The sequence below is a fragment of the Phocoena phocoena genome, chromosome 4, assembly GCF_963924675.1.
Source record: "Phocoena phocoena chromosome 4, mPhoPho1.1, whole genome shotgun sequence".
Lineage (NCBI taxonomy): Eukaryota > Metazoa > Chordata > Mammalia > Artiodactyla > Phocoenidae > Phocoena > Phocoena phocoena.
Genome location: NC_089222.1, coordinates 42608188 through 42751617, shown reverse-complemented (window position 1 = coordinate 42751617; position 143430 = coordinate 42608188). Strand labels below are relative to the sequence as shown.

The 143430-nt window shown below is 39.6% G+C and overlaps 1 protein-coding gene and 1 pseudogene across 1 annotated transcript; both read left to right on the top strand.

Annotated features, from left to right (window-relative positions):
• Window positions 1-39937: 39937 nt before the first annotated feature.
• Window positions 39938-103459, top strand: LOC136121959 (uncharacterized; annotated as a pseudogene).
• A 500-nt stretch (window positions 103460-103959) lies between these two features.
• SPTSSB (serine palmitoyltransferase small subunit B) lies at window positions 103960-132443 on the top strand. The gene is made up of 3 exons (XM_065876942.1): window positions 103960-104062; window positions 113381-113473; window positions 130866-132443. The coding sequence occupies exon 3, from the start codon at window positions 130898-130900 to the stop codon at window positions 131126-131128; it is 231 nt and encodes a 76-aa protein (XP_065733014.1). The 5' UTR covers window positions 103960-104062; window positions 113381-113473; window positions 130866-130897; the 3' UTR covers window positions 131129-132443.
• Window positions 132444-143430: the final 10987 nt, after the last annotated feature.

Below are 143430 nucleotides of genomic sequence, written 5' to 3'. Positions count from 1 at the left end.
CAATAGCCAAGACATGGAAGCAACCTAAATGTCCATCAACAGATGAATGGATAAAGAAGATGTGGTACATATATACAGTGGAATATTACTCAGCCATAATAAAGAATGAAATAATGCCATTTGCAGCAACATGGATGGACCTAGAAATGATCATACTAAGTGAAGTAAGTCAGATAGAGAAAAACAAATATCATATGACATCAGTTATATGTAGAATCCCCAAAAATGATACAAATGAACTTATTTACAAAATAGAAACAGACTCACAGACAAAGAAAACAAATTTATGGTTACCAAAGGGGAAATGTGGGAGAAAGGGATAAATTAAGAGGTTGGGATTAAGGTATACACACTACTATATATAAAAAAGGTAATCAACAAGAACCTACCATAGCACAAGGAACTATACTCAATACTCTGTAACAACCTATATGGGAAAAGAAGGTTATGAGGAAAAGAGGAAGTTTTATTAGAGCCTGAGCCCCAGTCAAGAAACGGGATGACTTCAGGGCTTGTTCCTAGGATGTCGGCAGCCCCCTGTGACCTTTCCGCCTAAACAAGTAACCAAAAGTGGAGCTGAGAATCAAGAGCCGCAGACAAGTGAGATCATTAACATCACACTCACTTCAGGCATGTTTACCCCAAGGAAGAAGGTCCCACAACAGAGCATATTATATAAGGATGTCAGGAAGAGGAAAACAGGGAGGGCCAGTTGCTGCCACTACTTCCTTCTCCTTCCCCGAGAGCCACATCCATCGAATAATCTCCTCTTTTCCTTTTTAAGGTGCCTGCTGTTGAGCTCTCAATGCTATGCAGCCATAAGGGTGAATTAGGGAGAATTTCTGAGAAGCTGTTTTCTCTTGCCTGGTTGCTTCCAGCAAACTCAGGCAGGCCTCCTTGAGCTCAGAGTTTGAGTTCACAAATAAAACACCATCAAAAGGAAGGAAGAGAAACTTTGCAACTAGAGATTCCTATGTCCCACTTTATTTTTTAAGGGCAACTCCAGAGTGACTGTGATCAGCTCTAATAAGGCTTGCTCATCCCTTTGTGTCAAGAGATGCAGCAAAAGCATCATAATTTCCGTTATCCAGTGGGAGACTACTTCTCCCAGGGTGTCAAAATAAGTGACTCCATTCCAATTTTATTAAGCACATTGAATATAACATTACCTTTTGGCCAGTTAAATGCTTCTTGTATTTAACAAGTATGCAGTAAAATAAAAACATATTCTCATCATTTTTCAGTTAGATAAAAGGGATTAGCTTTGGTTCAGAGTCTAACACCATTGAAAAAAAAAAAAAGTCCGGCAGCAAATGTGGATGCTTTTTTCCTTCTCTGCATGCCACCACTTTTTCAGTTACACCTCTTCTCCGCCCACTTTGTGTTAAATCCAGGAAGCAAAACGTTCTAAGCGGCAGGCGAGGCCCATGGCACAGAATTGGGTGCAGAGAAGGAATCGCATTCAGGAGAGCTGGGAGCAATCAAGCTAAGGCAGGAGGAAATAATCATTCAGGCGAGCAGCTGGTGGAAAAGCCAACTCGACCCACACGGATGAGCAGACAGGTTATAAATGTACTTTAATTTAGGCATGAAAATAAGCCCTGGCCCCAGATCTCCAAAAACCAAAAGAAACCTTTAAGAATGGAATTAGGCAAAGGCAAGAATGAAATTCTTACTACTCTGGTTCATCTTTGTTTATTTCCCTCACAGGGATTCTGAGTGTGTCTGCTGTAGTGGTTTTCCTATTTTATGGAGAGAGAGAAAGGAGGTGAGAAAAGGGACAGTGTGACTGGGTGGGTAGACAGTGAGCCACTGATTGTAAAAGGCAGTGGATAACTGTGTGTGAGGGGTGGGGGGGATGGGTACATGGGACTCTCTGTACTTTCTGCTCAATTTTCTGTAAACTTGAAACTACTCTAAAAGATAAAGTCCATTGATTAATAAAAAGAAAAAAGCAATGGGGCCCAAACATGATTGATTTGTTCCCTTACTTGTTTATTAGCCGGTCCTGGTGGCAGTTAATAATCTATCGAAGTTGCTGCTAAAAAACTGAATTTAAAATTTACCTATGCCCATGATATATTTTTGTTAAGTTTTGGCACGTTAACAAAAATCTATGGTGGAGCCAAACTGGCTTCCATGTTAGAAACTTTCTTCACGAAGCAGAGATTTCACTGAAATTTTTCAACTTCCTTGACATAAATTATTTAGACACCCATTTCAATAAGTATAACCAAACCTAAGCAAACCACTTCACGTTTCTGTCGACCAAGCAGAAGGTCTGTCGTGGGTGTTCCTCAGTAGGGAATTATTATGGAAAGGAGTGGAAGCCAGCTCACTCGTGCTCCATCAGGTCCACCCGAAAATTAGCCAGAGGTACCCTGATGGGGAGGTTCTGGACAACCTTGAGGATACAGAATCTAGCAGATTAGAGGGTTTAAAGAAAAGAAGTTTGTAATAACCTGTACTGGAAAAGGATCTAAAAAAGTATATAGATGTATATATGTATATGTAACTAAATCACTTTGCTGTATACCTGAAACATCGTAAATCAACTATACTTCAATTAAAAAATAAAAATAAAAAAGCAAGGACAAGGAGTTTGTCTTTGAAGCAAAAGGTATTTTTCAGATAACATGATAGATGAAAATTTTCATCACTAGTAGCTTACCTTCTGCTGGTAGCCTTGCTTCTCACTGTTGAAAGATTAGTGTTGATCCTTTTATCAGCTTACTCACATGCTCATACGTAGGGAACTCAAATATGAAGTAAATCTACTAAAGATATGGCATGAAATAAATGCTTTATTATACAAAAATATTTCCAATTACCAAACTTCTATTTGTCTTCAATTTCTGCAGTGTTTAAGATCTCCCTTTTTCTAAAATCCAGTGTTCCAAACTTATTCCAGTGCTCTGAATGTCTTATAAACAAACATTAGAAAAGTAAAACGTTTGAGGATGCCAACAGACATTACATATATCCCAAAAGATATCAGTTCCTATCCTGCCCACCGGAATCCGAACTAGTAACAGCTGTTTAGCATCTTAGATCAAGGCAAGAGCAGGCCCCATAGAAACATTTTAATCATAAGTTACTAAGAGAAATCAATCTAGGCCTATAGGTAATGGAGTTGGTCCTTACCCTGCCTCTAAAACATTTCCAAAAGTTTTTGAAAAACCCTTAATTACTTCCCACCACTCATAAGGTCATTGTCACTGACCCATACCATTGACCAAAAAAAGGCAGGAAACAAGGATATTGGCCACACTGCATTTTTCTGGGTCGTACTGACATGCTGATTCTAGCACTTTCCTGCTTTGCTCTAACTCCATAATTTGGCATTAATTTCCAAGACTTCATCATGGATATGGATTCTGTTAACTCCATAAAATGAAGTCAAGAACCTGGGTCACTAACAGCTGTGAGAGACCTGGGGCAAGTCAGTTTACCATTAAAAACAATGAGTTTGGACTAGATGAGCCAGAGTGATAAACCCTTTTCTAATTCTAAAGTATTAAGACTCTTTTCCCAACAAACCCTGGCTAATCATATCGCTCGAGAATTAAATATTGTTACATCCTCATTTTGTCACCTGGTCCAGGGCCTATTCCAGGACTTGAGAGGCACGTCATGGAAAGCTCTGCCTGTGGCAGTGGCTCTGGAAGACCCTTTAGAGGTCAAGGGCTCTCCTGGAGAAAGCTGAGAATCCCAGAATAACAGGGATCTCTGATGAGCATCAGGTTTGGTATCAGCCCAGAGAAGAACAGAAGGGAGTCTGTCCCTGAAAAAGCTACCAAGAGGTTAATGCTTCACATGCAAACCAGCAGTCCATTTCCCCTTCCAGAACAGCCACGCTATTTAATACCCAAAAGATCAAGGACAAAGAATAAGCACTGTAACTCAAGCAATTAGCCAGGTAATGGTCTATGGGGTTCATTATAGCAGAATGTCAATTAGAACACTTGGAAGGAGATTACACAAAGCCCTTAGATTTCAAATCTTATAAGCTACGCAGTAAGACTAAATTACAGTAAATGTCATATCACTACAGTAGGTATCACATAAATGAAAATAAGTTTCTTTTCTAGTATGGACTCTCGCTTAATATCTTATCAATTCCAGAAATTGAAAAAAGCAGCCAAGTGTCTAGTTTTCATTCAACAATAAAAGATAAGGGATAAAGGCTGTGATGTTTCAGTTGAATATCTTCTTTCCTACCTTTGGCCTTATTAAGCAGTATTTTGTATATCTCTAGTTAATTGTGTTTTAAAGATTAAAAAGTAAAGCAATTAGTTTCATTTTAGACTTCTGCCAAAGAACTTAAGGAGAAAGAAAGGAAGAGGAAGGAATAAAATGCGAATTTCAGAAGGAAAATTATTTCTTAGAAAGATCTTTAGATAAGATTTCTTCTGTTTAATGATCTGCCTGACTTCATTCTCACAGAAGCATAGCATTTCCTTTTTTTTTTTAGTACAGATATGTTATTAGAAAAATTGGCTTCTTAAAAATAGAAAAATAAATGACAGAGTTCTTTATGAAATTTCAAAAATGAAAATAGCATTTAGGATCAAAAAGAGATGGCCACAATGATTTGCCTTAAACACTGGTAGAAAGAACATAATACATAAAAATTAGCTTCTGTCCTGAAAACCCTCAAGTCAAGTTTAAGTCAGCAGTTAATTTTTTTTTAACATTTTTATTGGAGTATAATTGCTTTACAATGGTGTGGTAGCTTCTGTTTTATAACAAAGTGAATCAGCTATACATATACATATATCCCCATATCCAGCAGTTAATTTTTATTCATGAACTATAAATCCTTTACAGAGGGGGTGAAAATAAAATGACCATTAGATCTAGAAATGTAATGCTCCACTAATTCTATCGTAAGAAGCTAAATGCATATTAAATTTTTATTATTGTTCGTAATTGTTCCCTAAAATACCACAGGCATAACATATTTTTGAAAGCAAACTATCTTTTCTCCTCACCAGATAATTATTATGATAGAAACCACATTTCTGATACAACTACCTACATCATCTTAACTGAAGATATACCACAGTATTGTAATCTAAACAAAACCTGATTTTTAACATCTTCATCTCTGAAAGGGAGTTAAATATTGCATGGAACCAAAAATATGTAGCTTGACCTCAGTAATACCAATATATTATAATCTCCCTTTAGAATTTATTTATTCTACATGTCTCATGGATATTCACAAACTTAGTGACTTTAAAATTAAGAATGATTTTATACTCCATACCACAACCTTCCACATTTCAAAAATCAATACAAAAAATAGATTTAATACAACAGAGGAAAGACTGCCTTCTACCAATTGCATGCTTTTATCATGTCTATTCATATTCTTACTTCCTTGAGGCAAATTACATCAACACAACTTTTTTAAGCCTGGGATCTTATTGCAAAAGACCTGATAGAAGATAAAATAAATCCTTGTTTGTAATCATCACCTACCTTATGGATGTTTCCTTATCAGTAATCCCTCTCCTGGACAGCACATTGGAAAATTCAATCACATTCACCATCAGACAGGGGTCTGTTTTACTCCTTTCAAGATTTGCCCCTACCCAATGAGAGATGAGTACCCTATGATGAGGGGAGGGGTGACTTTTTTTGACTCTGAAGAAAGGCTCTGAAATCTGATGAAATGCAAATATCTTGGGAATATTAAAGCCTTAGCTCTTCACCGGCCTGAACTTCTCTGCCATTCCTCTTGGTTTACAGGATTATCTTTCATCCTAATACTTTAAGACCATTGCACCAATGTGTCAAACAATTCTCCTGTTTAGTAAATGCCACAGTTTTCTGGAGAATCTCCACTGGAATCTATTATTCAGGCAGCATTTGGGTATCTAAAGGCATCTGCTTCTGCTACTGAGTGAGCCCTCACTGCAGGAGAACAATCACTTGGGTGACATTTCTGAACAAACACATTCCCCCCAACCTTCCCCTTTACTTCAAAAGCCTGACACCCATTGAGGATTGACCAAGACTTGTAGATTCTTGGCCAGGTTCATTTCTAAGAAGATAACTTTGTCATATTGTTTGGGATTACAATAAGATGTTCCCAAGAACTTACACATTACAAAAGCACCATTGGTCTCTTGAAAGATCATTCATTCAGCAAACAAGTAAGCAAGCATTCATGAGAACCTATCAAGTGCCAGACTCTGTTCTAGATGCTGGGAATAGAGAAGAAGAAAGGTTGACAAGGTTCTTACCTTCATGGATCTTATATCCTAATGGGAGAGACAACCAAAAATTAAAACGCAAAGATGTAAATAGTAAATATCATATACTAATAAGCCAATGAGCATTACACACAAACTAAAATAAAGTGAAGTGACAGAGAACGAGTGGCTTCTTTAGACTGACTGCTCAGGGAAGGTCCTTCTAACAAACTGACTTTAAGCTGCTTCAGTTTGAATGTGGAGAAGGAGAAATCAGAGGATAATGCAAGAGCACCCCAAGTGCAGAGACTCTGAGATGGCAACAAGCATTAGACTGTGAAAGCAACACAACATAGATCAGAGGAGAGATACAAAGAAAACCAAATTAAATCCCAGATCAGCAAAATGGTGATATGATTAAATATATTAACATACCTAGGACTGGTGCTATAGAAGGGACTAATCAACCATCAGAACATAGAAAAAGGAATTTGTGAGGCACAAACAGGATTGGAACCCAACCAGACAGGCCCAAGGAACCTAAGGCAATGGGACTTCAATATTCCAGTCCCATTGGTAACCTGATCCCCATTATGAGCTGGATGCAGCTTAACCAGAAGCCATGAAATATTTGATTAATGTAAATCCTCTCGTTTTGATTCCACACTCACCAAGTCCTTCCTCATTCTGCCCTCAGAGAGAATGTGTTGATCATAATGCTTAAAATAATTTGACATAGTGATTACTCATGGTGAGTTACAAAGTGGGTTTCTAATTATCATTTGGCTTCCGCTGTAGCTTGCTGGCTTGGAGAGTATGCTGTGGTCAGGCTAATACAAACACAGCAGCCCATATGGTTATATTTCTCATTATAAATTAATAGGCGTTCTGAAAGCTATCTGTCTCCTCCTCATTTTAGTGTTTCTGGGGTCTTGATCACTGCTGGACATTGACAAATGCAAGTTTAATCAAGCCACTACCTAGAGAATCCCAGCCCAGCCCCAGCTGGCCTTTCCTTCATAACCACTGACTCCTGATGATGAGGATATATATGTCTATGTCTACCACATCTTCATCTAAAATGCCTCATGAGTTCAACTGGGCATGATGAAGAAAGTTACTGCCCTGAAATAAACAATCAAGCACATTGAATTCTCCCTTTGGGTTTACCATGCTCTCTGAGAGCCTTGGCAAGCAAATATCTGTTTCCTCTATAAAATGGAAGCATTGGTCTCCTCCAGGTCTTTTTTCATAGATTTTTAATTACACAAGTAATATATCAATACATTTGTCCTGTAAAAGCATAAAACATTACAAGCAACAACACCCCAATTGCTGTCTGCTATTCCCACTGTCCAAAGAGGAGCACTGTTATCACATCTGAATCCTTCCAAACCTTTTTAAGCATTTACATCCTATGTCTACATACATATATACTCATAAAAAAATAGTATTGTTTGCTTTATGTTTAATAAATAGTTCCACATGGTACATCTTGCTCTGTAACTTGCTTTCACTAAGCAATATATCTTAGAATTGGACTCATCTTCATAGGCAGTGTGTGAATAACAGTGGACGATGGTTTAAAGTTGAAGCAATGGCCCCATGACCTTCACAAAGTTTGTTTCTCGGGTTACTTACATTTCTTTTTCTCTGTAAATACCTAAAACCATTATACTGCTTGGAGTTAAAACATCTTTACCTAACAAAATTGCAATAGCTTTGTTCAGATCTCCTGTATAGCAGTAGAAGTAGATATTTTCCTCACAAAGTATATGAAAGTAAATGTAGATCTTTCCACATCAGAACATAGCTCTCCCTTAGTCTCTTTAATTGTTGCCTAACATTCCATCATATGAATACACTACACTTTTGTGTATTATTTATCAATTGGAAGCTATTTAGGCTTATTTCAATGTTTAACCTCTACCAAATGTCACAATAAATATCCTTGTACATTCTTTACTGTGCACATAAAAGAGAGTTTCTCTAGAATAGCTCCAGGAAGGGGAACTACCAAATGACAGCATCTGAGTCTAGGCTCAAGCTATAGTCTGTAGACCACCTGGATCATAGAAGTGTTTACTAAAAATAAGGAAATGTATAATACGAGATAAAAAGGGAGCTTTCTTGGTCCCATCTCACACCTTCTGTGCCAGAATCAATAGGTATGGGGGCCAGGACCTATGTTTTATACAAACACTTTCACAGTGAAGTTAGAGAACTATTAGAGTAGGTGGCTCTCAGGTGCTGTCTGTCTCTAAAAATGTACTAAAATGTCCATCTAGCAAACACTTGTATGTGCAAGGCTCTGCATTAGGAGTTTTGCACACGCTTCCTGTTGAATCATAACTCCCGTAGTCCAGAGCTGGGTTGCAGTTAAATCTGGATTCCAATCCAGACTTTATCTACTAAAATATATGTGGGCCCATGGACACAGTGTTTCCCTCCCACTGTGCACCCTTCGCTCCCACATCCCACCACTGTGACTGTCCTCATCCACCTCTGCCTCAACACTGCTGTTTCCCAGAATGTGCTCTGATGAGCCTGAGTCCCTGATGCGTGCTGTCCCTGTCAGAGTGTGATTGGCCTGCTGCTCTGACTGTCTGGTTTTCTATCATTTTTCCTCTGTTATTACCAAATCTGCCTGGATAGCCTTTCTCCTTAGACAGCAGGAGAAGAGACGCTAAATGAGCAAAGACCCACCCATCTTCACTGTGGTTAGGAGGTTACAGAGAAAGCTGTAAATATTAACATATTAATAATTGTATTTAATTATTAATTTACTAGTAAATGAAACCGTGTGCAGGAAGTACTGTTATCCCCATTTTACAGATGAGAAAACTGAACACAGAGAAGTTAAGAAATTTGCTCAAGAGAACCAGCCAGGGAGAGGTAGATCCAGCATTCAAACCCAGCTCTGTCTGGTGTCAAAGTCCAGCTCATAAGCCTGTTTTGTACTATTTCCCATTTCTAGTCCACACGTACCTGTGAATTTTTTTTTGCGGTACGCGGGCCTCTCACTGTTCTGGCCTCTCCCATTGCGGAGCACAGGCTCCGGACACGCAGGTTCAGCGGCCATGGCTCACGGGCCCAGCCGCTCCGCGGCATGTGGGATCTTCCCGGACCGGGGCACGAACCCGTGTCCCCCGCATCGGCAGGCGGACTCTCAACCACTGCGCCACCAGGGAAGCCCGTACCTGTGAATTTTATCCTTCCTCTTTTCTGGGCATTTGTGTAGGACTTTATCATTAAAGTACAAGAAACAACCTTGAACATGATGTTTAAAGGAGCGTGGACCACAGAAGTCTGCATCAGTTCATCTGAGAGTGTTCAACAGGCATCACACACTAGGCTGAGTCATATTAGGAATCCATGCCAGCCTGTAATTCTTCACCCTCTCTGATGTGCTGGCACTGGATGGATTTCTGTACCACTAAACTTAGATAGCTTAAAACACCTCATTGCCTAAGCCCTCAGTACTGCTGATAAAATACATGTAGCTGCATTTATAAATCATTACATTTACTTACACTTAAAAAATTGAAAATAATCTTCTCCAAGAAGTTGTTGGACAGTTTCAACTCACTATGGACTGGCTGTGATTGCTTTTTATGCGCCATATCTTTATACTCTTATCACCTCTTAGGTAGTTACTATGAACTAAATTATGCTCCTCCCCCCAAAATTCATATATTGAAGCCCTACCCCTCAATGTGATGATATTTGGAGATGGGACCTTTAGGAAATAATTAGGTTTAAATGAGGTCGTGAGGGTGGGGCCCTCGTGATGGGACTAGTGCTCATATAAGAAGAGATACCAGAGAGCTTACTCTCTCTCTGCCACGTGAAGACACAGCAAGAGAGCAGCTGTCTGCAAACCAGGAGAAGAGCTCTCACCAGAACCCTGCCATACTCTGGCATAGAATTAGCATTTTTAACTCATACAGTCTCTAAATATTAACTTTTCTTTAACGGCCATCACAATCACTTAAAGGAGTCTTTCTGTGTATTAAATTTTGAAAAAGAAAATGTGTTAGGGTGAAATTTAAATTATGAGCAGCAGAAAAACAAATACATAAATATATTTGTGTATTATAATACATACATATATGATATATATCATAATACATATTTATAACATGTATTTTATAATATATGCATTATATATAGTTATAAATAAAACCAAATGACTTCATAAAATGTTTTATGTTCCTCTTCAGGGTACATTTGTACTCAAACTAATTTATTAGGAGGAAAACAATGAAGGCCCAGAATAAAGCTCTTTTTATAAAACAGCTACATCACCAAGCAGATTATATTCCTGACCCTGAGCTGAAGGAGCTTGTCAGCTTTCTTTCTTTCCAAGTAAATCTTCCCTGTTGGGCTTCAGTCCAGGAAACCTCTCTGCTTTAGCTCACTGCATCTCCCTCTGACCTCTACTTTTCAGATGTGTATCTCATGTAACAGGTCTGTACACTTGACCCTGACTCCTTTGAGCAAACATGAAAGAAGAAGGAGTTCAAGGAGAAAGCTTCCCTGAGTAAGAGGACTGCAGAAAGTCTTCATATATCAGAGCATTTTGATTTTAATAATATAATTTTCCCTTAAATGTACCTATTTAAAAATTAAAGTTTCATTAGTACCATGGAGCTTGGAAAGTCCCAAACAGTTTGAAATTAATTTTATACTTTATAAGATTTTAATTGTATGAAGTTTTGTTTCATCCTCTCTCTAATTGAAAATCTCATTGCAAAAATACTCACTTGTTTTCAACTCTGGTAAAATTATAAACCTTACAGTGGAAAATTTAAATAGCAGAGAGCTTCCTTCTATTTTGTAATTTAATGTGTAAATAAAGTCAAATTTTTAACAGCTAGACATTTCACTATACTTGTTAATCATTCAGATTGACTACCAGAAAAAAAGAAAGATGATCTCTTTGGTTGCTTCAAACCTTTTTCTAAAACCATTTAGCTTCTTTCCCATTAATTCAAGCAATAAGAGACCTAATGTTCCTTGAACAACTTATATTTGAAAATGCTTTTTGCTTCCTGAAAATATTCAAGTTTTATAACATTGGGATTTTTTTCAATAAAGTAGAGTTCAAGAATATAGGCAAATCTCTCACCAGGGACCTTTGAAGTATTGCAATATACCAGCAATTCAATTTAAACACTAAAAATATTTTCTTTTATATCATATATTTTCTTTAAGGTCTGACAGATTTATACTTTTCCTCCATAAAATCAATTAATTTTTGCTAATCTGCATCCCTCACTAATATACATTAATGTCTAAGTGTTTGTTTTAAATACATGGTAAGGTGCCAATTAAAATGAAAACCTTCTTCAGTTATTTGAATTCCATCAGAGCAGTTAGTCTGTGCATATGGAAACAATCCCAGTTGCCCACAAAACAACCCCAACAATATATTGATGGATCAAAAATGAAATATGTGTATAACCTGATTTTTCTCCAGCTTCCAGGTTGCCTAAAAAGTAATTACTCAAAAAAAAAAAAAAAAGTAATTACTCATATTTTACCTACTTTCATATCTATGTCCTAAGACACCCGCCCCCCGCAAGTATCTCTAAGACATCTCATGGGTGTCTTGCCAGGTGGCACCACAGGCCCCGCATGGTCCACTGTGCCCCACCTTCCCCAAGTCTCTACTGGACCCGCCCCTCTGCTCCCCCTCCAGCAGTGGAGGTGACAGTGCACTGTGAATCCGGGGAAATACCACTCCCTGCTGTGTACAGCCACTTGGATGTCTGTTTATTCTCTTGATGCCTTAAAGAGATTTAAGTGTAAAATATTTTCTGTTTCTCTCTCCCGTTCCACATAGAACTCAAACATGAGACGAAAGAGGGCTAGCCTGGGAGATAAATCTAATGCATAGACAGGCTGCATTAGAATTCTCCTTCCTCAGTGGCAACTTTTCTTTGATATCTAGTTAATTTACAATGTTGTGTTAGTTTCAAGTGTATAGCAAAGTGAATTGGCTATACACACACACATACACACACACATATTGTTTTTCAGATTTTTTCCATTATGGGTTAGTACAAGATATTGAATATAGTTCCCTGTGCTATGTAGTAGGTCCTTGCTGTTTACCTATTTTATATATAGTAGTGTATATATGTTAATCCCCAAATCCTAATTTACTCTCCCCTCCCCACCCCACTATCTCCTTTGGTAACCATAAGTTTGTTTTCTATGTCTGTGAGTCTATTTCTGTTTTGTAAATGAGTTCATCTGTATCATTTTGTTAGATTTTATATATAAGTGACATATGATATTTGTCTTTCTCTGTTTGACTTACTTCACTTAGTATGATAATCTCCAGATCTGTCCATGTTGCTGCAAATGGCATTATTTCATTCTTTTTTATGGCTGAGTAGTATTCCATTGTATATATGTACCACATCTTCTTTATCCATTTATCTGTCAGTGGACATTGAGGTTGCTTCCATGTCTCAGCTATTGTAAACAGCACTGCAATGAACACTGGGGTGCATGTATCCTTTCAAACCATGTTTTTCTCCAGATATATGCCCAGGAGTGGGATTGCTGAATCATATGGTAGCTCTATTTTTAGTTTCTTAAGGAACCTCCATACTGTTCTCTATAGTGGCTGCACCAATTTACACTCTCACCAAAAGTGTAGGGGGGTTCCCTTTTCTCCACACTCCCTCCTGCATTTATTATTTGTAGACTTTTTGATGCTGGCCATTCTGACCACTGTGAGGTGATACCTCACTGTAGTTTTGATTTGCTTTTATCTGATAATTAGCGATGTTGAGCATCTTTTCATGTGCCTTTTGGCCATCTGTATGTCTTCTTTGGAGAAATGTCTCTTTTCAAATTAGAGTTTTTGTCTTTTCTGGATATATGCCTAGCGGTGGGATTGCTGGATCATATGGTAGCCGTATTTGTAGTTTTTAAAGGAAGTTCCATACTGTTTTCCAGAACAATCATTTTAAATTCAATATCAGACATGCTCTGAGTAATATTCCATTGCATATATATATACCATATCTTCTTTATCAATTCATCTGTTGATGGATGTTTAGATTGTTTCCATGTCTTGGCTACTGTAAATAGTGCTGCTGTGAACATTGGGGTGCATGTATCTTTTTGAATTAGTTTTCCCTGGATACATGGTCAGTGGCAACTTTTATCTCAAAAATGAATTCCTCCCCCAGGAGAGTTCTTAGTCCTTATGCTTACCAGTTTTTCATTCCTTAACACTAACTCAATATTTTCCATACAACCCCAGAAGTATCTGGATCCCACTTTAAATTTACGACCTTTGGTCCAGGTGATTATCCACATCTAAAACAATGTGTAGATATCACAAAAACATTTTCAAAACTATTTCTATTTGCATATTAAAATAAGAATATCTAATTCTCATAACAACTGTGGAGGTACATGCTATAGTGGACACTTGTAAGTTTTCTGACAAATGTCTCTTTTTTTTATAATTTTTTTAAAAAATATTTTTAAGCATAAGAGTCCTGCATCTTCAAGGTGGAACCCAAAAAACTCACTCACATGACCTAGTCTCTACCAATAAGTACTCAATGAGGCTTCAGTTTGGAAGTAAGCAACTTGAGGAAGGAGGTTCTGCACACAATCCAACATATTGGTGAGGCTTACAGCAGAGCTGCCCGGCTTCCTCAGAGACTTCGTGCAAGGCTCTAAAGCAAAGTAGGACAGAGTCTCTCCTTGCTCTTTGCCTTTGTTAGCAGCATTCCAAATCACTCCTGGGATTGGCCTCAATATTTTATGAAACTTTCACTGAAACCGCTCTTCCTATGTTTCTCACAACCTTTCTGAATTACATGGGACTCAAACATGAATCCAATGGCAACTACATTCAATGCAGAGTATGTCCTCCTAAGTTTGGTTCACTGAGTGTTTTCAGCAAAACTGACTCATTCTTCCCCAAATAAGATTCCTCAAGCCTCCCACAAACAAGTATCTGGCAGACCCAACCCTCAATTTCACTCTAGGTAAATCCCACTTAGACCCAAGCTGGAGTTCCTACTTTATCAATATCGCCAATGATTAAATTACTAAAGATTAAGCAGATAGCCAACAAGCACCTACTGTATAGCTCAGGGAACCCTGATCAATATTCTGTAATAACATAAATGGGAAAAGAATTTGAAAAAGAGTATATATATGTATATGTATAACTGAATCACCTTGCTGTATACCTGAAATTAACACAACATTGTAAATCAACTATAGTCCAATATAAAGTTAAAAAAATAGTCTATTTTGTCTGAAAAACAATTTTTTTTAAATATTGAGCATATTTAAACAAACTTAAACATGTTTAAGTCAGTAATCAAATCAAAATACTCCATTTCAACATTTCGGAGTAACAAAGAAGGTCTTTTCCCTACTAGTATAATTCCAAGTGCTATTCTACAATTGCAAGAGGCCCCATCTTTACCCCAGGGGTCTGTTCCTGAGATATTCCTAAGGACCTCAGCATTATTTACTTAATCTAAAGAGTTCATTCTCAGTTATAACTATCTGAGCCTCCTCAAACAGCCCAGCAAGCCCCTGCAGTTAATACTAATGGCAGTGGAGCCACCCAGACAAATGCCCCATTTGCTGTTCCTATTACAGTTTTCCTGCTGGTACTGGGCCAGAGAGGTTCAAGCACGAGCCACACTTTGTGGTCAACAGCAGCCTCTCTCACAATTGCTGCAAGCTTGGCTGGAATACACCCTCTTGACTTCCCAGAAGCACAACTAAAAAGCAAGCTCTATGCTCCTGAAGAGACCATCTCAAATTCATAGTTATTCAATCCTTAATAAACCCAAATAGAGATAGATCACTAATAGTCCTGATTGAATATCTTTTAGGAAAACTACTTCTGTTCCCTCTTTTAGAAGTAAAATACGTACATCTAATTGACATTACCAAATAGAACACAATGCACGTATTCTCAGATTCAAGGTAACCTCATACCTCTACTCAATAGCAATAGGTGGCTATTTTTTTTCTTACAAACCTGGAATGAAAGAGCCTATTCTGAAGAATTTCCTTAACAAAAGTAGGGTTGCAAAGGTAAAGACTTTTTTATCTCCATGAAACCAAAAAAACTGTTTCCTCAGTAAATCTTTTAAAAGGTAAAGTACCTGCTGTGTTTTTTGGTTTTTTAGTCTAAAAACAATTCGTGCTTTCTTGCCTAAAAAATCATTTAAAAGCTTTTCAAATTAAATTTTATACATGTATCTTTTGAATAAGTACTACCTGAAGATGGTACAAAATTCAAAATATACAAAGTAGATCTCTCTCCCACGATATTCACCCTTTCAGAAACAACCACTCAGTGATATTTTTTTTCTTTCCAGAGATTGCAGAAGAATTGATGCCTGCATAATGACATAACACTTCTTTGGAAGCTTCCTGAGTCAACTTCTCCTTAATTTTCAACTTTCCATGTGTTACGATTCTATTGTTTTCCAATTTCTGTATTTTCTTCTGGTCCCTATAATTGTTTTGACATTACCATCAATTAGCTCTTTCACTTATTCTTCCCCAATGCAAGATGATGGCTATTTTGCCTCTTAATAGTAGCTCTGTTCTGCGAAGTGGGGAAGTTGTATTTTTGGTTAGATTTTACTTTCTTCTTTGTTTTCCTTAACCAATATAAGGCTACTTATCCTGTTTTTCTTTTTTTTAAGCTTTCCTGAGATTATGCACTTTAGTGCAAAAAGCATGTATAGCATCAAGAACTGTGAAGGGCCTGAGATTTCAACCTACTTGCAAACTAAAGCTTAGCCTCCCACAGTCTGATGGATGTTGGTAGAAGACATAAGACTTCTGGGCCAAAGACAAAGGACAGTTTATTGTTCAGAGCGATAGCAACAACCTGAGTACCATCGTTTGTGCCAGTTCCCAAGCCTCAATTCCCACAACGTGACATCCAGGAGATGAAATGATACCTACATGTGAAATACAGTGCATTATAGGAGAGGAACCCTCAGCATAAGGATCCCAAATCATTTATAATGGGAAGTAAACTTGTGTGACTTTTGCTCCAAAAAGGGACACCTTTATTATACTGAACAGTAAGCAAACCTGCCTATTGCTCTGGAGGGAGATACTATCTCTATCTTCCAAGGCCGTTTACTACATAAATATCCTCAAAAAGATAGTTCATAACAAAGGTAGTCAGTTCCTCTGCCCACAAGATGTACAGATGTGAGAGATTATGCAGAATTATCTCCAAATATACAGCGCCTACAATCTGCTAGACACTGCTAGGAATTTCAATCTATTCATTTGTCAAGCTTTTATTGAGCACTTGCTTTGTTCCAGGGACCACGACTAGTGTCCATTAAAGGAAATAATGCATGTAAAGGAATTTTTTAAACTGTAGTGAGACAAGCATTACCTATTTTTCCTACTACCTTAGTTGATTTATCTTTTTAGTATTTGCCAATAGTAGGTATTTTGTCCATTGCTGTTGCTGGTTATCTTCCAATGTCTGTATTGGTCTTTTACTTCCACAACTGGGATTTAGGGGAAGAGTCAGAGTACTAAAGTCCCAGAGCCTGTTTTCCTCTGCACAAAACAGACTGGCTTCTCTCTTCTCATAGCCAGCTTTCCTGGGGCTTTCAATTTCCTCCTTTCATAAAGGGATGAAGGGAGAAACTGATTAGGCTGGAACTCAAAAATGTAAAAATTCTCAGTTGTGAAATCAGACAATATTAAGCACATTTAAAAATGTTAAGCCAAAGATTGTTCCATTGGATTAATTTCTAATTTGAGTTAATCTATTTTACTTACCCAGAATTTGGCATATATTTAATTATGGTGTGTTATATAATGAATAAGAAAGTACTGGTAACTCTGAATATTTTTATTACATATTCATGTAAAAAATTTTCAAGATGAAGAAATCAACTGTTCTGTAAATTTATACATTATAAATTGTTTATGTAATTACAAACAAAAAAACTTTAGGTAAATGAATGTAAATTTCTGGGGTTGATGAGGTTCTCTTACTTTTGTTTACTATTTTCTTTTTTTTTAAACAACTCATTGAAATATAATTAACATGCAGCAGACTGCACAAATTTAAAGTATATAATTTGAGGAGTTTTAACATATGGATATACCCATAAAATCATCACAACACTCAAGATAATAAACGTTCACTCCAAAAAGTTTCCTTGTGCCCCTTTGTAATTCCTCCCTCCAACAGGGTAAAAAGGCATCTTATGGAATGGGAGAAGATATTTGCAAACTATATATCTGATAATGGGTTAAAATCTAAAATATATAAGTCCTAAAACTCAGTAGCAAAACTAAATAAATAGCCCAATTAAGAAATGGGCAAAGGACTTGAATAGACATTTCTCCAAAGAAGACATACAAATGGCCAACAAATATATTAAAATGCTCAACTTCACTACTCATCAGGGAAATGCAAATCAAAACCACAATGGGATATCACCTCATATCTGTTAGGATGGCCATTATCAAAAAAATAAATAAAATCAGAAAATAGCAAGTGATGCAGAGGATGTGGAGAAACTGGAACCATTGTGCACTGTTGGTGGGAATGTAAAATGGAGCAACCGCTATGGAAAACAGTATGCAGATTCCAAAAAGAAAATTAAAAAATAGAATTGCCATATGATCCAGCAATTTCTCTTTTGAGTATTTATTTAAAAGAATTGAAATCAGGATCTTGAAGAGATATTTGCACACCTATGTTCATCACAGCATTATTCACAATAGCCAAGAGGTAGAAGCAACCTATGTATGCATCAATGAATTAATAAAGTAAATGTGGTACATGCTTCCAGTGGAATATTATTCGACCATAAAAAAGGAAGAAATCCTGTCATATGCTACGATGATGAACCTTGAAGGCCTCACACTAAATGAAACAAGCCAGTCACAAAAGGACAAATGCTGTATGATTCCACTTATAGGAGGTATCTAAAGTAGTCGAACTCACAGAACAGAAAGTAGAATGATGGTTGCCAGAGGCTGGGGGGCAGGGGAAATGGGGAATTGCTGTTCAATGGGTATAGAGTGCAGGTCATGCAAGATGGAAAAGTTCTAGAGATCTACTATACAACATTGTGCTTAGAGTTAACAATACTGTGCTGTACGCTTAAAATTTTGTGAAGAAGAGAGATTTCATGTTGTATGATTTTTACCACAATAAAAAAAAATCCAGTTGAGAGAGACAGATAATTATCAAATAAACAACTGAATTGTCGGGCAAGGATGAATGCTATGAAGAAGAATAAAAAGTGGGGTAAAAGGATAAAGAAAAAAATCCAATTGTATCAATACATGTATGGGTGGATTTATTTCTGGACTCTCCATTTTGTTCCATTGATCTGGGTATCTATTATTATGCCAATTATGACATTTTTTTAGCCATTTTATTGAGGTATGATTGACATTAAAAAATCTATACATATTTCACTTTAAATACCTTAACAATTTTATTTATCAATTTTACCTCAGTAAAGTTGGGGGGGGAAATCAGTAATTGGACACAGTGAAAAATAAAAAATGAAAAAATCTGTACATATTTAATGTATACAGCTTGATGAATTTAGAGAGAAGTATTCATCCATGAAACCATCACCACAATCTGTGCAATAAACATATCCATCTATATATAATTTTAAAAAACATATCCATCACCTATAAAAGTTTCCTCCCACACTCTTTATTTATTTTGTGTGTGTGTAATAAGAACTCTTAACATAAGATCTATTCTCTCAGCACATTTTTAAAGTATATAAAAATGTGCTGTTTACTATGAAGAATATGAAATAGTCAAACTCATAGAAGCAGAGCATAGATTGGTGGTTGCCAGGGCCTGGAAGGAGGGGAAAACAAGAGGTACTTGTGAAAAAACACAGTTTCCGTTATGCAAGCTGAATAAATCCTTGAGATCTTCTGTACAATATAGTGGCTATAGTTAGCAAGGCAGTATTGACACTATCTGATTATTGTAGCCATATAAAAACTCTTGAAATCCAGTAGTGTAAAAAAGCTTCATTCAGAATTGTTTTGGATATCTAGGTCCATTGCATTTCCACATAAATTTTAGAATCAGCCTATCAATTTCTACTAAAAATTTCTTCAGGGATTTTGATTGGGACTGAGTTAAAAATAAATCAATTTGGGGACTTCCCTGGTGGAGCAGTGGTTAAGACTCCACACTTCCAATGTAGGGGGCGTGAGTTCGATGCCTGGTCAGGCAATTAAGATTTTACATGCCTCGTGGCAGTGCAAAAACTATATATATATCTCAATTTGGGTAGAATTGACATCTTAATAATATTGACTCTTCCCATACATGAGCCTGGTATATCCCTCCATTTATTCATGTCTCCTTTAAATTTTCTTAACAATGTTTTCTAGTATTTAGTGTACAGTTTTTAAACATCTTTTGTCAAATATATTCCTAAATATCTCATATACTGATGCTAATGTAAAGATACTGTTTGTTTAATTTTGTATTTTGTATATTGACTTAGTATCCTGCAACCTTGCTAAACTCACTTATTACTTCTAATTGCTTTTTATAGATTCCTTGGGATTTTCTACATAAAATGTCATGTTTTCCGTGAATACAGTTTTACCTTTGCTTTCCAGCCTGTATGACTTTCATTTATTTTACTTGCCTTTTTGTGCTGGCTAGGACATTTATTATAATGCCAAATGGAATTAGGGAGAGTAAACTCTCTTGCCTTGTTGCCAGTGTTAAAGGGAAATCATTCAGTCTTTCATCACTAAATATTGGGTTGGCCAAAAAGTGCCTTCGGTTTTTAAGTAAAACAAAAGATACATTTTTCATTTTCAGCAAGAACTTTATTGAACAATGTATTCACCGTTTTGTTCCACTACCTTCTGCCATTTTTCAGGCAACTTCATAATTCCATCTTCCCAAAACTTTTTATTTTTTTGAGCAAAGAACTGTTCCAGGTGCCTTTTACAGTCTTCCAGGGTATTGAAATTTTTTCCGTTAAGAGCATTTTGTAAAGACCAAAATAAATGGAAATCCAAAGGTGCAATGTCTGGTGAATATGGTGGATGAATCAGAACTTCCCAGCCAAGCTGTAACAGTTTTTGCCTGGTCATCAAAGAAACATGCAGTCTTGCATTATCCTGATAGAAGATTATGCATTTTCTACTGACTAATTCCAGACGCTTTTCGTCGAGTGCTGCTTTTGGTTGGTCTAACTGGGAACAGGACTTGTTGGAATTAATCGTTTCGTTTTCCCAAAGGAGCTCGTAATAGAGGACTCCCTTCCAATCCTACCATATACACAACATCACCTTCTTTGGATGAAGACCAGCCTTTCGTGTGCTTGGTGGTTGTTTATTTCACTTGCCCCACGATCTCTTCTGTTCCACATTATTGTACAGTATCCACTTTTCATCGCCTGTCACAATTTGTTTAAAAATGGAACGTTTTCATTACGTTTAAGTAGAGAATTTCAGGCGGAAATACTGTCAAGAAGGTTTTTTTTCACTTAACTGGAACCAAATCATCAAAGCGATGAACATAACCAAGCTGGTACTAATGACTTTCAACGCTTGATTTGGATAGTTTGAGTGTGTCAGCTCTCTCCCGCGTGGTATAACGTTTAATGTCTCGATTTGATCGCTATCAACTTCAACTGGTCTACCCGACCATGGAGCGTCGTCCAGAGAGAAATCTCCAGCATGAAACTTCATAAACCACTTTTGACATGTTCAATCAGTCACAGCACCTTCTCCATACACTGCACAAATCTTTTCTTGCGTTTCAGTTGCTTTCTTAACTTTCTTGAAATAATAAAGCATAATAGGCTGAAAATGTTGCTTTTTTTCTTCCATCTTCCATATTAAAACAGCTACACAAAAATTCACCAATTTTGATATCTTTTTTTTATTTTCTAAAGAATTTATTTATTTGTTTGTTTATTTATTGGCTGCGTTGGGTCTTCGTTACTGCGTGCGGGCTGTCTCTAGTTGTGGCAAGTGGGGGCTACTCTTGTTGCCGTGCGCTGGCTTCTCATTGCGGTGGCTTCTGTTGTTGCGGAGCACGGGCTCTAGGCGCGCCGGCTTCAGTAGCTGTGGCTCGCAGGCTCTAGAGCGCAGGCTCAGTAGTTGTGGTGCACGGGCTTAGTTGCTCCACAGCATGTGGGATATTCCCGGGCCAGGGCTCGAACCCGTGTCCCCTGCATTGGCAGGAGGATTCTTAACCACTGTGCCACCGAGGAAGCCCCAGATAAGTCTTTTTTTTTAATGCATGCTGATATGACAGCTGTCACATACAATCTAACAAAATTGTTTTGAATGAAGTTAATGACAACTCAGTGCTACTAGAGCCATCTTACAGAAAAAACCAAACGAAACTTTTGGCCAACCCAATATAGTGCTGGTTGTAAGTTTTTCATAGATGCTCTTTATCAGGTTGGGGAAATTCCCTTGTATTTCTACTTTTATCAGGAAGCAGTGTTGAATTTTTTCAAATGCTTTGTCGGTATCTTACAAAAAAATCATGTTTTTCTTTTTTCATTCTGTTAATATTAAAATTACATGATTACTTTTTTCAATGTTAAACCAGCTTTGCATTCCTGGGATAAACACCATTTGGTTGTAATATATTATTCTTTTACCATATTGCTAGATTCAATTTGTTAATTCTCAAATGATTTTTTGCATTCATGTTTGTGAGAGATATTGGTCTCTAGTTTCTTGCCATGTCTTTGTCTAATTTTGGTATCAGGATTATTCTGTAGTCATAAAATGAGTTGGAAGTTTCCCTATCCTATTCTGTTTTTTGGGGAAAAAAAATGTGTAAAATTGGTATTTCTTCCTCAAATATGTGGTAGAATTCACCATGAAATCTTCTGGGCCTAGGGTTTTCTTTGTGAGAAGATTTTTTAACTACAAATTCAATTTATTTAATAGATATAGGGCTACTCAGTCCATCTATTTCTTTTTATTTGAGCTTCAGCAGTTTGTATCTTTTCAAGAAATTTTTGTTTATCAAAGTTATTGAATTAATTAGCATAAAGTTGTTCATAATATATTCATAATAAACATCTTTTTAATACATGTAGGATTTGCTCTAGGATTACAGTATACATATTTAAGTTATTACAGTCTGTGTTCAACTAATATTACACCACTTTACAGACAGCAGTAGACCCCTATCTACTTACATTTCCCCCATCCTGGACCTTATGCCACTACTGTCATACAGTTTACCCATACTGTCATACAATTATGTTATAAACTGTACAATACATTGTTACTATGTTTGCTTTAAAGAGTCAATTATCTTTTAATGAATTTTTTAAATAAGGAAAAAACTTTTATATTTACATAAATAGTTTTTACTTCTGATTCTCTTCATTTCTTTAAGTAGGTATAAATTTCTATCTGACATCCTTTTCCTTGAAGGACTTTCTATGACATTTCTTCTTGTACTACTCTGCTGGTAATAAATTCTATCAGCTTTTGTATGTCTTTTTAAAAATCTTTATTTTACCTTCATTTTATGAATGTATTCTAGTTGGGTAAAGATTTCTAGAATGATGGGGTATTATGTCTTCTGGTACTTAAAATGTGTTGCTCTACCATCTTCTAGTTTGCATTCTTTATTTGTCATGCTTATCTTTGTGCCTCTGTATGGAATATGTTATTTTCCTTTGACTAATTTAATTATTTTCTCTTTATTCCTGCTTTTAAGCAATTTGATTATCTGCCTCGTGTTGCTTTCTTCATGTGTCTTCTGATTGAGGTTTGCTGAGCTTTTGCTGTCTATGGGATTTGGTAATATTCCGTCATTATTTCTCCAGACATTTTTTCTTCCCTCTTTCCATCTCTCTCCACCCCTTCTGAGACTCCTATGGCATATATATGAGGATACATGAAGGTTTCCCACAGTGCACTGATGCTCCATTCACTTTTCTGTCTTCTTTTCTCTGTTTCATTTAAGATAGTCTCCATTACTACGTCTTCAAGTTCACTAATCTTTCCTCCTAATACTGTCTAATAACCTATTAATTTCATTCAGTATATTTTTATCTAAAACATCATATATTTCATCTCTACAAATTTAGTTTAGGTGTTATTTATACTTTCCATTTCTCTCTTCATCATGCTCATGTTTTTCTCTACCTTTTTCAACATATACTGTGTATTTATAACAGCTGATTTATTGTCCTTTCCTAAAAATTCTATTATCAATGCCATTTTTGTTTCTATTAATTGACATCTGTCTTCATTATGGGTCATCTTTTACCGCCCCTTTGAATATGTGGTAATTTTTTATTAGATGCCAGACATTGTGATTTTTACATTGTCAGATACTAGATGCTTTGTATTCCTTTAAATATTTATGGACATTGTTCAGGGATGCAGAAATTTTCTTGGAAATGGATACTAGTTTTTTCCCTTTAAGTATTTTTAGGTTATGTTTTAGGATGTGGTTAATTTACTTGGAAATGGATACTTTTGAGATTTGCTTTTAACCCGTATTAGGCAGGTTTAGAACAGCCTTTAGTCTAGCATAGGGTTCAGCAAACTTTTTTTGTAAAGGACCACATAGTTACTAGTTAGGTTTTATGGGCCACATATAATCTGTGGCATACTCTTCATTTGCTTTCAATAACCCTTTAAAAATGTAAAAACCATTCCTAGCTTGTGAACTGTACAAAAAAGGCCAGATTTGACCCACATGTCATAGTTGTCTACCCCTCATCCAGGGTTATTTGACTCTTATCAATCCCTGGGAATAAAGAAGCTTTTCACTCTGGCTGGTACAAACACAAACTATTCCTGGAACTGTGTGAGCTCCATGGACTAGTCTGAACCTTTCTGTATAAACATTTGAAAGCCAGGTCTCTAGAACTCTCTAGCTGTGCAGCTCTTTCCTCTCGAGTACTCTGCTCTTTCCATTATAAGTGGCTTGGCCACCATGAACTCTGCACTCTGTCTCCTCAACTAAGGGAGACTGCCAGGTTCTGTATGGACTCCCGCACCCTGCAGTGAAGCCCAGAAACTCTCTTTAGCCTGTGGCTTGAGCAATCATAGGGCTCACCTTGTTTGTTCCCTTCTCTCAAAGATCGCTCTCATGTACTGCCTGTTGTCCAATATCTGAAAACCATTGTTTCATATATTTTGTCTGCTTATTTAGTTGTTTAAGATAAATCCTGTGCTTGCTAATCCATCCTGGACAGAAATGGCAGTAAAGAATACAATTTTTTTTTTTCTGACCACGCGGCGCATTTTACAGGATCTTAGTTCCCCAACCAGGGATTGAACCCCAGCCCTCAGCAGTGGAAGTGCGGACTCCTAACCGCTGGACTGCCAGGGAATTTCCAAGATTACAATTTTTAAGTATTTGTTTACTTAAAATTAAATACTGATTCAAGCTCAAGTGAAAGCATCTCAGTTTATTTTTTTCCTATAACTTACATAAATCAAATTATGTTCCTATATTACATGAACCACAGGAAGAAAACATTTTCTTAGGACAACTTTTTTGGAAAAGAAATTTCATATGTAAGTATAAATAAGAAAATGTCTATTATTATTGAAATGACAAATTTTCATTTAATTCTAATATTTCCTAAGAATGAGAAAGTTGTTAAAAATTATCATTAGCTAAAGAGAGGAAGCTATAGGACATGCCTCACCTAGATATTATAACTAGGACATATTCATATTTGTTTAAAATTTTTGAAATGTGGGACTGACATCATACTTGGTTAGTAAGTAAGCTTTATATTCAGAACAGCAATAGATATTTTTAGGGTTCTAACAATTTGGTTTTTAGAAAAAATAAAAGAGTTTCACTTATTTAAAAACTAGGACAGCAATTTTGGTATTATATATGTAAAGCCTTTAAATGTATAAAGTAAACAAATTCAAATTACATGGGTCTTTTAAAAACCATCAACTAATTGCTCTGAATAACTCTAATGACTTCTTTCAGACTTTGTTTAGAATGCAAATTACTTCAAATGACATGTTCACTATAATTTTATATCTTTTTCTATTTTAAAACTATTTCAACTTGTGGTGGTATTGCTTTCCAGCAATTAAGCTAAAAATGTGCCTTAAATATTCAATATTAGAACCTAAATTACATGAGCAATAACATCTCATCCATGAATTTCCAAGAAAAAAAATTTTATAATTTAACTCATGCTTCTTCCACTAACTGAAAAAACAATAATACACCTGAGAAGAGACTTCCATTTAAAAAAATTTAAAAATAAAAATAAATGCTACTTCTAACTTGAGATAAATTCACAGAAAACAAGTCTACCTTCACTGGAAGATATTAAGGTCATTCTAGTTCTATAATCAAATAATACATTTTCATGTTCTTATTTATCAATGAAGAATATCTTTTTTACAGAAATTAACTAAGCTCATGCTAGACCCTCTGGAAAGCAAGGAAGTATAATATGCATGTTTCCTGCCCTCATGGAACTGACAATGTGTTTGTAAGACAGGGCATATAAACATAGGAAATAAAATAATAATGTATAAAACATAAGCAATTTGTGATTTAGTTTTAAAAAACAACATTTGTTGAAAGTCTGCCATGTCAGCAATTTTATACATATTATGTCTTATCCTTTCAAAAATCTTTTAAGATGACCATATTAAATGGAATTCTTTGGTTGCAAATAAATCTCTCCAATCCCCTCCATTCTCTCTCTCCCTCTCTGTCTCTCTCTCCCTGTCTCTCTGTCTCTCTGTCTCTCTCTCTCTCTCTCTCTCACACACACACACACACACACACACACACACACACATATACACTTTTCCTTCTCCTTTCAGATTGGTTTCATTCTAAAGATCAAAGGCTACCGAAACCTGAAACTGACTAGAGCTGTCTTGGGGCTTGCATTCTTATACTCTCACAACCAGAGAGAAAATATAGCTTTTCTATCCCAGCTTCACCTTGAAAAAATAAAGGGAAAATTCTGATTGGTCTGCCTTAGATAAATGTTTACATCTTGGTGAGATTATTGTCACCATAGGGATGAAGAATTGTAATTGGTCCAAACAGAGGGGTCTTTTACCATTAGGAGAAGTAGCAGCACAATAAGGTCACTGAAAGATAAGTCGTAAGCCACTATGTTCCTTCAGATACACCCAAGTTTCTTTTTATTACTCACTCAAGTAACACACAGCATGAGATTAAAAAAAAAAGAAAGCATTTATGGAAAAAACAGAATGTAAGCCATTTTCATGCCAGTAATGTTTTTTTGAAAAAACCATGTCACTTGTCTCACTTTCCAAGTTTGGCTGATTTAATGTGTTTCTGTCTCCGCCAGGTTTTCTATAAAATCTCAAACAAGGATTATGACTTGTGGGCCAAATGTGACCTGCTGCCTGCTCTGAAATAAAGTTTTATTGGGGCAAAGCAATGTCTTCTATTTACACGTTGTCTGTACCTCCTTTCATGCTTCTCAGTAGAGTTGAGAAGTTGTGACAGAGACTGTATGGTCCACAAAGCCTAAAATAGTTACTGTCTTGCCCTTTACAGAAAAGTTTACATATTCCTGATCTACATGCTTGATTATATTCAGATTCAGTTGCTTAGACCAGAATACTTTGTATGTATGCTGTATATTTTTTTACATCATATTATGAAGCGCATAATACTTTACCATCCTACTTTTAGTGATAAGATGGAATCACCTCAAAAAGTTAAACATAAGTGACCATATGACCCACCAATTTCAATCCTAGGTATATAACAAAAAAAACTAAAAACATATGTCCACACAAAGACTTGTACACAGATGCTCTTAGCAGTGTTACAATAGCCAAAAATAGAAAGAACCTAATTTCCATCAACTAATGAATGGATAAACAAAATGTGGTGTATCCATACAATGGAATATTATTCAACCATTAAAAGGAACAAAATACTGATACATGCTACTACACAGATGACCATAAAAACATTATGGTAAGTGAAAGAAGCCGTATCATTTGATTCTGTTTAAATGAAATGTCCAGAATAAGCAAATCCACAGAGAGAGGAGATAGATTAGTTGTTGCCAAAAACTGGTGGGAAGGAGGAATGGGGACTTACTGCTAATAGGGATCAAGTTTCTTTTTGAAGTGTTAACAAAATGTTCTGGAATTAGATAGTGGTGATGGTTGCACCACTCTGTGATTATACTCAAAACCACTGAATTACTTTAAAGGGTGAATTTTTATCGTATGTGAACTATTTCTCGATAAAGCTGTTATTTTTTAAAAGGATGAAATCAGAGGGTTCAAATTATATGACCCTGATCTCTCCATTATAATATTTTCCCATCAAATTTTACCTCATACTTTTATTATTTATACATGATTGTTGCCCAAAAGCATTATTTCCTTAGAAGTTGCAAAACAGTGATTTTCTTATTCTACCATTCTCTCTGTACCTTTAGGCTGAACTTGTTCTATAAAGAATTTTCTTTCATCAGCTCTTCAGTTATATAAATATACAATTCATACAGGTAAGGCAGGATAAGCTTGGTTCTTTTCGTCTTTCAGTTTTTCACAGAAATGATTGGTGGCCTGGCAACCTCCAGTGGTGAATGGTGAGATATTTGTTTTGTTTTGTTGTCTTTACAAACTAAAACTCACTATATATATATATATATATATATATATATATATATATATATATACTGTGTTTCAATTCAATGCAGTCAGTCTTTTTGATGCTCAAATTGCCCTGTGCACTGGGAGCTCCTTTCCAGTTGGCTGCTATGCACTGTTGGCATGATTTCATTAGACTTTTTATTAACAGCATTATTAAGATATAATTCACATACTATTCACCCATTTAAGGTATACAATTCACTTGTTTTTAGTTTGTTCACAGAATTGCACAATTATCACCATAATGGATTTTTAGAACATTTCATTCCCCTACAAAGAAACCCCATGTCCATCAGTAGTAACTCCTCATTTCTCCTACCCCCAATCTATTCCCTGCCCTAGGCAACTACTAATCTACTTTCTGAATCTATAGATTTGCCTATAAAGGACATTTCATATAAATGGAATCATACAGTATGAAGTCTTTTCTGTCTACCTTCTTTCGCTTAGCATGTTTTCAAGATTCACCCCTATTGTAGCATTTATCAGTACTTTATTCCTTTTAACGGCTGAATAATATTCCATTGTACAGCTATAGCACATTTTGTTTGTCCATTCACTAGCTGATGGACATTTGAGTTGATTCCAAGTTTTGGATATTATGATATAATGCTGCTATGAACATTTGTGTACAAGTCTTTGTGTGGACATATGTTTTCAATTTTCTTGGGTATAGCTCTATTCCCTTTTTCTCCTTTTTGAGCTATAATTGTTATGCATAGTACATGTATATATGTTACAAGCCCAACAACAGGTTATTCTACTTATTATCTTATATATTTTTTTATTTTAAAGAAGTTGAGGGAATAAAGGAGAGGAAGTATATAAACTGGAGTTGGTTAAATTAATCTCCTTACTTACTATTTTTGGTTCTCTTCCTTTGTCCCCATACATTCACGTCGCCATCTGGCATCGTTTCCTTACTCCAACATAGCCTTGCTCCCATCCACTTCCTTTGTGCTGTTCAAATATGTTTCATTCCTATGTGTTATAGGACCAATAATTCATTTATATATGTAATTTCACAGAATTGCTTTTAAATTGTAGTTCAAAGAAATAAGCATCTTTTATGATTATATAATTACCTTTACCATTACTTTTTGGGTTTTGGTGTGCAGTTGAATTACAGTCCAGGTGTCACTTGCTTTTAGCCTGAAGAAGTCTTTAGTATTTCAGATAAAGTGATCTCCTAGCAACTAATTGTCTCCACTTTTGTTTATCTGGGAATGTCTTTATTTCACCTTTTTTGCAGAATTTAAGATTCTTAGTCAACAATTTTTTTCTTTCAGTTCTTTGAAAATGTCATCACACTACCTTCTGTCCTTCATTGTTTCTGAGAAGAAGTCATCTGTTAATCTTATGGAAGTTCCCTTGTATGTAAAGAGTCCATTTTCCCCCCACTCCTTTTGAGATTTCCTTTTTGTCGTTGGCTTTTACTCTTTTCACTACAAATGTCTGGGTATGGACCCCTTGCATTTACCCTGCTTGGACTAGGTGAGTAGTTTCCCAGGTCACATATATAAATCTATGCTTACATTCCTTACATATACACACTCCACCAGGAAGCAACAGTCAAAACACTGTGCTTTAGAGTTACTTTAAATAATTCATTTATGTGTGTGATTAATGCTACCAAGTTGATATACAGCTAGATTTGTTTTATTTCCATTAGTTTTTAATATTTAATAGTTCCTTTTTATTCTTTAATTTTGTTTTTAATTATGTAAGCCAAAGTACCAAAGTCAAAACACAATAAGGTATATCACAAAAGCCTCGCATGAGTCCCATCTCCTCCTTGGTCCCTGACTGCCCCTCTAAGTAACTGTATTTGTTTATTTTGGTTAATCATTCCACTGTTTCTTTTTGAAAATGTAAGCATTGATGTGTATGTACTCTTATTCCCCTTTTCTTATACAAAAGATTGCATGTAAAAACACCATTCCCCACCTAGATCTTTTTATCCTTTTTACAACTACAAAGTACTCAGTTGTGTGGATATACCATAGGCTATTCAATCTGTCCCCTATTGATGGACATTTGGTAGTATTTTGTTTGTCAGCGTATTCATTTTCTACTGTTGCATAACAAATTACCACAAATTTAGTAACTTAAAACAACATAAATTTATTACCTCACAGTTCTCTGGGTCAGAAGTCTGCACACAGGTTGTCTGGGTCCTCTGCTTAGCATCCCACCAGGCTGAAATCAAAATGTTGGCCAAGGCTGTGATCTCATGTGAAGTTTGCAGTTCTCTTTCTCCTTCACTAGTATTTGCAGAATTCAGTTCCTTATGGTTGTAAAGTGAAATCCCTATTTTTTTTTCACTAGCTGTCATCTGGGATGACTTTCAGAAACTAGAAGCCTCTCTCAGGTCCTAACCACAGAACCCCCTCCAGAGGTCCTCTCACATGTGGAGCTTACTTCTCCAAAGCCATCAAGAGAATCTCTGCTTCGAGAAAGAAATATCGTATGATATCACTTATATGCAGAATCTAAAAAGAAATGATACAAATGACGTATTTACAAAACAGAAATGGACTCAGAGACTTAAAGAATGATCTTATGGTTACCGTGGGGGAAAGGTGGAGGGAAGGGATAATTAGGGAATTTGAGATTGACAATGTACACACTGCTATATTTAAAAAGGATAACCAACAAAGACCTACTGTATAGCACAGAGAACTCTGCTCAATGTTATGTGCAGCCTGGATGGGAGGGGAATCTGGGGGAGAATGGATACATGTATACGTACAGCTGAGTCGCTTTGCTATGCACCTGAAACTATCACAACATTGTTAATCGGCTATACTTCAATATAAAATAAAAAGTTAAAAAAAAGGGTATAAGGAAACTTTGAGAAAAAAAAAGAGAGAGAGAATCTGTTTCAAGGACCCACCTGATTAGGTCAGGTCCACTCAGTATAATCCTCCTTTTGATTAACTCAAAGTCAAGAGTTTAGGGACCTTAACTACATCTGAAAGATTCCTTTACATTTGCCATATAATATAGCCTAATCCTGAGAGGGATATCCTATGATATTCACAGATTCTGCTTGCACTGAAGAGGAGGGAGCTATGCAAGACATATGCTGGGGGGAGAGAATGGGTGGGTCTATCTTAGTATTCTGCCTACAACATTTAGAATTACAAATAATGCCTCAATGAAAAGCTCTGTGCGTTTGTTATTTTGTATTTTTTGCCCGTGTATCTTTGAGATGGATTCCTAAAAAAAGATTATGCATATGTAGTTGCTCTATATTGCCAAAGTTTCCTCCACAGAGTCAGACAATTTTACATTTCCATCAGCAATGTAAGAAAGAGTCGGTTTCCCAACAGCTTCACTAACAGAATATGATGTCAGACTTTTTGGTTCTTCCAATATAATTGATAATAAATGGTATCACTGTAATTTAAATTTGTATTTTTCTTATTATGAGAGGATTTAAGCATTTTTTCGTATGTTTAAGAGACATTCTAGGGCTTCCCTGGTGGCGCAGTGGTTGAGAGTCCGCCTGCCGATGCAGCGGACACGGGTTCGTGCCCCGGCCCGGGAAGATCCCACATGCCGCAGAGCGTCTGGGCCCGTGAGCCATGGCCGCTGAGCCTGCGCGTCCGGAGTCTGTGCTCCGCAACGGGAGAGGCCACAACAGTGAGAGGCCCGCGTATCGCAAAAAAAAAAAAGAGACATTCTGAGCTTTGAGTGTAATGTGTTCAAACTCTCTAGATGATGGAGATGAGAAAGAAAATCTGGCATTGGGGAAAGTATAAAAAGACAATGAGGGGCTTCCCTGGTGGCGCAGTGGTTGAGAGTCCGCCTGCCGATGCAGGGGACACGGGTTCGTGCCCCGGTCCGGGAAGATTCCACATGCCGCGGAGCGGCTGGGCCCGTGAGCCATAGCCGCTGAGCCTGTGCGTCCGGAGCCTGTGCTCCGCAACGGGAGAGGCCACAACAGTGAGAGGCTCGCGTACCGCAAAAAAAAAAAAAAAAAAAAAAAAAAAAGACAATGACTTTTTGAAAAGCTCATGAAACCTATGGATCTGCTCCCCAAAATAATTGTATCTAAAAATGCCCATGGGCATCTTTATACACAATTTATATTATTGCCTTGAATGTTGCTTGCTTTCACATAGGCAACATAGAAAATCAACACTATTAAAAAATTTTTCTCAATATTGTATATGATTGTAATTTCTATCTTTCTTTTGATTTCCTCACATATTATACCCATATTAACCTCATTCACTGCTCAATCTTACTTCCGAGGCAGCAACGTGTTTCCCTGACTTTGATTCTGTTGTGCAATCTTGGCCATGGCTGTGGCTGCCTAGTTAGTCTGCCGCTGTTCCTGTTGGCTTCCCAAGGCTCATCTGCCAGCCCTCCCAGAAACTCTGGGAGCAGCCCCATATTCTTTCAGTAAAACCCTTTTCTGCTTTATTAACCCTGACTGGTATATTTCTTTTTTTTTTTTTTTCCTTGCAGAAATTAGTGGCAACTTCCTGAAAATGTGAAATAAGTCGTTCCAGTGAAATGAAAATTAGCTTGATGACTGCTCAGAAATGAGAATCCTGAAGTTATTTTGCAAGAATAAGAAGTTAAATTACAGTGATCTTTGACATTAAATACTTGTCAGCTTTAATATCCAACTTATTTCCACGTCTGGTTTCTAATAAGTGCTTAAGCACAAAGATGTGAATTATGGTAACCTTCAAGACAGCTGGAGGCCTCGCTGCCCCCATGATCTTTAGGTAAAATTTTCTTGTACTCAATAATTTCATGGCTCATGAAATCCAAAGCTCAATCTCAAGGTTTCTACTAGTTCTGCACCAACTGGCATTTGCCTGGCCTCACCTCTAAGCTCTGATGTCCTTACATCCTACTTTATCCATCCAACAATAACTCCATCTCAGCCCCCTTTTCACACACAAGCTTTTGTGTTATTTATAGATTTGACCGAACCTTTCTTTTGGTTGGGGGAAAGCACAGAAAGGTCACATCAAGTAATGTTGTACCATTTTACTGACTCTAAATTTTTCTTTCTATTAGACAAAGCAGTGGTGGTCATTCTTTGAAGCTTTGGGACTCATCAATATCCAGACACCAAGAGGGCTCCCCTTTTACCCAGTGATAATCTTGTACCTTGTCTTTGTTGTTTCTGTACCACTTCTTTGTACTGACCCTCCCCAATCTGCAAGAGGCAGCCACGATGCCTTGAAAAGGATTAAAATTATAAAAGCAGACATACAAAAAGCAAAACACACAGTGTAGGGTTTTGGGGGTTTTGTTGGATCTCTGGGTTTTGTTCAACTTTTGATTTCTGTTTTACATCTACAACGGGCTGTTACGTGGAAAACAGGAAAGTCCTGAGGGAATTTAATCAGAATACTTTATTAGAAAGAAAGTTGAAGGAGAGGCAGACAGTTCCCTCAAGGGAACTAAATGAGGATTACTGGGTAAGGAGGTGACAGGGAAAAGAGCATGTACTAGAGCATGTGAGAGGAAGTAGGAGGAAGAGCTGAATCACAAAGATGGGGTGGGGGAGGGATGGCAAGTGAACGAGCAGAGTCATCATCAAGGGCAGCCAGATTCCTAAAGCATCTTCTGCAAGGAGGCTGATGGAAGCTGAGCCAATGCCCAGTCACCACCCATGGCCACTGCAGTGAGAGCCAGACAACTCAGTTACTACTGATACACTGAGGGGCTATGGCGACTTTCTTTTCATTGCTGATGGGGGAGGGCTTGTCACCCATGGGTCATCCACCAGAAGGACATTTATCTGGACTCTACCACATCCAAAATGTGTCCTATAGACACTTCATTTTTCAAAAGGCCAGGATTTGCAAAAGTCCCCCAGAGAGGGAGTTGGAAGACGGAGGGGCAAGTCACCAGTTCCAGCATTGGGCACAACTGAGCAGTGACAAAATCTATCCTAGTTACACATTTATCAACATATGATTTCCAACAGACAGTTCTCTCAAAGAGGAATTTGGGGGTCAGCTCTTAAATGTTACAACAATTTCTCTGCAGGAAATGAAATAAAAAACTACCATCGGGCTTCCCTGGTGGCGCGGTGGTTGGGAGTCCGCCTGCCGATGCAGGGGACAAGGGTTCGTGCCCCGGTCCGGGAAGATCCCACATGCCACGGAGTGGCTGGGCCCATGAGCCATGGCCGATGACCCTGCGCTTCCAGAGCCTGTGCTCCGCAACGGGAGAGGCCACAACCGTGAGAGGCCCACGTACCGCAAAAAAAAAAAAAAAAAAAAAATACCATCACTTGATTTGCAAAATTAAAATAATCTTGTGTCAAGGAACACTAGGATTCTCCAGGTCTCTGAACTGACCACAAGTCAAGTTATCTCTTTTGGCTTCACATCAGTGGTGGTATCTGTAATTGTCAGGGTTCTCCAGAGAATTGTACCAAGAGGATATAGATAAAGATATAGATATAGATATATAGATATAGATGATATAGAGATAATAAGAAATTGGCTCACATGATTATGGAGGCCGGCAAGTCCCAGGAGGTCCAACAGCACAGTTTCAGTCCAAAGGCTGGCAGGTTGGAGACTCAGGAAGCAACAATGTTTCAATTTGAGTTCAAAGGCAGGAAAAAAAAATCAATATCCCAGTTCAAAGGCAGTTAGGCAGGAAGAATTCTGTCTTACTCAGAAAAGGGTCAGACTTTTTGTTCTATTCAGACTTTCAACTGATTAGATGAGGCCTACCCACATTAGGGAAGACAACCTCCTTTACTCAACCTATCAATTTAAATGTGAAGCTCATCCAAAAACACCTCCACAGAAACACCCAGAATATTTAACCAAATATCTGGGCACACCATGGTCTAATCAAGTGGACACATAAAACTAACCATCACAGTATCTTTAGCAAAGTCTGAATCTTTGGTGCTATCTTTGTCAGCAAGGAAGAAATTTCAAATCCAAACTCCTATTTTAAGGTTATCTCAGCAAAATAACTTCTAAACAAACTCTACCGTATTGCCAGGAGTCTACATACAATGCTATCTTCTCAGTATCCCCATTTCCAGACTACAAAAGTACTTCTTCCAGCACCAGAAAATTCACCCATTTGGCCACCTCCAGTAGCAGCTTGGTCAAAGAGCTTGTCATTTTTCAGTGGCACCCACAATTATCACTGCAGAAACCTGAATCAAAAGATTTATTCAAGTATGTGACCAAAAATATTTGCCAGGAAAGTCAGGCCATGAACGAGCTGCTCCATGCCAAAACTGAGAGTAAATTTACTTTCTTTTTCTCTCGAAAAAAAAGAAATTACCGTCTGATATCCAACCACTAGTTTCAAGGTTTGATCTTGGGAAACCATAAATTGTGTAATACAGAAGAACTTTGTATCTGGCTCCCATTTCTTGACAAAACCTCTTGAAAGATGCTAGTTGTGAATTTAATGCTTCTCCTAGCAGTAAGCACGGCTTCTTTCAGGACTTTTGACAGGGTTTTGATGCCAACACATGCCTGTGTCAAAGACGGTGAATCACTGCAACATGTCCCAAGGCAGGAAGGCCTAGTGCAGTGCCGAGCATCCCGGGACCCCATCTGTACACAGGGTATCACGATTTTTCTTTCAGACAAAGTTTTGCTTGGGTAAGATACACTGCACCATTTTGAAACTGTTGACAACCCTTCCAGTTTCCAGAAGAGAAGTTGGACTTTTTCTCTGATGGCATCAGCATGCACATAACAGACGGAAAAGAGGAGCTGCCTGCGCTGAAAAACATCATTCATTTTGTTGAAGAAACTAGTGGTGGAAGACCCATGATCAGCTGTGAAATATCAGGAGAAATGTCAACAGTTACATAGTGAGTCACATAATTTAGGACAGGTGCTACTTCAATTACCCTCCCCTGCTCCAACCTCCTCCCACTTTAACCATTGTCAGGGCACACGGTTTCAAGTCCTCTCTGGATGTATGTAGCTTCTTTCCTTTCTGGTGAAACTAGAATTCTAGTAGGATTCAAGGTTTTTGTTTGAGGTCAAATCCAAGTGTTCATAAAATCCTAACCTTTTCAAATCAAGGATTTTCCCAGAGATGTTCCAATGAGCTTCAGAATGAACAGACACAAAGTGTCCACTGGTTTTGCTGGATTAAGAATCTCATTGGCAAAAAAAAAAAAAAAAAAAAAAGAATCTCATTGGCAAGAACTCAGCCACACTAAGAAGCACACCAGCTTTTGTGTTGGAGATAAAAAAGGGAAGCAAGAGAAATAGACATCTCATCATTTTACCCATGTGAGTATCTCAGTTACAGGCCTGTCCTTCTCATTCCTGCTCAGCTGACAGACTGAGTTGAATTTTCTGTCATGGAGCAGGTTTCCACCACAGCTGCTAGAGCAGCAGACATGTCCAGCTCCGCATGCACTTTGGGTGCTTCAGCTACTCCCCCCACTCCTTCCTCCCATAAGGAAGGGAAGGGAATTAAGGATTGGTCATTAGCCCCCATTTTATCAGCAGATGAAGCAGCTTTTTCTTTAAGCCTTGCAGCCATGTTCCAGTTGCTTGCCTTCCATTTTGTTTCTTTAATCTAATTAGTACATTTATGTGGTCCTGGTTTTTTGGAGCAAGTTCACAACATTCTTTGTGTTCTAGCACCTCCTCCTGAGGCTGGGAAGATAAGTCTGGTCAAAATCTTCTCCACGGAGCCACTCATCTTAATTTCTAAAAAAGCTTATTGAAGCCTTCTGGCCTTGATAGGGACGCTGTCCTCCAACTAACTTTGCCAAAGAGCCTTAACTGGGCGGGGGAGGCGGGGAGATCAGACAAGGGTTCAGTCAGAAAAACAGGAAGCACTCTGTCATTTAAAACAGAAAAGAAATGAACGCTGGGGATTAGGCTACAACATCGCTGGAGAGCCTAGAGGAGACCAGAGGGGAAGGAGGTGTCCAGAGGTCAGGACCTACAAGAAGCCATGCTGGTCTTCCTCACGCAGTGGGACCACATTCTCTGTGGCTGCTGCTGCCACTGACGCCCTGCACGCACTCACAGCTGCAAGTCACCACAGCTGCTGAAGCCAGAAGTCAAAGGGCTTCTGCTTATTTCCATCTTCGTATCACATGGGAGTCCCTTCCATGGAAGAACCTAACGAAACCAGCCGTCAAGCTGGGAGATGTAGCTCCCAGGCTTTCTCCTCAATGGGACGAGACAAGTATGGGGCTGAGTACACCCAGATAATAAGATGTGATTAGTCTTGTGGATCAAAGATAAAGGACTTTATTACTCAGAGCACAGCGGGCAGCGTGAAGTTCATGTTCACATCTGTTCTCCTTACCGCCCAGCTCAAGTTCTGCAGGGCAAGGTCCAGTGGCCAACATTGGGTATCACACACACAATAGGTTCATATCCCAGTTTAGGAGCCCCAAGCTTAGGAAATCCCTAAGGGGACTTTTAAAGGGGACTGCTAGCAAACCTGCACAACCATTGCTCCAGAGGGAGAGATTATCTTTATTATCCTGAAAAGCAAACAAATCTGCTCTCTACCCTATAAATAAACACTATTGCTATCTTCCAAGACTATTTGCCATACAAACATCCTTCCAAAGATAGTTGAGAACGAATTCTGATACAAATTGTGCAGGAATACAAGAAACATGAAGAATTATCTCCCACAAAGGCAGCCAATAGATTTTTGAAGCAACACTAAGGAAAGTATTAGAAAACCTCTACCTGTAACCAAAGAAAGGATTCCCTTCACCTGTGAAAGCTGCTCCCTTACTAAGTGAGCATCTAGTCAAATCAAGAGCTCAACATGAATAATCACTGGGGTGAGAGATGTTAAAACAGATTACCATCTTTTTTAAGTCATTAGCAAGTAGTCAAGGAGGAAGGACAATGAAAAAATGTCTGGACAGGGCTTCCCTGGTGGCGCAGTGGTTAAGAGTCCTCCTGCCAATGCAGGGGACAGGGGTTTGAGCCCTGGTCCAGGGGATCCCACATGCCGCGGAGCAACTAAGCGTATGCACCACAACTACTGAGCCTGCGCCCTGGAGCCCGCGAGCCACAACTACTGAAGCCTACGTGCCACAGCTACTGAAGCCCGTGCACCTAGAGCCCGTGCTCCACAATGGGTCACCACTTTGAGAGGTCCATGCACCACAACAAAAAGTGGTCACCACTCACCGCAGCTAGAGAGAGCCCGCATGCAATGGCGAAGACCCAACACAGCCAAAAAAAAAAAAATGTCTGGACATAAATGAGTTTTCTTCTGTTGATCAATTCATTTGGAAAGGAAGTACACCAGAAGAATGACTCGAGAAGCTCTCTAACAATTTTGTATTAAGAGGTGTGTTTCTTGAAACGACTGAAGCAATGATAACTTTTCAAGAATTTCTTGCCAACATTTACAACACAACTAAATGTATAAACATACCAGATTTACATTTTCTCACCAATTGACAACTTTTTCTTTTCATAAATTCCAAGTACCAAACACTGTGCTAAGTACCAAAAACAAAGTTGAACAAGACAGACAAGATCCCTGCACTCATAAGGGTTATATTCCAATGAGATAGAAAGATAGGAAGCAAGAAAAGAAATGTAAAAATACAAAAGTTACAGGTTGTGAGAGATGCTGCAAAGGAGATAAACAGGGAACTACAAGAGAGGCAAAGGTTTAATCAGATAAGGTGAAGATACACCATTTAAATTCAGGACAAGGGGAAGACGGTGGAGTAGAAAGACCCTGAGCTCACCTCCTCTCACAGGCACACCAAAATCACAACAATTTACAGAACAACCATCAATGAAAAAGATCAGAACCTACCAGAAAAGATCTTCTTCAACTAAAAATATAAAGATGGAACCACAAAGAGATGAGTAAGAGGGGCAGAGTCATAGTATAGTCAAGCCTACACTTTTGGGTAGGCAGCCCACAAACGGGAGATAATTACAATTGCAGAAGTTCTCCCCGAGGAGCAAAGGATCTGAACCCCACGCGGGGCTCCCCAACCCAGTCTTGTGCTAGGAACGTTTGGCTTTGAAGGCCAGTGGGGCTTTCAGGAGTCCCAGAGGCCTGAAGAAAATAGAGCCTCTATTCTTAAAGGGTACACACAAAATCTCACATGTTCCAGAACCCAAGGCAGAAGCAGTAATTTGAAAGGATCCTGGGTCAGACCCACTTGCTGATCTTGGAGGGACTTCCAGAGAGACAGGAGACAACGGGAGCTTACCCTGGGGACACAGACAGTGGTGGCAAGCATTTTGGGGAGCTCATTCTACCACATGGACACTGGTGCTGGCAGTCACTATTTTGGAATTCTCCCGCTAGCTTATTAGCCTCAGGACCCAGCCCTGCCCCTACCCACCAGCCTGCGGGCACTAGTACTGGGATACCTCTGGCCAAGCAACTAACTGGGCAGTGACACAGCCCCATCCACAAGCAGACAGGCTGCATTTAGAACACCTGAGCCCACAGCTTCCCCCTGGACACAGCCATGCCCACCAGAAGGCCCAGCACCCAGCCCCACACACCTGTGCACAGGCACTAGACCCAGAACCCCCAGCAGAGACCTGCAGCCACAGACCCCAGGGATGAGCTTCATCTACCAGTGAGCAAGCACCAGCCCCAGAATCCCCTGGACCCAGACCTCACCCACCAGTGAGCCTGCTGTAGCCTCAGGACCAGCCTGACCCACCAGCAGGCAGACACCAAACCCAGGACAAATGTAGCCCCACAGCCTGCCATGGCTAGCAGCAGTTTTGGGACTGGCTGGGCCACAGCCCTGTCTACCAGCAGGCCAATATAAGCTTCAGGACAACCCAAACCCCACAGTCCTGTGTCAGAAACTGGCCCAACCTGCCAGCAGTCTAACACCAGCTCTGGGACCCCTGGACCATACAGCCAGATCTCAGAACACGGCTCTGCCCACCAGTAGGCCAGCACTAGCCCTACGTCCTAGCCTCACCCATCAGGGGACAGGCACCAGCCCCAGGATCTCCTGGACCCCACTCTGTCCACAGTGAGCCAGTACTAGCCCCAGGACTCTCCGGGGTTCTGCAGCCAGCTGCCCCATGACCGAGCCCCACCAACCAGAGGCTTGCAACCTCCACACAAGGCCAGGCCTGGCAACCAACCAGACCAGAGCCAGCCATGCCTACCAGACTGCCCACAATAGTCAGCTGACCAAAACAGAAGGACCCATGCAGCCCACATACTGGACACCCCTAGAGCATATAACTCTGGTGACCAGAGGGGAGAGCATTGCTGGGATGCACAGGATGTCTTCTACAAAAGGCTACTTCTCCAAGGTCGGGAAATGTAACCAACCTACCAGATACATAAAAATAAAAACACCAAGTTAGGCAAAATGAGGTGATAGAGGAATACATTCCAAACAAAGGAGCAAGGTAAAGAACTAAGTGAGGTGGAGATAGGCAATCTACCTGAGGAAGAGTTCAAGGTAATAATCATAAAGATGATCAAAGAATTTAGAAGACAGAAGAATGGATGAACAGAGTGAGGAGTTAGAAGTTTTTAACAAAGAGTTAAAAATATAAAAAAACACAAACAAACAGAGATGAAGAATACAATAACTGAATGAAAAATATACTAGAAGGAATCAACAGTAGACTGAATGATACAGAGGAATGGATCAATAAGCTGGAAGACAGAGTAATGGAAATTACTGAAGATGAACAGAAAGAAGAATAAAAAGAAATGAGGATAGTTTAAGAGACCTCTGGGACAACATCCAGCATACTAACATTCACATTATAGGGGTCCCAGAAGGAGAAGAGAGAGAAAGGAGCAGAGAAGATATTTGAAAATATGATAGCTGAAAACTTCCCTAACTCGTTCCCGGGTTTCAGCACAAAAAACAAAAACAAAAACAAAAAACAAAACAAACAAAAAACTTCCCTAACTTCTCTGGTAAAGAAAACAGACATCCAAGTCCAGGAAGCACAGAGAGTCCTCAACAGGATCAACTCAAAGAGGACCACCCCAAGACACACTGTAGTTTAAATGGTAAAAATTAAAAATAAAGAGAGAATACTGAAAGCAGCAAGGGAAAAACAGCAAATTACATACAGGGAACTCCCAAATGCTATCAGCTGAATTTTCAGCAGAAATGCTGCAGGCCAGAAGGGAGTGGCACAATATATTTCAAATGATGAAAGGGAAAAACTTGCAACAAAGAATACTCTACCTAGCAAGACTCTCATTCAGATTTGACGGAGAGATCAAAAGTTTTACAGACAAGCAAAAGCTAAAAGAGTTCAGCACCACCAAACCAACTTTACAAGAAATGTCAAAGGGACTTCCCTAATAGAAAAAGAAGAGGCCACAACTAAAACATGAAAATTATGAAAGGAAAAAGCTCATCGGTAAAGGCAAATATACAGTAAATGTAGTTAATCAACCAATTACTAAGCTGGTAGGAAGGTTAAAAGACAAAAGTAGCAAAATTATCTATATCCACAATAAGCAGTTAAGGGATACACAAAACAAATACATGTAAAATATGATGTCAAAAACAGTAATTGTGAGGGGAGGACAGTAAAATTGCAGGGTTGTGAAAATGCATTTGAATTTAAGTGACCAGCCACTTAAAATAATCATGTGTAGATAGACAGACAGATAGATTGCTATATATAAACTTCATGGTAACCACAAACCAAAAATCTATAATAGATACACACATAAAAAAAGAGAAAGGAATCCAAACATAACACTAAAGAGAGTCATCAAATCAGAAGAGAAGAGAACAAAAAAGAACTACAAAACAAGTAACAAAATGGCAATAAGTAATACCCAGAAATAATTACTTTAAATGTAAATAGACTAAATGCTTCAATCAAAAGACACAGAGGGGGCTTCCCTGGTGGCACAGTGGTTGCAAGTCCACCTGCTAATGCAGGGGACACGGGTTCGTGCCCCGGTCCAGGAAGATCCCACATGCCGTGGAGTGGCTAGGCCTGTGAGCCATGGCCACTGAGCCTGCACATCCGGACCCTGTGCTCTGCAACAGGAGAGGCCACAACAGTGAGAGGCCCACGTACTGCAAAAAAAAAAAAAAAAGACAGAGGGGCTGAATGGAAACAAATATAAGACCTGTGTATATGCTGCCTACAAGAGACTCATTTCAGATCTAAAGACATATACAAACTGAAAATGAGAAGATGGAAAAAAGTATTTAATGCAAATGGAAATCCAAAGAAAGCTGGGGTAGCGATGCTTATACCAGACAAAATATACTTTAAAACAAAGACTGTTCCAAGAGACAAAGAAGGACACTACATAATGATCAAGGGATCAATCCAAGAAGAAGATAAACAATTGTAAATATATATGTACCCAGCATAGGATCACCTAAATACATAAAGCAAATTAACAGACATAAAGGGAGAAATTGACAGTAACACAATAGTAATAGGGGACTTTAACACCCCACTGACACCAACGGACAGGTCATTCTGACAGAAAAATTAATAACAAAACACTGGCCTTCAATGGCCACATGTACTTAATAGACATATAGAGAACATTCCATCCAAAAGCAGCAGAGTACACATTCTTTTCAAGTGGACATAGAACATTCTCTAGGATAGGTCACATGCTAGGCTACAAAACAAGCCTTGGTAAATTTAAGAAAATTGAAATCATATCAAGCATCTTCTGCAGACACAATGCCATGAGACTAGAAATCAACTACAAGAAAAAAAAATTGCAAAGAACTCAAACATGTGGAGGCTAAACAATATGATATTAACAAATGGATCACTAAAAAAATCAAAGAAGAAATCAATAAATACCTGGAGACAAATGAAAATGAAAACACAACAACCCAAAATCTATGAGACACAGCAAAAGGAGTTCTAAGAGGGAAGTTTATAGCAATACAAGCTTACCTGAGGAAACAAGAAAAATCTCAAATAAACAACTTAACATTACACGTAAAGGAACTAGAGGAAGAAGAACAAACAAAACCCAAAATTGGTAGAAGGAATGAGATCATAAAGATCAGAGAAGAAAAAAATGAAATAGAAACTAAAAAACAAAGGAAAAGATCAATGAAACTAAGAGCTGATTCTTTGAAAAGATAAAATAAAACTGATAAAACTTTAGCCAGACTTACTAAGAAAAAAAGAGAGGAGGCCAGATCAGAAAAGAAAAAGGAGAGGTTACAACTGACAACACAGATATACAAAGGATCATAGGAGATAACTATGAACACCTATATGCCAATAAAGTAGACAACTTAGAAGAAATGGACGAATTTCTAGAAATGTACAATCTCCCAAGACTGAACCAGGAAGAAACAAAAAATATGAACAGACCAATTATAAGTACTGAAGTTGAATCAGTAATTAAAAAACAACAAACACAACAACAACAAACAAAAAGCCAGGACCAGATGGCTTCACAGATGAATTCTACCAAACATTTAGAAAAATGTTAACACCTATCCTTTTCAAATTATTCCAAAAACTTGCTGAGGGAGGAATGTTTCTGAACTTGTTCTAAGAGGACAGCACCACCTTGATACCAAAAACAGACAAAGATATCACAGAATAAGAAACTTACAGGCCAATATCACTGATAAACATAGATGCAAAAATCCTCAATAAAATATTAGCAAACCAAATTCAACAATATATTTAAAAGACCATACACCACAATCAAGTTGGATTTATCCCAGGAATGAAAGGATGATTCAATATCCACAAATTGATCAATGTGATACACCACATTAACACACTGAAGAGTAAAAACCATACGATCCCCTCAATATAGGCAGAAAAACATTTGACAAAATTCAACATCCATTTATGATAAAAACTCTGTAGAAAGTGCGTTAGAGAGAACATACCTCAATGTAATAAAAGCCATATATGACAGTCCCACAGCTAACATCATACTCAAAGGTGAAAAACTGAAAGAATTTCTTCTAAGATCAGGAACAAGACAAGGCTGCCCACTCTTGCCACTTCTATTCAACACAGTTTTGAAACCCCTAGCCACAGCAATCAGACAAGAAATAAAAAGAATCCAAATTGAAAAGGAAGAAGTAAAACTGTCACTGTTGGCAGATTGCATGACACTATACACAGAAAATCCTAAAGATGCCACCAAAAGCTACTGGAGCTCATCAATGAATTCAGTAAAGATTCAGGATATAAAATTAATATGAGAAATCTGTTGCATTTCTATACACTAACAATGAACCATCAGAAAGAGAAATTAAGGAAATAATCCCATTCACCATTGCATCAAAAAAAATAAAATACCTAGGAGGTAAAAGACCTGTACTCAGAAAACTGTAAGACACTGATGAAAGAAATGGAAGGTGACACAAACAGATGTAATCCAGTCCGTGTTTATTGATTGGAAAAATTAATAATGTTAAAATGACCAAACTACCCAAGGCAATCTACAGATTTGATGCAATTCCTATCAAAATATCAATGGCATTTTTCACAGAACTATTTAGAACAAATAATTTTTAAAAGTGTATAGAAGCACAAAAGACCGCTAATAGCCAAAACAACCTTGAGAAAGAAGAACAGAGTTGGAGGTATCACACTCCCTGACTTCAGACTATACTGCAAAGCTACAGTAATCAAAACAGCATTGTACTGGTATAAAAACTTACACATAGACCAATGGAACAGAATAGACAGCCCAGAAATAAACCCATGTGCTTATTGTCAATTAGTCTACAACAAAAGAGGCAAAAGTATACAGTGGAGAAAAGATGGTCTCTTTAAAAAATGGTGCTGGGAAAACTGGACAACTACACGTAAAAAATGAAATTAGAATATTTTCTCACATCACATACCAAAATAAACTCAAAATGGATTAAAAACCTAAATTTAAGACTGGAAACCATAAAACTCCTAGAAGAAAACATAGGCAATAAACTGTAGCAATATTTTTTGGATCTGTCTCCTAAGGCAAAGGAAACAAAAGCAAAAATAAACAAATGGGACCCAATGAAACTGAAAAACTTTTGCACAGCAAAGGAAACCATTGACAAAACAAAAAGACAACCTACTGAATGGGAGAAAATATTTGCAAATTATAGACAGACGAGGAGTTAATATCCAAATATATAAACAGTTCATAAAATTTAATATGAAAAAAATTTAAAACCCCATTAAAAAATGGGCAGGAGACCTGAATAGAAATTTTTCCAAAGGAGATATATAGATGGCCAACAGGCACATGAAAAGATTTTCAGCATCACTAATCATCAGAGAAATACAAATCAAAACAACAAGATATCACCTCACACTTATCAGAATGGCTATTATCAAAAAGACCAATGTTGACAAGGATGTGGAAAAAAGGGAAACCTTGTATACTGTTGGTGAGAAAAATGGTGCATTCACTGTGGAAAATAGTATAGAGGTGCCTCAAAAAACTAAAAATAGAAGTACCATATGACCCAGCAATTCCACTCCTTGGTATATATTCAAAGAAAACAAAAACACTAATTCAAAAAGATACATGCACCCCAATGTTCATAGCAACATTATTTACAACTGCCAAGATATGGAAGAAACCTAAGTATCCATCAGTAGATGAATGGATAAAGAAGATGTGGTGTGTATACACACACACACACACACACACAATGGAATATTACTCAGCCATAAAAAATTATGAGATTATGCAACAACATGAATGGACATGGAGGGCATTATGCTTAGGGAAGTAAGACAGAGAAAGACAAATACTGTGTGTTATCACTTACATGTGGAATCTAAAAAATAAAACAAACCAGTTAATTTAACAAAAAAGAAACAGACTCACAGTTATGGAGAACAAACTAGTAATTACCAGTGGGGAGAAGGAAGGAGAGAGGGGCAAGATAAAGGTAGGTAATTAAGAGGTAAAAACTACTATGTATAAAATAAATAAACTACAAGGATATATCGTACAGCACAGGGAATATAACAAATACTTTATAATAACTATAAAGGGAGTATAATTATATAAAAATTTTGAATCACTATGTTATATACCTGAAACTAATATAATTTTGTAAATCAACTATACCTCAATTTTTAAAAATGATCATAATGTGTGAAAAAGAGCCAGTTCCACAAAAAGCCAGAGGAATAGTGTTCCTAGCAGAGCATACAGCCTAAGCAAAGATCTTCAGTCAGGAAAGTTGTAGGAACTGACAAAAGGCCTATGTGACTGCAGCCTATGAAAAGAAGACTGTAAAATCTAAATTGAAAAACACTTATCACCATTTCCTTTAAGAATCCTTTGTTTCCACTTATAAAATACTAACAGACCTTGATCATCAGTAGCAGACGAAATTCTGCACTTTGTAAAGATTTTGGGAAGACTATGGTTGTACATACTCCTAGTCTCTTTTGTATTGCCTCCCCCTCTTCTTCCCTTACTAAAGCCATACAGGAGTTTGCACTGCCCCTTTGCCCCTCTAGATGTCACCAGGGTTACCAAAAATTTCCTTGTTAATGACATCTCTCGTCATCCTCTCCAGACTGCTCCTCCAGCATCATGGGAAGGTCTGCCACTGCCTACTGTGGCTTTGGGGTGGGCTCTCCCTGGCTCTTGTAATTCCCACCACCACCACCACCACCACCCCAACAAAACTCTGACACAATCCCCTTGAAAGGTTGCAGCCCTCTCTCCCCTAGAGACTGGAAGGAGTTGGAAGAACAGGCTTCCCTTCTCCTTTACCACTATTAAGTGACCCAGGACTAGCTCACCAGGCAGTGCAGGCATGTTCAGACACTTTTCAGACAGGGATCACTTCTTGGGAGGAGAGACATTACCATCCAGCTGGTGTTGATGTTTCCTCAAGCCTCTTCATTCCAAAAAATCTTCCTTCCCACTGGAAGAATTCTCATCTCCTAGTTCTTCTTCTGTATCCCCTTACAATGTCCCAAGTCAGGGCTTCATAGTCTTGAGTATCTTCTACCTAGGAGATGGTTATGCATCTCACCTCCCAAGATTATGCGTCTCACCTCCCAAGATCTTAGAAGAGGAGAGTTTCAGTCTTGTAGATAAATGAGCATCCATCTTCTAATTCAAAGTCTCTTTTTAAGTCTCACCAGTGAGAGCTGTGGTCCTGCTGGTTCCTTTCTCAGTTGACCTATAAAATAGCCTACCCACTGACTTCTGGCAAGACTGTCATAAGGTGCCCTGAGACTTTGCTTAGTTCAAACCTAAATAACCCCTTAGGGCAGCCTCACTTTCAGCATCCCAGGATACTCATGAGCTCCTCAGTGAAGTGGACTTTAGACTCCCTGGGACAAGTTGGAACTGTGGTAAGATACCCTAGTTACGGTGCTCTAAGAAGCTACAAGTGGAAAAAAGAAAATGTATGTGTAATAAAACCCTACTCAAACTCCTCTTGATAGGTCCATAATTCATTTGTATTCAAAAGAATAGACAGCATGCCTAGGAGGGGGAAATTCCTGTGGCTTAGTTATCTGTCTTCTTGGAAAAATCACTAAAGATTCTGCAAAAGTTAATTCCTAAATATACTCCACACAATAGTTTTATGGAATAAACTTGGGGAAAATTATGTGATAAACCCCTGGCAATAGAAAACAAAAATGAGATGATGGACTTTTTTTTAGCAATCCCGTGGTGCCTTTTCCACTGTAGAGACTGAAGCCACTCGTTGAAAAGATACTGGACATATGTACCCACTTTGGCCCAGAAGGATTCTTTTAGTTAATTTACCAAAAACTTGCATTCAGGTTTAAGTCTGCTGGGCACAGCTTTTATCATTTGCTGTAGGAAATTTAGAAATTGTTCATAGAGTCAATTCAATAATTTTCTCCCAGTTTTTACTTTTATTGAAGTATATAATTCAGTAATAGTAACCTGCTTTAGTAAAGAAAGCTGAGATTTAAGCAATGAATGACAACCATCTAAAGGGAAAAGGATCTTGATACTGGTTTTCTCCTGGCTTCTCTGTGTGTGTAGGCACAGTACAGTTTGGCGATGTTTGTAAAACACAAGCCACTTAATAACCCAACACAGTGCCTTTGTTGGAATCAGCCAGTTCAATCATTAGAAAACAGAATTCTTCTGTCCTACTTCATGTTTCTCTATAATGGCATCCAGTTTGCAGTGGTAAATTGTTTGTAAATGATTGGTTCTCTGAAACCAAGAATGCATGAAAGAACCATCCTCTTGAAGATGAGTATTATTTTCCACTCCATCTATTTCACTGTGGAAAATGGTGGCAGTGGTGGAAGTTACAGCCGGCTGGGAACACCGGTGACACCCGGTCATCTGCACCTGGATTGGTTTCAGAGCTCTTTTAAAGTGAGTCTGGATGAACAGAGGAGGTTTGTTTAAAACGCTTTGTTGCACTGCAAGGCAAATAACTCGTTGGGCAATGCCAAAGACAGAACAGGGTTATAGGCCCCTAGACAGCTCATCAGAGAACTTGTATGAGTGAACTGGAAACTCTACACCTGAAAAAAACAGGGCAGTAAATAATATTGTAAAAGTGATTTAAAGACACTCTCTAGCCCTCAAAGAGAAGGCGTTTAATGGCTTTTGATACTTATTCACATATGCCTTTAACAGAAATAAAGAAAAAAAAATAATGCTCCGAAGTGATGTCTTTGGGACCAACATACTTTAAAAATCTCTCAAAATATGTGAGAGAACATTGTGAGTAAATATACCACTGCTAAAGGGTGTTAACATACAACAAATTTGCTAGGTCTTAATTTATGTAGAAATGACACAATTTTTAATGAAGTTAACTACCCACAAATAAGGGAAAGAGGCCAATAGATGGCAAAATTAAATTAGAAAGTATAACAGAAGATAAAAGCAAATGAGATTTCATGTCATATTTTAAATAACAATGTTTTGCATTTAAATGAAACTCTACCTTAAAATAACAGCATATGTTAAAAGAAGAAAAACAAGTTTTCTCTCATTTTGTGGAGGGGAGCAGATGTACTCAGATGGAGAACTATTTATTCTACTCCACAAAACATTCACTAAGTATTATAATGTATATATCATTTTCCCATAGTCAAATGTCATATATGGATTCAATTAAATTATAAATTTTAACATTATGTAAGAATTTTGTGAAAAACTGTAGGGTTTTTAATTTAACTGCTATCATAAAAAACTATAGAAATTTCAAGTAAACCAGCCATTCTGTACAACAAGTGAACAAAAAGAAAATAATTTTACCCAGGAAAGTTCACTTGAGCTGATAAATTGACTTCAGGTTACAAAATCACCAGATGTCACTGAGGCTGTCCTAGAGCAGAACCTTCCCTCCATCCTTAAAATAATGAAAAAATAGATTAAAGAACTTTGGCCATATTCTTTAGTCTCATAGAAAATGCCAGTTTTATTAGGGGCACTTCTCCCTGTTACCATAAGCTCAGACTACCACAATCTACTACACACACACACACACACACACACACACACACACACTCACATGCACTCACACACAATCAATAGCCCCTTTCAATCAATAGCTCCTTTGCTGAGGTTCTAGAGACTGGACCACCATTCAGCCTGTCCCCAGTGCCATCTTTGCCTCTCCACATTTTATCTAAAACAATGGATAAATCCTGAATACTTTAAAAAGTTTGGAATAAGCATCTCAAAATTACAGTTGATGAAGTGACAGTCTAGCAATTCTGAAACTAGCAACGTCTGTCAAACCTGGGTTCAAATCTTGAACTCAGGACTTACTGCCTATGCTGCCTTGCAATCATCATTTATTCCTCTAAGGCTTAGTTTCCTTCTCCGTAAATGGAATTATATAACTTTGTGCATTGTTGAGAGAATTAAAGATAATTTAAGTAAAGCATCCAGCACCAGGGCAGGAATGTGTAGTTGCTGCTCAATTGGTTACACCTGTTAAGCTATTGCCACTTTAAGAATGGGATTCTCTCATTTTTGCTGTTTGCACGTAGAGCCTTCTTTTATCATTTAAAAAGTTATAAATTTTAAAAACGGGGGGGGGGGGGGGGGGGGGGGGGATGCTCTGGCCACTCTAGAGTGGGCTGCCTTCTCTTTTGCAGGTTTATTTTCCTGCTTCATTTCATTTGGATTGGGAGGTATACTCGCTTGCTAGAATGGCTGAAATAGAACTTATTGTTTTTCCAGAACTCACAATTCTGGAGGCTAGAAGTTCAAGATCAAGGTGTTGGCAGGGTTTGTTCCTTCTAAGGGCTGTGAGGAAGAATCTGTTTCATGCCTCTCCCCCAGCTTCTGGTGTTTGGTTGGCAATCTTTGTCCTTGGCTTGCAGAACCATTACCCCAACCTCTGCGTTTATATTTACATGGTGTTCTTCCTGTGTGCATGTCTGTGTCCAAATTTCCCCTTTTCATAAGGACACTAGTAATATTGGATTAAAGCCTATCCTACTCCAGTATGACCTCATCTTAACTAATTACATCTGCAAGGACACTTTTTCCAAATAAGTCACATTCTGAGATGGGGTGGGGGTGGTTAGGACTTCAACATATGAATGGTGGATGAAGGGGGGGCACAATTCAACCCATAAGAGGTTATAAGACTCTCATTTCCATCTCCAAAGGAAATAAACAGAACCTAATTATAGCTCTTGTTGCCAACCTTTTTATATTGCAAGCCACCTGCCCTGGAGCATGAATGTGTAACTTTATATATATAAGAGAAAGGATCTTACCTTCCTATAAAACAGTAGATCTTTCTAGGATTTTTAGCTGATTTTTTAAAAAGTAGGAACACCGCAATTAATGTCTTAAATTTATTATTTACTTTCATCTATTGCAGTTATTAGTTCAGCCAAAAATCACTTCATTGACCAGATGGGATTTCAGAAATCCTGCAATAGGAAATTAAAAAAACATGACAGCACTTGACTAAAATCCTGAGGATGGGTTTCAACTAAATCCATAAACATTTGGATGTTACTCAAAACAAGGGAGCCAAACTTTGAGGCCTGGAAGCCTTTTTGCCATGACAAGATTTCCTTTGGGTAGATTTTTTTTGTATTGTGGTTTTCTGTTTCTGTAATTTGATGAAGTGATCCTCAGATGGAGTTTTTTTAATGGGGGAGGTCAGAATGCACAAAAGCTTTGCACTAAAAATAAAGAAAGTCTCCCTCTGTGCCTCCCAGCCCCCCAGCTCCCCTCCCCGGAGACAACCACTGCTACCAGGGTCTTTGGTCTCCACAATTAAAAACAAAGATGCATGTAGGGGCTTCCCGGGTGGCACAGTGGTTGAGAAAATCCACCTGCCAATGCAGGGGATGCGGGTTCAATCCCTGGTCCGGGAAGATCCCACATGCCGTGGAGCAACTAAGCCCGTGCACCAGAACTACTGAGCCTGCACTCTACAGCCCGCGAGCCACAACTACTGAGCCTGTACGCCTAGAGCCTGTGCTCCACAGCAAGAGAAGCCACTGCAGTGAGAGGCCTGTGCACCACAACGAAGAGTAGCCCCCACTCACTGCAACTAGAGAAAACCTGCACACAGCAACAAAGACCCAATGCAGCCAAAAATAAAATTTTTTAAAATAAATTTTTAAAAATAGGGCTTCCCTGGTGGCGCAGTGGTTGAGGGTCCGCCTGCCGATGCAGGGGACATGAGTTTGTGCCCCGGTCCGGGAGGATCCCGCATGCCGCGGAGCAGCTGGGCCCGTGAGCCATGGCCGCTGGGCCTGCGCATCCGGAGCCTGTGCTCTGCAACGGGAGAGGCCACAGCCGTGAGAGGCCTGTGTACCGCAAAAAAAAAAAAGAAAAACAAAAAGAATAAATTTTAAAAATAAAAGCAAAATATCTTGTTTTAAAAAAAAAGATTCATGTAAACTCACAGCAAAGATAGCAGGACTGTCCAGCTCCTGGCTTATTTTCTCTTTACCTTATATCTTGAAGATCCTGCCCTGTTAGTAGCTGTTTCATTTGTTGTAACTGCTGCGCTCACTGTGTTGCAGAGTCACAATTCCTCTTTGGTAGGAATATTATCTATATAAGCAATGCGGTGTTCTCACAGTACTATAATGTGCCCCTCCCCACCCACACCTCTGCTGAGGACCTAGAAGGAAAGTTCATGCCTAGCACACAATATCAAATGAAAGACAGATTTAATCAAGACTTTCAATGGCACCATTGTACTGGAGAAGTTCTGTTTGGTGACTTGCAGTTAAAAAAAAAAAATCATGTTCAGGAATTGTTGCTTCCCTACCCAGCCTCTTTCACTCGTTCCTTTGCTAATAAAATTTACAAGTGAAAGAATCATTCATTCTATAGCACTATTGGTAATAGCCATAGTGACTCCCTCCTAGGGCTTGAACGTGATTTATTTGAAACTTCCCTATTGTTGAACGTTTAGGTGGTTTGTAGTTGTTAAACATCAAAACAATGCCGTAATGCACATACTATACCGGTGAACATTTTTTGGTACAAATTGCCAACTTCCCCCATCCCCTCCAGAAATAATTTAAACATTTATTCTTAACATTTGGGAGCATGGGCTTTGAGAATCTGATGGAAGTTTCATCTCTCCTCAGAAAAAAAAGACAAATACACACAAAAATCTTTATACAATTTTACGGAACTTCCCCCTCAAAAAAGGACTCCAGGTTAAGAACTCAATACCAGCTATGCTCCTACCAACAATGTAAATACCTCTTTGCTCACGCCTTCACTTTCTTTTCAAACCTCTTACTGATTTGATAGATGAAAAGGTATACCTCTTTTCTTAATTTGTATTTTTTGATTGCTTATGAAATGTGATTACTCTTTAAAAAGTTGATTGGTTATATATGTTTTTTGGGGTTTTTTTGCGGTTACGCGGGCCTCTCACTGTTGTGGCCTCTCCCGTTGCGGAGCACAGGCTCCGGACGCGCAGGCTCAGCGGCCATGGCTCACGGGCCCAGCCGCTCCGTGGCATGTGGGATCCCCCCCAGACCGGGGCACGAACCCGTGTCCCCTGCATCGGCAGGCGGACTCTCAACCACTGCGCCACCAGGGAAGCCCTATATGTTTTTTGTACCTTGATTATTCAAGTCTTTTATATAATTGAGATTTTAAATATCAAATTAAAATTTTTATTTCAACACTATAAAAGCAGATGATAAATTGGAAACATCCAATCCCTAGGCATTCCCTGGACTGGAATGGAGTCTTTTATGATTATCAGATGCCAATGTTGCAAGTCTCACGTTTTCCACTAGAGGGCAATATTAACTCATCTATTATTCTCTGGTTTCTACAGCATGCAGATGGCTCAGTTTATGGTCCCTAGAAAGTATTCTACTGAAAAACACTTGCAAAGAGTAAAGAGTTATAAATACTTCATTATGCATATAACACATTATTATGTTAAAATGATTATTTAAAATTTTTCTATTTAAATTATTTCAACACAAAAAATGTACAAATGGAATTTCAATCATTATCTTAATCAGATGAAAACTATGCCTTTATTAGCATTCACTATTACATAGATTTACTAAAACTATCATTACTTATCGAATTGTGTTTACAGTATGATTTATAATTGAAACTTCATAAACCATTAGAGTAAACTTAGGAAAAGCAATTGACTCCTGAAAAGCTTCTTGAAAGGCAAACAGATTAATTCTTGATTCCAACTATTTGATCCCATTGGCTGATCATGTACTAAATGATAAAGCATGATTTTTTTCATTTTATAAATATTTGCTGATCACCTGAATTTGCAGGGCATTCCTCTGGTGCCTGCAAATACAGTGATGAAGAAAACATAAATCCCTGACCTCGAAGAGCTTACATGCTAGAGAGGTAGGACAAGGAGCATATACAGACATTTGTGTCTTATATACACGTTAGAAGGTTACAGGTGACGAGAAGAAGGTAAAGCTGGGAAGGGAGATAGCACGCTGGGGACATGAGGATACTATTTTAAGTAGAGTGGCCAGTGGAGACTTCACACATGATTTGATATCTGAGCAGAGAGCTTAAAGAGCTCAGAGTCACAAAGATCTGAAGAAAGACCACTCTGAGAAGAAAGGGAACACAGGCACAAGGGTCTTGAGGTGGGAGTGGATCTGACTGGTGAGAAACAGCAAGGAAGCAAGGTAGGTGGAGAGAAAGTGAGCCAGGGGAGAGAGAAGGGGCCAGAGAGCGGGAAACCTTGGCAGCCAGCATCAGCACTTGGGCTTTTCCTCTGAAGTAAAGAAAAGTTGGGGCTTTAAGCATAGGGAGGATATGATCTATATGCATAAAAAGGGTCATTCTGACTACCATTTCAAGAATAGACCATAGAGGAACAAGGGTAGAAACAGGAAGACTAGTTAGGAAGCTGCTGCAGTTAATCAGGTGAGAGACACTGGTGATGAGGACCATGGCGATAGCAGCCCAGGAAAGATTCGGAGGCAGACGACGTTTGAGGTGCCTGTGAGCAGTTGAAAAAGTAGTTGCATACGGCAGACTGGCATTCAAGGAAGAGGTCCGGGTTGGAAATATAAATCTGAGACACATAAGTGTAGAGATGGAATAAAATCACAGAGAGGACACGTGTAGAAAGAAAAGTCTGAAAACCAAACCCTGGAACATCCAACATTTAGAAGTTGGGGCAATGAGGACACACCAGCAAAGGATGCTGAGAAAGTTTCAAATGAGACAGGAGAAGAACCAGGGATGAGGGGCCTGGACTCCAACTGCTTCCAGGAGCAGAAAGTGATCCATCCTCAAAAACCGAGGGCAAAGCCTGACCCTTGACGTCAGCAGAGTGGATCACGGGGCCTTGACAAGAGCAGTGTTCCTGGAGTGGTGGGACCCCAAGCCTGATCAGAGAGGGTTACAGAGAGGAAGCATGATAGAGGAGCCAGCAAGCATAACACTTATTTCAAGGACTCTTGATAGAAAGGGGACCCAGAAATGAAGCAATAGCTGGAGAAAGATACAAGGTCAAGAGAGGGTTTTCAAAAGATGGGAGAAATGAGAGCATGACTTTATGCTATTAGCAGCAGAGAGGGAAACTGAAGGTTGCAAGAAAGAGAGACTTTCCAAAGCAATGCCACTGAGTAGATAAGGGGACGGGATCTAATGCAAAAGCTAGGGCTTTAGCTCCCTTTAGCATGTGGCCAACCATATGGGCCCACACGCCAGGATGTGGGAGCATTTTTCATTAAGAAACTAAGGTCAGTATTCCCCATGGCCCTTTATTCTGCATTTTATTGGGGAAATGTGCCTTATAGGAGCTGTTTATATGACAAAGCTAGTACCTTGTCTAACGGATTAAGTTAAACCGTAAAGCAGCCTCATTACTCTGCTCTCTGCTGTTCAAAGGCCTATTGGGTGGATGACACCTGCTGTACAAGATGCTGCCTCTCATTACCCAGGGGGGGCTTTTCTCAGAAAAAAATTCCCCACGAGAACAAACAGCACTTTGCCCATAATATCTCCTGCTGCAGCAGAGAAGCCCTGTCAGCCAGTTCCTTTGTGCCCTCTGCTGATTTGATACAGAAAATGGACAATTAAAACTAATTGCTATTTTATAGCAGGGAGATCAGCTCGGTGCTTTGTGACCACCTAGAGGGGTGGGATAGGGAGGGTGGGAGGGAGGGAGACGCAAGAGGGAGGAGATATGGGCATATATGTATAGGTATAGCTGATGCACTTTGTTATAAAGCAGAAACTAACACACCATTGTAAAGCAATTATACTCCAATAAAGATGTTAAAAAATATAATAATAATAATAGTTGCTGGGGGTGGGAGTGGGGAATAGAGTATTGCTAAAAATGAACAATTTTTAAATCGTTTTAAATTGTATTAGATTTCTGGCATATCTGCTGTCCTCTCTGGCTGGACAGTTTGGTCCCAGATCTCCATGTGACTCACATTTTCATTCCCTCCTCAAATCAGATGTCACCATCTCAGAGATGTCTTTCCTGGATGGGGACTTAACCACAGTCTCCACTCTTCATGTGCACCATCCATCATTCCCTTTCCCTGGCTTTGATGCCCTTGCCATTTCTGAAAGTCCGTGAGGTATTTCTTTACCTGGTTTACTTCCCCACTCCATGAGGGCAGCAAACTTGTCAGTTTTGTTACCTCTTCTCCCCACATCCAGAACACGGCACAGAGAAGCTGCCCATTAAAGTATGCATTGAGTGAATGAATTGATGAGAATCAAGACAGAAGAGAAAGAATGGAGTGCTGGATCCAGCAGGAACCACATAATAATATTTGGGACATCTTTACACTAAAAAAATTGATGTTTATCTGGAATTCAAATTTAACTGGGAAGCCTGTATTTATTTCATTTGGCAACTCTTCCCCCAGATATTTTCATTGTTGGCAACTCACACCAAACCATGATACAGTTGTCCCTTGATATCTACTGGGGATTGGTTCCAGGACCCCCACTGACACCAAAATCTGCGGATGCTCAAGTCCCTTATACAAAATAGTGTAGTATTGATATTTGCATATAACCTCCCATATACTTTACATATCCTCCTGTATACTTTAAATCATCACTAGATCACTTAAAATACCTAATACAATGTAATACTATAGATATATACAAATTTATATACAAATAGATATAAATTCAATGTCAATGCTGTGTAAATATAGTTGTCGGCTCACAGCAAATTCAAGTTTTGCTTTTTAGAACTTTCTGAAATTTCTTCTGAATATGTTCAATCTGCAGTTGGTTGAATCCATGGATGCAGAACCCAAGGAGGCAGAATCAACAGATACAGAGAGCTGACCGTACATCCAATGTAGGTGCTAAAGGTAATCAGAAGGTGGCATGACATAGTCGATACCATGGAATTAGAGTCAGTTAGATAGCCCTGGGATCATGTGGTTGTCGAATGTTGGTTTTAGGAAACTTACTTTCTTGTATGCTATAAACATGACTCAATTATTTGTTCAATAAATACTATGTGCTAAGCACTTGGCTAGCACATAAAAATGATTCCACAATGGGAGAAAAGGGAACCCTCTTACACTGTTGGTGGGAATGTAAATTGATGCAGCCACTGTGGAAAACAGTACGGAGGTTTCTCCAAAGACTACAAATAGAAGAACTACCATACGACCCAGCAATTCCATTCCTGGGTATATATGTGAAAGAAACAAAAACACTAATTTGAAAAGATACATGCCCCCCAGTGTTCATAGCAGCATTATTTACAATTGCCAAGATATGGAAGCAAACCTGTGTCCATCAACAGATGGATGGGTAAAGACGTGATATATATACACAATGGATTACTACTCGGCCACAAAGAAGAGTGAAATTTTGCCATTTGTAGCAACATGGATGGACTTGGAGGGCACTTGGCTAAGTGAAGTAAGTCAGACAAAGACAAATACTGTATGATATCATTTATATGTGGAATCTAAAAAATACAGCAAACTAGTGAATATAACAAAAAAAAACAGCAGACTCGCAGATATAGAGAACAAACTAGCAGTTACCAGTGGGGAGAGGGAAGGGGGAGGGACAAGATGGGATGGGGCAAGATAAGGGTAGGGGATTAGCAGGTACAAATTATTAGGTATAAAATAAACTACAAGGATATATTGTACAACATGGGGAATATGGCCAATATTTTATAATAACTATAAATGGAGTATAAACTTTAAAAATTGGGAATCACTATATTGTACACCTGTAACTTATATAATATTGCACAGCAACTATACTTCAATTTTTTAAAATGCCCACATCAACTACAAGAAAAATAAATTATTCCACAATGGAGGAAACTTTCCTACATCTTACTTTTTCCTCTTACTTTATTGACAACATCTTGCAAATTAATTACCTTCCTCAAAATTTTATCCACTCTGGGGCTTCCCTGGTGGCGCAGTGGTTGAGAATCTGCCTGCTAATGCAGGGAACACGGGTTCGAGCCCTAGTCTGGGAGGATCCCACATGCCACGGAGTAACTAGGCCCGTGAGCCACAACTACTGAGCCTGCGCGTCTGGAGCCTGTGCTCCGCAACAAGAGAGGCCGCGATAGTGAGAGGCCCGCGCACTGCGATGAAGAGCGGCCCTTGCTTGCCACAACTAGGGAAAGCCCTCGCACCGAAACGAAGACCCAACACAGCAAAAATTAATTAATTAATTAATAAACTCCTACCCCCAATATCTTAAAAAAAAAAAAAATTATCCACTCATTCTTGCCCGGAATCATGAAAGAAGACAGTTCTTGCATTTTTGCTGAAGGACAGATGATTCTATGGGCAGGAATTACTTACGCAAAATGAGTCTCCCAGTCTAACAGTGCCTGAAGGATTTTTCTCCACCATCTTTATAGCCCCCTCACACGAATGTAAGATCACGGTCTCAAGAACTTGTATTGTTTCTATGTATTCTATTATCTTCATCAATAACGTGTTATTTTAAATGCATATTAAAAATACATTTATTTCTACTGCCATCAGTTCCCCTGGCAAACATTAGTGATTGCTTTTCTCTTGAGTTCTCAAAGGAGCATTTTTTAACATGGCTGCCTTTTCTTTCTTGTCAGATCTTTTTTTTCAGTCTGTTCAATCAGCAGCATTTAATTAACAAAGTGGGTTACTTCGGGCTCTGCAAACCACCCACTGCACATCACGTGTCTTTTATGGGGAAAAAGGAAGGGTATGACATTTGAATAGCAAAAATTCATGAATAATCTGCCACAAGATTAATACAATTTGAAATCTCTCAATGGAGGTCTGTACATTTGTTCTCATACTTGACAGTGAAGATAAGATTAGTAAAAATCACTTACAAGGAGGGAGAAGTGACAGTTCCCTCAAAAACTAGGAATGTTGCCCTCCAGTGCAGCATCAAAGAACAAACTGAAATGGAACAAACCAGAACTGCTTGGCCAGACTTTGATTACCCTATGGTTCTGATTCTTGGGGCAGGCATTATGGAAGACATGTACTCTCCTCACAGGAAATGGCTTTGTGCTCTCTTCAGTGGTGGCTGCAGTTACTTGAGTGTTAGAAAGCTTATCTGAGAGGCCCTTGCTCTGGGTCCCTGGGCCCACCCTGCCCATCAGGCTGTTCCAACAAGGACAAAGGACCCACTGAAAATGAAAGAAGAGGAAGAGTCATCCCGGAGGTGGGGAGAGGAAGATGGACAGCTAGAGCACTGCAGAAGAACGGGAAGCCAGTGCAGGCTTCTCCAGCGCTTCTTCTTAAGACTCTGTGCATTAAACACTGAATCCCACCCCCCAGCATCCCCTCTCCTCACAGGGGGTTGCACTCCCCAAGGTCACAGAGCAGACCTTCTCACTGCCAAAAGTTCAAACGCTGCACTAATACCAACATCATGGTCTTGCCTACCACCCAAAGTTTACTGCATAGTTTTACAACTTAGAAATTCTTGAAGCTCTGAGAAAAACTCAAGTAACATAAATTACATTAATAGGCCCCAGGATTCGGAGGCCAGACCTGTCTGGCAGCCTTGTAAATGTCATCATCCTGCACTCGGTGTGCTCAGAAACCCCTCTGCTTATTGATGTGCTAGAATTGTTGACATTCCTTATGGGCCCCCACCCTGCTAAGAGAGAGAAACACAACTATAATTCAGTTGGTAAACTCCATTAAATAAAGAGCATCTTTAGGTATCAGGCTTGTGGAGAAGCCTGAGCATATTGTAAACTTCCTCCACTTCCCTGGCTCCTCCAGGATGGCAGCTCAGTGAATGGTGGTGGGACGCCAGATACATACTCACCATCCCCTGCCTTCCATCCCCTATTCCAGGCACGGGAACCCCACCTGGCATCTACTGGGCCTGATCTGTCTTAGTTCTTTCTCAGCTGGGTCTGATGAGGTCTGGTCTTCAACTTCCAGTCTACCTTCAGCCCACGTGGGCCAGCCTACCCTTGCTTAGTGTCACTTTGCCCCAACACATTAATACCCCTCCCTTTAAGTTCACGTATCAGTGCCTTTAGCTATCTAGATAGTTCTCTGTAGCATTCTTAGGAACTTCTAGAAAGGGATATTCAGGGGAATCAGGCCTTCACTCCACCTACCTGACCCTGTAGTTGCCCACCCTGTTATGGGAAGAATCACCCTGTGAGATTTCTTTCTCTCAAGAAGAAATAGTGCAAAAGCCATTCTTCTTTCATCCCTGCCCTCCCTGTACCTAAAATGTCTCCCCATTTAGCACTTCAGCCTAGACAAGGTCACCCAGACACTTGGTCACCATGTTCTCCCTCTGCCTCTGTTACCTCCTTCCTCCCATGAGGATGGGGCCTCCTCTTTATCTTCTCTTCTGACCAGGACGTAACTGGCAGAATATTGGTGATGCACTTAGTCCAAAGGATGTCCCGATGGGGGCCCGCCCTCCCCTTCTCTGAAGCTTTTGATGTCATGGTTCAGGCTTGAAGGTGAAAGACTGAAAGAAAAGAAATGATTATAAGACTAAACAAAAGTACATCTGTTCAATATTTTACAAAATGTGATGCCTTTATATCTATTTTCTCAGAAGCAGGATTTCTTAATTCCTTTCAAAAGTTTCTTCACGAGGGCTTCCGGGAAGATGGCGGAAGAGTAAGATGCGGAGATCACCTTCCTCCCCACAGACACACCAGAAATACATCTACACGTGGAACAACTCCTACAGAACACCTACTGAACGCTGGCAGAAGAACTCAGACCTCCCAAAAGGCAAGAAACTCGCCACGTACCTGGGTAGGGCAAAAGAAAAAAGAATAAACAGAGACAAAAGGATAGGGACAGGACCTGCACCAGGGGGAGGGAGCTGTGAAGGAGGAAAGGTTTCCACACTCTAGGAAGCCCCTTCCTTTGCGGGCGGAGACTGCGGGTGGCGGAGGGAGAAAACTTCGGCGCCGCGGAGGAGAGCGCAGCAACAGGGGTGCGGTGTAAAGCCGAGACATTCCCACACGGAAGAGCGGTGCCGACCGACCAGCGCTCACCAGCCCGAGAAGCTTGTCTGCTCACCCGCCAGGGCGGGTGGGGCTGGGAGCTGAGGCTCGGGCTTCGGTTGGAGCGCAGGGAGACGACTGGGGTAGGCGGCGTGAACACAGCCTGCAGGGGTTAGTGCAACACGGCTAGCTGGGAGGGAGTCCGGGGAAAAGTCTGGACCTGCCGAAGAGGCAAGAGACTTTTTCTTCCCTCTTTGTTTCCTGGTGCACGAGGAGAGGGGATTAAGAGCACTGCTTAAAGGAGCTCCAGAGATGGGAGTGAGCCGCGGGTAAAAGCGCGGACCGCAGAGACAGGCATGAGTCGCTAAGGCTGCTGCTGCCGCCACCAAGAAACATGTGTGGGAGCACAGGTCACTATCCACACCCCCTTTCCGGGGAGCCTGTGCAGCCCGCCACTGCCAGGGTCCCAGGACCCAGGGACAACTTCCCCAGGAGAACGCACGGCGCACCTCAAGCTGGTGCAACGTCACGCCGGCCTCTGCAGCTGCAGGCCCGCCCTGCACTCCGTGCCCCTCCCTCCCCACGGCCTGAGTGAGCCAGAGCCCCCGAAGCAGCTGCTCCTTTAACCCCCTCCTGTCTGAGCGAAGAACAGACGCCCTCCCGCGACCTACACACAGAGGCGGGGCCAAATCCAAAGCTGAGCCCCTGGGAGCTGTGAGAACAAAGAAGAGAAAGGGAAATCTCTCCCAGCAGCCTCGGAAGCAGTGGATTAAAGTTCCACAATCAACTTGATGTACCTGCATCTGTGGAATACATGAATAGACAACGAATCATCCCAAATTGAGGAGGACTTTGAGAGCAAGATTTATGATTTTTTCCCCTTTTCCTCTTTTTGTGAGTGTGTATGTGTATGCTTCTGTGTGAGATTTTGTCTGTATAGGTTTGCTTCCACCATTTGTCCTACAGTTCTACCCTTCTGTTCTTTTTTTTGTTTTGTTTTGTTTTTCTTAATTATCTTTTATTTTAATAACTTTATTTTATTTTACTTTATCTCTTTCTTTATTTCTTTCCTTCCTTCCCTCCTTTAGACAATGAATCATCCCAAATTGAGGAGGTGGACTTTGAGAGCAAGATTTATGATTTTTTTGCCTTTTCCTCTTTTTGTGAGTGTGTATGTGTATGCTTCTGTGTGAGACTTTGTATAGTTTTACTTCCACCATTTGTCCTAGGGTTCTATCAGTCTGGGGTTTTTTTGTTTGTTTTTGTTTTTCTTAATAATTATTTTTTATTTTAATAACTTTATTGTATTTTATCTTACTTTATTTTATTTATCTGCTGCTTTCTTTCTTTCTTTCCTTCCTTTCTTCCCACCTTCCTTCCTCCCTCCCTCCCTCCATCCCTTCTTTCTTTCTTTCTTTCTTCCTTTCTACTTCTACTAATTCTTTCTTTCTACTTTTTCTCCCTTTTATTCTGAGCCATGTGGATAAAAGGCTCTTGGTGCTACAGCCAGGAGTCAGTGCTGTGCCTCTGAGGTGGGAGAGCCAAGTTCAGGACACTGGTCCACAAGAGACCTCCCAGCTCCACATAATATCAAACGGTGACGATCTCCCAGAGATCTCCATCTCAACACCAGCACCCAGCTTTGCTCAACGACCAGCAAGCTACAGTGCTGGACATCCTATGCCAAACAACTAGCAAGACAGGAACACAACCCCACCCATTAGCAGAGAGGCTGCCTAAAATCATAATAAGTCCACAGACACCACAAAACACACCAACAGACGTGGACCTAACCACCAGAAAGACAAGATCCACCCTCATCCCCCAGAACACAGGCACTAGTCCCCTCCACCAGGAAGCCTACACAACCCACTGAACCAACCTTAGCCACTGGGGACAGACACCAAAAACAACGGGAACTACGAACCTGCAGCCTGCAAAAAGGAGACCCCAAACACAGTAAGATAAGCAAAATGAGAAGCCAGAAAAACACACAGCAGATGAAGGAGCAAGATAAAAACCCACCAGACCTAACAAATGAAGAGGAAATAGGCAGTCTACCTGAAAAAGAATTCAGAATAATGATAGTAAAGATGATCCAAAATCTTGGAAATATAATAGACAAAATGCAAGAAACATTTAAGAAGGACACAGAAGAACTAAAGATGACAAACAACGATGAACAACACAATAAATGAAATTAAAAATACTCTAGATGGCATCAATAGCAGAATAACTGAGGCAGAAGAATGGATAAGTGACCTGGGAGATAAAATAGTGGAAATAACTACTACAGAACAGAATAAAGAAAAAAGAACGAAAAGAACTGAGGACGGTTTCAGAGACCTCTGGGACAACACTAAATGCACCAACATTCGAATTATAGGGGTTCCAGAAGAAGAAGAGAAAAAGAAAGGGACTGAGAAAATATTTGAAGAGATTATAGTTGAAAACTTCCCTAATATGGGAAAGGAAATAGTTAATCAAGTCCAGGAAGCACAGAGAGTCCCATACAGGGTAAATCCAAGGAGAAATATGCAAAGACACATATTAATCAAACTGTCAAAAATTAAACACAAAGAAAACATATTAAAAACAGCAAGGGAAAAACAACAAATAACACACAAGGGAATCCCCATAAGGTTAACAGCTGATCTTTCAGCAGAAACCCTGCAAGCCAGAAGGGACTGGCAGGACATATTTAAAGTGATGAAGGAGAAAAACCTGCAGCCAAGATTACTCTACCCAGCAAGGATCTCATTCAGATTTGATGGAGAAATTAAAACCTTTGCAGACAAGCAAAAGCTGAGAGAGTTCAGCACCAGCAAACCAGCTTTACAACAAATGCTAAAGGTACTTCTCTAGGCAAGAAACACAAGAGAAGGAAAAGATCTACAATAATGAACCCAAAACAATTTAAAAAATGGGAATAGGAACATACATATCGATAATTACGTTAAATGTAAATGGACTAAATGCTCCCAGCAAAAGACACAGATTAGCTGAATGGATACAAAAACAAGACCCATATATATGCTGTCTACAAGAGACCCACTTCAGACCTAGAGACACATACAGACTGAAAGTAAGGGGATGGGAAAAGATATTTCATGCAAATGGAAACCAAAAGAAAGCTGGAGTAGCAATTCTCATATCAGACAAAATAGACTTTAAAATAATGACTATTAGAAGAGACAAAGAAGGACACTACATAATGATCAAGGGATTGATCCAAGAAGAAGATATAACAATTGTAAATATTTATGCACCCAACATAGGGGCACCTCAATACATAAGGCAAATACTACCAGCCATAAAAGGGGAAATCGACAGTAACACATTCATAGTAGGGGACTTTAACACCCCACTTTCACCAATGGACAGATCATCGAAAATGAAAATAAATAAGGAAACACAAGCTTTAAATGATACATTAAACAACATGGACCTAATTGATATTAGAACATTCCATACAAAAACAACAGAATACACATTTTTCTCAAGTGCTCATGGAACATTCTCCAGGATAGATCATATCTTGGGTCACAAATCTAGCCTTGGTAAATTTAATAAAATTGAGATTGTATCAAGTATCTTTTCCGACCACACGCTATGAGACTAGATATCAATTACAGGAAAAGATCTGTAAAAAAATACAAACACATGGAGGCTAAACAATACACTACTTAATAACGAAGTGATCACTGAAGAAATCAAAGAGGAAATCGAAAAATACCTAGAAACAAATGACAATGGAGACACAACAACCCAAAATCTGTGGGATGCAGCAAAAGCAGTTCTAAGAGGGAAGTTTAGAGCAACACAATCCTACCTTAAGAAACAGGAAACATCTCGAATAAACAACTAACCTTGCACCTAAAGCAATTAGAGAAACAAGAACAAAAAAACCCCAAAGTTAGCAGTAGGAAAGAAATCATAAAGATCAGATCAGAAATGAATGAAAAAGAAATGAAGGAAACGATAGCAAAGATCAATAAAATTAAAAGCTTGTTCTTTGAGAAGATAAACAAAATTGATAAACAATTAGCCAGACTCATCAAGAAAAACAGGAGAAGACTCAAATCAATAGAATTAGAAATGAAAAAGGAAAAGTAACAACTGACACTGCAGAAATACAAAAGATCATGAGAGATTACTACAAGGAACTCTATGCCAATAAAATGGACAACCTGGAAGAGATGGACAAATTCTTAGAAATGCACAACCTGCCAAGACTGAATCAGGAAGAAACAGAAAATAGGAACAGACCAATCACAAGCACTGAAATTGAAACTGTGATTAAAAATCTTCCAACAAACAAAAGCCCAGGACCAGATGGCTTCACAGGCGAATTCTATCAATCATTTAGTGAAGAGCTAACACCTATCCTTCTCAAACTCTTCCAAAATATAGCAGAGGGAGAAACACTCCCAAACTCATTCAAGGAGGCCAGCATCACCTTGATACCAAAACCAGACAAGGATGTCACAAAGAAAACTCCAGGCCAATATCACTGATGTACATAGATGCAAAAATCCTCAATAAAATACTAGCAAACAGAATCCAACAGCACATTAAAAGGATCATACACCATGATCAAGTGGGGTTTATTCCAGGAAAGCAGGGATTCTTCAATGTACATAAATCAATCAATGTGATAAGCCATATTAACAAATTGAAGGAGGAAAACCATATGATCATCTCAATAGATGCAGAGAAAGGTTTCGACAAAATTCAACACCCATTTATGATAAAAACCCTGCAGAAAGTAGGCATAGAGAGAACCTTCCTCAATATAATAAAGGCCATATATGACAAGCCCACAGCCAACATCGTCCTTAAGGGTGAAAAACTGAAAGCATTTCCACTAAGATCAGGAACAAGACAAGGTTGCCCACTCTCACCACTCGTATTCAACATAGTTTTGGAAGTTTTAGCCACAGCAATCAGAGAAGAAAAGGAAATAAAAGGAATCCAAATCGGAAAAGAAGAAGTAAAGCTGTCACTCTTTGCCGTTGACATGATACTATACAGAGAGAATCCTAAAGATGCTACCAGAAAACTACTAGAGCTAATCAATGAATTTGGTAAAGTAGCACGATAGAAAATTAATGCACAGAAATCTCTGGCATTCCTATACACTAATGATGAAAAATCTGAAAGTAAAATCAAGAAAACACTCCCATTTACCATTGCAACAAAAAGAATAAAATATCTAGGAATAAACCTACCTAAGGAGACAAAAGACCTGTATGCAGAAAATTGTAAGACAATTATGAAAGAAAATAAAGATGATACAAATAGATGGAGAGATATACCATGTTCTTGGATTGGAAGAATCAACATTGTGAAAATGACTCTATTACCCAAAGCAATCTACAGGTTCAATGCAATCCCTATCAAACTACCACTGGTATTTTTCACAGAACTAGAACAAAAAATTTCACAATTTGTATGGAAACACAAAAGACCCCGAATAGACAAAGCAATCTTGAGAACAAAAAACGGAGCTGGAGGAATCAGGTTACCTGTCTTCAGACTATACTACAAAGCTACAGTAATAAATACAGTATGGTACTGGCACAAAAACAGAAAGATACATCAATGGAATAGGGTAGAAAGCCCAGAGATAAACCCACGCACATATGGCCACCTTATCTTTAATAAAGGAGGCAAGAATATACAATGGAGAAAAGACACCTTCTTCAATAAGTGGTGCTGGTAAAACTGGACAGCTACATGTAAAAGAATGAAATTAGAAAACTTCCTAACACCATACACAAAAATAAACTCAAAATGGATTAAAGACCTAAATGTAAGGCCAGACACTATAAAACTCTTAGAGGAAAACATAGGCAGAACACTCTATGACATAAATCACAGCAAGATCCTTTTTGACCCCCCTCCTAGAGAAAAGGAAATAAAAACAAAAATAAACAAATGGGACCTAATGAAACTTCAAAGCTTTTGCACAGCAAAGGAAACCATAAACAAGACCAAAAGACAACCCTCAGAAAGGGAGAAAATATTTGCAAATGAAGCAACTGACAAAGGATTAATTTCCAAAATTTATAAGCAGCTCATGCAGCTCAATAACAAAAAAACAAACAACCCAATCCAAAAATGGGCAGAAGACCTAAATAGACATTTCTCCAAAGAAGATATACAGACTGCCAACAAACACATGATAGAATGCTCAACATCATTAATCGTTAGAGAAATGCAAATCAAAACTACAATGAGATATCATCTCACACCAGTCAGAATGGCCATCATCAAAAAATCTAGAAACAATACATGGTGGAGAGGGTGTGGAGAAAACGGAACACTCTTGCACTGTTGGTGGGAATGTAAATTGATACAGCCACTGTGGAGAACAGTATGGAGGTTCCTTAAAAAACTACAAATAGAACTACCATATGACCCAGCAATCCCACTACTGGGCATATATCCTGAAAAAAACAAAATTCAAAAAGAGTCATGTACAAAAATGTTCATTGCAGCTCTATTTACAATAGCCCAGAGATGGAAACAACCTAAGTGTCCATCATCGTATGAATGGATAAAGAAGATGTGGCACATATATACAATAGAATATTACTCAGCCATAAAAAGAAACGAAATTGAGCTATTTGTAATGATATGGATAGACCTAGAGTCTGTCATACATAGTGAAGTAAGTCAGAAAGAGAAAGACAAATACCGTATGCTAACACATATATATGGAATTTAAGAAAAAAATGTCATGAAGAACCTAGGGGTGAGACAGGAATAAAGACACAGATCTACTAGGGAATGGACTTGAGGATATGGGGAGAAGGAAGGGTAAGCTGTGACAAAGCGAGAGAGAGGTATGGACATATATACACTACCAAACGTAAGGTAGATAGCTAGTGGGAAGAAGCCGCATAGCACAGGGAGATCAGCTCGGGGCTTTGTGACCGCCTGGAGGGGTGGGATAGGGAGGGTGGGAGGGAGGGAGACGCAAGAGGGAAGAGATATGGGAACATATGTATATGTATAGCTGATTCACTTTGTTATAAAGCAGAAACTAACACACCACTGTAAAGCAATTATACTCTAATAAAGATGTAAAAAAAAAAAAAACTTTCTTCACTAGTTTTTAGCTTTCTAACTTGCCAGTGCACCTTTAGTGCACCTTTATTCCAAGAAGAACTTTTTCATTATCTCATTTAAAAAACAAAACAAGAGAAAACAAACCCACCTAACTAGTTCTCCAAGATTTGCTCTCAAGTGAAAAGCAGTCTGCAGTATGAGAATGGAGGCTGCAGAAAAGCCATGGGTAAGGAAGTAAACACAGGATTCAATTCACAGAGAAAATAACTCACAGAATTTGGGGCAAATAATAGTTTCTGAAAAGTTCAACACCAGCATTATTAATGAAGTAGACTTATTTTATATGATGGTGAACATATACTCATGATTGCTTTAATAATCTTCAATATCACACAATGAGGACACACCTGCCAGTTTCCAAAGGTGAGCACTGCCCTATGAAACTTAGAAATTCTTTAAGCTCTGGGAAAAACTCAAGTAATATAAATTATATTAATGTAAGACCACTTTTTCTAGCTTGTTTTAAAAATTAATCTTCCAATGTGATTGCCTTAGTGTGACTCAACGTCACTTGATTTACTTTAGTAATTCAGTCCAAATATTGCTGTAATTTTTGGCACAAAGAGTCATTTGCAAGGTCATGGGGTACGAGTAAAAGACTAATTTTCCCATTACTTGTCATTTCCAAATAGTATTTATATGTCCTTTTGAATACTAATTACAACTCAGGGAGAAGTTAGAGATCACTTCTAGAGCCTCACTATTAAAGTCTCAAATAGATGCCAGGTGAAAAAATTTGCATAGTGACTATTATGGGCATTATTTTTAAAAGTCATTCCTAAGCAAGATAAGTTTTTTTTTGTTTTGTTTTTTTGTTTTTTGCGGTACGCGGGCCTCTCACTACTGTGGCCTCTCCCGTTGCAGAGCACAGGCTCCGGACGCGCAGGCCCAGCGGCTATGGCTCACGGGCCCAGCCGCTCCGCGGCATGTGGGATCCTCCCAGAACGGGGCACGAACCCGCATCCCCTGTATCGGCAGGCGGACTCTCAACCACTGCGCCACCAGGGAAGCCCAAGATAAGTTTTATTCAGTTAAATTGACTAAAAAATCCATTACAGATTTCTTCTAGTAGGTTCTCTTCAATATTTACATAAGTGTCTTTGTCTTCCATGGATGACTTAGATTCACAATCAAAAAAGAATAAGCCTCTTTTTGGTACCACTAGTTTTTAAAAGGGGGGAAATGATGAGATGTGTTGAAAAATATAGCTATGAAGAAATTCTGGGGAAAACAGGCCTAAATAGGAATAATAATTTCCTGAGAATATCAAGTCTACTTAAGCTCCTTAGTTAAACTTCCCCGAAACTTAATTGTTAAGCAGGATATAAAATGTCACTGAGAAAAACCACAGTTTTTTAGGAACTGGAATCTCTTCTGTCCTATTTTTCATTTTTTAAATGTCAAAATCCACTTTTCAAGAGCAAAGAAACAGCAGGCATGCATATTTCTCTATGAACTCTTGCAGCTCTTGGTTAATTTGTGTATTAACATACCATAAACAAACTTCTGCATATGTTTATCCACCCCAACACACACACATACACACACACACACACACACACACACCCCAGATTATAAACTAGGGCAGGGATTGTATCTTAATCTTTTTTAATATTCCATAATTCTTATTTCAGTTCTTGTAGAGAGTAGGTGCTTAGAAAATGTTTATCAAGTTGAACTGAAGTTTGCTTTAATGGTTTAAAATTTCAGCTCCTGTTTTCTATAGAGAAACATGGAGCTAATAGATGGTGAACTTGACACAGGCAAACGCTTAAAAAGAGAGAGAGAATTTCTAAATAAATTATCTAAAAACCTCCATAATTTTATGGTACACTGGCATGGTGTGCAGACTAAATTTTATTTTATTTTATTTTATTTATTTATTTTTTTTAATGGTACGAGAGCCTCTCACTGTTGTGGCCTCTCCCGTTGCAGAGCACAGGCTCTGGACGCGCAGGTCCAGCGGTCATGGCTCACAGGCCCAGCTGCTCTGCAGCATGTGGGATCTTCCTGCACCAGGGCACGAACCCGTGTCCTCTGCATCAGCAGGCAGACTCTCTACCACTGTGCCACGACGGAAGCCCTAAATTTTATTTTTTTATCAGTCCTATTATTATACCTAGATTCAGCAGAAATTTTGCTGAGAAGCCAATATGGTAAATTTCCAGGGTTTTAGATTGTCTATTCAAAACCTAAAGCTGCATTGACAAAAAGTATATCAAAGAGACTGATTGCACTGACTTCTGATTAAATTAGTACTGGATAAGCTTTATTGCCTTCCTTTTTAATATCTCACCCCTGAAGGCTCAGTGCAGGAAGGCTGAATTTAATTGTGTTATATCAGGTTTCAGAAAGTATGCCTGTCTTTCCAGATTCTACCCACTTTTCCCTCTAGGATAATTTTCTTTAATTAAAGAGATAACTGTCTGCCTGTGTGTGTGTGTGTGTGTGTGTGTGTGTGTATGTGTGTCAAGAGTGGCTCAGAATTAAAGACCTAGAAAAAGCAATGCACGCACAAATGAATACAGCTCTGATGAAGCAGAGTAACCAGAGGAGGAAGGAAGGAAGGAGCTAAGAAAGGAAGTAAAAGGGAGAAAAGAAGTGAAAGATATTTAAATGAAAAACAAAAATAGATGGAGAAGTGAGTTTTTGTGGATTTAAAGACACTACTCAGGCACAGCCAGGACTCTGCCTCTTCCTGACTCAGTTAACTCAAGGCACTTATCACCCTGCCTTTCTCTCTGTAGTTCTCAGAGTGTTGGTCCGTGCTTCTCACAATTGAGCGTGTGTATGAATCACCTGGGGACCCTATGAAAAAGTGCAGATTCTAATCTCGTGAGTCTAGAGTGGATCCTGGGAGTCTGCATTTCTCACAAACTTCCAAGTGATGCTGATGTCATCTGGGGACCACACTCTGAGTAGGAAGGTGTTAACTGACACACTTAAGCAAGAAACTGGTTTTCTTGTCTTAAAATATAGAAGGGGGTTTCTCCATATTAGCACTCTGGATTTCTGGGTTGGATGAGTCTTTGTTGTGGGGAGATGTTCTGTGCACTGTAGGGCGTTTAGCAGCATCCCTGTCCTCTACCTACTAGATCCCAGAAGCAAATCCCCCAATTGTGACTATCAAAAATGTCTCCAGGGGCTTCCCTCGTGGCGCAGTGGTTGGGGGTCCGCCTGCCGATGCAGGGGATGCGGGTTCGTGCCCCGGTCCGGGAAGATCCCACATGCCACGGAGCGGCTGGGCCCGTGAGCCATGGCCGCTGAGCCTGTGCGTCCGGAGCCTACGCTCCGCAACGAGAGAGGCCACGACAGTGAGAGGCCCGCGTACCGCAAAAAAAAAAAAAAAAAAAAAAAGTCTCCAGATACTGCTAAATGTCCCCTGGGAGGCAGAATCACCCTAGCTGGGACCACTGAAATAGAAGATATTTGGGGCTATAACTGGGGGAAAGGCCGCTGGATAAAATGCATGCATCTTTCAGTTCTGTGCTAGCCCTGACCCTTACCCAACTTTTAGAAACAGTGTTAGAAGCCTTCATGCCAACACCTCAGATGAAAACATTACAACTCGGCCAAGTGCAGCCTGGCCTCCCTCCAGGGAGACCTGCCATCCAAGAGCCATCTCCTCCATTTGCTGCAGAGCTGGCAACATCTGAGAGTATTCTTAGCATCTAGAAGGAGTAAAATTCTTTGTACCTATTCTTAGGGTTTAGATAAATGTTAAACTAGCAGACATTTTTACTATTTTCCACAATGTTAAGTCATACGCCCACAAAAATGTAGTTTTAATATCACCTACACAGTGTATCTCAGAGATCCATTCCTTCCTTGTAATTACGGAAGCAAATAGCACATATTTTTTATAATATTTCAGAAAAATAAGAGAAGTTAGTGTGGCCTTTAGTGAATTTGAGTTTCTTCTTCACGTCAAAAAGGATAGTAAGAGGGCTTCCCTGGTGGCGCAGTGGTTGAGAGTCCGCCTGCCAATGCAGGGGACGCGGGTTCGTGTCCCGGTCCAGGAGGATCTCACGTGCTGCAGGGTGACTGGGCCCGTGAGCCATGGCCGCTGAGCCTGTGCGTCCGGAACTTGTGCTCTACAACGGGAGAAGCCGCGACAGTGAGAGGCCCGCGTACCGCAAAAAAAAAAAAAAAAAAAAAAGGGTAGTAAAAGAATCTCTTTTATTTTGATGTTGTCATTTTCTTTTTCTTCTACACTTAACAACCAGATTACTCAAATTCTTCCCAAAGTATTTTCCTTTACCTTCCTCATTTATTCTGTAGTTCAATTATATTGTATAAATTCAATTGAATATTTACTAGGCTCTACTAAATTACAAACCGAGTGGAGGACAGAAGAATAAGGCAGTGTCTATAATCTCAAAGATGTTCACTATCTATGTAGTTAAGGTAAAACTAACACAAAGCAACCAGAGAAAAATGCAAACAGTTCTAAGACTCCTGACTCTTGAACGCTGCCCCTCATGCAGAAGGCTCCCAACTAATCCTTGTGCAGTGAGTGGACCAACCACTAGTGCTCCAGTTTCCAAATGCCACCAAGGCTGACAGATGGAGACCCACGAGGGGTTACACTGGTCAGAGAAGGCCCCCTGGTGAGCACTGCACTGAAACCTCTGCGCTACTGCTACCTCGGCAGAGCCTGGCTTCTAGCACACAAGGCTGTGTCCCTGGGTTGACCCCGGCCCCCTATCAAAATGCCTGCCTGAGAAACCACAATGCTGCCGGCAAATTTACTGCTTCCCTACCAACACCTGAGGATGGCCAGAACTCACTTTCTTAGAGCATTTCCTTGAAAGGGCCCACCATTGTGAATCCTTCCTCTGTCCCTGGGAGATGTATACTATCTCCTACAACTCAGGAGTGTCTTTCTAAAGGACCTGAGAGCCATTCCTTCGAAGTGTAACCATCAGAGGATGGGGTCCCTCTCTCCCAGTCTCTGCAGGAGAACAGAACCCTGACTTCGTCATTGCCAGCTGGCGCCCAGAGCTACCTCAGCACATTTCCCCTTGTCAACCAACCCTCGGTCAGGTTTCACTGGATGCCCCACTCCCTCCCCTCCCTACTCTTCCCTTTAAAACGCCCGGTCAGGGCTTCCCTGGTGGCGCAGTGGTTGAGAGTTCGCCTGCCGATGCAGGGGACACGGGTTCGTGTCTCGGAGCGGCTGGGCCCGTGAGCCATGGCCGCTGAGCCTGCGCGTCCGGATCCTGTGCTCCACAACGGGAGAGGCCACAACAGTGAGAGGCCCGCGCACCGCAAAAAAAAAAAAAAAAGCCTGGTCAAAAAGCGTGATATATGACTGTATGATCTTAATTACATAAAAATGGATGCTTAGTTGTGTAGATACACAAACAAGACCTAGAAGGACACATCAAGTGGTAAACTGCTTGTGATTGTGGATGACTTTGTTATTTGCTTCTTGTGCTTTTTGGTTTCCTATTACGCACGTGTTAACTTTTAAGAAATAAATGTTATTTTTAAAACCTTAAAAAAAAAGAAAAATGCCCGGTCAACCTCTACACAAATCAAAATGGAGCTCAGCTCTTTCCCCCACTGCCAGTAGTTACAGAATCAAATCTGTTTTCACCACTTTAACTCCTGTCCGGGTTTGTTTATCTTTGACAGCGGTGAAGGGAAGACTTCGGGACAACAGGCAGAATTTTCCTGTCATCAGTCCCTTCGGTGTGCCTTCTACACTGCATTTCTAGACATTAATTAATACCCCACGTTCCAAGCTCCCTGCAACCCCTGCCACTGCCTACCACCAGCTCCCACGTACCTGCTGAGTCTTTCCCCAATCAGTCATCCGAGGAGTGTGGTCCTGGGGGCGTGTGGGACTGGTATCTGAAGTAACACCACCCCCCCCCCCCCCCGCCCCGCCGCCCCCGCCGCCCCCCCCCCCCCCCCCCCCCCCCGCTGCATCTAACTCCCTTAAGTGCTCAGAAACAGTGGCCCTCACCAGGAGCCCCTACGGGCAAATGAACTGAAATCCCTGCTCCGTCCAGGTGTGGTGGAGAGGGACCAGCCCTCCCTGGTGGGAGGAAATGAAAACACTGATCTTGGTGCCTCCTCCTTCCCCATTTATCCTGCATCCCTAAGATCAGAGATGTAAGAACTCGAGAGGGCTTGGAGCTCCTTCAGTACAAGCTCCCCATGTAATAATCGAGGAGATGAAGACCCAGGGGTTACAGCTACTACAACCACCACCACGAGTTTTACTCTTGCAAGCACACTCTGCCCCAGGAATTGTTTCAAATGCTTCACAAATGGCACCATTCTCCCCATTTTACAGAAGAAAACACTGAGGCTCAAGGAAATTAAGTCTTACTTGAGGCTATGCAGCCAAAAAGGGGCAGGGCTGGAATTCAAACTCAATTTTTAAAAAAACTTAACTCAACTTCCAAACATTTCACAAATATGAAACATAAACCATCTTGTCCCCCAAGTGTAGTAAAATATTAAGACCACCACCCCATTTTGTTAGATACATTTTTTTAAATGTGTACAAGATGATTAGTCCTGAGGATGTGCGTGAGAGGGGCTATGACATACAGTTAGACATTTTCACAAGATTTTTTGTTGACTTACCCATAATCACATTTTCCTTAAATCTGACAAAATTTCAGCAACACTTGATTTGAAAGATGAAAACATTAAGATAACATGTTACCCTGAGAAAAGCTAACGCTTGTAAATCATGTTTTATTTGCCTCAGTTCAGTAAAAGACTAATTCAGTAAAGTATTTTGCAAACATCAAAAGTTCCATAAGGGGGCAACATGGGGCCATAATATATTTCAAAAAAAAAAACAAAAACAAAACCCTCTTTAACCTCAAAAATTTCCAGAGCCACAGCTTACTCCAAAAATAATATTCCAGGAATTGTTTTTAAGAATTACTGCCAGGAATTCCATGTTCTATGAAATCTTCCCAATGGCAATCAGAGCTACGTAACAGAAGAATTAAGGAGTATTAAGAACTGAAGTTACACCTTGGGCAAGTCCCTTACCCTCTTCGAGTTTGTATGTTCTTATTTGTAAAATGGGGCTAATCCCACCTGCACTGCTTACTAGAGAGAGCTGGTACCAATTCCCAATTTAACACTCTGCTGTTCATGTAAGATTTGATTAAAAATACGGTTAATTCAAATAGATGGTGGCATCACCTGTTTGCTTCCAAGATCCTCAAGATGACATAAGCCCAGAAGCATAAAGCAGGAGATAACCTCCTACAACCAGAAATTTTCTTGATGTAAAGGAAATCAAGGCCCTTCCTCAAATGCAGTTTTCTCCTGTCAGGGATTAGGGGCCATGTGGAGACATGGCTCAGAACCAGTGGCACCTGGGTGGGCAAGCTCCATCAGGGCTCGGGGAGTCTCCAGTGGGTCTCAAGAAACTGGTCACCAATAACTGTAGATATGTAACAGATTAAACTTATGCATTTAAAAATGCCTCTTGAACTTATCATACTAAATGAAGTCAGAAAGCGAAAGACAAATACCATACGATATCACCTATATGTGGAATCTAAAATATGGCACAAATGAACCTATCTACAAAACAAAAACAGACTCATAGACATAGAGAACAGATTTGTAGTTGCCAAAGGGAAGGTTGGGTGGGGGAGGGATAGAGTGGGAGCTTGGGATTAGCAGATGCAAACTAGTATATATAGAATGGATAAACAACAAGGTCCTACTGTATAGTACAGGGAACTATATTCAGTATCCTGTGATAAGCCATAATGGAAAAGAATATGAAAAATGTATATATATATATGTATAACTGAATCACTTAGCTATACAGCAGATACTAATACACCATTGTAAATCAACTATACATCAGTTAAAATTTTTTAAATTAAAAACAAAAAATAAAAATGTCTCTTGATTAACTTTTTTGAATATGATTTTACAGACTTTCATGAAATGATGTCGTGCCCGGTAGTTTGCCTAATGACTTATTTGCCTGCTCTTCACCTTAAAGGTAGAAATTTTAGGTGTTGTTGAATCACTGCACGCTGTGACAGTACTGGTTGATGTTAACGACTCAACCATGAGTACCTTGTTTTGTACATCATATTTAAGAAAACTAACTTTGTATATACTGCCTTACAGTCTGTGATTTTACGTAAGTATACTGCTTTACAGTTTAGGATTTTATGTACATGTTTATCTCCAGAACTAATTCTGAAAGCATTTTGAAACTCATATCACTCAAGGTGCTTTGCTTATGTGAGGGCAGTTTTTTCACCAGTCTCAAAATGAGAGTACTAAAAATCAAATGAGTCAAACAACTTTGAGATTCCCATCAAATCCCCTGGTGACCTGATGTAAGTCATCAGCTGGGGTCCCTGAAGAAATCATGGGGTGAGACCAGGTTATTTAGCCTAAACTATAATATGAATTTTCAAAGGGGGCCCCTGGGAGATAAAAATCTGTTTAGCATTTTCCACAGATGTTATATATTCTAAAGACAGGGATGGGAAACCATCCCATTCCAGAAAATTCATCAGTTGGGGAGGAAAAAATATATAATGCTTAGTCAGAATCATAATAGGCCCAACCCTTGAGAAAAAAAACAGAGCATGGCTTCATCCATCTACTGAGTCAATATTTGCACATTCAAAACTTGCAGGTATAAAATGTACATATTTGCTTTGAAAAGAATTTTAGAGTTGGAAAATATTCTTTTCTTGGTGTCAACCTTTGCCATCTCCTGGCTTTTGTTCTACTGTGTATGAAAATTTCTCACAAGGAATTTTACTTCTTACAATTTTAAGGGTTCTTCCTATTGTGCTGAAAAATCCACGGCTAGAGACAAAAAAATTCTATGCCTCTGGGTCCCACCCTCCTCTGCAAAGCTTTACTTGGGATTTGATTGTGAGCGCTGACCCTCTGGCAAGGGGCAAAAGAAAGTTCTCAAGAAGCAGTGAGAGAAGGCAGAGCAAAAGAGGGGAAGAAGGAGAAGCCAAAGGGGAAATGTTCTATTTGTATTCGAAGAAAATTCTGTGACTGTGGTGTTGTGATAGAAAAGAGCTATGCTTTGGGCACAAGAAATAGAGGCACAGGATGTAATAAATATAAGGGCTACTTTGGAGGAGTTCAGAGAATATTTGAAATGAGAGTTGTCCTAGACCCAGGTTTTATCTCTGGAGTTGACAGACGCTTTCACTAGGCTCTTTGGTAAGTGGCTTCAGGAAGTCTTAGCACCATTTGCAGCCTTTTTCTCTTAGGCGCCACACGCACACACACGTGAAAACAATGCCTAGATTTCCTCAAACACTGGGGCATTTTAACTTAATACATACCGAAATTTTCAGACAAGTTTTTGCATTTAGATGAGGGCTTTGCCCCTGTAATCCCTGCTGAGCCAGTCTTGCCCTAAAAAATGCATTCTGGTTCCCTGTCCGGGAAAGCTGGTCATCATCCTGGTGCATGCCTCCCAGCTCTCAACCTAGGGACCCACATGCTAGGTTTCACTGGGGTTTCCACCCACCTGAGTCCTCTCCGTGACATTAATTTGAACCCTTCTGAGACTGCTTCTTTCTCATCACCTGCCATTCTGCAAGCCTGCTGTTTCACCACAGCAGAGAACGCCAGTATTGCCCACAGTGATCCAACTCTTCTAGGAAGTTCAAAGAGGTAAAAGGCACCATCAGCACCACCTCTCCCAACCTTGCCCATCGCTTTCAGGAGTTTTTGCTCCCTTTTTCACATCCCCTTACCCTGTGGGGGGCACAGGGACAGCTCTCCACATCCAAGACCCACCTACTGACTCCTGCTGTAGGACCCACAGAGAAGCTGAACTTAGCATCTCTGGTGGGCATCTCCACCATGGTATTTGCTGTGTTGGGAAATAAATTCAAAGATGCACAAGACACATCCCCCCATCCTCAAGCCAATAACCATCAAGTGTCAAAGGTAACCTCACAAGTTAACAAGATGTTCTAGTACCATGTCCTCAGGCATGAGGAAATGTTGTAAAATAACTAGATTGTCAAGGATGTAGGTTTTATGTCAGTGGCCTTGTAGATAAGCCCCAAAAGTAGGTTAGGTGAGAGCGGGAAGTTTTTCAACACCAAGGAAAGAAGTTCAGCTGAACTCCATGGGTCTTTCACAGGCCATTGATAAAGGTTTTTAGGCAAGGGGTAGCACGAATGATGTGTGAGTTGATAATACTACCCTATAGACACCCTACCAGGATATTTGCAAGGGAAGTGTCTGAAAGCAGAAAGGCCAGCTGGAAGACTATTTTAATTCTCCAGCAGGGAAAGCACTAGGGCCTGAGCCAGAGAAGGGCAGAAAAAAATTAAGAAATAGGAAGGCTTTGCAAAGGAAGAAGCCACAGGACAGGACACAGAATGGATAAATGCAGTAAAGGTGAAATTTCAATCCCTAGTTCCAGGTAGAGGAGTGGTACTATGAGCAGAAATCCTCTTTGAGTTAAAGTAAATCTGTCCCTAAGGCACCAAGAACCTCTGGTTTCCCCAAACGGAAATCACAGTGGCCTTCAGATTGAATCCTACTTTCTTCAGTTGTCCATTTAACGAGCATTTATTTAGTACTTTCTACGTGCTAGACATTAAGAAGCCAAAAATAATGAAACGAGGTCCAGACTCCCTAGGAGTTCATCAACTAGTTCCATGACTTACAGGTAATTATTTTGGTTTCCCCACCTCTAAAATAGAGAGTTGCCACTCAATTTTCATTCCTGATTTCGCCCCCCACCCCCACCCCCCCCCGTAACCAATTATTATACAGCTGTCATTGTTTAAATGCATGTTCTCTTTGAACTATCACTAGCCACTGCTAGCGAGTAATAAGGTGTGAATTATTTATTATGCTCCCCTTTCTAGCTGCATTGTCAAGGAGAACACACAGCTTAAAGAACACCATTTCAAATGCAGTATCAAACAACACAGAGAGCCAGAGGCACTGATCCTTCACAGTTTTTAGCAAAAAGTGTCCTTCCCCACTATTTCCCAGATGGAATTTTGTGTACCACTAAGAGGATGGGCCATACACTACACTGTACTCAGAGCCACGGGCAGCAGGGCACATTATTCTGGAGCATCTATTTTATTTGAAGATTTGGGGTAATTTATTGATTTGAAATAGTTTATATTAAGACACACCAAAACATTATGCAGTAGAACATAAATCTGGCACAAGATTTTCACTTAAACAGGGGACTAAACATAAATTTAGTGCTGGGCTGCTTGGGTGCACGTGAAAGAGATTGAGGGAGCAGGGAGAGGAAGGTAAGTATATTGGCTCTTGAATGCTCTCTAGGGAAAAGCTTTGGAACCTCGATGGATACATCCGGGCCAGCCTAATGACTCATATGCCTCAGGATGAGAAAAACAATCCAGGACCACTCAGTGAGACCCAAAACTCCGACTTGCTGGGTATCAGTACCATTTTAAAACACCCTTCCTTTTCCCCTACATTTACTTTCAGTGGAGCTTATATGTGCTTTATAATTCTGAGCCTATAGGCTACCCGTTATCAAATCAATAATTCTCTGAAATCAAAGAGCAAGCTATGAACCGAGTGACCACATCAGAGCTGACAGTGGTATATGTGAGGTTACATACTTGTGAAGATGGACACCATTATCTGCGGGACATGGTCCACCCCCCTCACCATCTATGAATCAGTGACGTGTCCCAACTAAAACATCAGCAGCTCAGATTCAAGGTTTGTACACACCGTCTGTTTTCGGTTTCCCCCACCTCTCAAGGCCCTTAAAGAACACAGTAGCCCAAATGTTTTGTCCCTCTAAAATGTCTGTGTAAATCTTGACACAAGGGAAATCGTCTCCATAGTAACCATAGATAAATCTAGATGGAAGAGTGGTTTTGTATCTCTTCACCTGAAATGAGAATATCTGCTTCAAACTGTATGGCTTTTTGATGCTAGAGATGATGGATTCAAAAGATTAAACATAACATTATTTAAACCTGTCCTCTGTGGCATTTAAGTAAAGTGGGCATACAATTTTCCCAGAGTTTAGCAGTTCTTGTGACTGATTTCTGGGCCTTTTTGCAGCTGGCCGAGCTTGGGTATAATAGCAGGGTGTCTTCAGCAGGAAACAGCTACAGAATCACACAGCTTAGAATGACCCTTAATGAGGTCCAGAGCAGAGCAGGCCTCCATCCCCCATGCAGAAGTGTTCACAGGGCAGGGGCAGCTCTAGGATGACTGTGAAGAGAGAGGGAGGAGAGCCAACAGCCAACAGTGCTCACACTGAACAGAAAAAGAGCAGAGTGTTGACAGAAGTGGTGGTCTCAGCAGACTGGTTTCCCCAGAGTACTGTGCTCCCACCACCCTTCTACTTGAAGGCATATTTTGGGAGGTGTTTAAAGTGCCTGGAAATCCTGAATTGGAGGAGCTTGGTTGGGAAAGGGTGACCTGCTCCCTTGGCTCCCTGGGGAATTTGACCCACTTAGTCCACACTCAGGTGCAGGTGGATTCAGCCTCAGCCAGGAGCTGCAACCCCAGTGTACCTGACTCCACCCTGCCCTGCCCCAGGAGATCCTGGCAGCCACTCTGGTGCTTACAGGGCAAGCTGGACCCCAGGAACACGAGGCTCCTTCAGCTCCAGGAGCAGAGGAACCGTGGGTGGGAATGGCTAGCTGACTTCGTTTATAACTTAGTTTATAACTCTAAACTCTAGCTTAGTTTGTGACTTTAAATATTGAGCTATGTGGTATATGGCCTGCTTTCATACTGCTGAATTTTATCAAGCATGAGTAATCAATTTCCAAGAAACATCAAGTCAGGGAAGCACGTTAAACCAAAGCCTACTGGTGGAATCAGCAACAGCCAGAATGTGGGAACTCTATGGGACAAATAACAAACAGATTACAAGGGGGAGGAAAGAGGAGGCTGTAGAAACAGAGACTTCAGAAACCATTCAACCAGTGACACTGTACAGCCCTTGCTTGGATGGAGTAAGCTGACTGTGACATCATTCATGAGACAGTTGGGGTGATTTGAATACTGACTGCATATTTGACAAATCTAAGGAATTACTGTTAATTTTTTTAACATGTGGTAATGGCACTGAAGTCACTTTTTTTTGGGGGGGGGGGGCAGTACGCAGGCCTCTCACTGCTGTGGCCTCTCCCGTTGCGGAGCACAGGCTCCGGACGCGCAGGCTCAGTGGCCATGGCTCACGGGCCCAGCCGCTCCGCGGCATGTGGGATCTTCCCGGACCGGGGCATGAACCCGTGTCCCGTGCATTGGCAGGTGGACTCCCAACCACTGCGCCACCAGGGAAGCCCTGAAGTCACATTTTAAAAATTACCTTTTAGAAATATACAGTGAAATACTAATGAATGACATGATGTGACGTCTGGGATTTGCTTCAAAACAACCTAGTGTCGGGGGAGAGAAAATATGATTAGATAGAGATGAAACAAGATTGCCCAGGAGTCAACCCCCGTTGAAGCTGGAACATGGGATATGAGGGTTCATGATGCTACTCTCTCTGGTTTTACATAGATTTTCCTCCTTGCCTGCCTGCCTTTCTTCCTTCCTTCCTTTTAGCCATATCTATACACCAGACTAGAAGAACAACAGGAGTATTTGGAGCCTAATGTTTTTCCCATGTTAAACAGGGAGTATTACCTATATCAAAACATTCACTATATCAAGACAGTGTATGAGGGAGAGCAACTCTGAATCCAGAATGAGCTTTAATTTAAATCTCGCCTTACCAGCTGGGTGACCTTGAGCAAATCATTAAACCCTGCAGAACCTCACTGGCAGTTTTCTCACTTGTCAAACCATAATGAAACCACTTTGCTTCGTTGTACAAACCAGCAAGAATGTTTGAAAAGTGCCAGGAATAGGATAGGTTCTCAGTACATAGAAGTTACAATTGATCATAGACACCAGTGTCCCCATTATTTCTGCAAAGATTTAAATTCTTTGAGCAAAAACAGAAGACATGATTCTTGATTTGAAAACTTTCACATTTTACCATTTAATTATGATTTTGTTGCCTTTCCTTTTACAGCAAATTTCTTCCTTTCATCTGAGACAACAGCCCTAGAAAATAGCAAGCAGTTTAAAGTTCAATATTAAATGTAGGTCTGATAATGAAATCGCCTTTGACTGTTAAATTTTACCTGATTCTCACACCAGCTTCCGACTGAATACTTTCTGTGTATATATTTATCTGTAAGAATACACTTCCATCAGTTAGCATTTGTGAAATCCACCAGCTCTTGAGAGTCTAACAATATGAACGTAAAGGAGGAATGTTACTCCTGCCTTCCCTCCTGGAATATGGGAGACGCTCCATTGGAGCTCTGCTTCCCTCACCTCTATGCTTCCTCATCACTCCAGTGATTCTCCCCTCTCTCTCCTGCTTCTTCAGTTTCTCCCTCACTAGTAGGTCATTTCCTTGAGCATAAAATAGACCTTAATACTCACGTATTTTTTTTTGAAAATCTCTTCCTTGACCTTATGTCCCCATTCAGCTTTTGCCCCGTCCCTCAGCTCTTTATAGTAAAACTTTAAAGAATTGACTAATCCTTGCTTTCCATTCTCTCTCCAACCACTCTACCCATCTTTCATCCCCACCGTGCCCATGAAACAACTCTTACCAAGGACTTTCAGCCACGCCAAACCCAATGGTCACTTCTTTGTCCTAATCCAACCGCATTGTGACACAGCTGTCCACGCTCATCTTCCCACATCACTTTCTTCTCTTAGCATCCATGACTCCTCACTCCTAGTTTTCCCATTCCAACTCAGTTTTTCTTCTTCTATACCCAGCTGCTAATTATAGAAGCCCAGGACTAAGCCTTCAGTCCTCTTCTCTTCTCTTGCACACCACCCGCCCCACCATAAATCTCATCTAAGCCCATGGTGGGGTTTTTGTTTGTTTCTTTTTGTGGTTTTATTGGCCATGCCACATGGCTTGCAGGATCTTAGTTCCCCGACCAGGGATTGAACCCATGCCCCCTGCAGTGGAAGCACTGAGTCCTAACCACTGGACCACCAGGAAATTCCCAGGCCCATGATTTTAGATGCTATCTATTCACTGAAGAAAATCATATTTTCATCTTCAGCCCTGATTTCTCCCCTATGCTCTGGCCCCATAAATACTACTATTTAACCAACATTCGCATTTGGGTGTCTAATTGGCAACTCAAAGCTACCATTTCTGAAAGGGATTCCAAATTTTCCCTTAATAATCTCCACCTCTTTAATGTTCACGGTGGGAAAAAAGATCTAAGGATACCCGTCGTTTTGCAAAAGTCCCTTTAAAGATGTTTGGGTCCTGTAAATCATTCAACAAACATTGTATTATAGACATAGCTGCGTGCTGAAGATATCAAGAGGGATGAGATGGGACTTCCACCATCAAGAGGTTCAATACAGTATAAAACCATAGTTAAAGGCTCTGGCTTTGACATGTGCTACTTACAATTGCCTAAACTTGGCAACTCCTATTGCTTTTGGTTTCCTCATCTCTAATGCGATAGTAATAAAAATAATAACTATACTTTTCTCATATGATTGTTATGAGAATCATATAAAGCAATACATATACAAGTGATTATTTCAGTGCCTGGTACATTAAAAAAGCACTCAATAAATGTTACCTTTTAAATAAGTGGCTAAATTGTATGCCTATCGTCACCTGAAATTCAAAGTGTCTTTTCCTTTATGCCTAGAAGGGAGACAGATATATAAATAAATAGGAAATTATGCAGTACACTTGAAAGTAACGAAAGTAACACATAAAATAGTATAAATTCTGAAAGGAAATGTTCTCCAGCGAAAAGGCCAAACCAAATAATTGCCACAGAAACATCCACCTCATGGGATGTCTTTTTCTCTATCCTATTCTTACCCCTTTTAAGCGTATTTCATCTCTCAAGTATTCTTCATGAAAAAAGCCACCCCATTTTTAGAGGCATATTCATTCTTTCTTCCTCCTACACACAAGGGATCTGTTACATGATAAAGCTGAGCCAGCAGAATGACTGTTTAAATGCCAATTATGGAAAGCCATAAATGAAGCATATCATTCAGTTTCCTGCATAAATACTTTGCAAGCGTTCTGATCTCCAGACTATTAGGACTGTTTTTCCTCTCCAGGCACAAGCCCTGAGCCTTTAGAAGAGTGTCCTTTCCTTGGGAATATGGCGGGAAACAAAGGTAAGCGCTGGGAAGCAAGGGCACTCTGCAGAGCAGCAAGGCCTCGCTGGATCACTTGAGACCAGCTTTTTTCCATCTTGGTTGAAAACAAGTTCAGTATGTCACAGACTGTTTGAACTTTCCTCAGACACGCTTAATAACCAAGCTAATTGTCCAACCCTAGGTCCTCCTCCCAATTTTTGCTATGACCAAAGTTTAATATATCCTGCTATATATTAGGGATCACATATCAAATTTTCTCATAGCTTGTAAGGTCTTCTTGGACAGCATACTTAAGCTCAAATTACATAGTATACAGATAAATTTTTTTACCAAAATCTTTGCATCCACGTAAATTATTGGGAAACTGAACTCATCAAATTTCATATCAATCCTGAGGTGTGTATCAGAGTGCACTTTAAGGGTCATATGTGGAGAGATGGAGACCCAGAGACATTGCTGAATCCATAACAGGGCAGGAATGGGGTCATGGAGCCTGGGAGTAAAATGCTTTCTCCTTTTGTTTTTCCTGCAGGCCGTCTTTACCCATGCAGCCTAATCAGCTCCTGAAGAAGATCTTCCTGAAGAAGATCCTCCTGAAGATGTCTGCATCCTTCTTGAGAAGGAATGAGAAAAGACTGTCTTCATGGCACACATTTTGCTGTATTCATTTTCCCAGATCTCTTAAAGCAAACGAGTCCCTCTGTACCCCTCCCTTGCTTTATTTTTGTGAGGACTTTATTGACAAGTAAACTTTCTTGTCTCTATTCAGAGTCTATAAATTATGAATTAGTGTCTTCAGAGATAAAGGGGAGGATTCATTCTTCCATACATGGAAATCCCACAGCAAGGTCAACAGCACACTGTAACGCTCCCTTAAGCTTAATACAGCACAGAAAGAGCAGGTTCTATGTCACAAACTGCCTCACTGGGACCCAGGAGGGAAGCATTAAAATACCTCTTTCCAGATGGAGAAACAGACTCAGATGGAGAAACTTTACAGATGGAGTTGCCTGAGCTCCCACAGCTAGCGTGTGTGGCAGAGCTGGCGTTTAACAGAGGCCTGTCCTACTCCATGCCCATCCTTTTTCCCTTCTGCACTCCGGAAGACAAAGCTTCTCTCCTAGAGCACCTTCAGAACATCTGAACAGATCTGAAGATCTGTAATCTAACCCAATGCCATCCAGATCCCCTGCTCTGCTTCAACCCTCGGGCCAGCCTCAGAAATCCATTCGCTCCACCTGAGAAACCAAAGCTTTGCCAAGGGCTACCTCAGAGTAGGGCTGAATTCCTGAATGTTGACATTCTGAGTCTTTCTCAAAGATGAGGCAGAGTGGGCTTCCCTGGTGGCGCAGTGGTTGAGAGTCCGCGTGCCGATGCAGGGGACGCGGGTTCGTGCCCCGGTCCGGGAAGATCCCACATGCCACAGAGCGGCTGGGCCCATGAGCCATGGCCACTGAGCCTGCGCGTCCGGAGCCTGTGCTCCACAACGGGAGAGGCCCCAACAGTGAGAGGCCCGCATAACACACACACACACACACACAAAAAGATGAGGCAGAGTTAGACAGAATCCTGGAGTCAGTTAGGGCAGAACTCCAGGTAAAGGCCAGAAACAAACTGGCCTTGGAAAATGGAAAGAAAACAGAGGCCCTGGAACCAGAAGACCAGATTCTCCTCCTGGATTCAGCATTTCCCAGCAGTGAGAACTTACAGTGCCTCATTTCTCTGAGCTCCAGCTTTCTGGTCTGGAAAATGGAGATTTTCAGAACCTTCTGCTTATTCAACATCATTACACTGATGATGAAAAGAAGTAGTGGGAGCAGCCTAGGTGTTCCTCAACAGGAAAATGGATAAACAGAGACATAGCCACACAATAGAATATTATTCAGCAACAAAAAAGAACAAATTATTTACACATGCAACAACACAGACAACTCTCAAAAACATTATACTAAAGGGAAAAAAAGACAGACGTAAAAGACTGCATGATTCAATTTATATGAAGTTTTCCAGCAGAAAAAGCTAACCAATAAGGATAGAAATTAGGATAGTGGTTGCATGGGGAATTGACTGAGAAGGGGCATGAGAAGATGGGGTGATGGAAATGTTCTATACATTTGATAGAAGAAGTGTATGCATTCGTCAAGAATGACTGAATGCAGACTTAAGATCTACATCTGTCACCATATGTAAAGTGTACCGCAGTAGAAAATATAATACGATTTTAAAAGCTCTGTAAATAAAAGAGCTTTGTACAAATGGAGAATTCCGCAGTTGCTTTACCAGAATACTAGTCCTCTTTATGTGACGGCTTGGTCGGACAACCTCATATGAGTGACGTGTGGTGGCTCCAAAAAAATGCACTTAATTGAGGTTACTCTCTTTTATTATCCAAAGTTTATGATTGGATCTGAACATAGGGATTTCTGAGAAAAGCAAATAGCATACAAATAAAGCAACACTAAGTTTAGAAATAATGAGTCATATTCTAATAGCGAAGTGGCATATGGGCCATTCCACAGCACATACACATTTCCTCTAAATCAGACTCCCTACATTTCCATAGGAAAGGGAAGTTGCTATTTAAAATTTAGCTCGAGAAAAGCAAGCAGCAATAAAAAGAATAATGCCATTTGTATTGAGTATACCAGCCTCTTCCAAAATGTTCTTGTTTCTGCTCACAACTGCCCTGCAAAGCAGAAAGCATTATCTCCATTTCAGAGATAAGAAAATCCAGGCTCGGGCGTGACTAAATTACTTGCCAGAAGACACATACCAAGAAATCAAACCTGTGTGTGTCTGACTCTATAGCTTCTTTACTCTATCCTGACAGATTATATATATTTTCCAGTCACACTTATTGCTCTAATTAGTTATCTTCTCAGTTGTAGGTAATTTTCTCATTACACAATAGTCATAGAAGTAATATCTAATGTTTATTGAGTATTCATCAAGTATCAGGAATTTAACATGTATTAAGGCATTAAATGCTTAAAACTTAGTAAAAGGGAGACATTATTCCCAGCCTGATTTACAAATGAAGAAACTGACCAAGAGGAGGATAAGGGCTTTCCCAAGGTCACACATGGAGCAAGTAGCAGAGCCAGCATTGGTGCCCAAGCAGCCTGGATTCAAAGGCCACGTGATCAGCCCAACCATTGCACTGTCTTTTCTCAATGGGTGAGAAACCCAAAGTGCGAGGCATTATACAATAGTACTCAAACCTTTATTTCAGAAAAGAGTGGAACATTTTCAACTTTTCTAGGAAAGGTCGGCAAGCAGAAGCAAGTTCAAGATTGTAAAACAACGTACATCTACTATTTCTGTCTAACTCATAGTAGCAGTTGGGGCTATCAGTGTATCTATAGTAAATGCAAAGACAACAGAACTTTATAAACCCTAAAAAGGTCACAAGGTCAGGACATGACACCACCATGACTGAGCATTGCCTAGAAAATTTCATTCTGGTCCAAAGATTCACCCCAAAGCCTCCAAAGAGTGTGTCAGATTCTCAGAGAAACAGCTCACTGTGCAACAATGGGAGTAGAAGGAGGGGCAAAGGAAGAGAGACTGTGAGCTTGAGAAAAGAAGAAACCCAGGGGCTTCTGATACTCTCCTTCCTCTTCTTCTTCCTACAGAAGTACTGATCTAAGGCTTATATTCCTATTACAGGGTTCTCAAATTTTAGCACGCATCAGAACCACCCGGAGCAGGGGGAATTTCTAAAAAGTCCCCCACGTGAGGCTAATGCTCCCGGTCTAAAGACCACACTTTGAAAAATCACTACCCTGGGGACTTCCCAGGTGGCGCAGTGGTTAAGAATCCGCCTGACAATGCAGGGGACACGGGTTTGATCCCTGGCCCGGGAAAATCCCACATGCCGCGGAGCAACTAAGCCCGGGAGCCACAACTACTGAGCCTGTGCTCTAGAGTCCGTGAGCCACAACTACTGAGCTCACGTGCCACAACTACTGATGCCCACACGACTAGAGCCCATGCTCCGCAACAAGGGAAGCCACTGCAATGAGAAGCCTGCACACCACAACGAAGAGTAGCCCCCGCTCACCACAACTAGAGAAAGCCTGCACACAGCAACGAAGACCAACGCAGCCAAAAATAAATACATTTATAAAACAAAAAAAGAAAATCACTGCCCTGTAATATTAATCCCTCCCAAGCTTCTGCTTAAGTATCTCCAACCACAAAGGACACTGAAGTGAGATTAACACTGCCCACTCAACAAAGCACGAGGTTATAATTTTACTTACTAACCATGAGGAAATGCTACCAAATGTTAAAGTAGAAAAACACTTTATAATAATAAATTCTAAACATATCTATTTCTGAAATACACACAACAAAATTTGCTATATTTCACTAAAAAATAAAAGGTCATACTTTATTTTTCTTAATGACCAGAAATCCCAGGTCAAAATTTTCCATGTGCAATGTTTATGCCTGATCAGAAGAAAACCCCTGCAGACCCAGAGGCTAATGCACAGGTTCTGTGTAAACGTTGACAGCCAGAGTCTCAGTTGAGCTCATTTAGCTTAACAAGTCTCTGGCTCCAGTTCACAGTGAGCAGCAGAGATCAATAAAAGCTCTATAATGCTTTTCCATTAGTCTCCAGACTTTCTTTGCTCAAAATGATAAAGGATGAGCAAGGGTCAATAGTGCGATAGACATAACCTAGAGCTGCTCATTAGAGCTTACTACATTTACATAGAATTAAGTGGCACATTCTAGGAGGTTTCTGTGTTTTTCTGGGGTCATTTTGGGGAGATCCCTCTTCCCTGGTTTATCACCAGTTCACCAAATCCTAGGCTGAAAGAGGTCTTAGAAACCATTTGATTTAACTTCTCATCAGCCTATGTTGTAAGATTCTTACCTACAATGCTCTTAGGAGATGTAAGTATGACAGTCATCAAAAAGGTGAAGACATGGACTTCCCTGGTGGCGCAGTGGTTAAGAATCCGCCTGCCAATGCAGGGCACACGGGTTCGATCCCTGGTCCGCAAAGATCCCACAGGCTGTGGAGCAACTAAGCCCGTGCAGCACAACTACTGAGCCCACGTGCCACAACTACTGAAGCCCGAGTGCCTAGAGTCCATCCTCTGCAACAAGAGAAGCCACTGCAATGAGAAGCCCCTGCACCACAACGAAGAGGAGCCCCTACTTGCCACAACTAGAGAAAGCCCACACACAGCAACGAAGACCAAACGCAGCCAAAAATAAATTAATTTATTTTAAAAAGGTGAAGATATGTCAACAATTGGTGAATTGAAGGCCTTATGAGTATTAATTATATGAATCTTGCAACTTGTCTGTTGATTTCAAATTTTTCAAAATAAAATTTTGGGAAAAAATGTGGAGAAAAAAAGGTGAAGACAGAGATCTTCAAGACTTCTCATTCAGAGCAACTTTACCTGGCTTCCTGACTTATTCTTCAATGATAGGATTATTGTTTAAAATAAATCCTTCAAAACTATGGTATCTAAAACAGGCTTGGAAGGGAGTCAAAATTGCTCAACTAATTCATGTCACAAAAATAAAACTCCGTGAAGGGAGGAAATCAGCCTGTTTGTCACCACTGTATGCCAGAGTGGGCACAGCTGGACATAAGTTCTCAATAAATATTAATTGGATAAATTAATGAGTGAATGAGACCATCATAGGTAGTCATAGCTGCAATAACATTTTGTAACTTTCCAGAATAACCCTAAATGACTTGTTCAATCGCTGAGGATCCCACAATCCTCAGATTGGGCTTGAGATCAGAAAGAACTGTGTTTTATACCTAAAACACCTGCTAGAGATACCAAAGGGACATTTAAAACAGTCAGAGGAAACTTAAAGTGTGTTAAGCCATAGATGCAAATATGAAACTTTAAATTAGTGTTGTGAAATTTTTGGAATTTTAAATTTTAGTTGGATCCTAACAAGACTATCTGTGTATATGAACATGAAATCTACTCAGAAAGAAAACTGAAGCCTTAGTTAACACATTTAACTTTAGATTGTAATTTTGCCACTTAAAGAAAAACTTCCAGGGCTTCCCTGGTGGCTCAGTGGTTGAGAGTCCACCTGCCAATGCAGGTGATACGGGTTCGTGCCCCGCTCTGGGAGGATCCCACATGCCGCGGAGTGGCTGGGCCTGTGAGCCATGGCTGCTGAGCCTGCGCGTCCGGAGCCTGTGCTCTGCAACGGGAGAGGCCACAACAGTGAGAGGCCCGCGTACCGCAAAATAAATAAATTAATTAATTAATTAAACTCCCGCAATTTTTATTTAATTTCCTCCTGAATTAAACTTTGATGCTTACTATGGAAATGCAGTTTCAGGACAAAAGTCTTCCCCTTCCTATTATTTGTGATCTCTAGGAAACTCCTAAATAGAAATGTGGAACCACTCCATCTCCTCCAAAGAAATGTGATTATCTATGTTAGTGAAAGATAAGTTTAACATGAAATAAAACCCAAGTAATTCAAATATTTTACTGCAAGTATTCATGTTACCCCCTACCTATTTTTGCCAGAGCTGCTGGCAAATTAAAAACTAAAACAAACCAAAACAACAACTTTTTAAATATTACCTCTTATTTACTAGATAGGTCACTTCCTAACAAGCAACTTGCTCTTTCATTCCAACATCAAATTCAGAAGTCAAGCTTGTGGCAGCAAAATTGCAAACTTCATGGACCGCTAGAATGATCTGAACGTAGTAGAATTAAAAATGTTACATCCGCATTTGCCTAGGGTCTATTTCATGGCCTTCATTAAATGTTTACCTTTCCTTTATATTCACTGGTTTGACTCTTAAACAATTGATAGATAACAGGTATGTGGTTAAGAGCAACTCAACTCACCTCTTCATCTACAAGTTCTTTTGTGTTTAACTCCCATTTCAGAACCCCCCTGTCCCTCTACTTACACTTTCCTACAGAGAAGACAAATCCTATTATTTTTACTGACTACCTCGGGGAATACTTCCTGGAATATAAAGTCATTTCTTTTTTAACCATTTATAATTAAAATTTCTTCATTTGGGGTCCAGACAGCCATCATTATCCATCCAGTTCAGACCTGAAAAGCATCAGTCAATCTCAATGGTTTCTTCTAGGTCACAACGTCTGATACTCTTGATAACAGGCATTCCTCTTAATGCACCTCCTGTTCTCATCATCAAGAAACTCTCAGTGGGCCTTTTTCCCCCTCTCTAATGAGAGTTGTGACATTAGTAACATGTAGCCAAGGCTGGTACCCTTCTCTTGGTCCATTTGCCTGACCTTGACAATGTCTTCCTGATTGGTAAGTGTTCCCAATAAATGTTAGATACCCATACATTGCTCTCATTTCAATCACAGTAATTTAATACCTGTTTCATCCCATCAGAAGATTCTTTATCAGATGATCAACCATACACTTTACTGGATGCTCAATTCTAAAGCCCGAATCAGAGACCATTCTAGGAGGTGTCAACTCGTAAAAGAGATCTGTACCTTTGAAATACAAGTAGAAGAGAGAGTCTACAAGGTTTGCCACATCTTTAACTCCATCTATGGTAGTTAGACTTTAACTTTCATTAAGTCAAGGTTTTTGTATCCTCACATCAGTGAGTCACTGAAATGTGGCATGAAAATAACTGTAAGACTTTTTGCAAACACTTTGCTAATTTAAAAGTTCAAGAAGGGGCTTCCCTGGTGGCGCAGTGGTTGAGAGTCCGCCTGCCGATACAGGGGACACAGGTTCGTGCCCCGGTCCGGGAGGATCCCATGTGCCGCAGAGCGGCTGGGCCCGTGGGCCATGGCCGCTGGGCCTGCGCGTCCGGAGCCTGTGCTCCGCGGCGGGAGAGGCCACGGCAGTGAGAGGCCCGCGTACAGCAAAAATTAAATTAAATTAAATTAAAAAGTTCAAAAAAGAAATACACCCCAGAGTGAAACCTTATTTTAGCCCTAAAGGAGCTGGATGATGTGACAATATACATTTTTAATGTAATTCAATAAAAATCACTTAGTGCCATCCCCCATTTTCCCCTGAGCTTCTCAATATGCTTCTTGGTCTAAAAGCTTTCAGAATTAATACAATACTAGAGGAAAATGTTGAATTGTGCTTTAATTTTATATTTGACATGGACCGAGTATCTTTGGCCACGCCAATTAAGCTCCTTGGGCTTAATATGTCCATCAGTTAACTTTCTTATTAAATGGAGTTATACTTGTTCTGTTTTCTTAATGGGATGCTGTAATAAAAAGGAAAAATATGGGGCTTCCCTGGTGGCGCAGTGGTTGAAAGTCCGCCTGCCGACGCAGGGGACACGGGTTCGTGCCCCGGTCTGGGAAGATCCCACGTGCCGCGGAGGGGCTGGGCCCGTGAGCCATGGCCGCTGAGCCTGCGCGTCTGGAGCCTGTGCTCTGCAACGGGAGAGGCCACAACAGTGAGAGGCCCGCGTACCAAAAAAAAAAAAAAAAAAAAATATATATATATATATATAAAAGGAAAAATATTGTGAATTTTCTATAAGTATAAAATGTATTTTCTCAATTTACTTCAATAAGCACAGGGATTGACAACCATAATGCAAGACACTAAGCCAGGTAGAAGGATGCTGGGTTAACCAAGACATAATTCCTGGACATTACTAAGCTTTATTCATATTTGGGGTTTAGAATAAGAGTTTAATAAAAGAAGTGCAAGACGTGTAAACTGAAGATTACAAGACACTGTTGGAAAAAATTAAAGAAGATCTAAATGAATGGAAAGACAGCTCATGTTCATGGATAGGAAGTCTTAATATTGTTAAGATGGCTTACTCCCCAAATTGACATACAGATTCAATCCGTAGAAAGGGATATAAAATCCCTATCAAAATTTTAGCTGCCTTTTTCACAGAAATTGACAATCTGCTTCTAAAATTCATATGAAAATGCAAGGGATCCAGAATAAGAGAAGAACAAAACAGGAAAACCAATACTTTCCAATTTTAAAACCTTTTACAGTAAACCTACAGTAATCAAAACAGTATGATATTGCATAAGGCTATATATATTGATCAACGGAATAGAATTGAGTGTCCAGTAATAATCCCTTACATTTATGTTGTCAGTTTGGGCTGCTATAACAAAAATATCATAAACTAGGTGGCCTATAAACAACAGAAATTTATTTCTCACTGTTCTGGAGGCTGACGTCCAATATCAGAGTATTACTATGGTTGAGTTCTTAAAAGGGCCCTCTTCCAGATTGCAGACTGCTCACTTCTTACTGTGTTCTCACAGAATGAAAAAACAGCTATCTAGCTCTCTGGTCTCTTTTTATAAGGGCACTAATCCCATTCATGAGGGAGCTACCTCTTGCCCTAATCACCTCCCAAAGTCCCTAATTCAAAATACTATCACACTGGGGATTAGATTTCACAGTATGAATGTTGGGGGACACAAACATTCAGTCCATACAAATGGTCAGTTGATGTTGCCAAGGGTGCTAAGACAATTCAATGGAGAAAAGACAGTCTTTTCAACAAACGGTGCTGGGACAACTTGATATCCACATGCAAAAGAATGAATTTGGATACCTACCTCACACCATGCACAAAAATTAATTCAAAATGGATCATACACCTAAATGTAAAATCTAAAATTCTAAAAATCCAAAAAGAAAACATAAGAGTAAATATTCATGACCTTGGGTTAGCAATGGTTTCTCACATACAACACCAAAAGAACAAGAGATCAAAGAAAAAAAGATAAATTAGAGTTTATCAAATTATTAAAAAACTTTTATGCTTCAAAGAACAGCATTAAGAAAGTGAAGGTGCTTTGTGACCACCTAGAGGGGTGGGATAGGGAGGGTGGGAGGAAGACGCAAGAGGGAGGGGATATGGAGAGACATGTATACATATAGCTGACTCACTTTGTTATACAGCAGAAACTAACACAACATTGTAAAGCAATTACACTCCAATAAAGATGTTAACAAAATAAAATAAATAGAATAAAATAAGAAAAAAGAAAGTGAAAAGACAACCCACTGAATGGGAGAAAATGTTTTCAAATTATATACGGACAAAGGACTTATATCCAACTCAACAATAAAAAGATACAATTAAATAACCAAATTTAAAAGATGGGCAAAAAATTGAATATACATTTGTCTAAAGATGTCAAATAATGAATTAATTTATGAAAAATTGCTTAGTATTATGATTCATTAAGGAAATGCAAATCAAAACCACAATGAGATGCCACTTCACACCCACCAGAATGGCTAAAATCACAAAGACAAACAATAACAAGTGTTGGCCAGGATGTGAAAAAAATTGGAACCTTCATACATTACTGGTGGGAATGTAAAATTGTGCACCCACCTTAGAAAATAGTTTTGCAGTACTTCAAAAAGTTAAACAGAGTTATGACCCTTCAAAAAGTTAAACTGAGTTATGACTCAGTCATTCCACTCCTAGGTTTATACAAAAGAGAAATAAAAACATACATCCACCAAAAAATGTGTACAAAAACCTTCACAATACTTCAAAAGTAGAAACAACTCAAATGCCCATCAAATGATGAATGGATAAATCAAATGTGGTATAGTCACACAATAGAATATTATTCAGCAATAAAAATGAATGGATAACTGATACATGCTGTAATAGGGAAGAACATTTTGTATTCTATTACAAGTTAATCACTAAAGGGATGTTGCCTATAAGCTTAAATTATACATAAGGGTCCATTGCTGGGAACCCTGCTTCCTCTGTAATGAGCATTAAGCTAAAATACCTTTGTTTAGCTCACAGGAAACATCCTGACCAGGTCCAGCTGTGAATGACTGCAGGGAGGAAGAAATGAACACATCCTCTTTGGAGGCTGATGGGAACCAGGAAGTGTTTGACTTTACTCCCTCCCCTTTTAGTATAAAAGGAGCCTGAATTCTAACTCAGGCAATATGGTTCTTTGGGGCACGAGCCTACCATCTTCTTGGTTAGCTGGCTTTCCGAATAAAACCATTATTCCTTGCCCCAGCAACTCGTCTCTCAATTATTAGCCTGTCGTGCCACGAGCAGTATCAGCTTAGACTCAGTAACAATGCTACAACATAAGTGAACCTTAAAAATGTTATGCCAAATAAAAGTAATCATTCACAAAAGACCACATATTGTATGATTCCACTTATATGAAACGTCCAGAATAGGCAAACCTATAGAGACAGAAAGTTGAGTAGTAGTTGCCTAGGGCTGGAGGTGGGGGTGAGAAAATGGGACATGACTGCTAATAAATATGAAATTTCTTCTTGGGATCATGAAAATATTCTGGAATTAGGTAGTGATGATGGTTTCACAACTCTGTGGACACACTAAAAACCACTGAATTGCATCTTATAAATGAGTGAATTAAATGTATGTGAATTATATCTCAATAATGCTGTTTTTAAAAAAATAATAGGTAGAAGAAAATGACAGCCATTTAAAAAATAAAAAGATGAAGTGGTCAATATAAACTTTTAGTGGCTAGTTATGGTGAGATTCTGTTTTAATTTACACAGGCAATGGCATGCTGTATCTGCCTGATATTTAAAAGTCTAGTCCTGCTGGGAAGAATTTCTTGGTTGATTAATACATGGTTCGTGAGATGCTTCACCAAATTCTCCTGATGCCTCGCATACAGCTGTCATACAAATTTCAAATACAGGTCACTAGATTAGATATTAGAGACTGGGACAGATGACCCAAAAAGGACCACGGCTTCATTTCCAGTTGCCATTGTGTTTCCATGAGCTTCTTTTCCTGTTGTTTACTCTTGACATCTGCATTTTCTTGTTGCCTTATTTTCACTCTGGATTTGTTCTTTTTATCCCTAATACAATCCTGGCCCCAAAATTTAATTTCACAGTAATTAAAAATAACTTCACAATGAATGCCAAATTCTCCACAGAAAAATGTCACAACATTACGGCAGCTATGAATTTGAGTCAGAGAAAGAGGTTTTGTTGAAGATGGGAGACAACTCACTCAATGCGGGCAGGCAGTGATGGGGCCGGAGTCCTCCCTTTCTAATTACATAGCTATTCATTGTAGCTGAAGAGTCTTACTCAAACTGATTAAGGATAAGAAAAGAAGTCAAATCAAAAGCCTTAAAGAAGCAATAAATCCCTTAGCAAAGGAAGGGTGAAGTAAGTTTGTTCTGGGAGAGATGCAGTCACATGTCAAAATCCAAAGCAAAATGGTTGGATCAATAAAAATTTTTGGCCACTGTGATGATCAATTTTATGTATCAACTTGGCTTCACCATGGGATGCCCAGAAATTTGTTCAAACATTATTATGAGTGTGTCTATGAGTGAGGGTGTTTCAGGCTGAGATTAACCTTAGAATCTATAGACCGAGTAAAGCAGATTGCCCTCCCTATAGTGGATTCTTTTGAAGGCTCATCCAATCAGTTGAAGACCCAATAGAACAAAAAGTCTGAGTAAGAGTTAAAACTCCTCCTACCTGACAGCTTGAGCTGCAGGTTGATCTTTTCCTGCCTTCAGACTTGAACTGAAATTCAACTCTTTTGGAGTCTCAAGGCTGCCAGCTTTTGGACAGGAATTTACACCATCAGCTCTCCTGGGTCTCCAGCTTGCCAACCTTGATATGGGGACTCCTCAGCATCCACAGTCATGAGTAAGCCAATTTCTTTTTTTTTTTTTTTTTTTTGCGGTACGCGGGCCTCTCACTGTTGTGTCTTCTCCCGTTGCGGAGCACAGGCTCCGGACGCACAGGCTCAGCGGCCATGGCTCACGGGCCCAGCCGCTCCGCGGCATGTGGGATCTTCCCGGACCGGGGCACGAACCCGCATCCCCTGCATCGGCAGGCGGACTCTCAACCACTGCGCCACCAGGGAAGCCCAGCCAATTTCTTATAATAAATATCTCAATAGATATGTAGATAGATAGATAGATAGATAATTGGTTCTGTTTCTTGGAAAACCCTGGCTAATACAGCCACTTTAGACCAATCCGTATCTCAGATAGTGAGAGTTCTCGTTATTATATTTAATCCATCAATCTTTCTCAAAAATAGGAAGTTTTCATCTCTAAGCTAATTTCGACTTTCTAAACCTGAACATTCTTATTTTTTTATCAACTACTGTTTTAGCAAAATTCTTTTAAAAAGATGGGGGAAGTAAAGAGTTCTGTTCCTGAATATGTGATACTGAATTAAAGTATGTTTTATGTTGGTCTGAAACATTAGGGTAAACAATGGGTCTCTCTGAAAAAAAAAAAATAGCTCATAGACAATACAGTTGAGTGAGTCATAGTTATGGGCACAAAAAGGGAGGACGAGGAGAAGATAGGGAGGAAGAATCGTGGGGGAAGGGAAGGGTAAAGGGAAGGAGGGAGGGACTAATCATATTCCTGACAGACTAGTTTAAAACTATACACATTATAAAAATAAAATATTTTAAAAGTGAAATCGTCATATTTAGCATTGTCTAAGGGCCAGACACTGCATGATTTACATGAATTATAATCTCATTGAACTCTCCAGACAATAGTAGTGAACACGTATAGGACATTTTCTCTTCTACATGCTTTTTGCATATTAACATAAATAATTCAATATGGTTATTATCCTTTATGGCAGATGAGGAAACTGAGGCTTTAGAGAGATTTAAGTTAGCTCTCCTCATTCATGAAAGTGGTCACGTTGGGATTTAAATATGGTAGGTTTGGCTCCAACACCTGTTCTCTTAACCTGCACAATACAGCAGGTTAAGTGTCACCTAAAAAAAGTTACCACCTCTCTGATTCTTGGTTTACTGTCTATAAAAATAAAATAAAAGCTCCTACCTTGCAAACATGTAGCAAGAAAAAGAGATGATTATGGAAAACCTTGGTGTTTGTAGTTCAATAAATGATAGTCATTATCATCATTATTCTTCTTTTGAAGTTTGGCAGAGAGCTCAAAGACCCCAGCCATACAACTTTCCTATTCTGTTTGTTTGTTTGTTTCTAAACGAACAGGCCTAATTAATGAAGAAAATAAAATTCTATGTTGATAGAGGGAAACTGAAACAAAAGAATTGATAGGATAATGAAGGATATCTGGTGCATCTTTACAACAACATAGCCAGGAAGGGAAAAAAATGTTTTCCATTTTACAGGAAAGCAGAATTATCCACTTTTTCTGAAATAAATAAATATAAAATTACTAAAGGGACTTAGCCAAAGGTATACCACTAGTTGGTAACTCAGCAAAGACTAAAATACGTAAGTTTCACTAACAAATGACAATCTTTTCAAATACCTTTACAAATCTATTGAGTGTTATGAAGAGTTCTACTCTGGGAGAATAAGAACATTTTATGCCACTGTCGACAGGAAAAAAAAAAAAAGAAAAGAAACACACAACCTAAAATTTGCAAGTTATGTCTTATTCAGTGACTGTACTGAGGACTATAGCCTGGGTAGACAACCTCTCAGATAGCTCTGAAGAAATGTTCCAAAGAGGTAAGTGAGGAGCCAGGATATATAGGAGTTTTTGCTGGGAAAAAAACAAGTAGTAGAACATCAAAAGTTACTGCTAATCAAAAAGAAAAAAAAGACCAAAACCCCCCAGACTTCTCAAGTTAATGATTCTAGTGCTTTTCTATGTACAGGAAGATGCAGGAGTCTGGGCTCACTGAAATTATTTCTTTAATATGCATCTTAATTATCTAGAGCCAGTATCCTGTTTTTCTCCATCCTGAATTCCCCTCAGGGAACATCAGTGGGGCAGCTCCAGTGGCTGATGGAGGGCAACATTGTTTACTGAAATGAAAGGCATCACTTTTTTTGTCACGCTATCATAAAAATAAGTAGTGCTAATCTAACAATGTTTAAAAAAAATAAGGAAGGTTAATCTGCACTTAGTGAAAGCAAACCAGAAAGAAGTAAATAAAATTTGCTTCAAATTTCTGTTCTTGCTTTTAAATACTCACATCTGTTACTGCTTTTCTTTCTTTTCCCCCTCCTGATAGTAAGATCAATAGAAGAGAATAAGAGTTAATACATAAAGGGAGATATTGCTGATATAGTTAGTTGGAGCCTTATTCTTTTCTCTTGATTCCTCTGATATTCCATTGTCTTCTCTGTCTTGTCCAAATAGATGTAGATACACTTTGGACATTGTATAAAAAGGCAGCATTTGAGGCTGCTTTAGAATAAATTCTTCAGAAAACCTTTGTCAAACTGGTCTTACTGCTGCTCTGGGAATTTCTGTGTTGTTCTCTTGGGGTCTCTTTATTGCTAAGAACAGCTTTTAAGGTCAAGAATTGTGCCTATTATGATACATCTCATATGTTTGTTAATGATTAATGGGACAATTAGTCCCTTAATGAAATACTGCTTTTCCAATTTTTAGAATAAACTACTGACTCTCATTACTATTATGATCTTTATTCTAATATTAAAAGTAAGAATGGTTAAATGTTAGGGTCTTTCCATTAAAGACTTCAGCCTAAGCACTGCATCTCTGTTAAATTATAATCAGTGATTTGGAGCAATGACACTCATTCTGCTAGAACACGGCCACATAGGAACTCAAAAAATATATGAATTAGGAAAGAAGGAAGGAAGGAAGGAAGGAAGAGAGGGAGGGAGGGAGGGGGAAGGGAGGGAGGAAGGGCAATCCTGCTTTTGCCATTCACTTTATAAGAGAGGAGCTGAGTATTTTTAGATTCAGGGGTGTCTCTCCAAAGCATCCCAAAGGTACTCAGTCATGATGTTTGGATTCGTAATTGCTAAAAAGTCATGGAGGAGGTAGCTGGGTCACTGAAAGGAAGGGAAGGAAGATAGAGTCTTACTAACAAAGTAGGAGAGATGTCAATGGACAGAAGAGGAGATCCTGAAAGATGGTGTTTAGAGAAGGAGGAATTGGGGGACGGAGGGGAGGAGTAGGGAGTGGGGGAGATAGAGAACTATACAATTACTTTGTAAACAGTGGCTCTTTTAATTTTTCAGAAGAACCCCATGGAGGCAATATTATTTCCACTTCATAGATGAGAAAACTAAGGTACAGAAATACTAGACAAGTTGTCTCAGACTACAGTTTCTTAGTAGAAAAGATGTTAGTAGAACCAGACTTTGCCCCAAAGTACATACTCTTTCTACCATGCCACCCTGGGCAGGTTTGGAGCTTGAGAAAACTCACATTTCAGGCTATTAATTTTGGTCCCCTGAGGTAAGACCATTTTCAGGCTGGTCATTTTCAGTGGATTCTCACATCATGTCCTTTCTCCTTCCCGGTGTTCTGAACTCCAGAGATATTCCAAACAAACTTTCTGGGTCATAAATACAGATTTTACAAAGTGATCTTATTTTTTCCCTGTAATATCTGTCCTCAAACTTCCCAGGTTACCTTGAGAGCATATAGTCTTTTATTACTTTTAACTTTGATTACTTTATAAAGTTTTCTACTCCAGCAAGCATGTGTCCTTTAGTTCTTCAACAGCTGCTTTATGATAATGATGATGAAAGGCCTGGTTCCAAATGTTCAGTTGATACAATTAGAATTACTTTATATTCTTAACATTCTTACATTCTAAAAAATTTTGCCTGCTTCTTCAAATCTTATTCCCTTTTCTATAAGCTGTGGTATGTCTTAACCATTTGTTATCTCACTATTTCTAGTTATCAGCACAAAGGGAGGATCCTCTCTGTAGGAAAAATAACATTATCTTTTCTTTGTTTTGTTTTTAATATCCAACTCATCTGTGGCTATATACCACTTTTCTAATGTTGCTTGTACCTTTGTTTCTTGATTTTTTCTTGTTCTTTGCAATAAATAAGTTTTTAATTTCATTGATCAGTTCTCCTTTTTATTTTTCGATTTCATTAATTTCTGCTTTTATTTTTTATTATTATTTTTTTGCAGTACGCGGGCCTCTCACTGTTGTGGCCTCTCCCGTTGCGGAGCACAGGCTCCAGACGCGCAGGCTCAGGGGCCATGGCTCACGGGCCCAGCCGCTCCGCGGCATGTAGGATCTTCCCGGACCGGGGCACGAACCCGTGTCCCCTGCATCGTCAGGCGGACTCTCAACCACTGCGCCACCAGGGAAGCCCTCTGCTTTTATTTTTAACATGAGTTAACACAATTTTTTGTAATTTCTTCTGAGCTTCTTGGTTTGTACATTGTTTTGCAATAAATACATTGAACGTTGTATGGCTTTTCTATACTCTCCTGACTTTATGTAGGATTTTTGTTTTTCTTCTGTTTCTAATGTAGCTTCCCATTTGTGTTTCCCTTTAACCTACGTTTAAAGTATTCTTAAATTTCCAATTGTGCTATGTCAATCAGGGGGAAATGAGCTGTGTATGATTTCTGCCACTTAAAATATGTCTACCTAATAAAAAAAAGTGTCCATCTTTATTTTGTGATCTAGTTAAGTTTTGAGAATGTTCTGTTTGTAATAAAAAAAAAAACACCGGGGCTTCCCTGGTGGCACAGTGGTTGAGAAGCTGCCTGCCAATGCAGGGGATATGGGTTCGAGCCCTGTCTGGGAAGATCCCACATGCCGCAGAGCAACTGGGCCCGTGAGCCACAACTACTGAGCCTGCGCATCTGGAGCCTGTGCTCCGCAACGAGAGGCTGCGACAGTGAGAGGCCCGAGCACCGCGATGAAGAGTGGCCCCTGCTTGCCACAACTAGAGAAAACCCTCTCACAGAGATGAAGACCCAACACAGCCAAAAATAAATAAATTTATTTAAAAAAAAAACAAAAACCTATTCTCCATTTGGGGGTGCAAAGATATACATAAAGGTGTATCTGTGTGTGGTTATATTACATATGTCATTTAAGATTATTTTTAATGGCCTAGATGCTTCTGCAAGCTATAGCAGTTTTTCCCCACCTACAGTTCAAATAATTGCAAGGTCTCATAGCCATTTCACAAACTTTGGGCAGGAAGAGACCTATTTCTATACTCCCACAAATGTACAATCACGGGGAGTATGGGGGTAGGCATGTCACAATCTGATAAGAAAACTAGATAATGAATAATGAGACCTAAAAACCAGTGTAAATAGTATTGACACCACCGCAGTAGGGGCTTGGCGACCTGAACAAGTCACTCCTCAGGGTTTCTATTTCCTCATCTCCCAATGGGGGTGGTCATACTTGTGCTGCCAACATGACAAGGTTTGTCAGGAGAAGCCAGAAGATAAGGAATGTGAACAACATAAAGTGGTAAATAAAAAATATTAGCAGAGGTTGCTACTATTTAGATACAAGACACAGAAAAGATAACGGCGTAAAACGGCCAACACAGATGCTCCAAGGTGCTCGGTTTCCATTGGTTCCCTTCCCTGGTCCCAACCACTTTCGGCTTCCTTTGGGGACACCTCCCCCCGGCTTGCAGTAACCCCCACCCAGTTACATGAATCTTTCTCTTCGTTGCACCGGCAGGTTGGAACCTGCTGGAAGCGCGTTGTGAAGTGAACGGAAACCTGCCCGCAGCTAAAATTCGCGCTTCAACACAATGAGGCCGAGCGTGTGCAACGTGTCCTCCTTAGGCGATGGGGGCTGACGGGCAGATGTTGCCCGAATGCTCATTAATCAAAAGACTCTTTTGCCCTGGACCCCAATAGGTCTTGGGCAGAGTCTCGGCTACAGAGATATCAGGGCTAGGAGCCTCAAGGTCCTCTGCGCTCTCAGCAAGCAGCCACGGCGTTCAATCTAAGCACTGTGTCCTTGGTAGAAAAGGAATCGATGGTGTTCTGGACGCTGGTTTTCAGGGAAGATGCTCTTCGCGGTCCCGCGCCTCCCCGGGAAGATAATTGAGCGCCGAGCGCGAGCGCTGGGGTCGCCGGTCCGGGAGCCGCGGCAGCCTGCGCCGCGAGTGTAGGCAACGAACCTCCCAGCCCTCTCTCCCCAATTTGCCTTCCTGCCGCAGTCCGGCCCCAAATTCTCTTCACTTGTGAGTGAGCACACACAAGTTCGCTGGGCACGATCCTTCCATCTGCTTCCCCGAGGGGGTCCAGCCTTTCAACGATTAACCGCCCAGCCAACGGGGAGGGGGGAAGGTGCTGGATGGAGGGAGTGGGGCGGGGAGAGGCGTTTTGCACGTTCAAAGGCACCAAAATTAACTGCCAAAGCTAAAAGGGTTTGTTTTCTTCCGTTTTTGACAGACGAATGCGGTGGGATGCCTGCTGGGCCGACTGCCGCCCCGGCCCGGAGCCCTGGGCTCACTTCGCAGCTTGCCGCTGAGTTTCAGACCGCAGTCCTCAGCATCCGCCCGGCTTCACCCCCTTGCCGAAGTCTGCAGATCGATGGATGCTGGGCGCAGGCTTTCCCTGGGCAGGTTGACGTTGGCTTAGGCTAAAGCCCCAAAGCTCCCACCTTCGCCTCCTGTTTATCTGCCCGCTCCCACCACTACCACCGAAGTACGTGCCCCTCCGGTAGCGTCGGGGCTCCGATCCGAGCGAGGGGGAGGGCGCCTCCCCACCCCCTCCTGCCCATCCCCGCCGCGACTCGGGGTTTTACTGCAGCAGCCGGAGGTGACAGCGACGCCTTAGCCTGCTCCGTTGCTCTCAGAGCCCCGGCTTCCCCTGCATCCGGAAAGCACCCCCTCCTGAGAGGCTCTTCCCCGGAGAAGTGCTAACGAGCTACAGGAAACCAAATTTTAAAATGTAGAAGTCGCTGGGCTGCATTCCTCCGAGGACGAGCCTGGTCGCCCAGGACTGAGAGTGGCAGCGTGTGGGAAGTTGGGACCATAGAGCAAGGGGGGAGGGGAGTGGTGCAGCCGGCATTCTCTTCTGGAAGGAGTCGTTGGGAGCAGTGCGGTTGGACACAAGTTTGCCTGGGAGTGTTTTCCTTTTGTCAATAATTAATCACCGGAATCAGTCTGGCAGAATTGGAGTTTTAGCAATAGTGCAGAGGGCGGGGCCAAACACCTAACTCTTGGAGCCTCGAGGCGCCCAGCGCAGTGGGAAGCTCGCAGCAGTTGGGGAGAAGCCAAAGCACTGGTGCTCACCTAAGCCGCAAGGAGATACACCCAACTGGGAGGTAAGCATCTTCCATCTTCCAAATATCTGCTTGAACTGTAAAGTAGCTTTAGAAGGATAGAATTCCTGTCTTTATAAAGAAAAAATAATACCAAGCCATAATGCAATGTACCAGCTTATTATTTAACTGCGTTAAAAATTTTTAAGAATTGAATGGGCTTTTCCATTTGCCTTTAACTATGTTAGAAACTAAGATGTTTCACTCAACAGAAGTCAAACTTTATTATTAAAACTTTCCCAGCCAGAAGAAGAGAAAATTACTTTGTTAATTACTTTCATTATTTATCTTTGTGTAGTTCAGTAATAACTATTCAGAGACATGTCATTGGGAGGTGCTTGATTTCATTCTTAAATATTCATCTTTATCTTGTTTCATGCTCTTATACAATATTTTTTGCCCATAAGCTACTTGAGCCAATAATACACACAAGTCAACTGACCAAAAAGTGAAGAGTTCCCAACAAGGAATACATTTTAACATTTTTTCATGATTATTACGCAGGATGTATTTTCTTAAAGATGATTGTGTTCATTTATAAGTAACTAGACTTCTAAACCCAAGGAGAAAGGTACATATAGATAACTTTGACATGCGGGTGGGGATGTGGTATAATAAAGAAGGGTTTAGATAAGAGCAGAAATTCTAGATCTGTTTCAACTAAAATGACATTCAACTGGTTGGCAATGAACATATGAACCCAGCCCTTGATCAAATAAAGAATTTGAAGAATTGTTAAATGTAAATCTTAGCCTTAAAACTACAAATAAATGCACCAGGGAAGTTGGGAAAATTGTTTTTCTACAAGACTTTGTGGCCCAGTAGTTCTTTTGAATTAAACAAAAGTTAAGAAATACATGATCAGTTTTGCTTGTGAATTTTTTAGATTAGTGCATAAAACTAATGAGGTTTGAATAATTTGATTTTCACGTCTAAATTATTTCTATGCTTTTTAAAACAGGCATCATTCTGATGACTGTTTCAATGGCTGTGATGGTTTTGCACATAGATTCCTAGAGCAACAACAAACATATGAAATGTACTGTCACCCTCATTACCCAAAGATTTCTATACAACTATTTAATAACAATAAATTAACAGTGGTTCGTCAAACCAAATGGGTGGGCATTCTAGAAATTTAGTGGATATGAAGTTGAAAGTCAACCAATTCTCAACTTCAACTGGTTTTCTTAATCCACTGTTTGTAAATTTGCAAATACTTTTGTAAAAAACTGTCCTTTGTAATTCTATATCTACTATGTCAGTATAAACTATTTCACCACCAAGTATACAAGATGCAAAATCTTCATTAAAAATTATCCAAATGGGACTCAACTTCCAGAATGGTGGTATGAGGAGCTCTGTGAACCCACCCCTTAGCAAAACAACAATACTATAACTTTAAAATTACGGTTGAAAATTGTAGGTACACAACTATTTAGTCTCTAGAAATTGTCCTGAGGAAATACAACAAATGTAGAAAATTTTGTTCAAGACAATCCACTACATTTCCATAAGAACAGCAAGAGTTTGGATTTTGAACCACAACTCACTTCCCTGCCAATTCCACCTGGATGTGATGGTGTTCCACTCTGAGGGGGGGTACAGCCAAGAACACAGGACTCCCTCTCAGCCTAGATCCCAGCATAGGGCTATGGTATATCCCTGGGAAAGCAGGCCACAAGCAACTCATCCACCACCAGTGTTGCAGAAGCTCTACCCTAGGCAAGAGCATGTGAAACATCTGAGGCTCTCCTTCCAACCATCCCGCATTCTTAATGCAAAAGAGGAAAAACTCAACAACTAAAAGACAAATAACCCATTTAAAAATGGGCAAGGGGTTTTAGACATTTCTCTAAAGAAGAGGTACAAACGGCCAATCACCGAAGAGGTTCTTACTATCATTTAGTCATTAGGGAAATGAATATCAAAAACACAAGATACCGCTTCACATCAACCAAAATGGCTATAATCAAAAAGAAAGAAAATAACAATTGTTGGAGAGGAGGTGGAGAAATTAGAACCATCATATATTGCTGGTGGGAATGTAAAATGGGTGAGTTGCTGTGGAAGATAAGTTGGTAGTTCCTCAAAAAGTTGAACATAGAGTTACCATATAACCCAGCCGTATAACCCATATAATTCCACTCCTAGGTATTATCCAAGAGAACTGAAAATCTAGGTCCCTGTAAGAACTTGTGCACAAATGTTCACTGAAGCATTATTCATAATAGCCAAAAAGTGAAGATAACCCAAGCATCCATTGACTGATGAATGGATAGATAAAATGAGATACGGAATGGAATGATGGAATATTATTCAGCAATAAAAAGGAATAAAGTACTGATATGTACTATGGCATGGATGAACATCGAAAAGATTATGCTAAGTGAAAGACTATATATTGTGTGATTCCATTTATATAACATCCACAATAGGCAAACCTATAGAGACAGAAAGTAGATTAGTGGTTGCATATGGCTGGAGGGGATGGGAGGGGCAATGAGCAGGAATAGGGAGTCACTGCTAAAGGGTACAAGGCATCTTTTGGGGTTAACAAAAATGGTCTAAAATTGATTAGTAATCGTTGCATAACTTTGAGTATACTAAAAACCACTGAATTGTGTGCTCTGGGTGAATTGTATGGTGTTTGAATTATATCTCAATAAAGCTGTTAAAAGAACATGTGGGTTTAGAACTTGGAGTTCATGAATCTTCATGTACCACCAGACCAATAGTTTGTGTGAAGATCTTTCCTAAGGGCCACATGAGATAGATGAAATAATTGAGTGACACAGGGGATACATATTATATGATTTGTATATGTTTACACACCTGCCCAAGCTTTCCTCTGTTTAGAAATGTCAAATGTCATTGATGCAGTCTTATAGAGAATTTGTTTGCAATGCCCTAACTTTTTGGACTCATCCACTCATTATATTAATCCAAGCTCAGCGAGGCCAGCTGTTCCTCCTGTTTCTAGATAAGTCTAGTTCTTTATCAGTTCTTTAGGCCAGTTGTTGAGAGAGGCCACAATGGGTGAGAGAGGGAGGGTACCTGAATCTCAGCCAAAAGTGTACTTGTCTGCCATTAAGACTAACCCGGTTTCACTTGCACTAGATTGGCCCGGAAGTAGAAGTCTTGGGGGTAAAGGAAGAGCTGGAGCGGCCACTGTAGTACTCAGAACACACTGACATGTCACTGCTAGGAAGCATCTCCAGTGATTATAATAATCTCAAATATAGAAGCTCCCAAATAATTAATATTCTCCTCTATTCATCTTCTATATTTTGTGTTCCCATAAACTACCTGATCCTGTAAAGAACTGTGGAATTGGATGATAATGCTTTGTCCATAAATAGGAATATAAAATTAGTGAGTCTGAGTTTCATGGGGGGTATAAGCAACACCTGAACTTGTTGCCAGCAACAGTTATGAGTACACTGAGCCAAAGTATACCTTTAGCTTTAGGGATTCAAATAAGTCTACCTGCATCAGGAAACCTCAAGATTTTCCATTCTCTCCAGGCCAAGTTTATCCTTCCATGCACAAGTTTAGAAGAGCATACCATGCTGATGAAAATGGGTTTCACGCAGCTTTCGACCATCAAAGCTTTTGTAGAGATCCTATTGTCATATCTTGTCAGATTTCTAAAAAATAATTTTAAATGTCCAACCAGTTGTCTATAAATTAAGTACATGTAGGAAAAACCTGATCATAATTATTACTTATTAATATTGCTTTGATTAGGATTAATAATGCTTTAATTCAACATATTTATTGTGCATCTACCCTGCACCAGGACAATTCTAGGCCCTGGATGAGTAAAACAAAACAGACAAAAATTCCTACCCTTCAGGGGCTCAAATTCTAGAGGGGCTGTCATATAAATACATAATTTTTAAGTGAATTATACAGTGTATGAGTAGGAGATAAGGGCTCTGGAGAAAAACTAAGCAGGGAAGGGAACGAGGTACAATTTTAAATTGTGGCATCAGGCTAGGAAGTAAAATTATGTAATTAGATAATATAAAGGTCACGTATGGGATGGGCTGTAAGGATTACCTGCTCCAAGTTAACTTCTCCCCCGAGGAGCTTTGGTTTCCCCTTCCCGTCAGCATTGTTTTACTACCTTGGATTTACTGCTGTTTCACCAAAGAAAATATTACATTAGCCCCAACATTCCAAGCAAGCACGAGGAAGACATAACTTCATGTGTTTTCTAAAGAACTACAACCTAAATAAAACACCGCCTTATGACAACAAAAATTCTTGTTATGGGAAACCATTAGCCTGGGCTTTCAGTTTTCTCGTGGCCTTTCTCTCTTGCTTTGCCCTGGATTCGTGTAGTCTGCCAGAGGATTGTGTGGTAAATAATTAAGGACCACTTTCCCAAAGCTAACACCTTTTGAAAGAGTGAAGAGGGTGGGGGAGAGTTTGAGAGAAAGAAAAATTTCTAGGACACTCTGGAAAGGTGAAAGGAGAACAAATCTTTCAGAACTACATAACAGAGCATGGAACCCCACAGATCAACTGGAAAAAAGGAGAAAAGCAACCAGAGAGCCTCTGCTTTCCCAGACCGTCCTAGAATCTCTCCTCAGGGCACCTGGCTTAAAAGATACCTGAGGACACATTGTTCTAGTAAAATATAATGGGTGTGGCAGATCTCCTGAAATAGAACTTTTAGAAAATGGCTTAAAAGGGAGCAAGGACTTAATTTTTTTTTTTTTAAGTCAAAAGGGAACATTTATTTCAGGCTTGAGGAGAAGCATTTGAATCAAATTAGAAATAAGTCAAAAACCTCCCTGTTATAAAGGAGCTATTATGGAGCATTAGAATTCTCATTCATTTAGTTAACAGATTTTAATTGAGCAGCCACTATGTGCCAAGTACTGGGGGAACAACACCGACCTTTCTTTCCTGAGAAAGGTCAAAGACCTTTCTTTCTTGAGGTTACCTTATATGCTTTTTGTTACAAAATAGTCAAAGCACACACCGTGATGAGGACAGAACTCTTTTTTAAATTGGGGTTTAGCTGTTTTACAATGTTGTTAGTTTCTAGTGTACAGTGAAGTGGAGTTCCCTGTGCTACACAGCAGGTTCTCATTAGTTATCTATTTTATACATATTAGTTTATATGTCAATCCCAATCTCCCAATTCATCCCACCCCTCATTTCTCCCCTTGATGTCCATACGTTTGTTCTCTATGTCTGTGTCTCTATTTCTGCCTTGCAAACTGGTTCATCTTTTTGACCTGCCTGTCCTGATACCCCCTTCTAGGCTGGGTTAGAGCCTCTTTCTATGCCCCAGAGTACCCTACACTTCCCTATCATAGCACTTATCGCACTGTGTAGGACACTTGTGTAATTGTCTCTCTTCTCTAGAAAGTGGCCTGAGGAGAGTGAGTACGTCAGTCTTATTCATAGTTTATATCCCTAGTACATGCTTACTGAATATTTGATTGGATGGATAGATGGATGGATGGATGCATGCATGCATGCATGGTGATTTGCCAGGTTGTAACCAGAGGTCTTTGCATACAGAGGCAGCCTGGCGGAGTAGTAATTAAGAGTGTGTGCTCTACATTAACTGTGAGACTTTGGGTTAATATTGAAATTTCCCAATGCCTCAGTTTCCTCATTTGTAAAATGGGTATAGAAATAGTGCCTCTATTATAATGTTGTTAAGTGAACTGTCTAAGGTAATACATATAAAGTTCTGGGACATAAGTTGCTCAATAAATATCCGCTATTATTACTGATACAGAATGGCAGTTTCCTGGGTGACCGTTTGCTACTCAAATATTGCATCCCTGCCCTTTCAGCTCTATTATAAGATCGAAGGATGTCCATTAGGAATTCTAAACTAAAGGTATCACTTTGGGTTCAAGATCTCTGAAAAGATTATAAAGAGAATTTGGGAATGAATATAAGTAGAATATTGAACAAGAAAATTTGAAGGACTAGAAAAAGAAAGAAGGAAAAAAGCTCAAGATGGCACGTCCAAAGCAATTTTTCTGGGGCAAAAATACCTCTACTGCTCTCACACCCACCAGCCAAAGTGCCAGTTCATCTCTGTTCTGGAACATACTTGTGCCTCACAGAATGTCATGCTCAATAAATGTTCACTGATGCAGAAGAAGACAGAAAAATGGGAAAAAAATTTTATTTGAAGTCAAGCCTTATCTAAACCTAAGAGTGTTATATTGTCTTTTTTGCTTCTTTTGAAAGTTTGATAATCCTCTTTTTGTATAAGATCTTTAGTCAGAATTATCCTAGTGCCTCCTCACATGCAGTGTTTATCTATTACCTTCTAAATAAGATGAAATGCTAACCTGTGACCATCTATGGAAACCTACTAACTTTAATACTTCCCTCTACTGCTATTAAAGAGAATTCTCTTGGCCTCTTCCCCAAACATGGGGGAATCTCATGTTTTTATCTTCTTCTAAGAATAGTAAACTGCTTCTTAGTTGCAGCATGCAGACTCTTAGTTGTGGCATGTGGACTTCTTAGTTGCAGTGTGCGAACTCTTAGTTGTGTCATGCATGTGGGATCTAGTTCACCAACCAGGGATCAAACCCAGGCCCCCTGCATTGGGAGCTCAGAATCTTACCCACTGGACCACCAGGGAAGTCCCAGTCATTAAATTTTTAATAGGATATTTTATTGTCTAAAACTTTAAACAAAGAAAAAAATCAGTCAGGTTGGTCTAGTTCTGGTCTTGATGGGCAGGAAAATCAGGTTATATTTCAGGACAAAAATGTTGTTCCACAGGTTTCCTCCATTTAAGAGGAAACCCTGATGCAAACACAAAACATGATATGGTACCCTCTCCCCACCCCCATGACCTACAGGGCAAATTTTTTCTCCGAGACTCATGTGAGTCACCATTTTACCTACTTAACATCATTTGTGTCTTATGGGTTCAATAGAGTCACCTGAAAGGAATCTCTTAGGAGAAGAAATAAAATGCATGTAGAAAATAAGAGGAACAAATAATATTGTGATAAAAGTTACCAGCTTTGAGCCATTACTAAAACCAGGCACCATTAAGCATCCTTTACCAATGTTGTGTAATCTTCACAACAACACAGAAATGACTAACCATCTCTTTGTTAGTGATGTTGTAACTGATGTTTACAGAGGTTAAACAACACCCAGAATAACACACTATAGCAAACTCCAGTTTGCCAATTTCAAAATCCATATTCTTTTATTATGGAAAAAAATTTAATGAAGCAAATCATTCTCCAATGGGATACTGAATGCTCTTATAGAAGTAGTACCTTAGATGTGATGAAAGCTTAGTAATCTCTTCTTAAACCCTTCCTTCTGATGGGTAGCAACCCTCGGAAGGTGCTGTCTAGACTCTGTTTGAACAGTTCCCTAATGGAATTCTCACTACTTCAATCAGCCAACACTTTCCCCTTTAGATTACTCTTACTGTTTAAAGTTTTTCCTGAGTTTTTTGTTTTTGTTTTTGGCCACACCACACAGCTTGCAGGATCTTAGTTCCCCGACCAAGGATTGAGCCCAGGCCACCGCAGTGAAAGCATCGAGTCTGAACCACTGGACCACCAGGGAATTCGCCAGGTTTTCCTGAGATTAACCTCTGAAAACAATAAAACAATTCCAAACCTTTCCCTCCATAATAGCTTGTAACACCATTTAAAACCTCTTAGATCTTTTAAGACCTCCTTGATATGTCCCTCCCCCAAAATCTTCTTGCAATGTTTCCCATTGGAAACCTTCCAGATTTTCGCCATCTAGCTTCCTGAGGATGTGCTCAACCTGCTGGAGTGACTATTTGCAGCAGCTAGAAGGATGCTAATCAAAGCCAAGAGCTGGTGGCACAGTACTTCTATAAATACATAAGAATATTAGTGCTATGGTCTGGAACGTGTCCTCCCAAAATTCATATGTTGAATCCTAACCACCAAAGGAGATGGTATTAGGAGGTGGGTCCTTTGGGAGGGAGGTGCTTAGGTCGCGAGAATGGGACCTTCATGATGACATTAGTGTTCTTAGGGCTCCAGAGAGATCCCTTGTCCCTTAGACCATGTGAGGACACAGCCAGAAGGTGGCAGCTAGGAACAGGAAGAGGACCTTCACCAGACCGCAACCGTGCTGGCGCCTTGATCTTAGACTTCCTAGTCTCCAGAACCGTGAGAAATGAATTTCTGTTGTTTATAAGTCACCCAGTCTGTGGTATTTTGTTATAACAGTCCAAACAGATTAAGACAATTGGATCACTTATTTGTCAACCATTTCACAACACTATTGGCTCATAATGAACTTGAAGTCAAGTAAAATTCCTTAGTCTTTTTTATTTGAACTGATCGTGGGCCACATTTTTCCCTATCTTACCCTTGGACAATTGACTTTTTGAACTGAAGAACAAGACTTTGTATTTTTCCCAAAGTTTTACCTCAGTCACTTTTGGGACTCTGTAACCTGCTAAGTCTTTTAGAACTCCACCCCATAACTTTGGTTCATCTGCAAATTTGATCACCCTTACTTTCTATGACATAATTCAGATGGAAAAAGATGCTACAATGGTCAGGACAAAATGCAGAGCCCTGGAGCTCACCACTGAAGACCCACTCACCATCTTTATAATGCTTCCCCATTTACAAAACACTTTCACAAATATTATTTCATTTAATTCTTACAATTATCCTGTGGGAAATATATTATCATCATTCTATATTTGAGAACAAAGATTCAGAAAGACTATCTAACATGCCTGATGTGACACAGCTAATAAATGACAAAATAGGAAACAAGGCTTAGGGCTTCTGACTGTTTCCGGTGCCTTTTCAAAGATGGATGTTTAAATACAGTGATTAACCTAATCTCTTTTTCCTTTTTTTCCCCCACATAGATATCAACAGAGACTAATTAAAATTATGAAACACTTTCTACAAACAGAATCTCACCCGGAAACCTAGTGTATAAAGCAGATTTTTAAGCAGGCTACTCTGGTAGAAGTGAGATGTGAGATGTGAGGCTCTTAGCTTCTGTCTCTTTGTCCCATCTGGGGCCTCTCCTCAACCCTGCCATAGATGGTAATGTGGCACCTTATAGCCCTCAGAGTACATTGGGAAATCACTTGCCGATGGCATGTCCTCAAACTAAACTTCTCTAAAAATAAATTTTAAAATAAGGCTAGCTTGTGATGCTTTGTTTTTATAATACATTCTAAAATTTTGTGGGAGATCATCTCTCTAAGAGGTTTAATAATCTTTTACACAGAATAGAATTGTTTTAAAGTTTGAAGGCATCTGGGTTTATTTAATTCAAATATTAATTTCACAGATGAAGAAGCTGCAACCCAGAGAGGAGAAGTAACACACACAGAATCATTCCTCAGGAAAGCAAGGACAAGAACCCAGACCTGGACCCTTCCAGGCAGGTAGATTCTTCTGATTGATTATATCATAGAGTCCCGCTTTTAGAAATCTGTCCCTTTTGCCTATAAGATGACATCTTTAACAAGATGAAGCTTCTGGTTCTCGCTTAAGCAACCAAGAAACATTTATGATATACTTGATATTATAATGGCATTTAAGATGATACAAAGGAGTGAAATGTGGCAATTAGCTTTAGTAACGAGGCCTTGAAACAGTGGCTTACAGACATTACAGGCTCCTTTGAAGTGTATACCAAAAAATGTTTATGCAAAATTCGCAAACATTTCAAGGGGTTCACAGATTCCACAACCCAGCCCCCCAACCAAGTTCTTGGCCTCCTGGTTAAGAACCTCTGGCCAATATCAGTACAAGTGCCAGTGTCAGGATTACATAGCACTAACTACTGTCTTATTTATGGGTTTGCTGGTTAAAACTGCTTCTGTTTCGGCATCCTTCATTTTTTATTTAAATGGAGCAGTACCTTATCCTGGAAGACCTCTGATACAAGAAAGGAGTAAATGTTTCAAAAAGTACTTAGCTAACCAGATGGGACAAATGAAGAGAGGAATATGATACACTGAAAACATTTTCTTAAAAAACGTTAATGAAAGTAAGCCTGGTCAGTGTTCATATGGGACATTCACTTTCTTTCTGCTTATTTTATTTTTAAGAAAGAAAGAAAAGGAAATAGAGTGGAAAAAACCTAGACTACCACTAGCCACCTACCCACTTTTATTAAATCTATAGTAAATGGGGAAAAAAGAAAAGGTAGAGAGTGTGGACAAAAAGAAACAGATTTATCTTCTGTTTCTTAATTCTTCTCTTTTGCTGCAATATTTTAAGAGATTTATGGTTTTGAAACAGTTGGCAACAATTTCTTTAGTTCAGAATAGTTTGGGAAGCTCCACTATTACTTTAAAGTTACTGATAATGAGGCTTGATTTTTCTAATTCAAAAAATACTTGTTGGACACTTAGCATTTGTAAAGCATTTATAAAGTCATTTGCATGATAGAAAGAGCACTTTGGAGTGAGAGAATCCCAAGACTGGGTCTCAGTGTTGTTTCCTCCTTGGCTTCTGACAGTAGTGAAGTACAAAAACGTAATGAGTCTCAGTTTCCTCATCTTTGAAATGAGGCAATATACTTTTTTATCTACTCTGTGATAGCCACACCAGAACTGAGTAAACATTCTGAAGAATAATCTCTCTTAAAGTGGCTTCGATCTTAACAACTGATAAAGTTGTCACATTCTGCCTTAAAAATGATCTCATTCTCTTCTATTCTTTGTCTGGTATTCATAGGCTTAGTAATAGTACATTAGTATAGCGTATAATGATCATAACAGTTAACATTCACTTAGGCCTTCTTCCTATGTTTTATTCTTTATACTTTATACTTTACACCTTTTAATCTTCCCAGAAATTGTATGAATGAAGTTCTATTATCATTCCTTTTTTTCCAGTAGAGGAAATTGAGTCAGAGAGATTGAGCAACTTAGCCAGGGTCAAATACAGACAGGATCCAGAGCCAGAGCTTGTAACTACTCACCACACTGCCTCTCGGGAGGATTCTCACCCAGCTCCCCATGTGGTCACCGTGAGACTCTGGGCCTCAGTTTCTTCATCTTTAAAGTTGGAATCATTTAAGTTAAGCATTTAGCCACTGCCTGCCACAGTGGTACTTAATAAATGCTGTTTCTGTCCCCTGAAGAGAATTCCAAATTATACAATTCTAGTGGTTTTAAGGAAGAGATCTGAATTCATTTCCTAGGGCTGTTGTAACAATGTACCACAATATTGGTGGCTTAAAACAAGAGAAAATTATTCTCTGATAGTTTTGGAGGCTAGAATTCTGAAATCAAGATATCAGCAGGGCTGCAATCCCTCTAAAGACTCTAGGAGAAAATTCTCCTTTCCTTCTTTCAGCTTCTGATGGCTTCTTGGCTTATGGCTACATAACTCCAATCTCTGCCTCTGTCTTCACTAACCTTCTCTTCTGAGAACACTTGTCATTGGATTTAGGACTGACCTGGGTAATCCGGGATGAGCTTTTGCAGAGATCTGTAACTTAATTACTTCCACAAAGACACTTTTTCCAAATAAAGTTACATTCACAGGTTCCAGGATGTAGACATATCTTTTGGAGGGCCACCATTCAACCTACTACAGAATCTTAACCCAAATATTTTTCTGTCTTGGCAGATTTCCTCTGGTATTCCTTTTTTTTTTTTTTTTTTTTTTGTGGTACGCGGGCCTCTCACTGTTGTGGCGTCTCCCATTGCGGAGCGCAGGCTCAGTGGCCATGGCTCACGGGCCCAGGCGCTTCACGGCATGTGGGAATCTTCCCGGACCGGGGCATGAACCCATGTCCCCTGCATCGGCAGGCGGACTCTCAACCACTGCGCCACCAGGGAAGCCCCCTCTGGTATTCTTGACAAACAAACCCACATTTATTCAAAGAGGGAAAAGAACATTTCATCTCACCCAGTTTGAGTGTATAGTTGAATTGGCTCCAAATCTATTGGTTGAAAATATTTTTCTTAATATGCCCAGTTGCCATTAGCCATCTCCACATTTACTTGAGAATCAACAAAGTTCTTAGGAAGTGAACAATTGTTATTCATTTAAAAGAATAATCTTGGAGCTCAGCCCTTTTCCACTTTTCACTAGAAGCATGCGGGTACCCATGTACCTGGGAGCAGGTGAAAGAGAATGAAGCTAGCATAATATGTCAATGCCGTTCTGTCCAGGAGAATGAGAAATCCACTAGGCTAAATTGTCATTGAGACTTTTTTCTTTTGTTATCTCACTTAAGTAACTCATTTCTAAGTACAAGATTGCAAAATCTAATGAACAACTGTCTAAAAGCAATGACATGTCTTGACATAGCTCTATCACTCCTGCCTTTCCCTTCTCACCTCCCTCTGCCCCATCTCGGAAACTAGCTGACCTAGAATGCTAACCAATCCAGTAGGGAAATGTCCCTTGATCTGGGGGTTGGCAGACAGAACACCTCAACAGTGCTGTGTCTATCTCCATGACCCTTGGAGTCAGGCTAGCTCTCCACTCACTTTCCTAAAAGCAGTAATAACTGAGATACAGAAGCAGGTCAGTTGAGGACAGTAAAAAAGCAACAGGCTGTCTTACTATTGTCACAAAAAAATCACACCCATGAAAGTTCAGTGTTGCTGGTCACCCAAAACACTGAACTCATCACCAGAAGCCTTCCAGACAATGTAATAAGAAATAAAGAACAGGCCAGAAGAAGGAGAAGGAAGAGGGGGAAGAGGAGGAGGAAGAAGAACAGAAAAATAAACAAAAACAATAAAAAGTTTTATGAGCAAATCTATTCAATGCTATCCAAAAAAACTGCAAAAAACACTACCTAGAAAATTAGTATTAGAAAATACTATTGGAAGAATCCTGGTTGACCAGCTGCCTATGCAACCGGATTTCTTTTGGCAGAACACTGGGAACAAGTGCTCAGCAGGTATGAGACAAATCAGTATTGCAGTAACTGACAAATCAGTATTGCAGTAACTCACCTTCCTTGCCCTCAAACTCTTCCTTGGGAAAAAAAGTCTTCTATTTCTGAAGACATATGAAATATAATGACAATAGGCAGAGGTGAGACAAAATCTTGATTTTTTTGTGCTCAGGCTTCTAGCTTCTAAGAAAATTGAGTCCTTAGGAACAAACAGTAAGCAGGTATTTCCTTTACCAAAGTGTAGTTTTGATGGCAAAGAGCTGGGGAAGAAAAGAGAAAGGCAGAACTGTTATGACGTACGTGGCACATTGTTGCCAGGAAAGGGGTTTGTAATGACAGTAGAAAAGTAGTTTCAGTTGAACGATTTGGCCACTTTTCCACTCTTACTCCCTTTTAAATACTCTGGGTTTGGGGATCTTATGAGCTCTTTATTTCACATCCTTGTCAAAAAGAGGCAAGCATATCACAGAATTTTAATTCCCACAAGTACTATAGGGAATTAAATTATGAGAATTTCACTGATGCCAAGAATCAACCTAAACAGGTCAACACTCCTCTCAGAAAGTTCTTTGTAGTTCATCAGTTTCCAATTTTCCTCTTATGAAAGCCAAGAAGAAGGGAACCCCAACTGGAACCTCACAATTATTATTTGAAGACCTTTGGGGTTATTCATTTACTTAGTTTTGGATGGTACATCCAAGAAATTTTGCTAGACTAGTAATGCCCCACTACAAATTGAGACTCTCAATGACTTTTTTTGTTTTTAATTTATTTATTTATTTATTTTTGGCTTTGTTGGGTCTTTGTTTCTGTGCATGCGGGCTTTCTCTAGGTGCGGCGAGCGGGGGCTACTCTTCGTTGCAGTGAGCAGACTTCTCATTGCAGTGACTTCTCTTGTGGAGAGCATGGGCTCTAGATGCGTGGGCTTCAGTAGTTGCGGCACGTGGGCTCAATAGTTGTGGCACATGGGCTTAGTTGCTCCACGGCATGTGGGATCTTCCTGCGCCAGGGCTCGAACCCGTGTCTCCTGCATTGGCAGGCGGATTCTTAACCACTGAGCCACCAGGGAAGTCCTGAGACTCTCAATGACTTTTAATGACTTTTAAAAAATATTGTTCAGACTATTTTTAAATTGTATTTTTAAATTTCAGTCCTTCTTAATTTTTAGTTATTCACTGACATTTAAAATTCTTAAATTGTGGTAAAATACACATAACATAAAATTTTACCATCTTTGCCATTTTTAAGTGTACAGCTCAGTAGTGTTAAACATATTCACATTGTTGTGCAACCAGTCTCCAGAATGTTTTCATCTTGCAAAACTGAAATTTCACATCCAATGAACAACTCCCAATTTCTCCCTTTCTCCAGCCCCTGGTAACCACTATTCTACTTTGTTTCTATGAGATGACTACTCCAGATACCTCAGATAAGTGAAATCATACAGCATTTGTCTTTTTAGGACTGGCTTATTTCACTTGGGATAACATTCTCAAGGTTCATCCATGTTGTAGCATGTGTCAGAATTTCCTTACTTTTAAAAGATAAATAATATTCCATTGCATGTATATACTATATTTTGTTTATACATTCATCTGCCAATGGACATTTGGGTTGCTTTTGGCTATCTTGAATAAGGCGCTTTAACATGTGTATACATTTAATGACTTTTTCTTTTGGTCTGCTTTTATTCTCTCCATTTCTATTTTTTTTTAATCTTTATTGGAGTATAATTGCTTTACAATGTTGTGTTAGTTTCTGCTGTATAAAAAAGTGAATCAGCTATATGTATACATACATCCCCCTATTTAAACAGTTATTAACATCTTTAAGTCCACTGTTAGTGTTGCAACTCTGTTCACTTTTTACCTCCAAAAACAAATTGGCAGCCCTTGGGAACAATATCTACAGAAGGAAAAAGCCACTCAGAAGCTATATTCTTTCCTCTTTCCTTAGGATAATGGGGTTTTTCTTTCTTTTTTTAAAAAAAATAAAATAGTAATAAAGAGGTTCATCCTAGGAAATGACAATACAGTTAAAATCTTGACCTGGAAGCCTTACTCTCCACTCCCAAATTGGCAGGAATAAAGAAGGATACTTTTCCTGTTTCTTTTTTTTGGGGCTGCCTGGCTTGTAGGATCTTAGTTCCCCGACCAAGGATTAAACCCGTGCCCTTGGCAGTGAAAGCACGGAGTCCTAACCACTGGACCACCAGGGAATTCCCCTTGCCCTGTTTTTATATGAGTCAATGACAGGACACCAGGAAAAAGGCAAGATATGTCCTCTCCTATTACAAGTTTCTCTTCCTATTCATAACATCTACTCAGCATTAACCTATGTGCTTCTCATTTTTAATTTCACTATATGTATCTCCTTTTTGATAGCCACACAACATTGAAATTGATCTAACGTGAATTTGGTATTTCCTAAACTATTATGAAATTTTCTGTTAAAGTCAAATTCCAAGTTTCCTTTCCCAGCCAGAAGTCCTTCATTCATAAATCCCTCTAGAGTCTGTCATAAAATGCCAAACAACCAGGACTGCTTTGAAATTACAGTTACTCAACGCACACTGTGATGCCCAGCGGCCTCAGCTGCTAGTTGGACTAGAAGTACATGTTTTCTGTTGTTCTGCTTTTGTTGGTGTTAATGGAAATTGGAGGCCAACAGGTTGGTTCAGATCTCCACAAAAACACTCTACTCTTGTGTGTTACTCAAACCAACACCATACCAACAACTTGGCTAAATTGTTGGTGAGACTTTTTCCTCTTAGTACACTATTTCAGTAACTCACTTCTAAGATTATAAAACATTGAGTAACTTAGCTGCCTAAAAGCAGAAGCATGCTTTGACTTACAATTATTTGTTTTTTCCTCTCTGAGGAGTCTATAAATTGTGCAAGCAATTCATGAATGTATAAAGAAAGTTCCTTAATTGCCCTATGGTTGTTTGATTTGCTTCTCTGGCTTTGATTTATCACAAACCTTTAAGCTGGTTCTTTTAGCTCCCTCTAAAGACTTGGACTTCAAGTCCATCACTTCTGGTCTGACTTCCAATATTCACTTCAGTATCAGCATGAAGAATTGCTTGCCAAAGGGTGACTGGAGAGTAGTCTAAGATGACAAGGAAATTCCCTGGAAAATGTTAAGCAAGAATAGAACCTTCTGTGAGACACAGAAAACATTACAGTCACCCACAGAAAACTTAGAGCAAGACATTTGGAAACTGGGAAGCCAATAAACTATTGTGTGTCTGATTTGTACATAGACACGATGTGAGGTTTTTCCTTTAATCATACAAATTTGTATCTTTGTGAATCAAATTGTGTTTACATAAAGAAGCAGTTTGTGATCAGGTCTCCAAGAACCATGACACAAGTTTGTGCAGTGCACAGCCCACATAATGGAATGTGGTGGCCCTGCCCAATACACATTTAAAGATTTGTGTAAAGATTGCAATATCTTTCAAATAGTGGCTTGTGTTAATGGTTATATGCATGTGTTGTTTTGTTATTATTACTCAATGTACCAGGAAGTTCATTCAGCAAACAAATAAGGGCTGAGGGGTTTTTTTTTCCCTGTAAAATATCCAAAGCACTCCATTGTTGAGGTAACTGTTATAGAATATTCTATGAAGACTCTTTGACTCTATAATAAAATCTTGCAAGTAGTTTAAAGTTGTACCAATCCACAAGGAACAACAACAAACACTACTATTACTATCATTATGACTCTTACAAATATTTCCAAAGAGCTCACAAACTATCCCCACTTTCCTTACCATATCACTGAGACAGACTTAGAAGCAATTATCAATTATCTTCATTTTACACAGAGAAGCTGTGACCCAGAAAGACTTTGGAACTTGCCCAAGGACACAAAGTAAAATGAATGAATGAATGAAGAGAAATAAAGAGAAAAAAGATGAAGAGAAGAAAAGATGAAGAGGAAAAAAAGCTGTAATAGAATTCAGGTCTCCAGATGTTCTCATCCTGGGATTTTTTTCCATTAGAACCACTTTTCTACCAATCTTAAATTTTTACTCACCTAGAGTAAGCCCTTGTAAAAAGCCATTTTAATGGGATTTAAAACCACTATAGAAGTGCTTTTTAATTCCCCCACAGAGTCCATGAACTTTCAACAGTATTGGAAACTTTAAAAGTATTTGTCCTATCAGTACCAGCTCCCTTTCATCCTACAAAAAAACAGATTGTACTGAATTTGACAGTACTTAGAAAACAATCTGTCTAAAACTTATTGCCTGAAAGCAGAAAATGAGAATTCATAAGTACCTTTTATGTACCCCACATTGTGCTATGGGAATATTAAATAAGTACAAGTGTGGTCCCTACCTTCTACAGCCTTACAATTCAGTCAGCCAACCAGCCAGTGTATAAGTATCCCACATTCCAGGCACTGGGGATATAGAGATGACCATGGCATATTCCCAGTATTCAAAGACCTCATAGTCTAATGGGGAAACACTGTACATGGCTAATTATAATACAGTATAAAAGCTACAATGGTAACCCATAAAAGAAAGCAATATACATTCCTTGGAAGGGTGGTCTTCCTGACCTGAGAATGTTTCATAGAAAAGAGAACATAGAAGCTACGTCTTGAGAATAAATAGGATTTTATCTAAAAGAAGAGGGGCACCAAAATATTTCTAGAAAAGAAAAGAGGATGAACTAAAACATGGAAGCTTAAGAGTGAATGGCATTTAGCAGGAGAGTTCAGAGATGATGCAGGAGAGGTGGAGGGATCAAACTGTGAAAGGCCTTACATGAATGTTTCATTTCATAGGAAATGGAGAGCCACTGAAGTATTTCAAGCAGAAAAATAAATCTATAATTTTAGAAAATTAATTGCAACAGCAGCATGGAAGATTGTAAGGTGAAAAGGAGATAAATTGGTAGGCTATTTCATTAGTCCAGGTGAGAGATGGAGAGAGTCCACAGCACTGCCCAATAAAATTTTCTGCAGTGATGGAAATATTCTATATCTGTGCTGTCCAATATGGTAGCCACAGCCACATGTGGCTAATGAGCACAAAAAATTTAAATTGCCACATGTAACTAGTGTCTGCCAAACTGGACAATGCAGAGACATCTTGGAGAAGCTAGCAGTTGAGCTAAGCCTTAAAGGAGGGTTTTTCCAACTGCAGGTTGCAATTGGTGGGTTAAGAAATCGATATGGTAGCTCACGATTGGTATTTTGTAATGAATGAAGACAATAACATAGAACACAGCAGAATGAAACTGAATGGAATAAGAAATAAGATATCAACATGCAGAGTATTATTTTGAGAGATGTTTATTTCAGTTATATGGGTATATGTATGTGTATGTGTATGTACCCTGGATCAAAAGTAAAATGTACTTTTCATCTCTATTGTGTTTGAAAATATTTGAAAGCCAGTCCTTTATGGAAGTCTATTATTTAATTATGTTCAAAGTTATGAGGAAGAGTTTTGCAGAAAGGCAGAACAGCATAAGCAAAGTTCATTGGAGTTTGGAATAAGGGTAACTCTGGACCTTTCAAGACTTTCCTAATTATTTTTTTGCCTTCAAAAAATTTTAATAGACTTTATTGTTTAGAACATTTTTAGACTTATGAAAAAATTGAGGTGATAATACAGCAAATTACCATATACCCTGCACCCAGTTTCTGCTATTAACATCTTACATTAGTATGACACATGTTACAGTTAATGAGCCAACGTTGGTATGCTATTATTAAAGCCAATACATTACTCAAATTTACTTAGTTTTTACCTAAAATCCTTTTTCTGTTTCAGGATTCCATCCATTACACATTACATTTAATGGTCATGTTTCCTTAGGCTCCTTTGGGCTGTGACAATTTTTCATACTTTGCTTGTTTCTGATGATCTTGAGAGTTTTAGGTACTAGGAGAATTTAAGGTCAGGTATTTTTTAAGATGCTCTTCTGTTAAAATTTGTCTGATGTTTTTTCTCATTATTAGACTGAGGTTGTGGGTTTGGGGGAGGAAGACCAAAGAAGTAAAGTGCCATTTTCATGCCATCATATCATGGATACATACTACCAACATGAGTTATCACTGTTGACAGTGGCCCTGATCAGCTGGCTGAGGTAGCGCTTATCAGTCTCCTCCATTGTAAATTTACTCGTTTTTATCACCCTTTTTCACACTGTACTGTTTGGAAGGACATCACTCTGCTCCTTCTTTAAATGAATTACTTAATTAAAGGAAGCCTTGAACTTGAGTAAATCTATTGAGTTCTTTCCAAAGAAAGCTACTTCCGAGTACAGACACAGTCTCTTTTTAGATACAGCATCTCTCTCTGCAGCAGCAGGCAGGATACTTTTTCCCCTTCTCAGGTTTTCAAGTTCCAAATATGAAGCACAAAAAAAGCTGGGTGATTGACGTAGAATTCCAAAATAAGTTGAGAAGGAGTTAACCCAAATTCAGTTGCAAATCCTTCTGACTTTTCTCTTCAGCCCCGATTCTGACATTTTAGAAGGAAATTTAAACCAAAATGTGTTAAGTCTTTTTCCCCTCCTCCGGAGGGAAGGTTCATTTTTAGCTAATGTTTAGAAAGGGAAATCCCTTCCTTAGAAAATCCAATAATTTGGAGTACTTTCTTTAGGCAGAGGAGGGCTGCAGGATGAAGTCGTTTGCAGTATTCCCAAGGAAAACGCCACCCTGACAAATTCTCTGCTACTCATCTTTCATTGTGGTTGCCTAACCTTGTACCACTCCTGTTCCCATGGAGAGAACCAAAACCAAAAAGCCTCCTGAGCAAGCCCAGTCTCTACTTTCGCCACCGCCCCGCACGTTCCCTTTTACAGCGTTCTCATTTCATGACTCATATACATGGGTTCATGAGAGCATGTGGGTTTTTTTATTGCTCTATTTATTCTACCCTTCTTCTCTGTTCAGGCCAGAAGAAAGGCTTGCCCCTGAGTAATGTGGATCACAAGTCCCCGGAATTCACCTTCTCATTGTGAGAGAGGAGATTAAACTTTACTTTTCCCCACTGTACACAAATCTAGTGAGAGAAAAATACATTCAGTGACATTCAGAAATAAAAAATAGCCACTTACTCTCCAATCAATTATGAGATACCTTCTTAGGGGAATTCCAAGTCCTCACTGTTTTCTACTATCAGTGTCCCCCATCCATTCACTGGGTTCCCTTTAGAAATCACTCTCTCTCTTTCTGGTTCCCAAGACTCTCATAATCCTTCTCTAATAATCTCTTCCTTCCCCCGTTTCTCCCCCAACCTGGCAAAACTCTTATTCGGGTCTTTTATCCATGCTAAGTTGTACACTACTAACAAGAACCTTAGCCTTTGCCAGTTCCCAGTAATACTTGCAATAAATGAAGACTTTGCCAGACCTTCATTTTACTAGAGGAGAAGCTGAACAGTGGGATTTCAGGAAAGAGTCTTGAGTAAGAGAAGAGTAGAGCCTGGGGAAACAGAGAGGGTGAGGCTGAAGTCTTCCAGATACCTACACACTTGATTTCAATGTCCTTGATCAACTTTGAAGACCACAGAAAACCTCCATTGGAATTTTTGCTTCTTTCATCCAATGTCAATTCACGAAACACAGGGTATTCACCACCTGGAATAGTCCAGTCACTTTAATTCAGTTTGACAAACCAATTTGATGTCAACCAATTTAATATCAATTTAATGTTAGCCTCATAGTCTTGGTACTTTTCTTTAAAATGAGTGATTGGGTCTAGGGGATTCTACAGTCCATCCAGCTGCTAATATTCTAGGATTCCACTTTAGCTACCCAATACATGTGGTAAATATTGTCTAAAATATATATTTGTGGAATATATCCAGCTGAATGATAATCCTTGGGGGCAATGGCCCTGACTGTCTCAGTCACCATGGTATCTCCAGTTCCTGGTGCGATTACCAGCATGGTAATAATTATTTTTAATAAATAAAAGGAAGTGGTGGAGAGGGAAAGCCTTTCACCAGTTAGATTCCATCTTCCTATCTATGTATTTCCTCCATATACAAATCCCTTTAATTGATGCTTTGCTTGCATTTTTGCTAATCCTCACAGCAACCTTAAACATAAAGGATTATTATTTCCATTTACAGATGAGGAACTTGAGGCCCAGAACAGTTAAGTAACTGGGCCAAGGTCACATACTCAGCAAGTGGAGAAGTCAGAACTTGAACCAATGCCTGTCCTTAGTCCCAAACCCATTATGAAAATGCAATAAAAAGCACTTTCTAAGCTACAGATAATCCTATGAAAACAGAAATTGTTTCTGTTATTATTACAAGAGAAACCCTGATAAATCAAGTCCATTAAGCATCTTAGAATGTGGTGCTACATGGATCCTCCTGAAGAAGGAGATGTTATCCTGTTTTTAAAACAATGGCCCATGTCTGTGGGTCTATTTCTGTTTTGCAAATAAGTTCATTTGTATCCTTTTGTTAGATTCCACATAAGTGACATATGATGTTTGTCTGTCTGACTTACTTCACTTAGTATGATGATCTCTAGGTCCATCCATGTTGCTGCAAATGGCATTATTTCATTCTTTTTTATGGCTGAGTAACATTCCATTGTATATATAGTTTGGTTGTGGTATATATATATATATATATATATATATATATATATATATATACCACACTTATGGTTACGAAAGGGGATGGGGAGGGATAAATTAGGAGGTTGGGATTAACATATACACACTACTATATATGTAAAACGGATACCCAACAAGGACCTACTGTATAGTACAGTATTCAATATTTTCAATATTTTGTAATAACCTATAAGAGAAAAGAATCTAAAAAAGAATACACACACACACACACACACACATATAACTTGAATCATCGTGCGGTACACCTGAAACTAACACAACATTGTAAGTTAACTATACATCAATAGAAAAAAAGGAACATTAAAAAACAAACAAGCAAACAAACAATGACCCAGAAAAAGCCTTTCCTCAGGCCTCAGTATCCATCCTTCCAGGTAACAGTGCTGGCCCTTGCCTCACCCCCACTTTTTACAGAGAGCTTCACCCGCTTTGTGTCCCACAGGGGCTCACAACCCTCCCCAGTCACCTGAAGGCATCACCACACAGCTTCAGCTGTTAAGAGTCAAGCCCCCCAAAAAAAAAGTCAAGCCCATCCAGGCCACTGTACCACTGAAGACATACCACAATGTGCTTAGGCAGTGTCAACTTTGAATGCACAACCTCATTAAAGATTTAAGAGGGTTTTAAAAATCACCAAGTTTAGAGAAAAAATTAAAAGAAGGAGGAGGAGGAGTAGGAGAAGAAACAAACTACTTCCTCCCTCTTTTCCGTATACGGGAAATCACCTTTTAAAAAACATATAATTAAAAATAAGGAGAAGTGTGGTGTGCTTGAATAAAGTAAGCATTTTAAGTCTCTTGTTTAGCTTTACTGGGATATGCCATCAGGTCTTTAAGGGCAAGTTAATTTCACATTTGATTGTGAAAGATTAAGACATTAATTTGTTTGCTGTCATCTAGCTCTAGGTTACCTGTGAATAATTAATTTCATGCCATTTTTGTCATCTTATTTCTCAAATTCAGCCTCTTTTCCTAGCTTCCTCCTTAGCATTTTTCCATGCCCTTTCCCCCTACTTAGTGCTAATTCCTGGCCCCTCGTCACTGCATGTTTGTTACATGGTCCAGTTTGCTGCTGCCTAGAAGAGCATCTCTTGTCTGCAATGCCATTTTGGAACAGATTCCTTCTGAGGCTGTTACTACTAAGAGAAAACCACATAGTAGTACTCAAAATACCCTTATTTAATGAATGAGTGAATTCTCCTTCCCACATTACTCATCTTAAATTGTCTAAAGTGGTTGTCTTAAATCTTCCATGTTGTCCCATAGGATAGTAGTCCCCAACCTTTGTGGCACCAGGGACCGGTTTCATGGAAGACAATTTTTCCCGGGGGTGGGGGTGGGGTGGGGGATGGTTCAGGCAGTAATGTGACATTGGGGAGCGGTGGGGAGCAATGGGGAGCGGCAGATGAAGCTTCACTCGCTTGCCTGCTGCTCACCTCCTGCTGTGCGGCCTGGTTCCTAAAAGGCCACAGACCAGTAGTGGCCCACGGCCCAGGGGTTGGGGACTCCTGCCACAGGAGACTTCAAAATGGACTCAGAAGGAAGTAAAACATATAACTGAAGCAAATCCAGAACCTCAGTATAGTGCATATTCTAACAATAGGTTGTAGCAGATGATTTACCAATAATAACCAGCTCTCTTCTCACCTTTTCATGAGAAACAATGAATAGGTAATCTTTAAAATTGCTTTTCATTAATAAGGGGAAAAAGAATCAAAGAAAAGGGGGATATCAATGCTTTTTATTGACTCTTTTACTTGAGACTGAAGTGAGATGTGACAATAAAGTACTTTTTACATGTCAGAGCTGACTACTGAGAGGGCTGGGAAATGATCCAGCGTACTGTAGAAATGGGCAAGAAAAAAAATTTTTAATCTTAATTCTTTAAATTGTTAGCAACATGTGACCAAGTTCTTACCAGGTATCCAGCTCTGGTGTAATGCATGTTGGTCTGCTTTAGAACTGTCATCTCCTTGACTGACTGACTGACTTGTACAGCTTAACACAGTGAACGCTGACCACCTCACGGTTTCTATGGCTCAGAAATCTGGGCACAACTTAGCTTAGGGTCTCTGGCTCAGGGTCCCTCACAAGGATGCAGTCAAGGTATCCACTGGGGCTGCTCAAGCAAGAAATTTAATTTTTGAAGAGAAAGCAATAGGCAGGCAGTTAATTAGTAAATTTTTAAAAGCTAAAATATAGAGAGAAGTCAATGATGTTTCTAAATGAGTAATTTATCTCATTTATAAAAGTAAAAAGAATATTAAGAATATTTAAACAGATTTTCAGTATATGGTTGATTCTGAATGAGTAACGCCCATGAGACAGCAGAGGCATAGATTTACTGAAATGATTGGTATTCAAAATCATTTCAGTTTGGCTTTAGAATGCAGGGAAGGCAACATGTCCATATGATCTTAAAGGCTCATCCTCTCAAACCCACCACAGCATTCCCCTGTTAAAAACCTTTGGAGCCCCTTACTCATAGGATCAAGACAAAATACTTTGCCCACTCAGCTAAGGCCCTAGGGTACTTGGCCTCACTCTGGTCATTCCCTTGACCGCCTATCAAGCTCCTTCCCACCCCTAACCTTTGCACAAACACAAGTTGATCCCTATGTCTTGTCCATTCTCCCCATCTGACTACTCATTTTATCTGTTAGATTCACAATCATCTCCTGGATTTTATCTCAAATATCTCTTCCCCAGAGACATACTCAGACTGGATTAGGTTTCCCACAGCCCCTTATACATTGCTCTTGCCCTTTAGGGCATAATACAGTAGATAATTATATATTTGTATACATTATTTGATTGCTACCTGTCTTCCCAACTGGACCAAGCTTTCTAAGAGGTGGGTCTGGGCCTGTCTGAGCCATCATTCTCCCACCTTCACCCAGCACAGTCTGGAACTTCATACCTGGTGAATGGACTCTCACACTCCTGATCAGTTACCTGGCGCCACCCCAAACTCTGTCTAGGTAATGAAGAGGAGCAAGTGTAGGTATCCATCAATAAGATTTTTAAAAATTAAATTTAGTTTGAAATATACAGTTTTCTCATGGGACAGCCTAAAAGCTCAAATAGGGATACCTCCTAATTTCTCTCTTTCAGCCTATCAGTGGGAAGTCTTGGTTGCTTGGATAGTATTGTTCATTGAAATTATCACTTCTTCTGTCACTCATTTTCTCTTAAACCTTTGACCTTTGCTCTTTCTCTGCAACCAGAGTTAGGAGTGAAAAAGAACATTGGAGGTAACTTCTCACTGAAGTCCACCTGCCAGGACAAACCATTCAAATCCAATTACTTCGTCTCCACTCTGGCTTCTAGGAGACTAAGTAAAGGTATTATCTACTTATTTGGATTACTCTGGCCATTATTACAAATAATCATGACCTGGAAACACAGAGACTTTCCCACTTTAAGTTTTTGTGGAAATTTTCCTTGTCAGAAAGGGTTCCTTACTATCAAAGCCAAGTTACTGAAAGTCAGCAATAGCCTACCGTATCCCACTTAGGTTAGGACTGTGAGTCATCTATAATTATTTTTTTGAGTTGGTTACTTGTCATTCATTCATTTACTCATTTGTTCAGCAAGTATTTACTGATGACAGTCTTTGTGCCAGGCATTAGGATCATGAGAGTCTCCCCATAGCCTGAGTCCACGGTCTTATGGAGCAAAAACATCTTGCTTTTACTCAAAAGAGAATCAAATAAAAGAGAGATACATTCAGGTCAGAACACAGGAATGATCTTCAAAAATATTTAACTGTGATTTGAATAATAAAAGTTATCAAGGTGGACTTAGATGATGTAGCACCATGATACTCCTAGGAGTAAGCACAATAGGTACAGGTCAGCTTGTCTCCCCAAGGACACCCACCATGTCTCTGTCTGCAAAACCTTCCCAAGAATCTTTAAGAAATGAATGAATAAATAAAAATTGGTATATCGGGCTTCCCTGGTGGTGCAGTGGTTGAGTCCGCCTGCCGATGCAGGGGACATGGGTTCGTGCCCCGGTCTGGGGGGTTCCCACACGCCGCGAAGCGGCTGGGCCCGTGAGCCATGGCTGCTGAGCCTGCGCGTCCAGAGCCTGTGCTCCGCAACGGGAGAGGCCACAACAGTGAGAGGCCCGCGTACCGCAAAAAAAAAAAAAAAAAAAAAATTGGTATATCAAAAAAAAAAAAAAGAAATGATAGATGCCCTTCCTTCTAGGAGGTTTTCCACATAGTTTTAACTGTGATCCTATCTGAGGGCCAACAAAACATTTTTATATGGTTTTCATAAGTTCTCTACCCAAAAACCAAATGACCACCCAAAGGTACACTTTGGGCTTCACCTTTGTTTCAGAGGTCCTAAGACCATCTATATGTCCAGTGCCTCACTAGAAAGACTCATAGGACTCAACATATATTCGCACTCACAGCTAAGGTTTATTATAGCAAAAAGATATACAACAGGATCAGTCAGGAAGACAGACACGGTTGGAGTCTGAAGAAATCCATTTATAGGCTTCAGATGTTCTCTTCCTCCCATGAGTGGACACACCAAGTGTGCTTCTTTCTTTACCAGCAAAAAGTGCAGTGATACATGTCAATGTTTCTGCTCAGGGAAGCCCATTAGAGACTCAGCACCAAGGTTTTTATTGGGGCTGCTCACATGGACACTCTTTGCCTGGCAATTACAAAAATTCCAGACTCCCAGAATAAAGCAGGTATTCACCATAAATTACAGTGTTTGCACAGTCTAGGCATAGTGAATCATCCTTATCCATTAGGGAACAGAAAGAACATTCCAAAAGCCAAGTTCCCAGATGCCAGCCAAGGACCCTTCTAAAAATAGCAGCCTCAGGTTTGCTATATTAACTCTTCTCTGCACACTATTCTTTAATCTTCTACCAGAATATATGCTGTAGGAAATAGAAAACTCACGTTTATCTCTCTAAATGTACAGGGCTAAAGAAAATGTGGTTAGACTCAACTGTAGATATTATTATCACTAGAGTTATTACTAGCAATTATTTTTAGATGTCACTGTTAATAATATTATTGCTATTCATTCTAGTAGTAATTATTAGTAGTAATGGCAATATTATTAATTCCTATGATTAATATGTTGTTATTATTTCCATATAATATTCCTATTAGTAATTCACTCAATGATCATTAACATTCTTTGAAAATTTTTGACATGCTGAGATCATGAAAATATCAGAAGATTCTGTGTTTAGTGCCTTATTTTTTTTTTTCTTCTAATCTGTTAACTTTTTTAACAGGACAGACTTTCTGCAGCTTGAAGGAACCAGCCATGGATTTCAAACGTGTGAAGGACTATTTCTCCTGGCTCTACTATCAATACCAAATCATTAGCTGCTGTGCTGTCTTGGAGCCCTGGGAGCGATCCATGTTCAATACCATCTTACTAACCATTTTTGCTATGGTGGTATACACCGCCTATGTTTTTATCCCAATCCACATTCGCCTGGCTTGGGAATTTTTCTCCAAAATGTGTGGCTATCACAGTACAATTTCTAATTGATCTTGTTTGTATACTGTGAACTGGCATTACATATGTGTACGTTGCTTACAATGTATTAATTTAGGTGAATACTGTAGCTTCTTTCACTGTCTCACCTGAAAAGCTCTCTCCTCTCTATGCACTCTTATATCCTGCCTGAAATTTGAGATAGATGTCTCTTTAGGTTCTTTTGTACGTGCTACATTTGTGCATCAGACCATAGATAACACAATGACCTTACCTCACATACCATATTCTCTCAGCTTAAATCTATGACTTTAGATTTTGTTTTTAATTGGGAAATTTCATATCAACTTTTTCTGGGAAGTAGGCTCATAAGAGACCTATCAGAATCATATTTAAAATGCTCTCTTGATACCTATTCTATAGTGAAGGATAAGGATATATTTTTTAAAAAATTGTTCATACACTACCGTCAAAAGTATCTTATCCTTGTTTACAATATACAAAAAGATCTGAATAAATTATATAGACCCCCTAAAGTCTTATTTTCTAGTAACCTGCTGATACCTAAAATTCTTTTACTTCAAGCACAAAAGAATAGGTTGAAGGTAATTATCTCCTTTCAGACATGGTTCATGAATTGTTTCAAATGTCTCTAAAAGTATGGCTTTATAACAGTTTAAAATCAACAATGTTGATTTTAGATGACCCAGTAAGTATTATAATACAAAATCATTTTAAGTGTAAGAAAAAATATACAATCAAAGTAAATTCAGATACTGTGACTTGTGATGCTGCCTTGCCTTGCATGATGCTGGGGGAAAAGAGACAAGAAATTGCATCCTTTCTGTGCTTTCACTCAGTGGAGGGGTGGGGTGGGGGGAATCATATATTGGGCTACAGGAAGAAAAGCTAATAAATAGGCTGGAAGTAATATTCTACCAGCAGGAACTTGACAGCTCCAGTTAAATGTTTTGATACAGTGGCTCCTTTGCAGAGCAAAACCAAGATTTATTAAATTTCCTTCAAAGTGTTTATCTTAAAAACAAATACAAGTTTTTAATTATACTGCTGAATCAAATGTGAATGCCAAAGGCAAAACCTTGCAGTTTTTCTTTCCTCTCAATAAATCTTAATGTTAGTAATTCTGGAGGGTAAAAATGTAAATAGTTTTTGGACAATATTTGCACCCTTGTTTGTGTTATGAAAAAAAAATTTTCCAAGGAGAGCTAAAGAGAAAAATGTTTGGCATGCCAAATTAGCTTGCATGTTTGTTAAAAAAACAAAAACACGTGTTTTGAAGATAAACCAGGTCTGAACATGTATGTGTTGATTTTTGCAAAATAAATTAGGTTTAATTTTATAAATAAAATATCCACCTTCAGATTTGCTTCTTTCTCCTATTGCACTAAATATCTAGGTAGGTGCTTACATCCATATTTCTCTGCAAACATCATTTCTTAGTGATCCAAGGTGGTAACTGATCTTAAGATGGTAGGGTAAAACTATTGATATATTTATCAAGAGTCTTCTCCATGGTGGACATGTTTTACATGTTGAAGTAGGTTTTAAGGTCTCCCAGTTACAGGTAAGGGACCTAGAACTTGGAAAAAGTACACTTCTTGTTCGAGGTCCTTTAACTACTAGTGGCAAAGCCAGGAAGCAAATCCAGGTCAGGACCACACTGGGCCCTGAAATATTTGCCACATGGAAGCCCATGGAAGGACAATGTGAGCAAGTGAAAGTTAATAGGCTGGGGATCCCAAACGTGTTAGAAAGCAGAACGCCATCAATAAAAGGGGTGAGGGGCTGAGGAGACAGCCAAGGTTGGAGGAATAAGCTCAGGTCCCAGCTCTGCTTCTGCGGCTTAGCGGTGCTGTGTTCACCCATTTCTATGCTGTCCAGGCCCATAGGCCCCTTTTAAAAGAACGCTTCACTTTTAAATATTTAACAGAGGATTCTCAGTTAAGCTTGTACTTGAATGCATTCCCAGTTCACAATGATTCAACACCCTTATATACATGGACCCCTGCTAAGTACTCTTGGAATTCAATCACAAAGATACTACACTGACCTTCTAAAAATCCTTCTAAAATAAGAATCAAAATATTATAAATGTGAATAGACACAGTAAAGCTTAATAAAGGATATTGCAAAGCACTGCCCTAGGATGTCGCTTCAAAGGTAAGCATTTCCTCTAAGCGATCAAAATAAACACAGGGTCCAAAAAATATAATCAGAGTTTAGAAAAAACTATCTGCATGCAGAAGGGAAGAAAGCTCTACCTGCTCTGCTCTGTCTATTTTCTAGACTAAGCAGAGATGCTCTTTACCTTGACCATAGTTAGCCTAGATTAGGAACATTTATATGCTTTTCTTTTGCTTCTATTATTTATATATTTCAATGGTATGTACAGAACTTTTAAAAAAAACTTAAGCTAAGAGTTTCACGGTTCAAATGGGCTTGCATTTGTCACTCACTAAACTAGGAATCATAAAATATTCCTTCACTGGCATTGGCCAAGTAAACAATCGCTTTTGTCTACTTGTGCAACAAAAAACACGAAAGGCCAAGAAATCAGGCAGTTTGAACATCAAGATAGGACTGGTCAGTCTTTATTAACAAGTCACACAGGCAAAAAAAAATCGCTAGTCAACATTTTCTGCTTATTTCTTCTATCACTAACATATTTGGGTCTTCTCGCTAGTGGCGGCTGTGCCTCTGGAAGGCAGGAAATTTGTCCTTATTTCTGCATCCTCAGTTTCTGGCCCAATGCCTGGTACAGAGCTGAGCAGATACACATCCGATGAAACATGACGTAGTTCCCCATACCCTCTTTCCACTCAGAAACAAGGAAGCTCAGGATGTATAGCTTCAGGCTATTGACCAAAAGAGTAACATTCTTCATTTGCTCATTCATTCAACAAATGTATTAAAAGTCAACCATGTGTTGAGGGTAGATACAGGAATAGAGAGAGGGATAGATATGTGATGAAGAAAGTACAGTAGAAACTAGGGGTTAGGTATTTAGGTGTTCATTATAAAATTCTCTGTGCTGTATGTTTGAAATTTTTTATTTAAAAAATGCTGGGGAAAAAGCCCACCATGTGCTAGTCATTAAGCTTGCCACTAAGAAACAAAGATGAACAAGACAGAAAGAGAAACATCCCTGAATTTATGAATCATACAATCTGGTAGGCAAGATGACACAAAAAAAAAATAAGCAAATGAACTATTTATAAATTGTTATAAGGTTTTATGAAAGAAACAGCAGAGTGCTGGAGAGAAAGTAACAGAGGGTGGGGGACAGTGGGGCACAGAAGGGGCATTGCATTAGGGGAATTCAAACTTCTCTCACTGCAGGTCTCTAAGAAGGGGGGTGATGTGGAGGGTGGGGTCCTGTACAATGTAAGATGAGGACACTGGCTGCTGTGGGAGTGGATGGGATGGGGCATGAGTCTGAGCAGGAGGACCTAGCGCAGATGAGAGCCAGACTAAGATGGTGGCATCAGAGACAGAGACACACGGTCTGATGTGACATAGTTTCTGGAGCTATAAAGTCAACAAATCTTGCTTATGGGTTGGATCAAAGGAGGAATTTCATTAAATACACAACGTATTTTTTTTAAAAACATCTAACTCATCTAAAGGAAACACCCTCCTCATTTGGGGAAAGTTATTTCCAGAGCCAATCAGCTGCCCATAAGAAAGGACAGAGTTTTGGTAGGGCTAATGGCGGACTCTGGGAGGGCTCATGCCAAGGAGCACTTTCCAGAACTTCTGCTGCCAGTGTTCTTGTCCCCACGGTAAGCCACAGCCACCCCCCGCCTCTGTAGGAGACCCTCCAACACTAGCAGCCGTGGCGCTGACTGAGTGTGCTCCAGCTGGGTGTCAGGCCTGTGCCTCTGAGGTGGGAGAGCCGAGTTCAGGACATTGGTCCACAAGAGACTTCCCAGCTCCATGTAATACCAAACGGTGAAAGCGCTCCCAGAGATCTCCATCTCAAAGCTAAGACCCAGCTCCACTCAACGACCAGCAAGCTACAGTGCTGGATACCCCATGACAAACAACTAGCAAGACAGGAACACAACCCCACCCATTAGCAGAGAGGCTGCCTAAAATCATAATAAGGTCACAGACACCCCAAAACACACCACTGGATGCGGTCCTGCCCACCAGAAAGACAAGTACCAGCCTCATCCAGCAGAACATAGGCACTAGTCCCCTCCACCAGGAAGCCTGCACAACCCACTGAACCAACCTTAGCCACTGGGGGCAGACACCAAAAAAAAAGGGAACTATGGACATGCAGCCTGAGAAAAGAGGACCCTAAACATAGTAAGTTAAGCAAAATGAGAAGACAGAGAAACACACAGCAGATGAAGGAGCAAGGTAAAACCCCACCAGACCAAACAAATGAAGAGGAAATAGATAGCCTACCTGAAAAAGAATTCAGAGTAATGATAGTAAAGATGATCCAAAATCTTGGAAACAGAATGGAGAAAATACAGGAAACGTTTAACAAGGACCTAGAAGAACTAAAGAACAAACAAACAATGATGAACAACACAACAAATGACATTAAAAATTCTCTAGAAGGCATCAATAGCAGAATAACTGAGGCAGAAGAACGGATAAGTGACCTGGAACATAAAATAGTGGAAATAACTACTGCAGAGAAGAATAAAGAAAAAAGAATGAAAAGAACTGAGGACAGTCTCAGAGACCTCTGGGACAACATTAAACGCATCAACATTCGAATAATAGGGGTCCCAGAAGAAGAAGAGAAAAAGAGAGGGACTGAGAAAATATTTGAAGAGATTATAGTTGAAAACTTCCCTAATATGGGAAAGGAAATAGTCAATCAACTCCAGGAAATAAAGAGAGTCCCATACAGGATAAATCTAAGGAGAGACACGCCAAGACACATATTAATCAAACTATCAAAAATTAAATACAAAGAAAAAATACTAAAAGCACCAAGGGAAAAACAACAAATAACATAACGGAATCCCCATAAGGTTAACAGCTGATCTTTCAGCAGAAACTCTGCAAGCCAGAAGGGAGTGTCAGGACATATTTAAAGTGATGAAAGGGAAAAACCTACAATTAAGATTACTCTACCCAGCAAGGATCTCATTCAGATTCGATGGAGAAATTAAAACCTTTACATACAAGCAAAAGCTAAGGGAATTCAGCACCACCAAACCAGCTTTACAACAAATGCTAAAGAACTTCTCTAGGCAGGAAACACAAGAGAAGGAAAAGACCTACAAAAATAAATCCAAAAGAGGTAAGAAAATGGTAATAGGAACATACATATCGATAATTACCTTAAATGTAAATGGATTAAATGCTCCCACCAAAAGACACAGACTGGCTGAATGGATACAAAACTGAGAGTCATATATATGCTGCCTATAAGAGACCCACTTCAGACCCACCTCAGACACATACAGACTGAAAGTGAGGAAATGGAAAAAGATATTCCATGCAAATAGAAATCAAAAGAAAGCTGAAGTAGCAATTCTCGTAGACTTTAAAATAAAGACTATTACAAGAGACAAAGAAGGACATGACATAATGATCAAGGGATCAATCCAAGAAGAAGATATAACAACTGTAAATATTTATGCACCCAACATAGGAGCACCTCAATACATAAGGCAACTGCTAACAGCTATAAGAGAGGAAATCGACAGTAACAAAATAATAGTGGGGGACTTTAACACCTCACTTACACCAATGGACAGATCATCCAAAATGAAAATAAATAAGGAAACACAAGCTTTAAATGATACATTAAACAACGTGGACTTAATTGATATTTATAGGACATTCCATCCAAAAACAACAGAATACACTTTCTTCTCAAGTGCTCATGGAACATTTTCCAGGATACATCATATCTTGGGTCACAAATCAAGCCTTGGTAACTTTAAGAAAGCTGAAATCGTATCAAGTACCTTTTCCAAACACAACACTATGAAACTAGATATCAATTACAGGAAAAAAGCTATAAAAAAATACAAACACATGGAGGCTAAACAATACACTACTTAATAACACAGAGATCACTGAAAAAATCAAAGAGGAAATCAAAAAATACCTAGAAACAAATGACAATGTAAACATGATGACTCAAAACCTACGGGATGCAGCAACAGCAGTTTCAAGAGGGAATTTTATAGCAATACAATTCTACCTGAAGAAACAAGAAACATCTCAAATAAACAACCTAACCTTACACCTAAAGCAATTAGAGAAAGAAGAACAAAAAAAACCCCAAAGTTAGCAGAAGGAAAGAAATCATAAAGATCAGATCAGAAATAAATGAAAAAGAAATGAAGGAAACGATAGCAAAGATCGATAAAACTAAAACCTGGTTCTTTGTGAAGATAAACTAAATTGATAAACCATTAGCCAGACTCATCAAGAATAAAAGGGAGAAGACTCAAATCAACAGAATCAGTAATGAAAAAGGAGAAGTAACAACTGACACTGCAGAAATATAAAGAATCATGAGAGATTACTACAAGCAACTATATGCCAATAAAATGGACAACCTGGAAGAAATGGACAAATTCTTAGAAAAGCACAACCTTCCGTCACTGAACCAGGAAGAAATAGAAAATATAAACAGACCACTCACAAGCACTGAAATTGAAACTGTGATTAAAAATGTTCCAACAAACAAATGCCCAGGACCAGACGGCTTCACAGGCAAATTCCATCAAACGTTTAGAGAAGAGCTAACACCTATCCTTCTCAAACTCTTCCAAAATATAGCAGAGGGAGAAACACTCCCAAACTCATTCGACAAGGCCACCATCACTCTGATACCAAAACCAGACAAAGATGTCATAAAGGAAGAAAACTACAGGCCAATATTACTGATGAATATAAATGCAAAAATCCTCAACAAAATACTAGCAAACAGAATCTAACAGCACATTTAAAGGATCATACACCATGATCAAGTGGGGTTTATCCCAGGAATGCAAGGATTCTTCAATATACACAAATGAATCAATGTGATAAACCATATTAACAAATTGAAGGAGAAAAAATATATGACATATCATCTCAATAGATGCAGAAAAAGCTTTTGACAAAATTCAACACCAATTTATGGTAAAAACCCTCCGGAAAGTAGGCATAGAGGGAACTTATCGCAACATAATAAATGCCATATATGACAAACCCACAGCCAACCTCGTTCTCAATGGTGAAAAACTGAAACCATTTCCACTAAGATCAGGTACAAGACAAGGCTGCCCATTCTCACCACTATTATTCAACTTAGTTTTGGAAGTTTTAGCCACAGCAATCAGAGAAGATAAAGAAATAAAAGGAATCCAAATCGGAAAAGAAGAAGTAAAGCTGTCACTGTTTGCAGATGACATGATAGAGAGAATCCTAAAAATGCTACCAGAAAACTACTAGGGCTAATCAATGAGTTTGGTAAAGTAGCAGGATACAAAATTAATGCACAGAAATCTCTTGCATTCCTATACACTAATAATGAAACATCTGAAAGACAAATTAAGGAAACACTCCCATTTAGCATTGCAACAAAAAGAGTAAAATATCTAGGAATAAACTTACCGAAAGAGACAACAGACCTGTATGCAGAAAACTGTAAGACACTGATGAAAGAAATTAAAGATGATACAAACAGATGGAGAGATATACCATGTGCTTGGCTTGGAAGAATCAACATTGTGAAAATGATTATACTACCCAAAGCAATCTATAGATTCAATGCAATCCTTAACAAACTACCAATGGCATTTTTCACAGAACTAGAACAAAAAATTTCACAATTTGTATGGAACCACAAAGACCCCAAATAGCCAAAGCAATCTTGAGAATGAAAAATGGAGCTGGAGAAATCAGGTTACCTGTCTTCAGACTATACTACAAAGCTATAGTAATAAATACAGTATGGTACTGGCACAAAAACAGAAAGATAGATCAATGGAACAGGATAGAAAGCCCAGAGATAAACCCACGCACATATGGTCACCTTATCTTTGATAAAGAAGGCAAGAATATACAGTGGAGAAAAGACACCTTCTTCAATAAGTGGTGCTGGTAAAACTGGACAGCTACATGTAAAAGAATGAAATTAGAAAACTTCCTAACACCATACACAAAAATAAACTCAAAATGGATTAAAGACTTAAATGTAAGGCCAGACACTATCAAACTCTTAGAGGAAAACATAGGCAGAACACTCTATGACATAAATCACAGCAAGATCCTTTTTGACCCCCCTCCTAGAGAAAAGGAAATAAAAACAAAAATAAACAAATGGGACCCAATGAAACTTCAAAGCTTTTGCACAGCAAAGGAAACCATACACAAGACAAAAAGACAGCCCTCAGAATGGGAGAAACTATTTGCAAATGAAGCAACTGACAAAGGATTAATCTCCAAAATTTACAAGCAGCTCTTGCAGCTCAATATCAAAAAGACAAATAACTCAATCCAAAAATGTGCAGAAGACCTAAATAGACATTTCTCCAAAGATATACAGATTGCCGACATACACATGAAAGGATGTTCAACATCACTAATCATTAGAGAAATGCAGATCAAAACTACAATGAAGGGCTTCCCTGGTGGCGCAGTGGTTGAGAGTCCGCCTGCCGATGCAGGGGCCACAGGTTCGTGCCCCGGTCCGGGGGAATCCCACATGCCGCGAAGCGGCTGGGTCCGTGAGCCATGGCCGCTGAGCCTGCGCGTCCGGAGCCTGTGCTCCGCAACGGGAGAGGTCACAACAGTGAGAGGCCCGCGTCCCGCAAAAAAAAAAAAAAAAAAAAAAAAAAAAAAAAAACTACAATGAGGTATCACCTCACACCAGTCAGAATGGCCATCATCAAAAAATCTACAAACAACAAATGCTGGAGTGGGTATGGAGAAAAGGGAACCCTCTTGCACTGTTGGTGGGAACGTAAATTGATACAGCCACTATGGAGAACAGTATGGATGTTCCTTAAAAAACTACAAATAGAACTACCATATGACCCAGCAATCCCACTACTGGGCATATACCGTGAGAAAACCATAATTCAAAAGGAGTCATGTACCACAATGTTCATTGCAGCTCTGTTTACAATTTCCAGGACATGGAAGCAACCTAAGTGTCCATCGACAGATGAATGGATAAAGAAGATGTGGCACATATATACAATGCAATAGTACTCAGTCATAAAAAGGAATGAAATTGAGTTATTTGTAGTGAGATGTAGAGTCTGTCATACAGAGTGAAGTAAGTCAAGGCAGTACAAGAATAAAGACACAGATGTAGAGAATGGACTTGAGGACACGGGGAGGGGAAAGGGTAAGCTGGGACGAACTGAGAGAGTGGCATGGACTTATATATACTACCAAATGTAAAATAGATAGCTAGTGGGAAGCAGCCTCATAGCACAGGAAGATCAGCCCGGTGCTTTGTGACCAGCCAGAGGGGTGGGATAAGGAGGGTGGGAGGGAGACACAAGAGGGAGGAGATATGGGGATATATGTATTGCTGATTCACTTTGTTATAAAGCAGAAACTAACACACCATTGTAAAGCAATTATACTCCAATTAAGATGTTAAAAAAAATCACATCAAAAGGAATAAAATACCTGGGAATAAACTTAAAAAAAAAAAAGGATAGAACCTTTTCGATATGTTGAAGGAAACAAACCTTATATATTTTTACCCACTTTTTCCAGGTTTTGAAGCTTCACTGTATCTCATCAAGAGTCCATATACTTCTGATTGGAAGTAAGGACTCCAATTTTCTACCATGAAACAGACCGCTATCCTCTAGGTATTGATACATTGCATCGTCAAAGTTGACTAACCAAAATATCAGTAGCCTGGTTGTTCCTAGGGATTAAATTACCCCAACAGTAATTCTGGAGCTTGTAAAGGCCTTGAGAGAAAACTTCAGTGTTTGGGTTCTCTTTTTTTTTTTTTTTTTTGCGATACGCAGGCCTCTCACTGTTGCGGCCTCTCCCATTGCGGAGCACAGGCTCCGGACGCGCAGGCCCAGCGGCCATGGCTCACGGGCCCAGCCGCTCCGCAGCATGTGGGATCCTCCCGGACCGGGGCACGAACCCGTTTCCCGTGCATCGGCAGGCGGACTCTCAACCACTGCGCCACCAGGGAAGCCCTGGGTTCTCTTTGATTCATTCCTGAATTATGATGTTGAGAATCATGAACATAATAGTATTGAGAAGATTTAATGGTGGGGTTAGCAGGGCAGAGTGGACCAATTTTTAATTTCAATTATTTTCTTGGAGATTATAAGGAAAGAGGAGGCAGAAGGAGTTCCAAAATAAAATTACAGTTGCCTTTACTGTAATGACAAAGCCTATTTCTGTAGCAATGATGACATATTCCATTGACAATATTCACACTTCTAATCATTTCCATGTGAAATTCAGAATTCAAATTGCTCCTTTTTATTATTGTATTTTTATTTCTAACAGAGGTAGCACTCAACCCAGATGTCTGAGTGTGGGACAGAGGGAGACTGCTAAATATAGGTGAGAGCTCCCTATGCCCTACCTTCCCAGCCTCTGCCTGCACAGCCACCCCCACACACATGGCAGGTTAATTCCCTGGATGGCACGGTCTTGATCACTAGGGAAGCACTGACTGAGGAGAGCCTCATGTCACTCAACATGGATTCCCACTCAGTGATGACACTGGACTGGAGAAAGCGATGAGGCGGGAAGAGGAGAGAGAGAATGGGGGAGAGCAGCGAAGAGGGAAAAAGGAAAAGGAAGAAGCGTCACCCTTTTGTTTTCTAAGTTTATACGGGAAGGTCTCACTTCCAAGTAAATTGCAATGCTTCTCCTCTGCCTTATCCCTCACAGAACTTCCCTGATCTCATATTTTTTCCTAACATGAGCCATATCTAAGTGCTTTACATCTTGTTCATATTAATATTTCAGTCTCTTTTGTTAAAGTAATTCACTTTTGCCCAAGGTTAAAGCAAACCTGAATAACCAGGCGGCCGATTTCTCCATCCTCCAGTGGGTCTTATGTCTTCCCTCCTCTTAGAGCGTGGCTTATAAGGTTCCCTCTGTCTCATCTCATCTCGACCCCACTCCCTCACTATTTCTAGAAGTTAGGTCACTTCATTAGAAAATTAGTGAGTGGAGTGAAGTCTCTCCAGTGATTTTTCCAATTAAAAAGTCTATAGTCTATGAAATTCTAGTGACTTTCAGCATTTCAGCTTCCTGAAGCTTTGGTTATTGACTGGAGCCTGACCTTTCTCTGAAATTCTATGGCCTTTATTACCCCAGCACTAACCATCATTGTTGTGAAAGGTAATATAATATAGTCTATAAATAAAAACAAAAGAGCAAACAAATATACAAAATCCCAAAGAACAATCAATCAGTCTTGTACCTGAGACTGAGGTGAGAAAATCTATTCATTCAGTGGTTAGTGGGCTTATGGGATAGGCCTCCCTGCGGGGTTCGGCTTGCATTTCAGTAGCTACCCCTACTCCATACCCCCTCCGCCCAATCCCCCATAGCCCCTCAGTCCTTTCAACCTCCTCATGGCCCTCACCCTGTCAACTCTTACATGCAGGACCAGGGAGGGTTTACTGTCATTCTCTGCAACCTCAATTTTCACCACTGGATGGGAGGAACGTGAGAGATCAGGGCTGAGGAAGTACGGCTCCAAGTAGTATCAAAAAAGAGGGAAGGTTGCTTCCATGTCCTGGCTATTGTAAATAGTGCTGCAATGCACACTGTGGTACATGACTCTTTTTGAATTATGGTTTTCTCGGGGTATATGCCCAGTAGTGGGATTGCTGGGTCATATGGTAGTTCTATTTTTAGTTTTTTAAGGAACCTCCAAATACTATATGCTAACACATATATATGGAATCAAAAAAAAAAATGGTTCTGAAGAACCTAGGGGCAGGACAGGAATAAAGACGCAGATGTAGAGAATGGACTTGAGGACATGGGGAGGGGGAAGGGTAAACTGGGACGAAGTGAGAGAGGGGCACGGACATATATCCACTCCCAAATGTAAAATAGATAGCTAGTGGGCAGCAGCTGCACGACACAGGGAGATCAGCTCGGTGCTTTGTGCTTTGCAACTACCTAGAAGGGTGGGATAGAGAGGGTGGGAGGGAGACTCAAGAGGGAGGGGATATACATATGCATATGGCTGATTCACTTTGTTATATGGCAGAAAATAACACAACACTGTAAAGCAATTATACTCCAATAAAGATGTTAAAAAAAAAAAAAGGGAAGGGGTTCATGTCCTGGTGTAGCCAACAGGCAAAGTGTCCAAGAACATCAGCTGTCGAATATGCCCTTCTGGTAGT

Coding starts and splice junctions, on each gene's coding strand:
- SPTSSB (XM_065876942.1), top strand. CDS start 130,898: ATGGATTTCAAACGTGTGAAGGACTATTTCTCCTGGCTCTACTATCAA.